This window comes from Diadema antillarum, unplaced genomic scaffold (assembly GCF_040938485.1).
Source record: "Diadema antillarum isolate AM-2024a unplaced genomic scaffold, OU_Dant_1.0 seq00000049_RagTag, whole genome shotgun sequence".
NCBI classification, from domain to species: domain Eukaryota; kingdom Metazoa; phylum Echinodermata; class Echinoidea; order Diadematoida; family Diadematidae; genus Diadema; species Diadema antillarum.
This window is the reverse complement of record NW_027271158.1, coordinates 1,580,529-1,724,707: the sequence shown is the minus strand read 5'-3', so window position 1 is coordinate 1,724,707 and position 144,179 is coordinate 1,580,529. Positions and strand designations below refer to the sequence as shown.

Sequence of the window (144,179 nt, the reverse complement as noted above, 5' to 3'; positions counted from 1 at the left end):
CCATTATGTATTTAACCCGGTGGTGCACTCCAAAAACTGATTCAGTTGCACGTAGTCAAGGGTGATTTGCTCCAGCATATTTGCCTTGGTCTGGTTTACAAGTCAGTTTGGTACCCGCAATGGGGACGCACCGATTGGTGTCTGGATTTTGTGCCGATATAAATGATTTTGGAGTACGTTGGAATTTAGTTTGTAGACGATCGCACATCGAGTCGGCTGGGTTGGATCGAGCTCTCTCTGAAAACACAAGCATGGATTCTAACGTATGACGTTTCTATTGTGCTGTTTTTGTATATCATTTCTCATAATTACCTATGCGCATATCATTACTGTCTCATTTTCATGGTTTCTATGTTGATGTGAAACATACTCCCTCTACACAAGTAGCGTTTACGATATGCTTTATACCACCTGCATCATAATTACGTTCATGTAAGAGCTCGAACTGTACTTGGTAAATTTTGAATAATTATTATGTATGTTTTTGGCATATTGTATTTCGAGCGATTCGTGTAAGGTCATACAAGCTTGGCTTTTCACTACATTACTTTTTTCCATCACTATAATCTACTTTTTGTCAACATTGCAAAGTTTAATTCATTCCCTGCTGGAATGAACACAGTGTGAACACATTGTGAACACATCGTGAACACATTGTGAACACATCGTGAACACATTGTGAATCATCCATTCACCGTGTGTGAACACTCTGTGAAAAACCACACCACCGTGTGAAATCAGCTTCACACTGTTACATTCGAGAGTTTACACATAGCCGACGGTGGGAACACATTGTGAACACACTGTGAGACACTGTGTCCTTTCCATCCGCAGTAGGGTTTGGTTTTATTTTCGTTTCATTCATTCGTATACTATACGTACATTGTGTATTACATTCTATGATTTGTACTTCCTACAAATTGCTGAATAACATAAATTGCCAAATACATACCTTGTATTATGTTTTGTTGGATTGGATGGAAATAAAGCAACTTAACTGAATTGAATGGCATTAGATATTGTTCTCCATGGCGAAAAAGCTCAATTCAGTCATGGTGTTATTGCTTCTTGTGCCGTACTAGCACAGCGGTATACTATATGTCATCATTGTGAGCTGACAGAATTGACATGACAACTATACACTTTTGATCAATGCCTTTCCTATCGGTGTTTATTGATATATAAATACTCTTGCGTTAAAAAAAGCACTTGGGCGCTAAGCTGAAAAATGTATACTGCTCTTCATTTGATTGCTTGTCATTCCGAACTCTCAAAAGTGGTTCAGATTTTAACAGGCACGACATGAATTCAACGACCATAACCATGTCTATGGCGAAGTATCTGGATGGTTGTCTTGATGAAAAGCACCTAAAGTAAAACCATTTCTTCCTTACAAAAACATCCCCCTCCAGCAATTGGTTTGACGAGTGTATTTCGTAACTTACCTGTGTTTTCTGTTATAGTTACAGATATTGTAATACTTTCATCAAAAAGTGATAATGCTCTTTTCTTCCTCCTTCCCACAGACAAACACCATGGCTTTCACCTGCCGGCGTGCCCTACGCCAAGTCTTAAACTCCCGGGTGAGTCTGAGGACAGGCGTTCTGGCAGTTTTAGGGTTAATAGCTTTTCACCTGTGCGTCATCATGTTTCTGCGAACCAGCGTTCTCGAAAGGCCGAACCTTCGCCGCACTGTGGACAGGAAAAGGGAGCTAGTAGTGACCCTAGACAAATTTGCCGAAGTTTCTCCGGACAGAATTCCATCGCAGAATGAAAAGGAAAAGGCGAACTCGAATTCAAATATCGACATCAAGAAAATTAGATCGACGTCGATGGATAAGCAGGGAAGAGGAATTAAAAGTGTTCATAAAAGCGAGGCGGGGGAAGGCACAAGAAATGAGACGGAAAAGTCGAGCGAGCAGGAAAGCGCCGAGATGAAACACAACGCGGTGCAAGGGTCACGACAGGAATCTGAACAAAACAGGTGTATTCGTTACCTGTCCGCCTACACCCCACGAATGGCGCCGTTCGCGTACTGGCGAGAGTACGTGAACCTAAATGAGGCTTTCAAAGAGGCCAAGGATGTGAATAGTCCATACTACAGCAGCCGGGTTACCCAGCATCGAGAATTCCCCACCATGTTCATCAAGTGCCCCGAACATCGTTGTGACGTGGCACTGAGGGCCACAGCGGATGAGAGGTTCCTCGCGCGTAGCGATGGTGTTCTCATCAACATGGCGCCGCAGGAGGTTCGCTACAAAATGCCCCGCATTTCCGAAAGACTCATCACTCTCCTTCCGCGTCGCGTTAAGGTATTCTTCTACGCAATGGAGTGCCCGCTCATGATGAGTTACTGGGATTACACCATCAAGGACATCAAATACCACTACACCATGACCTACCACTCTGACAGCGATGTGTACTTCCCATACGGTCGGTATGTCCCAGGCGAGCCGACGGACTTTGAAGAAATCAACTACGCAGAAAACAAAACGTCTCTCTTGGTATGGACAGCTAGCAATTGTAATAACACCTTCTGGCCGAGGTATGAATGGGTGCAGAAACTCCAGGAGCTGATGCCATTTGACACCTACGGTAAATGTGGCACCAAGGAATGTCTCCCACCACTGTCACCGAACTGCACGAAGCAACAATCTGTCTACAAATTCTACTTAGCCCTGGAAAACGCGCCATGTGATGAATATATCAGTGAAAAATTTTGGGTCAACAGTCTTGCGAACGGAGTTGTTCCTCTGGTCTATGGCGGGACTCGTGAAGCCTACGAGCGGGTTGCTCCGCCAAACTCGTTCGTCCACGTCAGCGACTTCGCCTCGCTCCAAGATCTCGTTGACTATCTCAAAATGATAGACAAGAACGATAACCTTTACAATGAATTTTTCGCCTGGAGGCGAAAGGGTCGCGTTGAAAAGATATACCCCGATCTGTATCCCGAGGCATTTTGCCGCGTACTTCCAAAATTGTCCAAATATTCCAAACCGCCTGTAAAGACGATAGGTGAGTCGAAATACTTCCGGGGTTGCCGCGGAGGGCCCCATCGGAACCTCACAAAACCTGGCGATATCAATAACTGGGCGCCGTGGAGGTAACCCAGAACCCTATGGTCGGCGTCATTGGAAACCTTAACTATGTTGGTAGATAATTTATGTTCATATCTTTCCCGTTGGTTCTATTAACAACTTGCCCAAGTGAGGCTTATGAACGGAGCTAGGTTATGAAAACTGAAGGCATTAAATAGGCGATTGATCATTTTGTCGTTCTTCGAAGGAACCTGTAATTGTCATTCCGGTACCAACGAGTCAAGCTTGCACAATGGGAAGCTGCGAATGTTATTGTTAAAAGTTTATTTTGTGTATAACGATTTCCAATTACTACTTTTTATGACCTGGCATCATTCACCTGTAGTGTCCGTTTCATGCTTGTACATATATTTGTTTTACATCGCATCGCATCATTTCACGTTTTTTCTTTAATTTCAGAATGACTTAAGTTGCATCTTTCTTGTAAAGGTGTAATTATCTCACTTCAATTACTCATTATCATGCATTGTATTGAATTGCAATTTATGGTCGTAGGCCTGTTTGTGATGAACCATATAGTTCATCCAATTATTCTTATTGGGAAGGTTTAAAAGCTTACATTTATTTTCTGGTGCCATAGTAGAGAAAATGCCGTAAAGGCCTTGTATATTATTTATTTCTTCGTCAGACTCATGACAATACTTAAGCATCTGGTAAAATTATATATACAAAAAAAAAAAATTCCCTGAAGGAAAAATTCGCCAGGAGTTCCAAAGGTTTCCAAGAATTATTCTTGGGATTGCTTATCAAGCACCTCCAGCAGGGCCTGCGCGGCCTTTAATCAGTATTAGTACAAACATTCCGCAGGTGAATAATTATGCCGAATACCCCCGTAGATCATGCCGCGGAAAAAAAAAACACCCGAGCGTTCAATCAAACTGGATTCTGAGGAGATCGGAGTCCAGTTGAAATGAGATCATTGTAAACTTTCATGAAATCCGACGAGTTCTTTTGGCCTATGTGTCTTATAGAACATTAAACTTTCCGAAACAATGCTCACACAATATAATAGGTTTATCAGTCTATTTTAAGTTTTTTCCAGCAAATGTCTTAATGAAAATGAATTTGCCATGAATTTGCCCGTTATTAGATCACCCTCGTGTTCCGCATGTATATTCTAGCTTTATTTTCTCTGTAACCTCTTAGAATTAAAACACTGAAATCTGCTTTAAGTATAAGTTAATCTTCTTCAGATAAACATGTAATATAATAATGCCCCGTCACTGTACAGGCATGCTAACCTGGAAACATTAAACTGCACATTACTTGAATATGAGACCATTCTGAAGCAAATAATTTTCATACAACAATAGATATATAATGTACTCTTAAATGAATCCCACAAGGATTGGAACAATCATCCCCCAGCATTCCCACTGATTCCCACTGATCAGTTACTAGCCATCCCCTTTGATGTTCAGCGAGAAATATGTGTGGAGGTTTTATTATATAGGCTATCTGAGAATTTATCGCATAGTCGCATTAATCTGTTTTCAATCTCACCCTATGTATACCGGCACGGAACGTCGCATGAATGAGTTATATCAATCCTGTTACATGTGATTTAATTGTGAATGGCTGGATGTGCTGGATGGGGTCAGATAAAGTTTGCTTGAATTCCAAGCATCTTTCTATATTAAAAAAAAAGTTTAATCAAAGCAAGACGGTGGTAAAATAAGAGTTAAAACTGCAGCGTCACCTTTCTTGGTATTGAAAAGCATACCGTTGATTTGTATATGTTGACGGTGGTTTCTTACATCTCACTTTGGATATTATTTGGAATCGCCACACTCTGACAACTTAAATTCTGCGTGGGGATTGCTACTCTTACTGTTCCCCACCCCTCCCCTTTATAGCAAAAAGGCATAAGTGATTGCAGTTCGTGCAAGTGCGTGCAATTGCCTCAACAAGGGCGTGTATTTAGAGTTCACTAGGTTTTAAAAGAAATGTTCACGCCGCTTCGGGAAAAAAAAATAGCCCCTCCTGAAATTAAGCCCATTCAGTATTGTGATTCATAGTACATGTATGTCATTATCATTATTCATACTGCTCATGTTACGATAAAATACGAAGTAACAAAAAAATACGTGTTGAGACTGATTGTATCATCATGACTAATTACATATTTTCACTTTTTCATTCAAACTGCATTCCATTTACACTTTAAAATTACATGTGTTTGTTGTAAAGCCTAAAATTTTGCTTAATGAAAAACTGTCCTTGAGAAATGGGATAACCTGAACTCATTGACTTCTTGAATGGTGTATTGTTTCAAGTTTCAAGTTTCAAGTCTCAAGTCATTTATTATCATGCACTAGGCATAAAAATCTTCTCAACAGTCTCCATTTCAAAATTCCACTTATAAAGGAAAATAAATATATGTATACATAACTGAAAGGCAAGGAACATAACACTAAACAAAGTACATCAAGTACGCGTATTCTAATAATTAAAATATTGCACTTGGTCCCTGCACATGTACATGCACATGTACGTGTACATGTTTAAACCATGCTGCATATCAGACAGTTTTCTTCCGCACGTTAGTCGTTCATTGCTTTCATTCCTAAATAGCGTCTTAAATGTTATATCAAGGCTCCATTCCATGCACTGACCATCCATCAGAGGCTCATCTGATCCCCAAAATGCAAAATTATCAGTTTCCCGATGAAATCTAAATCGACAAGCTCTAGACACTCATACCACGGCTCAACGAGGGTTATACCAATGCAAAAAGAGCCCAAAGCTCAATTTAAGTTGTCCGATGATTTTTAAATCGTCGGAAACTCAACAGACTGTCATAGGACGTTTGCTGGGCACGCCCGATAGTAGCACAGCACAAGTCTAACACACATCGGATTGACTTGATACTTTTGGTACTGACTAATGACACTTATCCGACACTGACAGGACGTGCGACTGGAAATGGCGCCCGATGGCGAACTATCAAGCTCTGAGCTTAGTTCCTTCATCGGACGATCTTGCCTCATCGGAACACACCCGACGTGTCTGACACTGACCTGATATTCGACCACATACAGTTTGTAGTCAGATTCATCAGACTTCGATCCGAACACTTTGGCGGGTGGCCGGAAGCAGGAACAAAAACAAAAACAAAAACAAATTTGCTCCCGACCAGTGACCGATGAGAAAACAAAAACAAAAAGCAAAACAAAACGGGGGCGGGAGGTAGCAGACTTTCAATTCCCTCTTTCACTATACATGCCTAAGTCCTGCAGTTGCGTCGAAGACGAACAAAAGATGGCGTTCCCCACTGAAGCAAGTTTTAGTCGCCCTTTACATGCAGCTCTGAGACATACGACACGGTCATCAGCGCAGTCCGATAACAGAACTTTTAAAGGCATTATTTACCATCTGCAGATGAAAAAAAAAACAGCTTTAGTGCTTCAAAATAGTTGTAAAATGTGAGTTAGGGACAGAAGCAACCAGTGTCAAAATGTTAATCAGTACAGTTTTATAATCAATGTTAAGTATTGTTAAATTTACAAAATGTGAACAATAGCTATAATAGTTTTTTTTTCTATAATAAACTATCTACAGTTATGGTTAATTGAGAGAAATAATGATACAGTGTATCTCCTTATATTTTAGGTTTAATTGTGACATTTTTATATGGTAGGATGTTTTGTGATACAATTGACCTACACATATGCATCAAATGTGATAACTTTGATATTTTTTAAATCACGGCTCCCAATAGTAAACAATGCCTTTAAAGTGTGAGAAAAGTATCGCATCTGATCGTTCTGTTTGCCTTTTTATTACGTCATCGAGGCAATATTGTTTTATCGTTAAACTTCAATGTGTAACAATGATCATGTTATTTGACAAATTTATCCGTTTGGTGTACCTATTCAGTAAGTTCAGTATGCCAGAATTGCAAATGTTTAATTTTTACTATACTCTGTATTTTGTTTTGGGTTTGTTTTTTTTTACTTTGCATTACATATTCATGTATGTTCATGCTTACTACTACAAAATAAACGATGCCGTGCCAGCTATTATAATTTTGTAGGTTAGATATGACAATAACCAATGATGAAAATATATAAAATAAATGAAAAATGATATATGAGCGAATTGACGTTTTGATGATTTACTCATGATTGCGCCATACATGTATTATCCGATGGGCAAATGTTCATGTATTCTCCATAAACTGACAAATCTTAAAGATGATCATCTTTCTAAACACGTATACCACTCAACGTACAATGTCAGTCGACTTCTCCTGTTGATAAATAAAGCGCCACTTGGTGAAAATCAATAGCGGGCGTGCTTTTCTTGTGTTTGTCTCCTCTATTGATTTTTTTTTTTTTGGAATGGAATTCAGCACTCGTTTGCAGAGTCCTTGTTTTACAGGGAAACACACCTGCTTCGCCGCACGATATTAGCTATAGTCATGACAAATTACAGCAATGTTTTAGTGCGACTTTGGCAACGAAACTCCATTCAAAAAGACATTGTGAAATATTTCTATGGTGTTGCTGTACATGTAGCCCTCGCGCATACGTTTGTTTGTTTGTTACTGTTTTGTTTTGTTTGTTTGTTTGTTTTTTGTTTTTTGTTGTTTTTTTTGGGGGGAGGGGGATGTTTTGAAACAATATCCGTATTTTTCGTTGGTTTGCAATTTCCTGTCATACCCGGCTTACAGATATGTAGTTTGTTGTTTTAAAGAAAGAAAGAAAGAAAGAAGAGAGAGAGAGAGAGAGAGAGAGAGAGAAATGGGGCCCTATACAAATAATTTGCCCCAGACAGCACTTAACATAAAACAAACATAAATCTTAGAGAGATATAAACAACACTGCAAAAAGTCCGGTGTTAAACGAGCTGGTGTTAAATTTCCGGTGCTCATTCATGGTGTTAGATTAACACCTCCGGGTGTCATTTCAAAATTTAAAATTGTTTTTTGAATAGTTTCTTAGTTACTGTACTTCTTGTTAATTTTAAACTTCAACAAGACGATAAAGAATTTTCTGATAAAGTACTTGATTTTTGAAAAAATCTGTAAATACATTTACACCACAGTAACACCAGTTGGTGTGGTCCCCTATTGAAGCTGGACGGGTGTTATACCATTGAAATTAACACCACCAATATCAAATCAACACCACGCGGTGTCATTATTGAATTAACTCTAGCGCAGTGTCAAAAATATCACCAGCCACAGTGTCAAATTAACACCACGAAGTGCCAGGCGAACACTTTTTAACACCGTCACAATACATTTTCTATACACCTGTGGGTGTGGTCCTTTATTGAAGTTTGATCGGTGTTAGATTTAACACCCATGGTGTTAAATCTGATACCGATGTTTTTCCAGTGAAGAATATTAAATATACCAAGTCTCCACAATGGAGCTCATATCGTCTCCACGAGGGAGCTCATATTGTCTCCACAAAGGAGCTCATTTAGTCTCCACGAGGGAGCTCATATGATAGTGGTGAATACCTCATATTCTGCAAGCAAACTCAAATATAGTAAGCCATATAATAGTAAGCCACGTATCATGAAATCTTTAAAACATTTCACTGATAAGATATTCGTATCCAATACATAATTCCCAAACAAAAATGTTGTGCTTTGCCCGTACCGAAATGTAAGCTATTGAATGTGTACATGGATCCAGCTTTAGCGAGACATTATATGCTCGAAGGAGACGCTCGACATTACCGAAATAAATTATGTCTCCTTAACGTTTTACTATAATCATATACTTTATATTCATTGCATACTTTATATGCTGAAATTGCTTAAATACACAATGTCTTCCTAAAACTGGGTCTAGACATATGCATACATAATATAAATGTGTGTGTGCGAGTGTGTGTGTGTGTAGGTGTTTATTCAAAACCCAACTTTCCGGGGGGGGGGGGGGGGCTCCCCCTTCGTCAGGGATGAAAATGCAAAGTGTATACACCTGTAAAGTGTATGCAAAGTGTATATACGTGTAAGACACGCATTTTTGTGTATACTTGCATAATAATGTACATGTTTCTTTCTCATGACAGAGTGCGATTACGTAACTCTTACAATTTCGGAATTTTCCTGAACAGTATGGGCAGGGAGGTGAGGGTTCCTCTCACCTCCCTGGTATGGGTAACCCGTTTTTGGATGCTATCTTCTAACCCGTCCTGGCGAACACTCCTAATATGCAAACCCACCCCACACACACGGACATACACACAAACAGTCACACACCCTCACACGCGCACAAACCCATGCAGAATGCATACCTTTGTATTCCATTCTCCTTGTAAACACACCACCTACGCGCTATTTTCGACAGCTGAGCATAAAGTGAGTCTGCCGGTTTTGCAATGCCATTGTGTGCAAACAAGGCCAAACTATTGTGTGCGCCAACTGGACCAAAGCGCTAATTCCTCCCAACAATAATCCCAAAACTCCTACTTGTTCAACAAGAGACATTCATCGGTGAACATCGTGTCTTACATTTGAGTCTGAAATTCCCATACGGCCTCGCCTTCACCATCGATTCGCATTGAAGCGCTGGGACAGAACACAAGATTTAACGACCCAAATGTTCAATTTTGAACCAACACGAGGTGAGTTTCTCTCTGATTTCGTCTTAGCCAAAGCACACCCTACACTTTGCCTCAGATGTGACCAGCAGGCAAATTAAGCACAAAACAAATTTGAAGTGGGAAGGACGTTCAGCTGTGAGTTCTAACAGGGCTTCACAAATCTATAGTGTCATGTAATTCCATTCACAGAATGCTGGAAGGTTGTTTTACAAAGACTTCAAATTTGTGATTTAGCACTTTCTATCCTGTTGTTGTGATAAGCCCATAATTGACACAAGTCATGTGAACATCACAAATGGTCGACGAGTTAACGTGTCAATGCACCGGGCTTACTGGAAAATCCTTAATTGGCCCTAACGAACATGTTTTGTTTTTTTTTATCGATCACGAGTATTTACATGTATACCGTCTACGAGGCAACAGAAAGTGTGGTACATTGTATTTAGTCGTACATGTATATGATAGCAAAGTTAGATATCAGTCGGTTTTCCGTTTGGCCGAATGTTACCTGAACAATTTATATTAACTTCGTATAGCAATGGAACCATGCAAATAATAATGTCATTTCTATTCGCACCCATCAAATCCGTTTCATATTAAATTTACTTTCGTAATACACTCCGTAGTTTTGACGATGATAAAGATGTTTTCGCATCATGTGCTTTTACAGAGGAATTGTCTGTGTGACATCCGTGTGAGCTTTGTACATGAGTAGGATATACACCTGTACTAATCAACCTGTTGTCATGGTCCACAAAATGATTACATAGATGTTAATCACTAAGTGATCATCGTATGACATGCGACTATTTGTGATGAAAATGAAATGCGCCTAATGAAAATTTGGGTGCACTAAAAGGTCATCTACGTCAACATCATTACAAAGTTGGTTTCACGTCTGAGTATGACAATACATTTTCCTCCGTCAGTAAAATGTATTTTAACAATTTTCCCAAGCAGTTTCATGTGAGACCTGAGAAAAATGGCCCAACCTATAGAATGTACATTAATTTGCAGATCGCATGGAATGAAGTGCATTACAAAGTGTAATAATTACATGTATATGATTAGATTCAATTTTTATTTCCCGAAAATCTATTTATAAAATTTACTTGCCTCAATGTACAGTAGATTCCCACTTAGCTTCAACAAAATCTGTGCCTTAATGAATCCTTGAACAGATAAAAAAAAAGGTATGATGTAATATAACTAATACAATACTGTAGCATGGTAAAACAAGAGGCAATGTAATCGGTTATCGTACAAATGTGCATCATATATTATATATATTATATATATCTACATGTATATATATATATATATATATATATATATATACAGTATATGTATATATGGTATATGTGTATATGTATGGTATATGTATGTATATATATATATATGCATACATATATAATGGTATATACATAAAGTTGTGTATATATATATATATATATATACATACATGTATATATATATGTGTGTGTGTGTATGTGTGTGTGTGTCTGTTTCCAGAGAAAAAATAACTCTAATGCATTTTCTATGTTTTCTTCGATTCCTCTGATTTACCAGGCCCATGCGAGGAGAGCACCTGTTGCCGCTGAGTTCAAACAAGCTGTGACGTCGAAATCGAATCGGCACCTCAGTATTCAATCACTGCCTGGACACAGACGTGAGATTTCGCGGACAGAAATTAATTTGCAACGCAGCAGCTATAGCAGCATATGGAATTAAAAATTCCCTGTAAATTGGACTGATCGATATCCCCAGAGAGCCTGGTATAAGGTTTTGGTATAGGGGCGATCTGACTGCACGTTTATGAGATAGGCCTCATTCACATCGGATAGCATGAGTCACAATTTTCCACTCTGTGCCGCATCTGTGATGATACGTTTCATTTGAGACCGAACGTTATACATGAAAATTATTGCAGGTTGTGAAAGACATAATTTCAAAAATAACTACGCGGAGAATAAAATGACACAGACAAATTAATGTTGGCAGGTGACTCTTACACCATCATAGGTAGTCTCGTTTCACGGTAGCGTTAGCTCTCTAGGTACTGGATTTTTTTACGTGTAATCACACGAAGTGATGTTTTCACCAAAGAAGCAGAGCCTTCAGATCACTCCAGACGATCCCGTCTTTGAGGCGATCTATCTGGGTAAGATTGAGATCACCGGCGCCATACAGCCGGCAAGCGTCGTAACTGCCGTGAAATCGCTATGGCAGCGCGCGCATGACGTCGGCCCAGAAAAACTTCCGCGGGTGTCAGTGGCGCTTGGTCCGCACGGTATTTGTATGGAGGACAAGCGGCCGAAGACGAAATACAAGTTTCAGTTCAGCATTGGAACCATTCCGTACTGCATGGCAAATAAGGGATTCAGCTGTGTGTTTGCTTGGGTGGTGGCGGATCCGAGAAACAGACCAAACACGAACACAAACGCCACTAGTTCTGAGAGAATGCACACGCAAGATGGCGAGATCAAGAAGCCGCGCTGCCACGCTGTGGTATGTGAGAGGGAAGACGTAGCCCGCGCTATGGCACTGCTAATGACTGCCTATTTCAATACAGCATATCGTGATCACAAGGACAAAGAGCGTCGGGAGACGAGAAAACAGAGCACCAGGGCCCAAGTCAGCGACTTCGAACGACGACGATCGAGCAGCTCTTTCGATGACGACTCCCCATCGGCGTCGCGGCTCCCTTCTCGGCAGTCATCAACGAGGTCGGAGAGATCGCTGGACGGCGAGAACATCAGTCCCATTCACGCCATGGTGGCCAAGGCGTTCGGTATGACACCGAAAGCATTGTCCCAGGCTGACGCCGATGCTTTGCACGCCACCGAGGAGAAACTAAAGTCGCTGCGCATGGATCCCCGACAGCTGAAGGATCGAGGAGAGGTCGAGGCCCTGTTTAACTGGGTGTCCGACAAAGACTTTTACTAAGTTTCGACAGTCTTTTTGGATTGCAGCTGGCTTCGTTTTGATTAACACATAAGAAGGACCATTTTTCTCATTTTCGTTTTCAAATAAGTCACTTGCCCTGAATCTTAAGATCTTGCTCTGAATATACATGTTTCACTAAATTATCAGCACGTACTATATTGGATGTGATGTGGTTGCATCCCAGGAAAATATCACGTGGGGATTGTATCAACAAAACCTTTCGAGGTTCTCTTCATATTCATCTCACTAAAACTTCTGCCATCGCGACCCTTATCTTGTTTTTGTATCGTATACTATACTCTTGTATTTATACACCTTAGCATGTTTATATTTGATCAATTTTATAGGTTTGAATTGAATAAAGTTTTGATCTAATCGATACATACTAATTAAACATTTACGAATAGAACAAAAATCAGTGATACGTGGTTATATCGGGTTAAAAAAAAGAAACAGTGATTGTACTGTGTGCTAATACAGACCTTTTCAGCTTATACAACAGCAGTAATGTATGGAGAAACACAATGAAGCATTGGTTCAACACAATATGGGTGATGTTCGTTATTCCGAAGGTTTATTAGTTCGTTATTTCGGGAGTTCGTTAATCTGAAATTTGAATAAGGTTCGTGTAACAGAAAATGAAAATGACAAATGAAAAAGTCGGTGCGTACTAACGAACCCTCCGATAAACGAACCTTATTTCATTATTCAGATTTATGAACCTTCGGAATAACAAACTGCAACCCATGCAACAGATGGCAACAGACAAAGTTTAAATCAAACCGCATCGGTGTGCTGAAAAGTGTTAAGTAAATACGTGTACAGAATTAACATATACAGGTGCGTGAGCATGCATTTATTAAGTACATTGTATATCAATGAATAAAATTATCTCTTTCTTGTCTTGAAAAAACGGAAGGTTTACATGTATTTGTATATGGAGTGTATAAGTGTGAAAGAATAAGTGACGTAATAGTGTCTGCTCGCTTCTAAACTATTATGTAAGCAGACATGATAACCATTAAGACTGTACAGTGTACTCCCGTTATAACGAACACGGTTATATGTATAAGCAATTCCGGTAACAACGAAGTAAAAATTCAGGCCCCAACATTATCCGGTCTTTGTCTTTTTGTTTTGTTTTGTTTTGTTTCTTTTAGTTCGGTTATCACGAAATTTCGATTTTACGAAAGAAACCTGTAGGTCCCGTTGACTTCGTTATATAGGGAGTCCACTGTACGTGTATAATATCAGGGACCGCATAACAGGGAGGGAGAGGTTCAGCCAATCGAACTTTTGGCTCTTATGAAAAATATCGCAGGAAAAAAATGTGTACTTCCGAGATTTCCACCGAGAGAGACTTCAGGGGGAGGGGGAGAAGAATTATCTCTTGAACAAAAATTATTTTTGAATGAAAATGCAACAGTACAGTACAGTGTAAATATCGCTCCCTTACTGCTTCTCGTAAAAGTTGAAATGATCACAATCCCGGATAAAACCACTGTCCCCCACAACAACAACAACAACAACAACAACAACAGCAAATACAATCTGGCTTTCTGTCAATGCAAATTCTTTGAAAATAATCCTACTTCCAATGTCATGTTAAATGCCTATTTTTTTGTGTGTGCGAGGAATGCAAAACGCATGACATTTATATAGGGCAAAACATACAAAATCCGTCGTTGTAGTCCTACGTCGCGAAAAAGAACAAAAAATACTCTGCACAAAAAGCATTAAGCTCAAAGAATTTCGTCAAAGCGACAGTCGACATAGCGACATAGATTTATTCTTATTCAAATAAAACACCACATCTTTCAAAATTCAATCTAAAATTATTTATAGGAGAATGAAATAGAACAGAAACGTTTTATGACAATCGGAAATAAGAATGCTTAACGAATGAAAAAGTTTCGCAGGGCCTACTCTCTTCAATGAAGCAAACTTGACTAAGGAGTGGAACTGCACTTTTGGGAAAGAATATTTCATGAAAAAAAGTGATGATACACTGTGATGGAATGATGCTGAAGCAGCTATCAGATAAGTGAGAATAGATGTAGAAGAAAGCATTAAAAGACGGTCTGAATTATCTAATTATGACCATCTTTCACGTAAGAATTTGCTGTATTATAGGCTACGTGATGAAGCATGCAGGTAATTCGATAAGTCACCTTCATCGCGATTAATTACATAAATAAAACGATGAAGTCTTGCTCGGTCACCTTGCATCACGACGTGAAAGTTCTACCCGCGATCAGTATATATTTCTATAATGACCGGTCATGAGCAAAATAATTACGTATCAGGCAAAATAACTACATGGTTAAGTACACGCTCTCAACCATTAGGATCTGCTCCATCATTAACCTGTATATTTTTTTTTCGAGGATGCGTATAACAAACTAACTTCCTTGAACAAACCAAGAACCAATTTGTACTTTTTTACAACAACAAATACATGTTATCAAGTTAGTGAAAATCTTACAAACAAAATATTTAGGAAACTGTACTTATGCCTTCAGGTGACCAAAAGATGTCATTTACGATTTTCAGACAGGCTTATAGGCTATCAATTCTATGCGTTTCTATCTGTCATTGTTATACATTGTGTATCTTATCCTGTATCCTTATCGTGTATCTTATCCTATTACACGAAATCCTCTCTAAGTTGGGGACCAAAATAAGGTGGTATGAAATCGTGTAGGCCTATTACACATGGGAACAGTTTCAGTTTCAGTTTATTTCCACAAACATTCACGTCGTTAGGAATGACTCGTACATGTTCATGGGAACATGTGAACATGGGCCCTTCTTCAGTTAGCCTACAAGATTCTGCAACAGGTTTATACATTGAATGTTGTGATGAGGAACCTAAATGAAGCATAGCTTGTTGAAAAAGGCCCTGATGTATATAGAATTATCAATATACAGTCTGCTGTATGTAGATAAATAAGGGGAAAGCGATATACAAATGCATTTCAGAAGGTAGGGGTAATTTTAAGGACTAGAAACTACAGAAGGTGGGAAGTGGGAATGGAAAAAAATCGGAGTGCCCTCATAATAGGAGATGACAGAAAGTAGTGGCAGATAGCATTGTGCAGTTTGCAAGTTACCCATGGCGGCAAGACGGGATAATCAATATTACATGCAGACATATGGAAAATGACCTTTGAATATTCTATTTGAAAGCATACAAGCCCAAAGTTGCGTTAGTCGTAAATCCCATCATAAATTGCAAAAGTGACTTCTCCGATCATGTGTAGGCCTACCATTGAATAGGAGTAAGAGGTGGAGGATATGATGTAGGATAGGTCCTATTCAAAAGGCAGTACTAAATTTGGCGATATTGAATGGTAAGACAATTGGCTGCATAGATCCGGAATAACTGCATTTATTCTGTGAGTATAGATCCAATGTGAGTAACTTGATAATTAAAACACATGATATTGATCATTAACCATTAAAGATCACATTTCACCAATCAACAGAGAATGCAAGGGTAGGCCCTATGTTTTTCTTTGTGTGTGTGTGTGTGTGTGTGTGTGTGTGTGTGTGTGTGAGTGTGTGTGTGTTAGGGTGTGTGTGTGTGTGTGTGTGTGTGTGTGTGTGTGTGTGTTTGTGTGTGTGTGTTTTGGTTCCCGTGTTTTTAAAGCCTTATGTGAAGAGAGATACTGGAGTAGATTCAACATCGAGTGGCAAACTGTTCCACAGCTTGGGGTCGGAATATAAAGTGATTTGTGTAAGGGCTGTGCGTGCATACATGTACGAACTTAAAGAAGAGATCTTAATGATATGCGGAACAAGTTTTGATGGGGAGTGGATCATGGAGTAACTATTACTATTACACTTGTATGAACATCACTGTGTTTATGATATAAAAGAGAGCTGAGGGTATTTGGGGATTAATTCATAATGGTTTGAAACATCCAGGACCAAAGATGGAGAAGATGCAAGTCTCCAATTTTCGCCGATTTGCTTTCAAAAACATATCTGAAGTGTGTGAACTGAACTCCAGATTGAAAACAGATTGCAGGGCCCCCTAGCTTACTTGACGTTTGTGCATCTTTAAAATTATACCAGTGAATATAGTCCATGGGCCAGGCCAGATATGGGTACCATCTGAGGTGGCAAAATCTTTTTGGTGTCATTTTGTTTGTCGGGCATAGATATGCTTATCAAGCTATGATAGCATTTCCAAATGAGTAGCTTAGTCATAATAAATGAATTTTCAACCAATTTGGTCTCGTTGTTATATCCCTGTACTTCTGAATGGAGACTAACCGCCATACAAAATAAGAGCACTGTCTTCTTTATATCCACAGGTGTTCTGTTGTAAACGCGGTGCGCTTAGTCTTTATTCAAGGCAGCGAAGGGAATATTCAAATGTTATGATGTCCACAGCGCTTAGTCTCTATTCAAGACGGCGAAAGGAATATCCAAAGCTTTTGATACAGTGTACTAGTATATCTCTTTATCTAAAATCAAACGAAAAAGCAATTCCTCGTGGGTTTTGCCGTATTTTTCATTTATTCATCATTTTCCAGTGAAATCGCTGCGCTGGAAACGCTAATGCCACGTCACTGTCGCTTTATTCCCATCCAACAATGAAAGATAATGCAAAAACAATGTACCGGTACACTACAATGCATTATAATAAATAGAATTGTTAATGAACAGAATGATTTTTGTTTAAAACTGATGTATTTGTTGAGAGGGTAGTAAAAAAACAGGATAGATAATCCCTTTTATTGGAAACTTTAGATATGATAACGGCACATTGGTCTAGATAAAGACTAAGCGCACCGCGTGACAGCTGTGGACATCATAACCCTTTGGATATTCCCTTCGCTGCCTTGAATAAAGACTGAGCGCATCGCGTTTACAACAGAACACCTGTGGACATCACAGACTGTGGTGGACATACAGAAGACAGTGCTCATCTTTGTATAGCGGTTAGTTTCGATTCAGAAGTATAGGGACATAAAAACGAGACCAAATTGGTTAAAAATTCATTTATCATGACTAATCTACCCATTTGGAAATGCTATCATAGCTTGATAAGCATATCTATGCCCGACAAACAAAATTACACCAAAGAGGTTTTGCCACCTCAGGTGGTACCAATAACCCATTGTTCGGGTCTGGGCCCATGGACTAATCTTGAAACTGTTCCCCATCAAGCAACATACTTATGTAGGGCCCTACTAAACAAGCGCGAAATACAGTTGTAATTCTGTACGTGTGACAACAGCACATCAAGGATTCACCGATTTTGTGTAGGCGAAAAACTGAGAATTAATCTTTAATTTGACCTCTCAGAATAAATGTTTGTATACTCGAGTGAAATACTTGTACTCGTAAAATAATCAACACAGTGCAGCCGCCGTATGGCACTGAATAAACATTTAGTGATCGGGCGCCATCATCGGTATCCGGCTTGACAGGCAGGCAGCACAACAAACACAAACATCGTTAAAGTTGTGGACGTAGAAAGTTGTTGGTCTAATTTATCTTATGAGGGAATGTCACACGCAAATTGAATATTAAATGTTCTTAGGACGGAACGAGATTTTCTATCAAGATGACGGCATCTGGTGTACATCTAGCTGCAGACGCCTTTATGGTCTGTCTTACCCACGCGTTTTCAACTGAAAGAGAGGAAGTAATGGGCTTGTGTATAGGAGAGGTACGTTTGTATGGTCCCACATACTTGATATTGTGTATGTAAAAATAAGTTATATTAGCTAGATCTAGACTGCGTTATAGAGTCAGAGATGCAGATGGAGTCTTGGCCGTTCCCAGCTCCCGGTTTTACGCTGTACATGTACTTGTGCTCTCCCACTCTAGCCAGCAGAGAGACGGAGAGGGAGACGAGAAATATTTTTTCTCTTTTTTTTGTGTGTCAAGTGTCAGAGCACAGAGAGTCGCGTCACCACCCGTCAGTGCGTCACATCACTCCATCAGCTACTAAGTACTGTATGTAAAATTTGTAGACAGAAAGATCCGTCTGTCAGGAGGAGTCTTTTATTTTTTTGCCATTAACGCTGTCCTCCGTAGACAGACGGAAGGTATTAGTACCCATTGCTGTGTGGATGTTCTTATTCTTAACCACTGTCTCTATGGAAAATTGGTTGAGGTACCTCGCCCTTCTCGATTGCGTCTAACTCTAATTCACGGCCCTAGCCAGGCCTAGGTCGGCAAATTTAAGCTTGTAAAGTGAAATCAACTTTTCAAGAATACACTACACTCACCAGATTATACGGAGGGGATCCGTGAAGCCAGACACAGTCTCCGCGGAACATTCCCCGACAGACAGATACAGACCGATCTTTCGGTCAACTGTATGTACTGAACTAGTGTGGCAGTGCAGTGTACTGTTATTGTTAAATTAGATCTAACCGTTGGCGTTAGATCTACTTAGTAGTCTACTGTTCATTTTCTCACCATAAAACTTAATGTTGATAGAGTCTACTTAATGATAGTTATTAGAACCCCCATACATTTGTAAGTAATAAAATAAGTAAAACTTTATTTTGCGACAGGTGATTCAACAAATGAATCAATTTGCTGCATATGCCCTAAAGTAGTACCGTAGTAGTAGGTAGTACTACTGCTGTGTGGCAGTAAATTTAGACATGTATAGAGCTCTAAAATGAATTGTATTGCGTACTTATTGATCATTCAGCAAATTTAGAGTAAGATGATTAATATGAGTCCTGACTGGGTCTATATTTCGTATGTTTGGGTGCTAATTGAATTTTGGTGTAAATCTTACAATGTAGAAAGTCAACCGTCTAGAGGTTCTAGAGCGTGCTTCTGGAGTAGAGGAAACTTTACATCAAATTGAAAAAGGGTCATCCTAAAATGTTATCAAAGCCAAGTAACTAAATTTACATACAATACAAGAAGATAAAATAATAAACTTCAACAAGTCTGTCGCAAAATTTATGATATTATACAGGCCAAACTTTTCATGTGTAGTGTAATACGTAGGCCCCTAGTAGAGTCTGTTAACACATTACAGTAACTTACTCTCTATTATATGTAAGTGACTTTACAAATAAGAATTGGCTTCAATTGTCCAATAATGGCTCTGGCATGTTTACTGATTAATCTTTACTCATCCAGATTGATACCAACAAAATAGTCCACATTGTGTCAGTCATCATGCTTCGCAGATCGGACAAGCGCAAAGACCGAGTGGAGATCTCCCCTGAGCAGCTGTCCTTCGCAGCATCAGAGGCTGAAATATCCTTTCCTGACTTTGAATGCAAGGAGCTTGCTTCGTTTGGTTAACCTTTGATAACTTTAATAGAACTGCGATTGGCCTTAGAAATGGCTATACTGAATGTCTACTACGTAAATTAGTGAGAAAGAATGTGGACTATTGTATGATTAGGAACAGTTTTGTATTTTTTATATTCTTGTTTTTGTGTTTCTTTTACTGCTAATTTCTGTTTTCTCACCTTTTTATTTTTCCTTCTTTGTTGTTCTTTCTCTCCATCTACCTCTGCAGCTAGATCTGTCACATTCAATCCTTGGAACTCCACCTGTTTATGTACAATGTATGCATATTTTTAATGTTAAATGTGCCAAGTACTGTAAAAGTGGAAATTTTTGCAGTGTTAAAATTTTGGCGCATTTCATGCAACCAGAAATTAGCACAAGAATAAAAACACACAAATATTTTTGCTTGCCATATATACCACTATGTAATGTCTCGGTTTTGCGGAATTGAAAACACAGGAAATTCATCTTACTTGGCCAAGCATGAAAAATTACTCATGCAAAAATATCCACATTTACAGTAATGCATTTGGAGAACAAAGCCAAACTGTTTATTTGTTTCTTTGATTGTTAGTGTGATTGATTGAAGTGTGAAGAGAGATTGATGCTGTATTCATTCCAAGTCACTAATTTACTCCCTAATTTTGTCATTGTTTTACTGAATCATGCAAGCATTCCCTCTGTGTTAGCACCTTGACATTTGAAATCCACAGATTAGCAAGGCAGATGAACCGCCCCTTGAGGGTTGTTGGGTGGTATCATTCCCACCCTCACATCACAGTTTGGCCATCACATGTCGGTAAGTTATAAGTGGCGACATCACTTTCCTCATTTCATTTTCCAATTTAAATTTACACTGCATCACTCTGGACCATTCCCTACCTGGTGTACTTTCCTGATTGCAGTAGCACAGTAATTTATACAATCATTTTATCATTGATAAAAAAAAGGTGATGCTATTCCTCATGAATGCACATCAGCATGATAGTCACCTCATATTTATTCAAATCTGCCTACCAAGGACTTTGCTAACAATGCTTGTCACTGTGATCACTGTGCATTAGTTACTGATAAGCAACTACATAATACAATACATATAGTTACTGTATGTTTGTGTATATTTATATGTTTACATATGTGTATATATTTATCATGATAGATAGGTTGATAGATGTTATGATGTCATATTTGTGATCTTAACAGTTTTCTCAATCCTTAAGATCGCACTTTTCTCTGTTAACTGTATCAAACAGATGTCCAGACACAAGCCTCCTATCAGCTGCTTGACGAGTGTTTTGTGGGACTCATATTCTCCTGCTTCAATGATGACAACAGCTCCCACCAGGGTCTGATCCAAGTCACCTGTTTCCAGTCCATTAACCAGAGCCCAGAGGGAGAGGCACCACTGTAAGTCTGAGTTGAATTCACCTGTACAGAATGGTCAATCCTAAGGGGAGTTTAACCCAAAGGTAGCACAATTAAACAGCACTTGACTTACCTCCTTTGAAGGAGGGAGCGAATAACATTACCCTGCAATTTGTCAGTGACAAGTCAAGGAACTGTGTACTTTTTGTAACAAATAAAACTTTTTGGTATTGTCTTAATACGTGACCGGCGACAACGGTTTCAGGCAAAAGTCGGGAATTTTGAAAATTCATTTTTTCGTTGAATCACATTGCCCATTTCCTAAGCTTTACATTGATGTAAAACACTTGCATTCTCAGGTACTGGTGAGTGGTCATATGAAGCGAAATATAATGCACTGTTTGAATTTTTAGCCTGACAAAATTGCGAGAAAACGGGCTTTGAAGATTCCCCTCCTGCTCGAAGACAATGCCCAGCAGCGATGCGAGGTGAGAATCACCCATCCGTACAATGGTGCCAATCGAGCTTACAATGTGTAAGCTCCTCCTCTAGCAACCATAGCGGCTTCTGATTGGTCACTGAGAGAGTCAAATTTCCCGGGCACCTTCCTCGGAACTCGGCGTATGGAGCCGAATGCACAATGCGTTTCGCTCTGGTTTGTTTACCATTTAGTCTTTCAAGATGGCAAATACGATAATTACAAGCTGCTGGTTACGTGTGTATGGTGCACGTACAATGTATTACTCGATGGCATCCACACGCTATGCCTGTGTGTATACGTCACAAGAGCGGGTAGCACATTCGTATCCACATCTTTACACATCACGTTTTCATAGCGGTTGATTTGTCTTGTAAATTTCATCATTAGGACCCTATCGAAGGCAGAAAGATGAAAAGGGTCATGCTTCCTGTAGTTGTTTTTTTTTTTAAGCTGTACATGTGTTGCATTGTGCGGTAAACAAGCAAGCACGCAAGCAAACAAACAAACTCGACTTTACTTAGTTTGGTGCAATTTTGACGTTTACGACTGTATTATTGGAATAGTAGTCATTTATGACCACTCCTTTTCTCTCTTCTGCTGTCTTTTTGAGTCAATCTGCTGTCATATTTACTACACGCACAATTAACAAGTCAGTTTGTGATAATATGTTGCACGATTTGTGTGGCAATTTGCCACTCTGATATGCTTATATCATGTTCCCTATTGTATCCATTTTCACGTTAAGTTAGTGCTGCCTAGTGTTGCTGTTCACCTTTTGTTTCACTTCTGTTGTCGTACATTGCGGTAGAAAATCTCGGATAGAAAGCCAAACGACAAGCTTACGCTAAAGACCGAGCGTACTGATAACTATTGTAGCAACAACAATGGAGCATGCATTCGTGGACAAAACATTTCCGACACGCTGCGAGGCGTATCTCCGAAAGCCGAACTATGTAAATGTGTGCGATGCACTATCCAATCGCACGCGAAATGCCGCGCCGTAGCAACACTGGGCATAGTGGCGCGGCGTTCGAAAGAAGATCGAAACTGACGAGTGCGATCCAACATAGGGTGTTTAAAATTCCATTTTCGGTAGGAAAAACTTAGTGTTATGCTGTGAAATTTAGTGTAGATGTAGAAAACATGTCAAAGATTCAAATTCTGCAAAAACCCAAAATCGACAAATATAATGGTCAAAATCTTTGTACCCCGCCTAGGAGGGAATTTGCTCTTGCGACTTTTGCCTGAAACCGTTGTCGCGGGTCACATATTTTCTTTATGTAGTTTCATTACTATGACATTTTGAGTGTTGTGCAGTTCTTATTCATTCACCATGGTTCATTAACGTCATTATAACTCTTTAGTTTCTTGGGATCCCCCCCCCCCCCTTATCATTTCATCATGTGCATTTGTTACCCACCAAATTCTCATATAAGATCAGCGAGTGGCAAGACTTTTTTTTTCTTTAGGTGGAATTCTGAAATTCCTCTTTTTTTTTGGGGGGGGGGGGGTTGAGATGTGAAAAGATGTGATGAGAAAAGTACAACAAGATCCTCATACATGTACACACCAGAATGTAGACAGGATTACAGACTATATACCTGTATCTGAAACATCAATGCTCATGTTGCTTCTATCTTGTTGCCATAGATACGACAGACTGGAAATTCCACTCCACATCATCCCACAGCAGTCCTTTGGATGGGCGTGTCTTGACGCCCTGGCTGAATTGCCACAGATACTGACGATGGAGGAGGGGGAGGCCTACAGCAAAGCATGTGAGGCAACCCAGGGACATCTCCTTACAGCGATACACAATGGGGCAGGTGTGTACAAACTCTCTTTGTAGCTTCAGCCTTTTTGCACTGATAGATAGCAAGTTAGCTTCAGAGTTTGATACACCAGCCCTTTCAGTGAAATTTGTTCTGAATTTGAATTAGCCGTGATACCTTAAGAGACAGACTCAACATTCACAGATATTTAGTAAAGCTATCCTAAGAAAACAAGAGTGGCAATAGAAATGCTTGTGGTTGATGTGTGAAGCTGACATTAATCAGAATCTGCAAGATAAAACTGGGCAGGAGTATTTCTAAGGAGGACATCTATGTGGAAATATCAGTTTGAAGGCTACAGGATGTATTTCTTGTCTGACTAAATGTAGCACAATTTTGCCTGATTAAAATCCAGGAATGTTCTCTTTATTTATCAAAGCCTAAACTCTGGGTAACATGGGTACAGAGAATACACACTTTAAAAAGTTCATTGCACAATGTCAGAAGACATAGTTTTTGGAGTAGTGCTCTTCATTTGATGGTTTGAATCCATGTCATTCTGTGTCCATATATTTCCAACAGTCTACACCAAGTCTGTGTGCCACCAGCTAGAGAGATTGACTGGTCCTCTTCTACAAACCCTGGAGCATCGTCTTGAAAAGAACATGCAGCTCATCGAGGAACTCGAGAGAGAGAAGAAACAACTCCTAGAAGAGCTCAAGGCGGGAAGCTCATGATCAAACCATGAACTATTTGGATACCCCTGTAGCATTTCTGTTTAGAGCAGATTGCAAGTAGTGCAAAAGCTCCTGTGAGTATGGCCGTTTTAAGCTACCTGGTTCAAATAAGTTGTGGAACACGTACATCCAAAGATTGGAGGCTTTGCAACAGGAACTTGCATCAGTGTATGAAGTGGGTTGAACACAGCAATATCCCTAAGTGTGACTCATGTTCACTGAGTTGGAAGCAGAGAGGCCTGTCCGTCCATGGCACACTGCATTGTGAGCAGTCTGTCTTATCTAGCAGTGTCAAATAATGACAGCAGCCTACATTTGAAAGTGGGAATTAAGTTTTCCATAACTTTTAAAGGCACATGGTCCCGGTGGTTTAATCAAATGCATACGTGGGCGCACAGCGCAAGTTTCCTATAGAGACCTATGCTATCGACTCCTCTTTAGCGCTTACGCTTTGACCCATTTCCCCCGAGTCCGAAGAAGTCCAATCCACTGTAGTCAGTGGTCCGATCACAGTTCGGCTCATGATTCGGCTGAGGGGATGACAGCTTTAGCAAACTTCTTTTGTGATGTCATAAGAAGAAGCACATATGCACACACCCTGGCATTACTACAGACTGCGTGATGTGCAGAGAAGACAATGAAGGTAACGCTACTTAGCAACACCTACGCGCTTTACTCTTGATGACAGCTCAACTTCGGCAATCTCTGTATCAATGCTAACGGTGATCGGCAGTATCATCAACAGCACCCCCGCACCCACCGGTACTATGCGCCTTTAATAGGTTATAATTTCATATGTGGGTCTTGTCTGATAACACTGGAGGAGTAGGATGCAGGTGCTATTGAATCACACCCTGTGCAGATCAGCTTCAAACCCTCTCTCTGTCATTTGACTTGTCACAAGATAGAGGCTGAGACTTGCCAGTATAAAACAATCTCTAGAAGACGCTCTTTGCCTTGTATCCATAATGGTATAGTCAAATATCTATGTGTATCTACATGCTGCATATTTCCTTTTCAGTGCTATCTTCTGATCGAAACTTTGAATGATAAATGTGGAGTTTGATGTAGCAAATGATTTACATTTGCGTGCCTGGCATGAACGGTACTTGGGACGGATTAAAATAGACCAACCAAACTGCATGCTCACTTTGACTCGTAAAATCTTCATATATCTTGGTTTTTGTTTGTTTGTTTGTTTGTTTTTGTTCATTCACACAAAGCTGAAAACTTGTAAGAATCTAAAGAAACTCAGTACGAGGGTAAAGCATGGCAAGGTCATTCGTTGTGATAAAATTAGCTGGAAAATCTCTGGCAGGTCAGATGTTAAAGGGAAGGTCAAAATCAAATGTTATGTATGCAGTGGTATGAGAAGTGTGACGTAAGACACCCGGTGGCACGATATGCATGTGAAATGTACAGTCTGCTTGAACGTTCATTTCCATGTCTCTGACAGAAGTCTGTGATGAAAAGAAATTACTCTTTTCCAGTATCCTTGCTAGGAAGTGCACAGCAGTGGACCATGCACAAGTGTAACATAAAGGCTCTGACTTGCGTGTACATAAAGTATATCAGGCAGAAAATTGCCTGCACAAGCGCAATATTGCCTCGCCCGTAGTGCTCAGCCAGTAGTGAAACATTGCAGGGTCAACTACTGTGGTTTCCCATGTTCTCTAGTTCTGATCTCTCCTGGACAAAAGGGATAGTGTGCCTTCAAAGAAATTGTAGCTCTTCATACACGAAGGAAAACCCCATTATAAAGGATTGATATTATGCGAAGCCAAACATGGCATTTTGTAACTAAGGCTTGAATTCACAAATGTAATTTGAATCAAATCCATGGTATGAATACAGTCCATGCACTGGAAAAGGTACCAAAAAAAGAAGTACATGTACCTTTCATATGCGCATATATTGGTCATCTGTTGGTGTACTTAATCCTGTTGCACAAATTTACACAGACGAAATTGGAGTAATCCATGGGCTAAATTGAAACTACCTTTGTGCATTCGGGCCAGTCTTTCCCAGGTTGAAATGTCTGAGCTATACTGTCTTGCTTGTTACCCCAGTGTTTCTTTAAAGATTGTTCAAAAATGAAGGTATGAAAAACATTGCAGTTGAAATTGAACAATAAATGCTCCAAAGGAGAGAAAGTATTTGAGTGGCTGGGTTAGCCATTCTTTGATGAAGGAGACAGCTGTATTAGAATGAACTTTTTTTCAGAACAGTTTATCATAGTGGTAATTTATCAGAAATACAGTTTGATGGTTTATTTTTGTTTAGGTCTAGTCACCACATTGTTAAAAGATTTGTCTGGTTCTGATACCATCACCACTGAGAAAAGCTGGCAAAGGTTAATGACATCTGGCAGTAGGAGTGTAAATTTGTTAATGAAAAACTGCTTGAATAAATATGAAATGAAATACACTGTATATACAAATTGTTGCTGCAGTATTGTGGGCAATGACCAGAATGTTCCATCACTCTTGCTCAGTGATAAGGTCCAAGTGAAAGTAATTGCCCACTTTTCTTATTAATTTGACATTGATCGGTCTCATTAATCATCACATTACTGTTACCACATAGAAATTTCCCATGTTATACCTGTGACATCAAGAGATATGTGTAGTGACAAACCAACATTAACACATCTGTACAGGGAGCTACTGTTTGAATGAAGTCCTTGGGACCAGCAGTTTTTTGTTCGTTAAATCAAAATTTCTTGTAGCCACACAAAAAGTATACAAAGATATACAGTGCACTCCAGCTATAACGAAGTCCTCAGAACCTGTGGTTTTCTTTCGTTTTATCAAAATGTCATTATAGCCAAATAGTAAATTATATAAACAATATAGAGATGATGATTTGGGGACCTGAATTTCAACTTCGTTGTAATGAGAGTACTGTTATGACTATGTTTGTTATAATAGGAGCGCTCTGTATTACGAATAATTGTACTAAAAGTATACACGTTAATAGTAGTTGTATTTATAACACATGTTCACATGTGTATGTTCATGTATATTATGTTTCTTTATCATTAAACTGGATGTTTTCTACGATGTAGGAGACAAAGAGAAGTAATTGACGTCTATCAAAGGTATCTTAATCATTTTGAAAGAGATGTTTCTTTCTTATCCATTTGAACGTACCGTCAACCTTGCTTAAGTCGACCTCGCATAAGTCAAATAATCGCATAAGTCAAATAATCGCATAAGTTGAAGGTCATTCCAAGTCCTCTTATCTTTATTCTATTGATTTTAATCCCTCGTAAGTTGAATTTTCTCTGAAGTTGAAGTTATTTCTTCAGTCCAAATAGATTTGACTTAGGCGAGGTTAACTGTACAATGGAGGAACGTGAAGAGATCAACTTAGTGATGCATATGTATATACGCAATATATGTGTGTGTGTGACTGTATGTCTGTCTGTCTGTGTCTGTGCATATTTTCAAACACAAGGAAAGCACATGGCACTTACATACAATTGACATATAGTGTGTCAACTTCAATCAAATATTCACAAACACATCTGACAAATTTCCCTGCACTCACCCAAAATACCAGTTTCGTAGCAATAACAGTATGCTGAAATGCAAGAAAAGTGCAGTTACACATTTTACATAATAATTCATATATTCTATTTAATAATCCAATCCAAGTTTTCCAGACACATTGGTACAATCTGTAAATACCAGTAATAAATTATAATATATAATATGTACAAACAACAATTAGTATCTCAATTCCCGTTTTTGTAGAGTATCACCATATCTTTAAACACATTACTAAATCAAGTTGACTTCATTTTACATTTCTGCATGAATTGTGCTTAGGCTTGATGATGCCAGTGTGTTTTGACAGCTGCTTTCTAAAAGTTTCAGATACATTTCGTAAGGGGAAGATGATTAAAGAAGTCTGTTAATATAGACTATGTTTGAAAGGAAGACTTATAAGGCACATGAAGGAATTAATAGCTAGTCTGGAAAGTAAACTTTCTTTTCAAACTATCAACGACAAAAAATCGAAAGGCAAATATCTAACCCTGGGCCCTAATGCATAAAACTATTGTAACCTTTACGAGTACTGGTAACTCTACAAGCAATGGTAACTACCATAGCAATACTACACATATTCCACAGCCAATCAAATTCAAGAAATCACTGATGATTACCACTGGATTGTAGAGTTATCACTAATTGTACAGTTTCCATAATTTTATGCAACAAGGCCCAGGAGTTGATATTTTTCCTCCTTTTTTTTTTATTTCAAAATGAGACGAAAAGGAAGTGTTACGTGAAATCAATATATGATGAGTGGTGTAACGTCTGAATGTGGAATGTGAGTCAGGCTCATCATACATCATTAATGTTAACTTCCATATACACTCAGCAAAAAAAGAAAGTAAACGCTTTTTCAAGTTTAGATTTCTCATAAAATATTTGGCTGAGAGCTAATATTAATATACCATATTGAAGGTAATTTAATTGGCTATCAACCTGGTAGGTCAACAAAAAGGGAAACTTTGCGCATGAGTGAACACTATTGTTTTTCTCTTCCAAGGCACAAAAGTAAAAATTGCAAAAACTGAACAAGTTGTCATTCATGCGTATGTGCTCTTCCATAGAACAATAAGAATAAACAACAAATTTCACACAAAAAGAAACATGAATTAAGTTGCAAAAATAAACCTTTGATATCTATGATATCTTTAAAGCCCAAAAGACCAATGAAGGCTAAAAATAATGGAGGAAAATAAAGTATCCTATGTCAAATCTAAATTCAAATAAAATAACATAAAAAGAAGTAACAATTAACAAAAATGGTTGAAATTTGAGCTTTTTTCAAATTAGGAAATTGTAAATAATGTTTGGTTCTTGAAATTGTCAAATGGATTTTAAATCACTAGATTAAAAGAAATAAATAAATAAATTCTGCTCATTTAGTCATCTTTATGCTTATTATTCCCTATAACATTTGAAGTTTGACTTGACAGAAAATTCTTAGTTTTCCCCTCTTGTTTCTCACTTTGTTTTTCTTTGAGGTTATAAAGAGATAAAGAGAACAAAAACTTATTTTCCCTACTTCATTCAGGTCTCTATTTGTGTTAAACTGGTCTTTTGTTGTCAATGTTTTCGTTAAGGGCATTTGCAAATGAAAGAGAACATGTCAATTTTTGCTATTTTCAATTTTGTGCCTTGGAGGACAAAAACAAATGTGCTCACTCATGCGTAAAGTTTTCTTTTTAATTAACCTATTAGCTTTATAGCCAAGTAAATTACCTTTGATATGGTATATAAAACATTGGTTTTCATAAAAATCTTTTATGAAAAATATGACCTCAAAAAAGTGTTTACTTTCTTTTTTTGCTGAGTGTATGTAAAGAAGAGGCAAGAAATGGCAGTGAGGTGAGCATTAAGTCTCTCCATCGGTGAGGCCCAGTCTCTGGGAGTGCTTGGCCAGCGTGGCATTGGTCTTCAGCTCCAGGTCCTGGATGTGAGCGCTGAGGATCCGCTCCAGTTCTGCCTGGTGTGCCTGGTCCTCCCGAAGGAACCGGGTCCCAACCGACTCTCGTGATGGTGGCCTCTGAGTGGTGACATTGGGGGGGGGGGGGGGGGGAAACAAGATTCCTCTGGAATGAGATACCAGCGATTCATGACCTACAGGTAACATTTGTGATCGCCCAGCTCAAAACCCACAAAAAGCCACAAACTATGTTTTTCGGTAATGGACTAAATGTATATCATCTGGGTTGGACACCTCAAATTTTCAAGTTTGTCTTAACTGTTCCCGGACCATTTTTTTTTTCTTAAGATAAGCGCTGCTTTCACTGGGTTTTCAATTTTTTTGATAGTTTTGCACAGCATGCTCAAGTGACCCTAATCTTTAAATCCTCTTATCTCCCTTTCCTATGAAACTGCATTTCTTACCTCTCTCTTCTTTCAATCGCTCTTTGAACGGCTTAGTATCGTCCAATTTTAAGAAGTTACATATCATTTTTAACCCGTTAAAGATGAGTCCCGAGTATACTCGGGCAGGTGTCTATGGAAAATGCATGTTGTAGCAAAATCAGCCTGTCCTCAACGGGTTAAGCTTAGAGCTTACTCATCTAAACTATGTACAAAAGTGGAAATTCATGTTGGCCTACTTTTTGTGGGTTTTGAGCTGGGTGATCACAGTTGTGCTTTTCCAATGAAATTAACAAGGAGGATAATAATGATGGTTATAAAAATGTAACCGACATATACTGCAGATGCCAAACATTTCATTGGCATAATATTTCATATATAAATCGGGAGATGTGAGGCAAAAGGTTGACAATTGCACAGTACAAATTCAAGAATCCGCAAATGTATTTTTTTGAGCCACTTGGTGCACAAAATTAATCACGCAAAAATATCAATGCTTACAGTAGTAGGCAAAGGCACGTGTGTGCAGCTGCAGCCTGCTCATGTTGCATGTAAGCACATAGCTCTCACACTTAGTACTCACCGAACTGGAGGGTAGTATTTTGGTGGGTTGTAAAATTCACAATTTTTTTTTTTTGTCTCGCGAAATTTGCGAAAATAAAATCTCCATGAAATATTCAGCATCTACAGCACTGTGAGAGTGATGATTAAATTGGCAGTGCTGATTACAATACCAGTTATTAAAATGAGCACTACGACTAGACATAAATAAAAGAAAGGAGAGGAAGAAAGAGAAGATAGAGAAGAAAAAGGAACAAGAACAAAAAGTACTGGGACAACACGATACAGAAGAACAGGAAGAGGAAGCAGACAAAATTAAAACACCTTAAATTATGAATGAAATATGAAAACGATGAATTTCATTAACTATGATGCATATACTTTTATGATTATCCATCCACTCTTCTTATCTTAAAATTCTATTTCCTGGTAACCTAGAATATGATTTCTTCCCAGGAGAAAATCATTGTGCAAACACATGTGGTAATTTTCACAAGAATCATTTTTGGAAATCATTAATACAAGGATGAGCCATTACATCATTTGTCATTCTGCCGGAGATGTTGCCCATTTCTGAGAAGCCAGAGATGTCCATGGATGAGGAGTCCATGTCTCCAAAGTTCTCATCACCATGGCGATGACCTCTGAAGGCCGGCTGGGGTGATGATGGGGGTGATGGGAGGGGTGAGCCGGAGACAATGGAACCAGTCTCAAGTGAATGAAGGGCCTCTGATCCAATGTCTGCTGAGGCTATAAAAACGAGAGGATAACGAAATGAATGAATCAGTGGTAACATGAGGCAAAACAGCTGCAAATATCCTGAAAATTTCACATGCTTTGCTACATGCTTCTAGACTTCATGCAGGGTTCTCGCCAGGAATTTCTTCACGCTTGTCGGCATTTATGCGCGCTGTTCTGGGGGTGGGTACGGGAGGGGGGATCCCCCTCCCGCGCGAAGCGCGGAAGCCTTCGCTAATGCTCAATACAACACAGATAAATCGCCGCTAAAATGCCACTAAATGCGACATTTTCACGGAGATGTAATGAACGTTGTGAGGAGCATATTCTCACAGAAACAATGCAGAAACTCCATACCTTTTGTTAGCGGCAGTTCCTAAATAATAAATGAAAGAGAAGTAGGTGCCGATGGTGGAGGTTCCGATTTCTTTTAGGCCTTTCCTGTTTCACTGTTATAATAATTAGCCGCCTCTGCATCGCAACAACGCGCGCCGTGTTGCTTTCTCGCCGTCTGCTCGACCACGTGGTAGGCCTATTGCATGCAGATGCGCGAGAAGCGATCGAGAACTTTCGGGACATCGTTGCACTTTCATTTCTGGGTATACTGCGGTAGTTTGGCAGTGACATCAAAGAGATATCATACAAAAATGTAATGATGGTCATTATTCCGAAGGTTTGTTTAATCATAAAATGAAACGATTCATTACTGAGTACTTCGAAGGTTTGTAATCGAAAACAACAACAACACCAAAGGTCGGTACTACAGATGAATGTTCAAAATAAAACTGATTTCGTTCGAAGATTAACAAGCATTTTTTCTTTATTATTTTCCGATCAACGAACCTTCAGAAAGGAATCTATCATCTATCATCGTTATTGTTTCAGAATAACAAACCTTCAGAATAAGAAAACACCCTTTTGGGGCCGTTGTTGTATTCCGAAATTATACTGGCAGAACATTCGAAATAACAAAACTGATTTCGTTTGGATATAAACGAATATTTTCTCCTTTATAATTTTTCTATTAACGATCATTCAGAATTAAGAATGTAGAGTATTATTTTGCCATTATTCTTTCTGAGTAACGAACCTTGAGGGTTAGAAAACTGTAACCGTTTTCATTTCTTCTTTATCGTTTTCCGATTAACGATCGTTCAGAATTAAGAATCTAAAGTATTATATCGTTATTCTTTCTCAGTAACGAACCTTCAGAGTAAAAGAAAACTGTAACCGTTTTGGGGCCGTCGTTTTATTCTGAAATTTCAATGACGGAAACGTTCGAAATAACAAAATTGATTTCATTGTGAAATGAACGGACATTTTTTAAAATCATTTTTGGATTAACGAACCTTCAGAATAAGGAATATAGTATTATTTTTTCATTAATCTGTCGGAATAACGAACCCTAAGAGTAAGAAAAGTGCAACTGTTTTTTGGGCAGTTTTATTCCAAATTTCACTGGCAAAACGTTCGAAATGACGCACTGATTTCGTTTTGAAATTTACGGACATTTTTCTTTATTCAATTTTCGGTTAACGAACCTTCAGAATAAAGAATCTATTATTATTTCATCATTACTACTTCTGTCGGAATAACAGACCCTTATAGAGTACGAAAACACGCTGTTTTGTGCCGTCGTTTTATTCCGAAATTTCACTGACAGAAACGTTCGAAATAACAAAACTGATTTCGTTGTGAAATGAACGGACATTTTTTCTAATCATTTTTTGGATTAACGAACCTTCAGAATAGGGAATTTAGCATTATTTTATCATTAATCTGTCGGAGCAACGAACCCTCAGAGTAAGAAAACTGCAACTGTTTTGGGGCAGTCGTTAGTATTCCAAAATTTCACTGGCAAAACGTTTGAAATGACGCACTGATTTCGTTTTGAAATTTACGGACATTTTTCTTTATTCAATTTTCGGTTAACGAACTTTCAGAATAAAGAATCTACAATTTATTATTTCATCATTACTACTTCTGTCGGAATAACAGACCCTTAGAGTACGAAAACACGCTGTTTTGTGCCGTCGTTTTATTCCGAAATTTCACTGGCAGAACGTTCGAAATGACAAAACTGATTTCGTCGTGAAATGAACGGACATATTTTCTTAATCATTCTTGGATTAACGAACCTTCAGAATAAAGAATCTAGCATCATTTTATCATTAATCTGGCGGAGTAACGAAAAAAAAAATGAATCCTGGTGGCGATAACTGATGCTGGTGTAGAGAAAAACAAAGACAGCTCGCTCAAAAGATGCTTCCTTCTTTGCAGATTATTTTCTCCCCAGTCATTCCTATCGTTCTCCTCCCATGAACCCCTGCCATGCACGGACGATGAACAAAACAAAATGTTACCGATGCTGCAATGAAAAAAAAAAGAAAGAAACACTCCCTCAAAGCAAATTATCTACACTTTTCAAGTTGAACAAATTGATGTTCGTAATGAAGAATAAAAAAAAAAGCACGACCTCAAGCAGTGGGGAAACTTGATATCATGGCTTGTGGAAATTTCCATGCTTCCACGAAAGCCAGGTGTCAGATAAAGAATGTCGCGCGTACTGCCACCTTGCTTCAGTGGTCGTAAACAGCGTGTACATAGCATGTAAACCAACTGGGAACATTGATGAATGATCATCATTTATTTTCTGCCCATGAAGGCCCCCTAACCCACCTTTTAACAAACCAAGCCAGAAGCACGTGGAGCATTACGTATACGTTGAACTTGAAAGACCATCATGACAGAATTACTATAAATTTCGGCCCGGAGAAGGAAAATGGAATATTCACGAATGACGTTTACAAATCCATAGAAATTGAAAAGGCTAAAATGGAACGCATGGCTTTTTAGATTTAAAAAAAATAACCCACTGAAACTACCAAAACCTAAATAACAATTTGCATTTGCTTACTCCATCGCACGTTCTTTTTTTCTTTTCTTTTTTTAACGAAAAATGGAGTTAATTTTCTCTCTGCGGCAATGCTTTGAACGCATCTAATTTTGCGTCATTGCCGATGGCCAGCTTCCTAAAGAATTGATACGAATCCTTTCAAATATACGAAACAGTCTAAAGATCCTGGATCCTGGCGGTGAATTTCGGTGGTATTATAAATCCTGCTCACTATCAAAATTTAATCATCTGTTCCTTGCGCCATTTTACCAACCAACTGTTCCTGAAAATTTCATCCTAATCTATTCCCAAATTTTGACTTATTTTGCGAATAGAGAGACAGACAGGCAGACAAACTAACAAACAAACCAAAGCAGCCAAAAAAAAAAGAAAAGAAAATACAACCTTTGGCGGAGGGGGGCATGCATTTCATATCGTTTGTTTTTGCGTAACCCGACAACAAGCGTGACAACAAGCGAGCACGTGTCAGCCTTCCTCAGCCTCGCTCGGCCTCCGACCCTCTCTTCCCGTCCTCTCTCTCCCTCTCACAATACACTGTAGCGTTGTACACGCAGGCGGCTGGATAAGTGGCCGGCTGGGTGCTTGTGCATGTGTGTGTGGATCCCAAATCAGAGCGCATGTGAGTGAGCAAGTGTATGATGTGTTGTGTATCAGCAGGGAGGTGAGACCTCCCTGGTATCAGCTAGTACGTCGCTCTGTTGAGCCGCGTTGTTGTGATCGGTGCGGTGACTGCGTGGGTAAATTTTTGCGCTTGTATAAGTATGTAAACTGCAGCTGCTTTCAACATCTAGCTTCTTTTCTAGCCAGATAATAAAGACTGAAAAAGGCGAGAAATTGGTCCGAACTTAGCTCGTCAAGCAAGTTACCCTTGTCGGCAAGTTCACGCGTGGTGTTACCCTTGTCGGCAAGTTTTACCCTTGTCGGCAATTGCTTCTTCAAACCGCACGCTTGTCGGGGCCGACAAGGGTGATATACGCTGGCGAGATCCCTGTCATGGTATTAATTCTTGTAATGCATATGCAAACTTAATAATCACTAAAACGCTAAGACTACATATGCACCTCTACACACTCATCAATTACAAATTTGTTATATGTCTTTTCGATAGCAAACTTTGATCTAATTATTAGTTACACAGATTAACATGTATTGATGTGAGTAACAGTATATTTCATCAAAGGACTAGACTGGAATCAGCACACTGGGTGGACTCATGTTACATAATGCACTGTCAAACACTAAATCTGAAGTTACTGTAAAATATTTCTGCACACATATTCCATGAGTGCTAAAAAACTTACTCAGTACCTTTGGCTAAAATTTTGTCATATATCTGTTGCATTTTTCTCCTTTAGTATGACAGGTTCCATACAAACTGTACATTTTGTATGAAAATTCAATGACAAGCATGTCCCAATTTACAGACATCTCATCCCATTTAAGATGATGATCTTGCAAGATTAAGTGGCAACATACTGTTCAATGTGACTTTAAGTAAGGCAGTCTTGGCAAATGTTAGTAAGACATTATAACCACTGGCATATCCACCGATAGGAAGCTGACTGCCGCAAGAGGCAAACGACGCAGGAATCACTAAATCTCTCAATCTAAAAAAAATAATATGTCCTGTTTAAACAGTTAAAATAATGTGACTTGGAAACATTACATGTACTCTAACTCTGATATATGCCCTATAAAGCAGTGATCCTATTCACCGGAATTCCAAATACCGTAAAAGTAGATATTTTCGCATAAATAATTTCTTGCGCTCTGCCGAGTAGGATGAATTTCGCATGTTTTAATTCATTTCCACGGAATCAAGACATTACATAGTGGTACATTCAACAAGCAAAAATATTCACATGCTTTTATTTTGGCACTAGTTTCTGGTCACGTGAAATGCATGAAAATTTCCACAACACAAAAATTCAGCTTTTACAGTAATGAAGGCAAGCTGTACAATGGTATACACTCACTGTCCTTCCAATCATCTGTACCCTCTGGAAGATTTCTGGTTTGATTGCTGGGAGCAGGGTGGGGTGTGCTGAGGAGTGAAAACAAAGCGATAATTGATCAGTGACTACTGTTTACGCCATAAATTTTGCAAAGTTTTCATTTTTCGCGAATTACGCACCATTTGCAAAATTAGCAACATGCAAATACATGTATATGAAATCAGATCTCAGCATGAATGCAACAGGAATGTGTGCAGTCATGGCTCCGTGCATACTGTACTCCACGACCGCAAATTTATTCACTCCAGAAATTGTTGAGAACTCCAAATTCACGAAATATTAGACATGCTAGAAATACAGTTTAACAGTATGCTCTTCACATATCTGCATGGAGATTGGCATGTGTACTTTGACGCAGTAATTTATGGCTACTTGTTTGTATGTCTCTTTCATTTTCGGCCGTCAATGTATATTGGTCAGCATACTCTGTTGTCTTCACAGAAAGATTTTGAATAGGAGAAATCAGTTGCCATTTCACCTGAGAACCTGAGTCTGGACTGAGCAATGTTGTGTGTAAGCATACCGTCCCCTCTAGCAAGAGGCAAAACACTCTGTCCCTCAGATAGGACATATAATGGAGGTCCCGTGTATGAGAGAGTAACAACTCATGCACGTAAAAGATCCTGCTTCATTCATTCATCGCAAAGAGCAGGGTGTTTAACCCGGTGAAGTGGTCCCACCTCACATCCAACTGGACCCCATGGAAGACCAGCTTAACATAGCTGAATATGGGCTATCCAGCCATCTTCTCAGATGGAAATGAACATACAAACTTGCATAATGCTTTCGAAATATACAGTACATGTACCATGAAGATGCCAGAGTAAAGTGGATGAAAAGAGGGATATATTTTAATTAAGAGAAAGTTGATATGGACATCTGAAAGATACTATCCCAGGGTGGTAAAACTGCAGGTATCAGGTATACCTTTTTAATAGTGATATCATCAATATATCCTAGTATATAGCAAACTAGAAAACTTTAATACTATCAAAGTCACAGAGTAAAAGCAGTGATCAGATATTTATTCTTATATAAGTTATAGTTCTTCAAGATTAGTCATAGGCTTGGCTGACTTGATTACGGCTGGATAATTTATAAATAATGAATTAAGTTTAGTTTCTGCTGAAGTGATCAACAAAAGTCACATTTACCCTTGATGTACTCTAGGATGGTCTGAAGCTAACCTTCCTGGACTCTGTCCACCAACTGCAGGAATGGACCTGTAACCAAAACTTGGTCTAGTCCTTGCTGGGCTTCCCTTGGGACTGGGTTGAGGTCTTTCAGCACCGGGCCCACGGAGCGATGTCTTGGGAGTCGCACCACCCCCTGGTCTGGAAGTATCCTGCACTGTTCTGGACCAGGAGTCACTCTGCCTGACAGGACCTAGTCCATCCTGGAGACCTGACTCTTGGGACTGTTTAGTCTGGGCCATTTGAAGTTGTCTTTGAATAGCCTGAAGCTGGGACTGCAGGACATGGACATCAACGTCAACCTAGGGCACACACAGACAAAAAGCGTAGTTATTATACAAAATATCAGATATCTTGTCCTAAAGACATTACACATTTTCCACTAAAAGAAATAGGTATAAGGTTGTTTTTTATTGATAAAATCTCTCCTCTGCAGACTAAATTTTCCCAAAGCCTCTTCTCCAAAGAGGACTGCAGGGCTAAGGAAGACTTGGTTGGTAGGAATTTTGATTACTTGCTGAATGACAGACAGATACACCACTCATAAACATATATCACGTCTATTTCCATCTCAATATTCCTACTGACTCCTCAAAAGGGACATTTCTGCTATCCTTTGCCGAATCAACTCTCTGTAACAATACAGCTTTCGCTGCAACCCACGTAACCGAGAGCAATATATCCCTGGCATCTGCATGCGTGGAGTCATAACCACCATACTTGCATGAGTGACGATACAGCTACTCTATACCTACTGTACAGCTAGTCTGTATCTACTGTACATGGGTGCATGCAGTCAATGGCACACTATTATCAAAACAGTACACCCAATAATCTAGCAGTAACTACTGAAAGCATGAGTTTCATTAAAATGCCCAAACAGACAAAATTCACTGACAGAATTTTATACTCAATACATCCTGTAGATGCTATCAATCATTTCTTGGATTTCTCTTCACAAAAACCATAGCCATGTTACAGATGATTCACTGGCATGCATTTTAAAGCAAAAACAACAATAAAAAAAAAAGACTTCATTGACCTGGAGGTCCTGCTAAGACAAAAAAAAAAAATAAATAAATCATCGAAGGCAAATGCCAACAACTTTCAAATGAAAGACTGAAAATAAATAAAATATTGGAGAATGGATGATGTTATGATAAAATGATTGCAAATGCTATTGCTGACATTGAGTACAGCAATCAGTTTTACTGACACAGAAAATGAAGCAAAGAATACCGTGCAGGACTGGAATGAAAAGAGGAAGAGTTGGAATAAGATAGCTTACATTTCTGACATTTTGACTCTGGATACCATCTGCAGCCCATTGCCACTGTACATCATTGTTGGCCATCCCTCTAGGGTAAGTCCCATCCACAGCTGTGTGTTTTTGGTGGATATGACCATCAACGGGAACTGTCTGGGTATGGCCCGACAGCTGTGAGCCACTGAGTGAGCGGTTCTCAACTCGTAGGGCCTCCAATTCAGCATTAGCAAGCTGTTGGGATGATTAAAAGGACAAGAATATCAAATCCACTATGAAGAAGGATAAGATGGCAAACTAACATACAGTATTTATTGAGCTCGCTAATTGGCTTAAAACATAACAGCAGTTTGCATACCAACATTTTGAAAGTCTTCATCCTAACAGGGAGGTGGGATCTCCATAATCCTTAAATTCTGCATCTTCATTCATATATTCATAGTAGCCAATCTAATGACTAGTCCTACGGGTATCTCATATATCACACTCCCTTCATCCTATCATCCAATGGCATGCCTATGTACTTTCTCTCCAGTCTCTTCAAAAATCCATATGTGCACGCTAACATCTTTGGTGTCATATGGAACCTTCTGGTTCAAAGCTACATCCAGATGATCTTAACCCTAAATAGCCAGGCTATTTAGATACATGATAGAGCCAGGGGGGGCCTCCCCCCTTAAGATCTCGGCCATCAACTGTGTGAAGTATTATTATATTATATAACTTCAATTTCGGAAGCACGTGCTTAGGGATCACATATTTGGTGTCAAAAGATGCGGGAGACTAGAAAGAAAAAAGTCATGAAACATTGCAGCAATGGCTTTTTGTGATGGCGACATATTGCGCAGAATGTCGGGGGGGGGGGGGGGGGGGCCTTTGAGCTCCCCCAGACTAGTTTGGGTTAAGATTGACACTTTGTCCCATCAGCCTCATTATGGCATCTGATAAAGTGTTTTCATCTCCTCTGACTTCCTCTGCATTCTTTTAATGTTGCTTCTCTATGCCTTGAAGCCCATCTCATACCTTGAGTTCACTCTTGCTCCTCTCCCTGTCCTCCACCAAGCGATGCTCTGCATCCGACAGCTTCATCCTCAGCGTCTCCACCAGTGCATTCCGCTGCCCGAGGGCGCTGGTCAGGACCTCTATTTCTTGCCGCATCCCGGCCAGATCCTCTTGGAGGCGCTGCTCCATGCCATCGCTTAGCTCTCTCTGCATCCCAACAAAGATGCACAACAGGGGAGTACCAACCCAGATTCCTCAACCAATTACTGCATAAAATGCCCTGTATTTTACATTCTAGTGCCCCCCCCCCCCCCCCCCCCCCCCACGAGTCCCTATCCCTGCGTTCACATTAGTCCCTGTGATGCGGGGAAAGTCCCACGCTGTGGGAATTTCTCCTCAAAAACCACAGTGTAAACGCTCGCTGGAACTTGTCCCCTCGTAGGAAGGTGAGTCTGGGGGCAAGATTTGGAAAGAGTGACCTTGGGGCAAAAATTGATAGCATCCAGCTGTATTCACCAATGTGCGCATGCCTGATGCCTAGTTTCAAGTGGCAGAGCTTGCCCCAAGCCCAAATTGCCCCCGCAGCTCGGGGACAGTTCAGATAGCAGTGTGGACGATCAGTCGTAAAAAAGATAAGATCTCTGGAGATAGGCCCCTCAATGAGGGGTCTAATATTAACTTGGGGTATAATGCTACCAAGTAGTGAACAGTTCAAACTGTGTGGAATCCCTCATTCCTTTCACTAATTCTCTCTCAGTGCCTAAACACAGTAAGGGAAGTCAACTCTTTTCACAATGTGCAAGAATTCCAAAAAATGGGTGTGTCCCCCGCCCAATCTGGAAGAGTTTTACCAACCTTGGCCTTCTCGCTCACTTGCTGCATCCGGGCACTGTTCTCCATCCCTCTCAACTCGTCAGTCCTTTCTGTCAGGACAAGGTTGAGGGCAGCATTGTCACCTTGCACTGAGTCCAGCCTGGAAATACAAAATGTATATATGAGGGTTCATAGTCAGGATGTCGCATGTACTTTGCATATCTCAACAGCTACTTACATCCCCTTGCTATGGCATAAGATCTTCTGTAATAAGAGACCAAATTTTTCACAAGGCTGGAACGTAAAATTGATATATACTGCAGAAATTGTAGAAATCAGGCTACTACAAGTGAAGTTCAGTTTGTCATTGAAGCATAATTATACTATGGACTGAGATTTTTTTTTTAGTCATCAACTATTCATACATTTCCTGTTTATCGAAGAGAAACATCTCACTTCCAGCACACCGGAATGGCTATTTAAATACAAATTTTAAGTTCCCTGTAAAAGGATAACAACACATAAACTTATAATACAGACAGAAAAACAAAACCTGTCTGAGCTAGCGAAGGCCATGACCAAAAAGGGCCAAAAAAAAAAGCCATTAAGGTGGGATTCTCGTCTTACTTCTCCTCCAGCCGCCCAACCTCCATCTTGAGTCTGGCCTCGGATTCCACGAGGAGCTGGATCTTCCTCTGCGAGTCCTGAAGCTGAGTTCTCAGTAGCGACGTCTCCTCACTGACCTGGATGCTCCTCTTCCTGGTCTCATCCTCATGGCTCCTGATGAGGAATGATGTTGCCATGGCAACGATGATGAAGAAGAAAGTTGGTTCAGTGTTGATGCAAGGGCTGCACACTAACCCATTTTGTCGGACCAGTGGGTACCCAGTTTTTCCATTTTTTACTGGTCCATTCCTGAAAAAGTTACTAGTCCAACAATGATTTTTACTGGTCAGGGACTGTCGGACCAGTGGCAGTGTGCAGCGTTGCGTAAGCGCTTGCACAATTGCCCGGGGCAAGTGAAAATCAAAGTCTGGCAAGTGTTTTGGAACAATGGAGAAAAAAATGCTTGCCTGAAATGGGCAAGCAAGGAAAGTTTTGAAGCCACTTTTTTCATCACTTCATCCCTCCCTTCAATCCCATGAAGTCAACCATCCAGAAGGCCAAAGATAATGACTGTTTAGTGATGCAAGGCGCTGAAATAATTTCATTTCAGCAAACTCCAAAACATATGTGAAGAAGCCCCAATGCAATTCAACATATTGCAACTTGATTGAACCCAAGTTCAATAAATACTCCAATGTGTTTCAGCGTTTGAACCAATGTGTGCTGTTTTTTTCAATGATTGTGCTTTACCATGCCCTTGACTCACAAGTGATTTTTTTAATATCATTTTCTTATATTTCTGGATTTTTTTTACACATGTGAAAAATTAGTGAAAATTTTGCAGTTACATTTGCAAGTTAGTTTAGATCTTACAGAGGACTAACCTAAGCATGCTTTCTTTGGCTAGCAAGGAGCTGTTGAATTTGGCCTCCTGATCCCTCAGCTCAGTCCTGGTTGCATGAAGGGCGCCCTCTGTTGATTTCAGTTCCTGCTGCAAAGAAGCAACCTCAGCCTCCAGAATCTGTTGGAAAAAGATGTGCGAAAAAGCAAAAATCATAAGGAATATTTTGGAATTAAAAATATATGCCTACATTTTATCAACGGTAGTAGTGGTAGCGGTGGTGGTGATCACTGTGGTAGTGTTGTTGTTGGTGGTGTTTGTATTGCAGCATTGTTGATATTTTATTGATGAAGTTTTTGTATCATGTATATTGTATCCAATTATTCTGATGAAAAAAAAAATGAAATGAAAGGATGAACTTCATGATATGCTGCAACATCCATATTGAAGCATAACCTCTTACATTTTTGCATAAACCAGTTTTTTAAACAAAAATAATTTGCATGGAGCTGCCTACTCTTTGCAAAGATGGAACTCTTAACTGGTGATTTCATATGAAAATGAAAAAAAAAAAACCTGCTAGTGATTACACAGAAACTTACAAGTATGTCTGAATTTTCATTGATGCCTTTGATTTGAACCAAAATAAAAAGAAAGAAAGAAAATATTGCAACTTTGAGTGTATGAACCTCACTCTGCCGAAATCAATGACAAGTACTGTAAAAGTGGAAATTTTCGCACAACCCGATACATGTACTAGCATGAAAATATAAATATAAGCTTGTGAATACTTTTGCAGGCCATAAGTTTCTGTAGTTGACGTCTTGATTCCGTGGCATTAAAAACAAGCAAAACTCATCTTACCAGGCCGAGCGCGAAAACTTACTCATGCAAAAATATCCACATTTACAGTAAGGGCCCTATGCTGTAAAAGGAGTCAATTGTATTTTAAGACAAAATATGGTCCTGGGAAGGTTCCAAAAATGCCTTTTTATACCAGAGGGAGAGAGAGAGAGAGAAAGCCTACATGGATTCTGTGCTCTTTCCTCCCTGTGTCCTCCAGGAGTTGTCTGTTCTCCTCCTCCGCTCCTCGCCTCCGCTGTCCCGTCTCCTCAAGAAGTTCCTCTAGCCGCTGGATCGTTGAGTTCTTGCCGTCCAGCGTGTCTTGCGCCCTCTGCAGTTGACCCTCCACGTGGACAATGCGGGCCTTGAAGTCCAGGTCACTCTGGTCGAGCAGCTGCTGACGTTTGCCAAGCTGATGCTTGTAGGCAGCAACATCTTCCTGCAGAATATCAACATGGGATGAATAATTAATAACACTGATGATAAATCTTCTTTATTATTTTGCCTGTCCACTGCACCTTGGTGCTCAAAAGCAATGTACACCATCATCATACCCTAATAACTGGAATCATATATTCACCTACAATACTCTCTCTCTCTCCATTCCCTGGGGTGCATTCAAGCCAGATTGCCAACTGAATTTTTCTGTGCCTTGGACTTTGGATAGTGCATGGAAGCACTAAAGCATTTTTTGTGCCAATCTGCCCTCAAAGCACACAAAGGCAAACTGTTCAGACACTACAATATCAAAATTGGCATCCTGCAGGTTACTCCCTAATACACCTGGAAATAGAGATGCGATGTAGATGTTATGTCCTGCTAAGGGACATGGGTGCTGTGACAGGGTTTGAACCCTGTAACTACTTTACCAAAATCAAATCTCTAAGTCCACTAGACCATGTCACTTCCAAAACTATGTTTATTAAGAATATGAGCTTTGTACATAATTTTGTCCCTGGAATATAATTTTTGTGTTTATTACGGGTAACCTGGTATAACTTAGATCAGGAAGACAGCATACATCAATTTCTAGTGTGACAGTGTTGTGATCACAATTCATGGAGTTTGTTCTCAATCTCAGTGAGAAAGGATGGGCCAATGCAAAGATATCAATGGCCGGACACACATATTGCCGCATTGCACAGAAACTGAAAAAATGGACATTTGTGCTCAATTAATGATTTGTGTTCTCCTGGATAAGATAACTTTTGTATGTTTTTTAATTTTATATCATGACAGTTGAGCAATCAAATCAAACAGCTTACCACTGCAAGAGTGGTTACGGGCTTTGGTAGCACATACCACAATAAAAGGTACTCGTTCAGCATTACAAATTTGCATGCTTAAATTTTTGCCTTGATTTCATGTCAAGCGAAATATGGAAGTACTTCCACTTTTACAGCAATGGAAACTCTTTTATATCCTTTTTGAATACACTTTGAGCGATCAATTTTGAAGTTGAATATTCTCCTCAGTTATGCTTATCAAGGTCTAAAGTACCCAAAGTAATGGTATCAGCAACATACAAAAATGATTAATAGGTGACATGTGCCTATTAAAGAAGGAAAAAGACATATCACATTCTCCACATCTCACACAGACTGTTTAATAAGACTGCCATCCAAACTAGTGTGTACGCTGAATATTTCATAAGGTTTTTATTTTCGCAAAAGCCGGGTGCTGTTCGCAGATTTAAAAACACACAAAAATATTAACTCCGATCCTGCCATGGATGTGACCTGCATGCATACACTTCTCTGTTCATTACCATACCCCATAATCACAAATTTAGCCACTCACAAAATTGTTGAGAAGTCCGGATTTGCGAAAAGTTAGACTTGCTAAAAAGACTCGCTAAATATTTTGTAGTATACAGTAAGCAAATAATCAACGTTGGTGAAGGTGATGGGACAAACTATCACTTCCGAGGCGATCTGGATGTAGCTATCTTTCCGGAGCGCAGCTGAGGAAAGATAGTGTACACATTCAGATCACCGAGGAAGTGATAGTTTGTCTCATTGCCTGAAACTAAAAGTTGATTATTTGCTTTATATTCCACATCTAGGGTCCTAGAAATTCCCATTTTATTCCACATCTGAAACCGTTTTAGCTATCTTTAGGTATCCTTAGGGCTTAGGCTACGTGTGCGCGTAGATGACAAAACAATGAATTTGCTGCGCGCACTGTGTGGCACCGAAGTGAAAGTGCGTTGCACTGTGTGCTATCAAGTGACCTAGGTCACATGATAGTCCACAGTGCAACGCACTTTTATTTCGCGCGTACTCATCTTGCATTAGGACTGTGTGGACTGTGTGGAGATCAGCGAAACAAAAGGGACTATCAACATAGAGTGTAACGAACTTTTCTTCTCAGGTGATGTGATGGGCAAAACGTCGCTTCATCACGTGATCAGCTCTGGACCAATCCTATTGCAACATTCTTAGTATGTGGAATATAATATTTCCTATCACTCCTCACCTGTAAAGCCTGACAATTCTCTGCCAGTTTCTGCCTTTGGGTCTCCAAGCTCTCCACCTGCTTCTTGAAGGCACGCCGCTGAACATCCCACTCCCGAGACTGCACCTCATAATCCTACCAAAAAAAAAAATATATATATACCAATGAGGAAGAAAATTACTGTATCAGCTATCATTTTCATGTACACATGTTTTTGCGAATGAGGAGGTCATGGATATTTTAGCGAGACGTTGTTTTCGCAAATTAACACTGAGAATATCGTAGTTGCACTATTACCCTAGGTCATGGCGACATTTTCATGTATTGTTAAATTCTTGGTCCAACAGTAATTTGAGAAATTTGCAAAAATTGAACCCTCACGAAAATAACAGCTTACACAATGATGAAATCCAATTGGATACTACTTCACAGGAAGGTCAAAGTTCAAAGGTCAAAGGTCAACTATGTAGATAAGCAATATCACAAACTGGAATGAATTTATCACAGCAACACACTGGAGAAAGTTTACAGTGCAAACTTGCACTATTGCGAGTTACAACTGAATGAATTCCAGAGTCATTTCAAATGTCATCTTAAAGGGCTTGCATAGTATTGGTGGAGATGAAGATTGAGTTTTGAACGTTTTGCAAGATACTAATAAACCACTTATGAAATGTTATAGAGCATACAATTTTTAGAGGAATTCAGAGTTGATTTTATGAAAATTGGTTTTGAAATGGCAGAGAGGTCCTGAAACAAAGTAAAACAAAGTGATCCTCATAAAAGGCAGGTCCCACCTTTTATTATTTCTTTGTTTTGGATATCTTAACCATATCACAACCAATTTTCATCAAAATAAACATTGAATTCCTCTTGGAATTACCTACTTTTTCATATTTCATAAGAGATTTTTCATTATCTCACCAAAAAAAAAGTTAGAAATCTGAAGTCAGGTTTCAACCAAAACTATACCATCCCTTTAACGGAACAGGAAACAGCCATTTAGATCATTTATGACCAAGACATCGCTCAAACACAATCCTCCTTATTCATTTTGTCAGTGAAGAGTCTATATGTACGTTATTTTGGCAAACAAAACCTGGCCTTCAGTATGAGGCAATTAAAGGGAAAGTGCAAATCATGTTCAAAATGACTGACACACCCAGAATTCTAGTAATAATGCCACTTTTCTCTCTCTTTTTTTTTTTTTTTTTGGGGGGGGGGGAGGGGGACTTGTTATAGTCACTGAATACTGTATATTTCATACATTCAGCAAGTCTAATATTCACAAATCAGAACTTCCCAACAATTTTGCAAGTGGGCAAATTTGTGATCATTGAGTACATCAGTGGAAGGAGAAATCGGAAAGTGCGTGCATCCATTAACACAGTAGGTGTGCAAATATTTCACTGGAGTGCATGAGGATGTCCAACAATAATTTCTTATGTTGTCTACCTACATCAATCTTTGTTTGAGCCAGCTTAAGGTCCACTCTGGCCTGTCTCAGCTTGTCTCCAAACTCCTCCTTCGCTTTCTCCGCACCTTCTCCCTGCTTGCCATGGTGGCGCTGCAGCTTCTCATAGCTCTTCTGCAGCAACTTCAGCTGGATGAGAGGAAAAAGTGGACATATACGTGGTATGGCATGTAAGTCACAGTCCTTGCAGAGGTTTGGGGTTCAATACTACACTATTGCCGCACCAACTTTGGTGAACTGCAAAACAGCTTTATGAAAGATGTATGCTATACATTGTGCAAGATCTGAAATGCACTTCCTTACAAATTCATGCATGACACATTTGTAGCCCTAAAGTGGTGTTATTTCACTGCAGGCCGAAAGGTTACTGCCTCTTTTACTCTCGTCCTACTATTGGGTCCATGGAGCCTGTGTCTTGAGAGTATCTCCCTTTCCATGGAACGTCCATGCACAGGCAGGAGGCAAGGACACCTGTGAGATTATGGTACAACTTTAGCTTGGTCTGCTTCAAGGCCCCATACAGGAAATGGCAAGCTGCTCATAGACAAAGTGAACACATACACAAGGGTGGTCCACGAGGGGTTTGAGCCTGTAGATGCAACATGCTTAAATTTTTGTGCAACATCCTCAACAGCTAGCAACATGCTATGCAGCATCCTCAAATATTGGCAACTTGCTCAAAATGAAATGTAATCAGCGTGTGAAAAACATGTGCAAAACTCGAGAAACATCAAAATACTTGGAAAATTTGTGTGCAAAATATGAGAGAGAACATTGAACACAAACACCACAGCAGGAAATGCAGAGTAAGTGGAGAAATAATGTGTGCTACACGCTCCTGAAGTGCACTCCATACACATACAATTTCCGCAATATTCTCATTTATAGAGCTTGCAACATGCTCAAATTTCACGGTGTGGACCACCCTGATACACCATCACCTATATATATAGCCACATATGATGCACCCCCCCCCCCCTCCCCTGGAAAAAAAAATGCATAGAAAGTCTGTACATTTGTAATCACAAATTGTGAGGATGCAAGACTCAACCAATTGGATATTCGGAGTGAAGTCTGATTTCATAACTTCCTAAAAGTTTCTGAGTGCTGTGCCATTACACAGCCAAAAATGAAAGGGGCTGGTTGGTTGGAAGGAGTGCTGTGCCATTACACAACCAACAATGAAAGGGGCTGGTTGGTAAAGGTCATCTGAGCTGACCAATCAACATGCCATCAGTGTGGCCACTGTGTAGTCTCTGAAGAGTGAGCTACATGTTGTATTTATTACTTAATGTGCTGTAATCATGGGGGAATCTCTTCCAATAGCTACACAGTTTCCAAGTACAACACATCTTCTAAGACTCTTTGTGCACCAGGAGAAAAGTTAATGATGTAATGTATGGCTTCCCTTGTACCGGTAATCAATAGCATGATTGGGGTTCAACCGCACTCAAGCAGAAAAAATTTGTCATTATGCATTTTGTAGAGCTGCACTCTTTGTTTGGAAGCCTAAGAGGGATATGGTTGAAATTTCCTTGTATAACTGTGACTATGGTTGCAAACAAGAGACCCGCGGGTCTAGCGCTCACCTGAGTATCGCAAGTTCACCTTTCACGCAGTCACTAATCTAAATTATTCACAGCTCTACCAAAATTTGACGAGGCATTCTCAAGTGGATGATGAAAATGTACAATAAGGGCCCAATTTTTTCAAGATTCCTTAATTTGGGGGAATTGGGGCCCCCTGGGGCCCTCTGGGTGGGGCATGGTGCCCAGTTTGATAAATTGAGATCCTGACCACCTAGGGATGCTACCTGCCAAGTTTGACAAAAATCCATCATGAGGTTTTCAGGAAGAAGATGAAAATGTACAATTCAGGCCTCCATTTGGACCCTTCCAACCACCCCCCCCCCCCCCCACCCCCAAGAGGGGCACCCCTGGATCTCCTATGAACAAACTTGAAACTACAGTCATTACTGTACTCACTCATAGTATTATCTCAGCTCTATAACTTCTGATTCTAGAGAAGATTTTTAAAGATTCCTTCATTTCGGGGGTTTGGGCCCCCTGGGGGCCCCCTGGGCGGGGCATGGTGCCCATTTTAACAAATTGAGATCCTAACCCCCTAGGGATGCTACCTGCCAAGTTTGGTGAAAATGGGTCATGGGGTTCTCAAGAAGAAGATAAAAATGTACAATTTAGGCCCCATTAGGACCCCTCCTCACCCCCACCCCCCCCCCCCCCCCCTTGGGTCCAAAGGGGGGCACCCCTGATTCTGCCATGAACAAACTTGAAACTACAGTCATCAATGTAATAACTCATAGTATTAACTTAGCTCTATCACTTCTGGTTCTAGAGAAGAAGATTTTTGCGGATTCCTTAATTTTGGGGGGGTTTGGGCCCCCTGGGGGGCCCCTGGGTGGGTCATGGTGCCCATTTTAACAAATGGAGTTCCTAACCCCCTAGGGATGCTACCTGCCAAGTTTGGTGAAAATGGGTCATGGAGTTCTCAAGAAGAAGATGAAAATGTACAATTTAGGCCCCATTAGAACCCTTCCCCACCCCCCTCCCCTGGGTCCCAAGGGGGGCACCCCTGATTCTGCCATGAACAAACTTGAAACTACAGTCACCAATGTACTAACTCATATTGTTAACTTAGCTCTATCACTTCTGGTTCTAGAGAAGAAGATTTTTACAGATTCCTTAATTTTGGGGGGTTTGGGCCCCCCTGGGGGCCCCCTGGGTGGGGCATGGTGCCCATTTTAACAAATTGAGTTCCTAACCCCCTAGGGATGCTACCTGCCAAGTTTGATGAAAATCGGTCTTGGGGTTTTCAAGAAGAAGATGAAAATGTAAAAAGTTTACGCACGACGCACGACGGACGACGGACGACGGACGACGGACGACGCACGCCGGACGCCGGACGAAGGGCGATCGCAATAGCTCACTTGAGCCTTTGGCTCAGGTGAGCTAAAAATGCTCATGGTGGTATGTAAGTGCACAACACCATTCAATACTTTCAAAGGATAATGATTACAGAATTGAGAAAGCTGGAATCATGGATAGAATCTTACAATGGAAGAGGGATTTTGTATTCATTAGTGGATTTACAGTTATTGAATACCTGATCTGATATTTGAGCCTTATACAATCAAACCAGCCTTAGTGTCTGTCTCCCTAAAAAGACCAATTGTCCATTATGACCACTGACCCATTTTCCTTCAAAGCATTTTACACTTTGAGGAACCTGTCTGTAAAGTGCACAGTAATATCAAAGCCACCAATCTAACTCCACTTGCATATGAAATCATTTGCACACTAGCACTGAGGCAGTATCATGTAGACTCTTCAAGAATTCGACCAGCCCGTCTGATCTGAAATTATTCCTTTAAAGAACAATCCTTCTCCTCCTTCATCTCGTCAACCTTCTACTTTGGCTTTTTCTTCCTTAGTTTAAATCAAGGCATGTAAATGTCCTGCTGTCATCTAACCTCATGATATAAACACTGTAATATCTACAAAATTATGATTTAGGGTCACTCTGAGTGATCATGGATCTATTTCCCCTGAGGGATTCACACCATACCTTTGCGCTGAAAGCTCAATCTGCAAATACACTAAATCATCTTTGCTATTTACGGCTGCCCAGCTCACCTCTTTGCGCAGGACATCGACCTGCTGTTCATACTGTGACACCAGTTCCTTCTGACTTCTCTCCATGCCCGTCAACTCGTGAGTCAGTCGACTGACCTACAAACCAAATCACAGCAGCCTTCATGCAATCACATAGATGTGGATACTTTCAAGATCAACTTGATCAGCACCATTCACGCTGCCTCATTGATTCGTTACCAAAATGAATTCTGGAATTTGGTGCAACACATTGGATAGGATCTCATCTTAATCATGAAAACAATAACATGAGGTTCAAATAATGTATTGAAATCATGTTTTGAATTTTTATTTTTTATTTTGCAAGCTTGAGTTGCTCACCAATATCCTCTCAGTGTCCTAACCCTCCTGCAATCCCCCGCTCCCATATTCTTACTGCTTGAGTGTCCATTCAATACCTCGAAAAGACAGGAGATGGAGCTAACATACCTCAGCTGATTTCAGATCCAAAGTCATCTTGACAGAGGTAAGCTCTTCTTCCCGTTGCTTCAACTGCGCCTCTGTGGACTTTAAACTGGCCTCCCACTCCAGCCGCTTGCTGTTGACCATGATATCTATTTGACGCATCAGCTCCTGCAGTTCTGCCTCACATGATGACAGTGACCCATCAAAGAGACTGGGAAACAAGACCGAATACAGAAAACTCTCTAGTGAAGCTCAGATAGGATTTGTTGAGATTATTGCAATCATGTAATGCTAAATTATGACTCTAAATCCACTGCCATGATTGTACACTATTAACTCATTGAGGACAGACTGATTTTATACGCATTTCCCAGACACCTGCCCGAGTATTCTCCGGACTCGTCTTCAACAGGTTAAGTCACATTTCAAACTGACATATGCACCCATTCTCTCAGAGAACAGGAGAAAACATTGATCAGTTTCAAAGGCTGTTGGAATGCGACATGATTTTGCTATCATGATAATAACAAAATGAATGATGATAAGTACACTGTAGTTGCTTTTAAAAGGTTTACTTATTGTACCTATTGCTTTGACATGAATTATATCATGAGACATACAAATAACAACGCATGACAAAGGACATGATTTTCTCTTTACATTGCAATAAAAGTTTCAAAACTTTGATTTTGCATTGTTGACAAAGAAGTGCAAATCTTTCATCTAAAAGCACCGGATAAATGCTACATAATATGTAATTTGACTGAAAAAGTGACATAATGTAGGAATCAGATACACATTACCAGACTTACCCAGCCATCTGAGCTTGCTGCTGAATATCTCCCATGGCTGGTGGAATACTCACTGGAAGCTCCTGTAGCCTTAGGACAATGATGTTACATTTTCTCTTCAATCACTTTCATCTGCATAAGACATGGACAATACATGAAAGTTATAAATTTTATTTGTACAGGCCATGGATCTCTACATAATTCATTTTGTTTCCGACATATTTCGAAAATAGCCTATATTACTGGTTCTATGTGTGTAATTCCATCAGCATGGACATTCACTCAGAAAAATCTTTCTCTGTGCCCAGCTGCCTCCTGCATTAAGGCTTATGAATATATCGCGAGGAATGAGCCAAAACACACATACCAGGCCAAAAAAGGGGAAATCTGTCAATCAAGACCTCAAGTAGTACTGGGGGTTGTAAAAATTAAGTCAAAATTGTTGTGTGGCTTTAGAATGATATGACCTGCATAGCCCACCTGATGCCCAACCAGACATGTAACTTTACATCAAAACTTAAATGTGGTACTTGCAACAGGTGACAGCTACACTTGCTGTACTAGACTTCTACTCATGTTTATGCTGTTACAATGTAGCCAATCAACTTGAAGCACAAGACTCGGAATGAGTATAAGAAGAGCAGATCTGAAGAGGACTGCGAAACCTTATAAAAATATACAGAAACAGAGCAACAGTTGAAGTTACAAGAGCCAAGGCAACCTTTGAAAACAAAATTGCTGAGGAAGCGAAAGAGAATGGACAGAACTTTTTTTGGAATTATGTTTGAAGTAAATCAAAAATGAATCCAGGCATTCTTGAACAAATTACTCAGGATGGCACATGGGCCAAATCAGATCAAGGAAAGGCTGTCATTCTAAATGCCTTCTTGAAGAGTGTTTTCACCATACGAGGATATAACATTAGACAAATTGCTTTGCAAGTCAGACATCAGCAAGTCATCATGACTGGATGGAATCCACTCTGGAGTATTGAGAGAGGTCCGTGAAGAAGTCTGCATACCACTTCAAATCATCTTTAACGATGCCAAGCTGATGCAAGAGGGAACTGTATCAGACTCTTGGAGGCAAGCTACTGTAGTGCCCCTCTTTAAAAGGGGGAAGAAAAGTGATCCTGCCAACTACAGGCCAGTCAGCGAAGTGCAAAATCATAGAGACGTTGGTGAGGATCGAAATTGATAAACATTTACACGACAACACAAATTGCTGTCCAATGACTAACATGGCTTCTGTAGTGGGAGATCCCAGGTGTGACTTAACTTTTGGAGGAATGGACTAGATTGATTGATAGTGCCCACAGTGACTGTTTATACCTGGATTTTTGGAAAGCTTTTGACAGGAAAGCATTCCACATGAGTGACTCCTACAAAAACTGGAAGCATTAAATGCAGCCATCTTCTCCAATGGATTGAGACATACCTCACTGGATAGATCTCAAAATTCATAGCTACCAAGACCGACACCTGAGACTAGAGTAGAATCTAACATAGCGAGACCGAGTAAATTTTAATTGCAATATGGCCGGCCTGGTGTGGCTGCGGGCTCCTTCTTTCATCCCAAATACAAGAAAGGGTGTGTGAGGATCTAGCATACTCAAGAAAGTACAACAGATGACAACAAGACTGCTTCCAATCCTTCATCATCTAGCTAGTAGAATATGCAGAGCAACCGAAACTCTTCTCAAGTTAGACACTACCTCAAGTCAAGTTACCCACCTTTTGCATACACAGAACGAAGCAAACAAATAAACGTTTAAAGCCTAACACGAACAGGCTAACTGTTATTGTTAAGCTATTACTAAAGCCAAGGTAATTATAAAGTTTATTCACAATCACCTAAGAACTGTATTTTATTTTTATGATTAACAATGATTAAACTCTTCAAGCACAAGTGACGCCGATGGGGGCACACATCAACATTACAAGCCTGCAGCAGATGTTTTATAAGTCTCTACTCCCAAGTTAACTGCGACAGCCGCCACACGAAGTGTGGCGCCTTGCGGCGCGGTCTCCGGGGCTACTCCCAAGTAAACTAAAGTACGAGTGAGAAAATTCAAGTTGGTCTAACGTTAACGCTCAAGGATGGACAGCAGTGCCAGTGCAGTGCAAGTGGAGCACACGTTTCGACACCGGCTACGAAAAAAATCAATATGTGGGACTGACACTGAAAACTTGCGGCTACTCACTCCCAATCCCTATCAGCGAGTACAACTAAAACTCTACATTTATGTAACACTATATCAGCAAGATGACAAAACGAACTCCTGAGATTTTATGTACACAGGAAATGTGCCTGAACCATAGGCAAAGTACATGTTAACGATAGTAACTTACAAATTCGTTCAAATTACCGCCGCAAGATGACGTATTTTGTTGTGTCCGCTCTTGCCCTTGATGCCTTGCATTTGTATCACTCACTGTGTGTTTTATGTACGAGTACACTGCGCGCGCACCAGCGTTGCGTAATACACCGCACCATATACTGTGGTATTCCACAAAGTTTTTTTTTTTTGTCCAAGTTACAAATTATCAGGAAGGGGGGGGGGGGGTATTGGAAGACAAAAGGGAGATGAAAGACAAACAGAGTGTGTATTCATTGCAATCTGGCTCGTATAGGAGATGATTTTCACTACTTACTTGAAAGTCAAAGGATGGAGGACATGTCAGAAGAATTATTTATCAAACCGTATTAATATAGAATGCGTCAAAAATACTTAATTAGAATGTGTCACTATTGTTTAATTCGGATGTATTGTATGATAAGGAGTTATTAAATCTAGCCAAGTTTTCCGAGGAAGTAACAAAGCTCCACTTTCAACAAAATACATTTCATTTTATTTGTATATTTTTAGGTATGATTCAATATCAATTCATTTCAACGCAATGTTATTTCCATCAGCAAAGTAATAGGCCTACATAAAAGTATAAAGATTTATGTGGGTTTTTTTTTATTTTTGAGTGTGTGTTCAGAAGTATGTACCATCATTGTACACACTGGAATACGTGAGTGTGTGCATTTTTTTAAAATAAATCTAAAGAGTTTTTTATGTACATGAATGATATGTAGATAATGACGATATTTGTTACTGATATAGTAGTAACTATACTCCATAGCACTAATGATGATAATAATGATAATTCACTTGTATATAGGAGACAACAATATGAGAATAAGTATATTTCATAAAAGTGTACCATGCAGCTACATCTATGTGCAATAAGTGATATATATTTATAATAAATATGAATGTTTTGTCTACTACAGGCATATCAACTTTGTATTTCTTTATCCACTACTAAAATGGTTACCCCCCAAATTCTACTGGTTCTTTTTGAGCGGTAGGAGTTCAGTTATTTTTAACAGCGCCAGGATGCACAAACAAATTCTAAAGCTTCGTTGAATACTCAGTATATGTATGTGTGTGTGTGTGTGCGTGTTTTTGTTTGTGTGTGTGTGTGTGTGTGTGTGTGTGTGTGTGTGTGTGTGTGTGTCGTGTGCTTAATAAATACGAACGTGGTGGACATACGACTTATATATTATGAAGACCTACAAGTTCTGCTGGCCTGCTGCAACAACATAGCTCGAGTTTTCTTCTGTCTCCATCTCGATGCTTCGTCCATCAACGGAAGGCATATCTCACCTACATCTTGAGGTGGATTACCTGTATTACCTGTCATCATACGACATTTTGGTTAGCTCACTCACTTGAAAATTACACAACATTATCATATTATGATACCTGCACCACTGCATCTTGTGTATCCTCTATCTTGTGTGTCACTGTCTTCATATCGATATATATTTCTTCTATTCAAGAACATTGATCGAGGAGGTGTTTGCTTTGGCTCGTAAAACTCACTGGTGTGGATGCTGCATACTATATTAATCACAACGTTTTACATGGCTTAACATTGCAACCAATGAGGGGCGTTGAATTTCGCAGTGATTCGCCGCCATCTTGGAATCTACAGCTTTGTTGAAGAGAGCATCTTATGAAGTAAGTATCTGTTGCATTTTCTGAATTCATGGTACGTTTGGTTAACGTTTATTATTTAAACAACGCTAAACTTTAGTATTGTGATGCACTGTTTCATCGATGTGTGTTTATCATTTATTTTCGTCGTCCGTTTTAATGTGTTTTGACATTTTCACGATCTCTCATAACTTTTCTCTTGAGCTTTTGCGTGGATTCTACAATATGATACAAAGAATTATGTTCAGTAAGCCAAAGCTGAAAACAGATTGAAATATGTTGAGTGTGTTTTTCGTGAGAGATGAATATCTGACGTATTATTATTTTCCGGACTACTAGCGTATTATGTGTTCAGAATAATGTGTATGCTTATCATTTATTTTTTGATTAATTTCGAACTGAATATCGTTTTGAAATCTACATTTTTCTTGAAGAGACCATCTGATCAAGTAAGTATTCGTTGCATTTTTTGAATTTATGGTACTTCGTTTATCACTTATGTTTTGATTAATTTCAAGTTAAATATCATTATATTTCTGTAACTTTGTCTTTCAAGAATACGATGTAGGAACGAAAATGCAATTGTAACATTTCGAAATTTGGGTAGAATTTGAATTTTTGCAAATAAAAAAAAATCAAGTTTCACCAGCTAATTCAATAAGATTTTCAGATATAACGAAACACAGTTAATTGTTGCGTTTTCTCTTTTGTGACATGTTCGGTGTTGCAGTGGCTGTCATGATAAAGATATATAAAGAGGCTTTATGAGCAGGCAACCCATTCCTCGTAACAAAACAATTGAAAAGATAAATTATTCTCTAGGATTTGCACACATTAAAAAGCAGGCAAATATAGGTGCAAAAGCGGGGGGGGGGGGCTACGAATGACCTACAATATGTAGTTTGATTTTAAGTACACGATGCTCAAAGTGATCATGAAATGACATACCTAGTATGCGTTTCTGTGTGCAGCTCTCAATACTATTGTATTTCAATATCTCATATATATATATATATATATATATATATATAGCAATAATAACGTCACAATAGAGGAATGCATTAAATGCCAATTGCCTTGATTTTAATTCAAAATCCGAATTTTCGTCAGGGATGAAAGTGCTCATAGACACTATGAGCACTTTCATCCCTGACGAAGGGGGAGGCCCCCGAAAATTCGGATTTTGAATTGAAATCAAGGCAACTGGCATTTAATGCATTCGTCTATTGTGACATTATTATTGCTATCTCTAGTACTGCCAATAAGCGGAGCAATTACAATGTTATGTATATATATATATATATGTATATACATACATATATATATATATGTATATATATATATATATATATATATATATATATATATATGTAAATTGTATTCTTCATTAAAAAATATTAACTTTATCTATCATTATTCCTTATCTTTTTTTTTAGGTTTAAAGAAAATGTAAATTTCTTGAAATAGGGGGAGCATGTCAAGCATCAGGTCCTTCCGACATTCAGTTACTACTAAAAACGAAAGAAAGAAAACACTGCCAGAAACGCATACGAAACCAAAGAAAAACGTTCTAACCCCTGAGAGGAAAATGTGTGCCGAACATCACATGGGTGTAGAATGATATCCCAGGGAGATGATTATAGAATCACCTCCTTTTGTTCATATTAAGAGATAAACGACAACCATCAGTTTTAACCAATGAGTTGTTTTTATATACAAACATAATTATGTATTCCCATGCAATTCATAACAATGTACATAGAGAAATATCGTTCATTATTAACTATTATGTACTTTTATTAGTGATGATGGAAGTAGTATTAATCGATGATATTTTACCAGCTATGGCGGATATAACGAAGAGAAAAGTAAAAACAAAGAGAACAAAATTCGGAAGTCTCTTAAATAAAACATATCTGTTACAATGAAACATTACTTTGAAGTCAAACCTACAGTATCGTTTTCTTCATTGCATCTTTATTGCCTCTTGTTTACTTAGGCATAAACATACATTTTATGGTGAAATGTACGCAAATTAACTTGATTAAAGACATATGTTGACAAGGAGGAATATCGACAGCCATCAAACGAAAATTGAAAGAACAAACAAACAAAAACAAAAGAAAAGCAAAAACACGTCACCGCTTCTTCCTTGACCGGATAGCACACTGATAACTTTCTCTGACTACTAGTAGGCCTATTCAAGCCCATATATGGGATACTGGTTATTTATACAGTTCATTATTCCGAAGATTCGTTAATCCGGAAATTAAATAAGATTCGTTATTCCGATAAACCTGATTCGTTAGTCCGATGGTCTGTTGATCATTAATCCGAATATGAAAAGAGGTTCCTTACTTCGAAGGTTCAATAAATCAAAAGTGAAAAAAAAAAGCATCCCGAGAACGAAATAAGGTTCATAATTCCGAAGATTCGTAACTATACGCACCTTCTCATTACGTTTTCGGATTGACGAACCTTATTTCATTTTGGGATTAACGAACCATCAGAAAAACGTACATTCAAATTACTAATCTTATTTCATTTTCGGATCATGAATTCGGAATTATGAACCTTCGGAATAATGAACCTTATTTTATTTTCGGATTCAAGAATCTTCGCAATAACGAGCATCACCCTTTGATATTTCCGCTATCTTACAGATTTCCGCCATCTTAGTTGTTTTTTGACATAACTTAGTGAATGAGGAAAGGAAACAATGGGGGCGTTCTTCAATGCGTGTGTGGATCCCGAGGACGTCCCGGAGGACCACGAGTCTCAAAGGAGATCGTCGTTCGGTTCGTTGTCTGCTGTAAGTATGAGACGGTCTCAAAAATGGTGGTGGTGCATATATCATTTGTTATGTGTGTATACCACACATGTGCAGTGGCGGATCCAGGAGGGGCGCACCAGGGTGCGCGCGCGCCCTTTATTTATCTATTATTTTGTTAAAACAAAAAATGTGTGTGTGTGTGTGTGGGGGGGGGGGGTCGTGCGCCCCTTTAATTTTGTTAAGCCCCCCCCCCCCCACCCCCATTTACGAAATTCCTGGATCCGCCCCTGCATGTGTGTGTGTGTGTGTGTGTGTGCATGTATGTGAGTGCGCCCGTGTCTGTCCATTTCGTCAAATTTGTATGTAAATTTGGTAGATATTGTGAACAATTTTCATGTTCTGCGCTTCAGTCATATAAAACGGAAACGGTCATCCCTAATACCAGACGTCATGGTGACGTGTATGGGTTTAATAAATTGTCATTGTTATCATCATCTTCCCGTGTGTATATAAACTGATTGATTTTTCAAGAGAAAAACGGTTAGAAAAACCAAATCAAAGCCTTGAAGAACGGGAGGCCCCGAACATTCGGCAATAAGAATAACTTGTGCATAAACCGTTTTTCTCTTGACGATCAATCTGTAAATATCAATAATTATTACCTATATGAGGTAGTTTTGAGGGGCAATTGTAGTTGGTATTTTGATCGATCGTCGAGGTCAGCGGGCGATATTAGTGCGTATCACCCTCCATCCGGGTCTCGCCATTCACTTTACGTGTAAACATTCAGGTCAATCACAAAGAGGAGACATTCACAAATTCGGGACTCACGCACCGCAGAAGAATGCCAATAAATCAACTCGTACAAGGTCGACCACTTCCAGCAGCACTACGCGTCAAACAATGACTAGTCCATTTGTGCTCAATAACTGCACAGTGACCATCAGTTATTACAACTCTCCAAATTGAAACAGAAGCAAAAACGAAGTGTAAAGACGTTCAGATGTTTGAAGTTCGTCTGTTACAACTACAACTACTATGTACAACATGTATCTTGGAAGTTGGAGTTGAATGATGTCCATTGATGAACAATTTTGCAATTATTCGACATGTTGGTGATGATCTACAGGTAGTCAAATGTGGCTTGATCTATATCATAGTGTATAGACGTATTCACATATTTTCCTAATTTACCTATAGGGGAGAGGTAATGATTATGATATTGACTGGCCTTGAGGGAGATACCAGATTAATATTGCCCGCACTGAAAGAATATTGCCCTCGTCTTCGACTCGGGCAATATTCTTTCAGTTTGGGCAATATTTTCTGGTATCTCCCTCAAGACCAGTCAATATTATATAAATATCACTATATATATATATATGTATATGCATATATATATATATATATACATATGCACTCAGCAAAAAAAAAGAAGAAAGTTAACACTTTTAAAGTTTATATTTCTCATAGATGTTTTCCTAAAAGTTAATGTTTTACATACCATATGAAAGGTAATTTAATTGGCCATCAACTTGGTAGGTCAACTAAAAGGGGAAACTTCACGCATGAGTGAACATCTATGCATTTCTCTTCCAAGGCACAAAAGTAAAAATTGCAAACATGAACAAGTTGTCATTCAAGCGTTAGTGCTCTTCCATATAACAATAAGAATAAAAGACAAATTAAACACAATAACAAACATGAATTAAGTTGCAAAAATAAATCTATGATCTCTATAATATTCCTTGAATCCTAAAAGATCAATAAAGGTTAAGAATAATGGAGAAAATGAAGGATCTTCTGTCAAATCCAAATTCAAATGAAAAGAGATAAGAAGCAATATTAACAAAGTGGTAGGAATTTGAATTGATTTCTCAAATTTGGAAAATTGTAAATAACATTTGGCTCGTGAACTTGTCGCATAAAGTGTTAAATTGTTATATCAAAGAATGAAATAAATGAAATTCTGTTCATTTATTCATCTTTGTGCCGTTACTCCCTATTTTATTTGAGGTTTGAGTTGACAGAAAATTCTCACTTTCCCCATTTCGTTTCCCACTTTACTTTAATTTGAGGTTATGATGAGATTAAGAGAAGTAAAACTTATTTTTAGCATTTCATTCATGTCTCTCATTGTGTTTAACTTTTTTATGTTATCATAGTCCTCTTAAAGGGCATATGCAAATGAAAGAGAGCATGTCAATTTTTGCAATTTTTACTCTTGTGCCTTGGAGGACAAAAGCGAATGTGTTCACTCATGCCTAAAGTTTCAATTTATATTGACCTTATGGGTTGATAGCCAATTACCTTTAACATGGTATATAATACATTGACTTTCATTAACTATGAAAAATATGAACTCGAAAAGGTATTTACTTTCTTTTCTTTTTTTTGCTGAGTGTATATATATATATATATGTGTGTGTGTGTGTGTGTGTGTGCATACGTGTGCGTTGTGCTCCGTAGTTGCCATCCAGTTTCAGCGCACGTGAAGAAGAACACATGCACCCACGTATAAACCCAAACAAAAACACGAGCAATGCAGTAATCTTTAACAAATGTCTTTTGTTCGATACAACGGTTTGCATAGTCATGGGATATTTAAAAGTTTTCAAAAATCGATTTCAAATTTCCAAACTCCCTTTTCTTTTGACTCGGATATTACATTTTTAAATTGTTTGATCATTAAATAAGATTCATATATAAGAATAAATATTCTCGTTTGTGCATAGTGATGAAATTATCATGAAAATCATATGCTGTATGCGGTATGCTAACTACATTTTTCGATCTATGATGGACCACATAATTCTTCAGATATCCTTTCGGTAAATACTCGAGTAGACTAATAGCTGATCAGTCAAACCGCTCGCCACGGTTTCTCATTATTTTCCACCGAAGGTTGACGAGGTGGTGCGGAACCTTCTCCTAAAGCCCAATGATATCAGTCGTTGCCAGGTCAACCCTCTTACCCATCGGGGTAAGCAAATCCAGCTGGCCAAGATGCTGCTACTGGTCCTCGTACCCATCACCGCCCTTGCCATACTAGCCGTCGAGGACCTCAGGATCATCGCCTACACCAACAGGTGGGAGCGTGACACGCCCTTTGAATTACTCTTAAATTATTGTATGTCATCGCTATGACGTACACAAACATGACATTGGCATACCTGTGATATAATTTTGACGTTTTCATTCATGTAACCCGGACTTTTCACCGTTTAAAAGTCATAGAAATTTCATTTTAATACGTCTATATGTCATTGGAAAAAATTTGACTTTACGTTGGATCCACTTTATTGTTCTATGACATTCTGTTATCATTGATATTACTTTGTCATGACTTTGAAGGGAATTCAACCTGAATTTGATTACTTTTCTTTTTTTTTTCTTTTTTTTTCTTTTTTTTTCTTTTTTTTTTTGGGGGGGGCTTCATTTTGACTGATATTGAACCATGCATTTCAAGTTAAATATCAGTCCATGTTGATTTCAATAAAGTGAAATAATCGTTCCAGAATGGTAGGCCTATCACTTTAAACATGAAATTGCTCATAAAATGGAAGTTATAGCATTTTTAACATCCCAAGTAAAATATATTTTTTAATGAAACAGTTTTATCGGTCACAAGTACGTATGCAAATTAGTTGGGAGATTCACTGTAATAGATACTACGGGTAATGTTACTGTATTTTGATAACCACTTTGAAGATTTTAAAGGAGCAGTTTCACTTTATGGCCCAAGCTTCAAACTTGAATCGAATAGAAATGTTCTCGAATGTATAGCAAAAAACTTCCAAGTTTATTACAATGTTTGAAATTTAAAAACTACTTACTAAAGTGGGTTGGGAAGATGACGCACGCTGATTTGATGACATCATTTCTGATCTCACCTGTCCCCTTGGTCGCCTTCAGTGTCGACATCGAGATCCGTAACGTGATCCAGTTCAGTCGGAACATCGGTCTGTTGCTGAGTCGACTTCAGCGAGAGCGAGATATGACGGCCCTCTATGTGAGCGTCATCGCCCCCAACAGTACGGCGTTCCTCACCGAGACGTACCCGCTGACGGACAAGGCTCTAGACGAGCTCCAAGAATGGCCGGTGGAAACCAGCATTCTCAACGTGAGTCATATTAAAAAATTGATACTGCCGCTGTCAAAATTATTTCACTATCAGTTCTAGAAATAAGATTTCATTATTCACTTGTAGTGAACACGATCAATTCCTATTTGTCTTCCATCGACTTTCTATCATGTTTCAAATAGGAGTATTTATGAATCAAAATCATTCACAATACTAACGTCATAGTCAATACGACAATTTGCCTGTTTTTGTTTGCAGGAATTACCATTCTTTCGAGAGAAAATGGATTTCAAAGAGAACTTGGAGGCGCATCGGACCCAGTTGCATCATGCTAACACCACCGTGTACCGAGAGATCGAGTTCTACACTGACATGCTGCAGATCTTCATCGACTGGCTGTACGAGAGTGTCGGCAACTCTCAGGGACACGGGTCCTGGCAGATCCTGGTCGCCTACCAGCTCCTCATCGTCAGCAACGTCGACACCGGAATCGAGAGAACTCTAGGTAAGAGCGGTGATTACCATGATCAGCTTTGTTGTTGCTGCTGCTGCTGCTGTTGTTGTTGTTGTTGATGGTGGTGGTGGTGTTTTACTGTATATGATCTTTTTTTTTTTTAATTCAAACTAAAGGCAGTCCCATCTTTGCTGCCACCGTTCTTCCAACATGTCCAAAGGGTAACGCCATTGTTATATATTGCCATGGCATCCCCGGCTTACCAGTGAATCATCTACGTTAAGAGCGATATTTATACACCAAGCAGGATTCGAACTCCTGATCTTCAGTTCTACGAGTCACCAGAGAATCATTCGCTAAACCAGGAATTTTTTTTTTCAGACGCCACGAAATTTGTCATGGTTGAAAAATAGTGTCTCCCAACATCGTGTATGAAAATCTTATATTAGACCACAGAGTTTTCCAAAAAGAAATTAGAAACTAACCACATGTCACCCGAGTATACGCTCCTTTATGTATAGAGAATAACAGCATTTTTTTTTTTTTTGGGGGGGGGGAGGGTTAAGGCGTCCGAATAAATTCACTTGAAATAAATCTATAGTATTGTTCCCCCCGTCAAAAAAAGAAGAAGAAATTTCCAGTTTTATTTTCTGAGGAAAGGTCACAGAATTACGCACTTATCCAATATACCAACTTATGAACTGATGAACGGATTCTGACTTTCAGGGTGGCAAAAGAGACGCACGAACTTTAGGGAGGAAAAACAGGTGAGCTAATACATATGGAATATATATCTTTGCATCACGTTTGATTCTCACGTTTGATTCTCACGTCTGATTCCCCAAGTTCGTTTGTTAGAGGATGAAGGCTTCACGTCATTACACCTTGTAAACTCACTGGCGCATTACTTGACATGGGTCTTGGGAAATTACCCCTTCCCCTGGCCCAAATCCTAATCCTAATCCTGAACCTAATCCTAAGCCTAACCCTAACTCCTAATGCTAAACCTAACCCTAACCCTAATCTTTACTCTAACGTTACCACTAACCAGTATTTAGCCGGGGGGTAATTGCCCTGATACGCCTGACATGACATACATAACTGGGTCATGAAATAGGTGGTGCATATATGAAAACTGAAAACACACGTGATAAACATATGCTAAATATACATGCGTGCGAACATTTCCTTCTGATAAGATTTATATGGTTTTCCTTCAGGAACGGTGTTTTACACTCTGGGTGGCTTTGAGCGCCACGAGGACTACGTGTGGTACATGGAGAAATACAACGTTGGTACGTGGAACCACGAAGCCGCCAAGAGATACGCCCCTCTCATTCAGGAATTCTACCAGGAACAGGTGCATTTTCTTTAATTTTCTGCTTTTCAGTGTTCCCTTGATCAAATAATAATTATGTACATAAAATAACAGCTTTACACATATGCACAAAGACAGAATACTATAGATACAAACCATATAATTCATATTATTGAAGCGCTTAATATATCATTAATTCTCAGTACTATGCGCTTGACATGAAATGTATAATGGTTAATGCCTTATATATGATAAGAATCAAGGAAAGATAAACTCCTTATTGTAAGGGGTAATAGATTCCAAAAAGTGGAAGCTGATGATGTGAAGGATGAGTTCTTACACCATCTATCAACCTAGCTGCTGTGTTCTGAATTCTTTGAACCCGGTTTACATATACATACGTAACGGAAAGAGAAAGAGAAAGAGTGATGGGCGTATTTGGTTTGAATGATGTGATTTGGTGTGAATGTATTTATCAATAAAGTGATTACTTTTGATTTTCCGGGAGTTTTTTTTTTTGTTCTCTTTGTTTTTCTGTCTCTTCTATACTCAGGTGGACAATATCGCTGACTTTGCAAACTTCACCCACACCATCACAAAGATGAGAAAAGAGATTCTCGAGAATGCTGTAGCCACCACGGTTTCGAACTTCAGAGAAGCCACGTTGTGGTTTGACAGTATGACGGTAGGTTCTAATGGAAAGAAGATAGTGCGAGTAAAAGTCTGCTTCAGGGCACGTTTGTTTCGTTGTTATTGTTGTGTTGTTGTTGTTGTTGTTTTTGTTGTTGTTGTTGTTGTTTGTTAAAAAATGCGAGGAAAATCAGTGAAAAAAAGAGAAAAAAGTGGACAAAAATTATAAAGACGGAAAACATTAGTTCACACATTTTATTTGTTATCAGAATATTCTTCATAAGTAGCTTGAAATAGTGGTGTACTAATGTCAGTGATTTGTGTATTAAGATAACATCGACCGACTCTTTAACTGAGATACTGAAACATTAACAAGTGATACTTTGACTCACAATGCAAACTGGGAGAAATTTAGGGACTGATATATGGCAGTTTGCATCATATCGGCTTACCAATATTTTTGTCTGGTTGAATGATGTAAGGTTTATATCAACATCCTGGAGAAGGTGCACAAGCTATTGGCGGATGAAATTCTGCAGATTCTGGAGAAGGAGCTGGAGGACGACACGGAGAATATCGCCGTCAGCATCTTTCTCGTCGTCGTCGTCATCATCATGTGTCCTCTGACTCTGCGGGCTATTTGGTCGCTGACCACCGTCCTTCAGAACTACGCCCTGACTCTGGCCTCTCAGACCAAGGTCATTCATGGTGGTGGAAACTGATGCGTGGAATGATGCTGTTCGAGTTTAGTGGTGGTGGTGGTGGTAGTAGTAGTAGTTGTGGTGGTAGTGGTATTGCTGGTGTTGGTTGTAAAGGTGGTGGTAGTGCTGGTGGTGATATAGTGGTGGTGGTGGTAGTGGTGATGATGACATTGATATAAAGATGGTTTGAATGATGAGCGATGGCGAGAAGGTGATGATTAAAGCTAGGAAATAATGGTAGTGGTGTTGATGACGATGGTGATTACAGTGGTGATGGTGATTGGAATAGTGGTGGCTGAGATGCTGACATCATTGATGGTATCTGTTGGAGCGGGAGATAGAGATGTAGATGGTGATGGTAGAGAAGTTCACATTGATGATAGTGTGGTGACGCTGATGGTCATGATTATACAATGTATATGAAGATGATTTGCGATGATGTCTGGGGTGCTGTTGCGCCGCTGCTGATGGATGTGGCGAGCCGATTAAGCTAATCCAAAATCTTCCAATGGACGCAACTGCTGCTTCATCTTCTGTAGTGAAATGGCATTGATAATTGTTAAGATATATCTTTGCTACCTATGAGCTTTTAGGTGGTGATTGTGGTTATAACGATGGTATACTCATAACGATGACGATAACAACAAAAAAGGCACACGATTCAGAGCAGTTAGGCATTGTAGGAAATCTTTGTCACAAATTAAGAATTAATTAATCTAATTTATCTTAATTAGGGAAGAGCGATTTAACAGCTTGAAACAGGAATGTCTGCTCACAGCACCATTTGCTCATTGGCAACCCCTACGAACCCTCTGATTATGAGAATTATCGAAGTCCGTATACATAACCATCTCTTGAAAAACCATTGGAGAACTGCACATTTCACATCATTGATAAAAGTTATTTCATCCTGGTCGTCAAGGAATTCAACAAGGAGAAGAAGCGGTCGAACTACCTGTTGAATCTGATGTTGCCCCCGTCCGTGGCCTCCAAGTTGATGAACACGGAGGAGGTGAACGGAGAGCTCTTCGAGAGCGCCACCGTCATGTTCGCCGACATCGCTGGCTTCAGTCAACTTTGCGCCCGTAGTGAGCCCATGGAGGTTGGTCTTCTTCTTCTTCCTCTTCTTCTTCTTCTTCTTCTTCTTCTTCTGCCTCCTCCTCCCCCTGTTCTCCTTCTTCTCCTCCTCCTCCTCGTCATCATCACCTTCCTTCTTATCCTCGTCCATCTCTTTCTCCTCACCCTTTCTTCACCATCTGTCTTTCTTTGGCTGGTTATACAACTTCCAACATACCCAACTGTTGACTCTAATTATAATGTATGGTTTCACTCCTTCAAGGGTGTCCACTGTTTTTCTTCCTTCTCTCATCAGTTTTCTCTCTACTTTCCCCTCGATTGCTAACCGATACACATGGGCGTATACCTCATTAGAGTATCTGTGTACAGCGAAGATCTTTGCCTCGTTTATGAAACTTGAATGGTTTCACGATTGAAAATTGTATTTCTGCTGTTGGTGACATTTATATCACAAATGTCGGTCTGCGTTTATCTCCACATCTAATCCGTGACTTCTGAAATTCAATCATCAAATTGTTTCTTATTTTGCTCTCTCGACGGTCTTAACTTTTACAATACAGTCACAGATAACCTTGAAGTTTGTTGAGGGTGCTACATGTATGTATTTCAAAGAGCCAATCTCAGCTGGCATCATCGCCATGACATTATTTGCAATGTAGATCAAGAAAACTCGGTTGTTTATCTCGGATGAATCATGCACAGCATTGGTCATTGACAGCTACTGCGATGTACAGTGCAATGATTACCGGTGGAATGGCAGACTGCATAATTTTCATGACATGTTCCATGAAGTTTTTTTTTAACAAGTTTAATCACGATTTTCCACATAACAAGGATAGTAACCATATTAAAAAACAAAACAAAACAAAACCTCTGCAAACATTGCATGTCGACTACAATTCAACTGTTGTAACGTTAGTTGTGCCAACGAGAGATATAGTGATCCATATTTGTTCTCTCCAATGTGTTTTTGTATTTCCACACAGGTGGTAGAAATGCTGAACGGACTTTATGTTCTGTTTGACTCCCGCATCGAACAGTATGACGTGTACAAAGTGGAGACTGTCAGGGAAACGTATATGCTGGCCTCTGGTAAAGTTTGCATCCAAACTCATGGCTCTCTTTATCCTCCGCCAGTATAGGTGAAACCTACGGTGGGCGGAGGTTATGTTTTCGGTTCCGTAGGCCTAATGTTTGTTTGTCTGTCTGTCTGGGCATAAACACGTCGGTGTCCGGCAATTTGTTAATCAGTTGCAATAAAAACAACTCGACAAAAGAATATCAATGAATTTGAATAATTACGCAGTACCGCTGCAATCTTCGAGGATTACAACCAGCACTAGCTGTCGGGCGGAAGCTTGGTGGTCTAGTGGACAAGACGTCTGTCCAGAGATCAGTCCGGGGGTCGTAGGTTCGAATCCTGCCCGAGAGTGTATGCCCATGGTTTCTTTCGTCATGGCTACTACTAAAATACTGATCAATTTATTGCTTATCAACGTCGATGTAGGGTAATTTATTGATCAGTGTTTATATCAATATATGTAATGTTTGTAAAGTTAATGATATCATGATATTCTCTCTTCTGTTATTACCGTCATGATTCATCTTTCCATCTCATCTCATTTCATATTCCCTTTTCGTCTCTTCTCTTCTCTTTCTCTTACTCGCCTCTCTTCTCCTCTCCTCCTGCTCCTGTAATCGCAGGAGTGCCTAACCGTCACAACCGTCACGTGGGTGAGATCGCCACCGTGACCGTCGACCTCCTCCATCACGTGAACAGCTTGGAGGTTCCACACAAGCCTCACGTCAAGATCAGGGTCCGCTTCGGTATTCACACTGGTAAGTGTTCAGGTGGATACATAGGAATAAGATGATGACGATGATAATGATGATGATGATTATCATAATCAATATTGTCATTATCATTATCATTATAATTGCGATGTTCACTTATAAACAAGCTATTGTTGTTGTTGTTTTTGTTAACATGTGCAATGCAATCTAATACTTGATTAGTTGTTACTTTGTTAGACAAGCTATGCTTCGAGCGAGCTATCTCGATGTTGCTATCGTAAGCCTTATATAATTACTACATGTGTGGAGATCGTATTACACTTTTTATACCAGTAACGTCATGAACATAATACAATGGTTGTAGTTAAAAAGAAAAACAAGGATAAAGGAAGATGTCAATTGCCGTTGAGACTAACTCATCGAACAAAGCCGATGAAATTGATACCACGGTGTGTATTTTTGTTACGTACATTGAGTCAATTTCCTACACAACATGACTTCTGCACCAAAGTATAATCTGGGCCCCATTTCATAAAAAGTTCACATAATTATGATAGCAGCCCTTCATTGCTGGAATAGCGGTTGTCATGGTAACGACAAGAATCCAGCTTCCACCATTGGCTGTTGCTATTGGAAGTTGTCATTCCAGCAAAGGTTGTATCCTAACATCTTTTATGAAATGGGGCCCTGATGTGTCGTGTCCCTGATAGGTCCACTAGTGGCGGGAGTGGTCGGTCTCAAGATGCCCCGATACTGCCTCTTTGGGGATACGGTCAATACTGCGTCAAGAATGCAGACGACGGGACTGCGTAAGTTCCTCTTTCGTTTCATCTCTTTGATTCTTTTAACTGTTTTTTTTTTCTTTCAGTTCCTCGCTGTTGAAAGGGCTGATGTACAGTCGTAGTGTAGGTCTACAGATGAAGGCATGCATAGTGTTAAATGTGTCAGTAAACTGTATGTATACAGGGCCAGCGGAGCGTTTTCAAAATGGGGGGGGGGGGGAGCACTTCCGGGTTTCATGAGTAACAAGTAAAAAAAAAAATATAGGCCTTTAGTGCAACTTCTGATGCCACTTCCGGATATCTTCAGCTGACAAGCAAAAAAAAAAAAAAAAAAAAAAGAAAGAGAAAGGTCTTCAGCTCATCTTTCTCCTTCCACTTCCGGGTTTCTTCAGCAGAAAAAAAAAAAGGGTCTTCAGCTCATCTTTCTCATTCCACTTCCGGGTTTCTTCAGCTGACAGGCAAAAGGCAAAAAAAAAAAAAATAATAACCTTACCGCGCTCACACTTCTATTTCTTTCTAGTGCCACTTACGCACTTCCAGGGTAAAAGTGTGTGTGTGTGTGGGGGGGGGGGGGTGGCAACAGTGGTGACACCTTATGTATTCCCTTGTATGTGCAAAAAAAGTGGGGGGGGGGGGGGCGAGTCCCCCCCCCCCCCCCCCCCCAAGTTCCGCCAGCCATTGCATATACAATGTAGTAAGAAATGCTGCTGAAAGGAAAACTACAATTGATTTACCAATGGCATAATTCTGTTCCACTCATTTTTCAACAACCACCTTGCCAGTTCATTGGGAGTGTTCAAATCAATCAGAATCTCGTATTTAAGGGTTTTAAACTCAATATTTCAAACTTATCGGACAGGCAAGAAAACAGAATCATCTGAATGTGCACGGCAACGGCAACATCCCATACAAAGCTTCTATGTAGGTGTTTTCTTGTTTGAGGGGGCTTTCGATGTCCATGCCTCCTACACGCACATAATTCTTGTCCCAATCTTTTAGGGTCATACTTCATTCCATCTTTGATTTTCACTATATTTCCATCCATGTTTTGTTTCATCCCTATTCACGGTCACGCCTTTAGCGGGGCGTATACACGTGAGTCATCCAACATACATGGGACTGCTCGAGTACGGTGGATTCAGTTTGGTGAAACGCGGCGAAATTGAAATCAAGGTAAATGGAAAGCTGTATAGTAACGCTTTAATTGATGTGTCTCAATTAGTGGCAAAATGTTAGACTTCCTGTTGTAGATACCTAATACAATTTAGAGCAACCATTCTTACTTTACATTGAGATACACGACCCGCCACGGTTTGCTTTTCTCGGGTTCAGTAACAGTCAAAGATAACAGAACACGATTATTTTGTCCATTAACTTTATTGAATTGGAATGATAATTCAATGTGACTGAGCTAGAAATGCTATAGCACTTCACATCTCTTTTCTTTGTTGTTTAAAACTCATTGTGTTTTCCTGCAGGGTAAAGGACGTATGTACACGTACTGGTTGATGGGGCGCGACAACTTTGAAATGTTTGCCATCGACAATTCGGCCCGTGATCACATGGGAATACAGGAACACAGATACGCGCACATGTACGATCAGATGTACACCGGGCGCGTACAGTTTGCTGGTCCCAACCAATCACAATCCCCGACTTTCATCTAACCACCAATCACCACCGGCTGCTGGGCCGTGGGAATATCGACTTATTTCCTGATTATTATCTCATCGTATTTGAAGAGGGGAAAAAAATCAGAAAACAACACAGAGTATCGCACATAGTAGATTACTGCACGAAGAATAATATAATATCGTCTCTGGCATTGTTGTTGTTGTACAAGTCTTCTTGTCATTGCCGTCCTGCAGTACTTTGGCAAAAAAAGATAAGACCGCCTCAGATAAACAGTGTCAATATGGAATAATTTAAGACTTCAAGATTAAACTCTAAAATTTCAAGCTCCGAGATTACAAACAATGAAATATGATATCTAATACTAGTATAGGCCTCTGTAGTACTGAGTACTCCTATCTTTGCTCATACGGAAACAAGTTTCTTTGGGTTGAGAATTGTTTTTGGGTACTGATGATCGTAATATAATAAACTGCTTTCATGGAAACAATTTCCAGACTCTATCAAATTAAAACTGATGTGCTTCTTTGAAATACATCATTTTTACATTAGCAAACAAACCCCCAAGCGAACAGAAATACTTTCTGAAATTAATAAGAGGTGGAGGTACTGAACAGGGACCGCTGTTCTGAAGAAGTCTATCGAAGCATACTAAGTATATCGCCCTTTCCATTTCTTTTTCTCTTTTTATTTTGTATGGGGGGTCACAGACTTATATAGTGAAAGTATGAGAAGGCAGTGCATTGCTATGCCTGACTGGGCAAGGAGAGAACTGTTACAATCAAAATCCTTTGCTAGGATGCAAAGCCAAGTTAGTGTACACAACTGTATTTTATTGTTTTTGTTATACCTGTGTAATATTTAGTAGTGTTGCACACTAATTGTGAATACTGTTACTCCCCCATTAAAAAAAGAAGAAAACATTACTAAATTCAATTTGCACTCTATGCACACTCTCGGTAATGAAATGAAACAAGGGACAGCTTTGTTTCCATGTATAGAAACGCCACATGTGACTGTCACAATAGTTCTGTCTTCTATTCATTTAACGTAGGTTAGTCTATTAAATAACATGACATGTCTTTACTGCAGCAAATCAATTTTTGTAAATGGACTATTTTGCACTTTGAATAGATTTAAAAATTATGGATATTGAATTTTTATCATTCATTGCCACATATGATATTCATTTTTCAATCTTATTTATCTTTAAATAATACATGTCGCAGCAAAACTTATTAAATAATATGGTGTATACAAACATATATCTTTTATTGTTTAATGTTGGTAAATAGAATATATTCATTATATAGGCTGCGGAGCAATCCTCCAATTTTGTCTCTTACAAAAAGGGGGTAAAATGAAAGAGAACTGGAAAAAAAATCTAAAAAATAAATTACTTCTGTTGCAGCTGTTTATGGGGGGGGGGGGGGAATTCACCACAGCGACTGAACCTTAATCCAACTGTGAGCACTATACCCTTGCTCCCTCTCCCCCACATGCTATAAAAAGTTCCACGTCCCTTGTATGAATATATGAGCCATTGCAAACTACGTGCATGTGTGAAAATACTGAATATGAATGTTTTCACCAAGGAAATCTTGATCGAGCATTTTAATCACGTGAAATCATTCATGGAGACACAGAAATTTACACTTTATATCAGAAAAGTGAATCTGTATATTTATTTGCATATACAACTGTTGATGTGTGCATTGTCATGAAACATTTTTTTTTTTGGTACATAATCGAGAAAGGAACATAAAACTTTGTACATGTAAAATCAATCGGAAGATCATAAAATACTTTTAAATGATGCTAAATTTACATATCATCATACACTTTTATATAGACATAATTTTTCGGTATCAATGAAAGAAATTTAAAAAAAAAGTGATGTAAAGAGTAGAGTGTATAGGAACATAAATGCTGACAAATGATTAAGAGGGCAGTCCAGAAGGGCAGTGTTGCATAAAAGATTTACATTGTACTAAAAATTAAAAATGTTATTGCTTTACAGCAGATTAACAGTCACCGTCAACAAATAAATTCTGAGTGGCTTAGCTCTTAAACTGTAATTTTTGCAAGTCTTTTACGCAACAGGACCAGAGGTGCATATAAGGTTGTATGTACAACATAATTAATGAGATGCAAAAGTACTTACAAGTAAAGTGCAACATACAAATATATAAGTCAAGTCAGTTTCATCAAAGTGAAAGTTATCTGTTCTGAAACTAGGGAAGCTTCCTTTGTAATCCTGTGAATGACATTCTCTGGGATATTCAAATATACTTTGTACTTATTCCATCCTTCGAGATAATGGGAATTAAAGGGACTGTAGAGTAGTGGTTGAGATGGGGATTAATGTTTTGAACATTCCTAAGTGAGATAATGAGAAACCTCTTATGAAATATGAAAGAGCATGTAATTTTAAGAAGGATTCAACATTTATTTGATGAAAATTGGTTTTCAAATGGCTGAAATATCCAAAAAAATGATAACAATAAAAGGCGACAGACCACGCCTTTCATTAGGATCTCTTTGTTTCACCTTGTTTTTGGATATCTCAGCCATTTCAAAACCGATTTTCATCAAATAAACTTTTGATACCCCTTAGAATTGCATGCTCTTTGACATCTCATAGAGTGGTTTCTGAATATCTCGCAAAACGTTAAAAGCTAAATCCTCACCTTGACCAGAACTGTGCACACCCTTTAAACTATATCAAACCTCAGATATGCTTGATTCAAATCAAAGTTTCATGTAAAGGTGCAACTGAAAATGAGTACCTGAAAGTCTAATTCAAAATAATCTGAACACTTAAAGGCAATTGACACTGGCATTCTATAGCAAGAAAGAAAATGGAACATATCAAAAATAATAAGAGTTGAATGAATAAAATAATGGCTTGAATGTATTGGTGTAATATGCCCAAGTTTTACCAGCAGTCACTGATCAAAGATATCTTTGAATTTATGTTTCCTAACATTTATTGCAAGCTTACAGGCAGGACGCACTGTTATATTTTTTTTTGAAATAACACCAAATAGCTCAATAAAAGATGAAAGTATTCCTTCCACTCTTTAATAACACCAGCACATATCTAGTGTGGTGTTATATTTCTCTTCAAGTGGAATTTCATTGTCCAATTTGTATTTGGAAATGAAACATTTAGATTTCACTTAAATATTTAACATGGTGATGAAAATGTTTAACATGAAAGGAAGAAAACTCAGTTGTGCTTAGTTAATGAATTCTTGAGTTGTTTCTGTTGGAACTGATTGACAAATTGCCATTTATCAACATAATCCATGGCTCTATACATGGACTACTACAATACTGCATAATTGGTGCTTAATTACCAGGTATGTCAATGAAGGGCAATTGGTCAATCAGTTGCAACATTTTGTGGTGTTCCACTATTCAAGAATTTAATAGAATTGAATCAATTTGAGTATAGCCACAAGACTAGGGCTGGAGTAAGACAAGATGGCAAGTCCTTGTTAGCTTCACACTAAGGTATGTTGATGCTCTGTCTCACTCTAATAAATCTGATATCATTAATCTGATTGACTCTATGCATTTTCTCACTGATATCACCTTTGTTCCTTTCCTCACAATCAATGCAACTGGGCCCTGTTGCATAAAACCCTTACCGCTGGACTTACCGCTCCTTTCTAGCGGTAAGTCTTCAAATTAGCGGTAAATTTTATAATCCTTAATGCTGATTGGCTGTGACACCTAATTTTGACGGAAGTTACCATTGAAATTCAATGGTAAGTTTTAAGCAACGGGCCACTAGTTGTTTATACGTTCTTATGAATTATTGTAAATAGTAAGTCATTAATCAGGTGAAAAGCTTTGACACAAAGAAAATCATATGTCAAGAGTTCAATCCTAGCACACACAATAATGGCAGAATTACACATATCCCCAATTTTTCTACAAATGAACCCAGGTTTGTATGAAGATAGCTTTTGGGGAGAAAAAAGGAAACTAAATGGCAACATCTTTTTTCTTTTTTTTTTATCGTACAGCACTTCACGTAACATAAATTCAAATGTTTTGAATATGCAAAGCCGTATATGCTCTGTCATTACAGCCAATACCATACTTGGGACGCAGTACTGCAAACATGTTATTTACATTGTTCATAACTGTACAAGTACTCCATATCAAACTGCAGTACTGCGAGGTTACCACACCCTATCATTCAAAATTACGTAGACACATCTTCCCCATATGGGGAAAGTACAGCCCGAACACCTGAATGCATGAAGACTAAACTTATCTAAGTTTATATCTGATTACCCAGTTAATGCGGTAAAAATGATTTTGATGATATAAATCAATAATGACAATTATCCATCAGCAATCTTAAAGTAGGATTCATTTAAGCCTTTTTTTCTGGGATAATGCCTTCATTTTTTTCAGTCATGTGAGAAGATCCTCTATGACAAAAGCTTGATTCAAATGATGAATATCTTTCTGATATATCTATGAGAAAAAAAAAATATGTGATAAGATTTTGCACACTATTCCTTTCTTGTCCAGACAGCCTAAAGTTAAGTGTGTACATTTCTTAATTCTTTTCATAATCCATTCTATCTATTCTGCTGAAAAATGCAATACATTCTATATAAAATTAGTTATTTTGGATAACCATCACATAAGATGTAATCTATATATCAACATACAGGGCACAGGGTGTATTAAACACAATGCTTTACATCAACTTCTTGAATACAATACTGATTTATTAGTGTCAATCTCAAAACGTTTCCCTGCCTAAATCTTACTCTGAAGCTGAAAAAGACCCTTCACTCAAGACTTACCATTGGTTGTGAGTTGCAAAGCAGAAAGAAATTACTGGCAACTCGAAAGAGATTCCACAAAGATATCTTCCTCCCTTCTGCCTCTGAATTCAAAGAATTCTGAAGAGCAAAGTCTTATACTCCACTTTCCCTTTCCTGGTAAAATGTTTACATCCAGATTTTAAGACCACCCAGACAGAGATCCATGAATAGTAACAGAATATTAATATCGCATACTTCTGCAATTACTCTGTTCAAATTTGCAAACCACAAAGTTGTATTACTGCTCATGATTAGTCTTATATCCATTAAAATACAGAATCATTTGACTACATATTTTCAAACTAGAAATCTCGCTATGGCGACTGATGCCTCCGCCATAATGCATGATTATCCCGATAGATGTATAGTATAATGTCTTCACAATGTGAGATAACAGTTTCACATAACTGGCAGAATACTGAAATGACAGGTTTGTCAGAAATATCTTGAATGTTCACTTTCCTTGAACTACGTTTGCTATAATTGTCTATTAAAGAGTGCAGGTACATGTAATTGGGGAATTGAGGATTTTTACTTGACTTCCGACTGACCCTTTTAGAAGTTTATGCATTGAGTAATTTTCAAGGTATAAAGAAAGAGTGTAATTACAGTATAAAATAGATTTTTTTGGCATTTAAACCTGGCCTTGACCCTTAACCTTTGACTTTTGACCTTCTGGCTGGAAATTTCCAAGAGAATCTCCATTAGGTACCATAATACATGTATATTAAGTTTTAAAAATAATAATGCAAGCATTGCATATACTAGTATGTGAGGAAATAGTAAAATTTTGACGAGTTGATCTTGACATTTGACCCCATGACTATTGACCCATGACCCCTAAATTCCCTAGATAATCCCTGCCAGTCAGTACATGCGTATGTACCAAGTTCCATGAAGATACATTGAACCATTTGTGAGAAAAGTGAAATTGTAACATTTTCACCTCATCTTTGACCTTCTGACCTTTGACCATATGACATGAAACTCTCTGGAGAATCTTTATGCAGTAGTACATGTCTACACTAAGTTTCAAGAAAATACCTTTGGGCATTGCATGGATATGGGGAAATAGCAACATTCATAGCATTTGACCTTGACCTTTTGACCTTTGACCTCTTGCCAATGTCACTAAAATCTACTCAACTAATTGCCGTATCATACATCATCCTTGGACCAAGTTTGGTGAAAGCTGCTTCATCCAGTTTTGAGTTATCATGTAAAAAGATAAATTTTAGGATTTGACCTTGATCTTTGACCTTTGACCTCTGATTTCATTAAAAAATTAATCAAGCAATTGTCCCACCATACATCATCCTTGGACAAAGTTTGGTAAAATTTGCTTGATCCAGTTTTGAGTTATCGCGTAAACAGATACAATTTCATGATTTGACCTTGACCTTTGACCTTTGGCCGATTTCACCCAAAATCTAGTCAAGTAATTGCCCCATCATACTTTATACTTGGACCAAGTTTGGTAAAATTCCAGTCAATATTACTCAAGTTATTGCATAAACGAATGCGGACGGACGTACGGACGGACGGACAAACGGACGGACAACCCGAAAACATAATGCCTCCGGCACCACTTCGTGGCAGAGGCATAAAAACTCTTTAGATCAGTACAACTCATTTCTACAGATAGGCTGGCAACTTCAAATTTACCATGTAACTTGTCATTCCTTTTAAGACCTTCTTCATCAATATTTCTTGATATCATACTTTCATAAACTTCATTTAAAGGTGGTAAAACAATTGTCATGTTTTATTTTGTATTTTTCCTGGGAACATGCTATCACAGAGTACTGACAAAGAGCAGACTACAATGAAATATTGGGTGGAAGATCATTTGTCAGGGGCAATACATACCAACACCCAGTTTGGAATCACAAATCTGCTCACACATATATTTAAGTCAAACTAATGGAAACATTATCCTGACGATAACAATTAGTTATTTTGGAGTTTTGTTGATCCAAAGAGGAATATGGTTCATTATTCAGAAGGTTCCATAATCTGCAGGTTTGAGGAAATAAGATCTATTATCTAGAAGATGAAATATGGTTTGTTATTCCAAAGGTTCATTAATATGAATACAAAAAAGGTTTGAAATTCTGGAGGTTTATTAGTACACACCTTCTTTTTAATTTTGGATTAATGAACCTCATTTCTTTTTTGGATCAACGAACCTTTGGAATAACAAACCTTTGGAATAACGAACCTGATTTCATTTCTAGATTAACAAACCTTCTGAATAATGAACATCAACCATCCTTAGGGGGCGGATCCAAGAATTCTGTAGAGGGGAGGTGCCTTTACAAAATTAAAGGGGGCACACGTTCCCCCATTTTTTTCCTTTTATTTCTTTTGTTTTGACAAAGAAATAAAGAGGGGGCATGCATCAGGTGCCCCCCCCCCCCACCACTGCATCCTGATATTCTTATCAATATGTGCTTTCTCAGCATTTACACACATTTGAAATTCTCGTCTTAACTCCATATGAATGCAAAATGCATCCGTTGCTGTGTTGGGCAAGCCTCCAACAAGCTTTGGGCTTGACGAGATAACCTCAGCTATATAGAATATACAAGTGCAATATGAAAGTGGCCTATCAAGATGCTGACTCCTGCTCAATTTCACATCTGCATCCCCCATGGGAAAATTTAATCTTCATGACACTGGTTATGTCTTTCCTCTCATCAATTCCTCCTACACATATTACACAAATTCACATAATTATCTGACATAAAGAGGTCAAATTATGTCAAAACATTGTCATATTGCAGAGTACTCATTTCCATTAGAAAGACTTTTCCATCACACTTGTAGCTAAAATAGCATTGCATGAAACCTGGTACATGATTTTGAGGTGAAAGACTCTCGCTGCGGAACATAAACGTAGCTATATACAGAAGAAATTGTAGATATTAATTTCTGGAGCTAATATATACAAATAAATCTGATCATCATCACTGGAAAGCCCTATAAAAATTACACAGAAGGGCAAATGCCAACAAGTAAAAGCATGGTGCACAATGCAGAAATTGTAGCATATTTCCTCTGTTAGTGGGCTCCCTGTGTAATGTTTGCTTCAAATATTAAGGTCCCTGGTTCAATACCCATCAGCAACCTGCAGTGTGTCGGCATGGCTACTTATGGTTCACTTGAACAAAATATTTCATGAGTATCACTCGTGGGAATCTTATGTACAGGAGAGGTAATAGCAAAGACTGTGAGTAGCTCATCTCAAACTCAAAATTGCAAGGTCAAACTCCCTTCCTAATACACATGAATCAGTAACAACCCCTGCAGAAATCACATCAACTGAGAATATGTTGGCAATTGAGTCAACCAGACACAGAATATCAAATGAAATACAAGGATACCTAATTCAGAAACACTGGTTGCCTGAGGAAAAGAGACTATGATGATACAATTGATATAATGATGAATTTGAAATTGTGAAACAGTAGTATTTGCTGTTAATCTGAGCCCCACATATGTAAAACATGACTCTGGTTTCCAGTATAGCATTGAGTGCATCAACTAACAAGGTATGGGATGCAAACTAGGCAGATGTGGGAACACTTACAATGCCCCTTGTCACACACTCATGTTGAAGAAAAAAAAAACATGAATTATGTATTTAATGACATACAGCATGAAAATGCTATGTTGCAAAGTTTCAAATGGAATGATAAACTTATCTTCTAGTCACACCCTTGAGGACCTGACTGTCCTTATGACAAAATAATCATACTGACATACATAAAATGGCTGACGTCTATTCAATATTTGGTATGGATACTATTTGAAAAGGAGAAATGACTTTGAGCAATGGGGGTACCATCTGCGTGTAAGCTGAAATACATGTAGGCCAGCTCTAGCAAATCACCATTTCTTCCAACATCCACAGCTTGGCCACTGGAATAACTGACAGACATTAAGCATCACTGTTAATAATTCTTCAATTACCATGAATGTTAAAAAGTATTTTGAGTACTACCACTCCAATTAATTTATCATTTAATATCATCAGTAACCATAGGATGTATAGATTTTCATCTTTGATAATGTGTGCTTAACTCTACATCATTCTTCTTCATGCATTGTTGTCATGGATACAAAAATCAGGAGCAAGTAGCTCACAACACCAAGACTAATTTGATTCCAGTGAGAGGTCAAAACAGGAAAAAAAAAATCTTTCCGTGAGTTCAGGTACCTTTGTATGCTACAAAGCCTGAACTTCAGATATCACATTTCATGTTGAGTAATTAGTTTGCATGGAGTTAGATCACCTACTACAATGTATCAGTGTAGCAGAGACAGTGTCAGCATTGAATTACCCAAGTACAAGCATCAAAGGTTCTATCATGCGATTTCATCATTACTGACATACTTAAAAGCTGATGTATCTTGTTATATGCGTACTTTGATGTATGCTCAGGCTTCTATGGATAAATATAATTGCAGGTAGCATGTTTAAGTATACATCTTTAGGTATATTGTTATTTCTAGTGGCAATATCTCAATGTTGATTGTATTACATTATTTAAGTATGATAAAAATGACCATAACAATAATTATGATGATAATGAAAATAATGATAAAATAAAATAAATGATAGGATATGACAACTATCACTACTATTACAAGTATATGTAATAGTAATTGAAATCTACTTTCATTGCCATCATATCACTGACTCAGCATGATTGACTCAAATCATCACTACCTAACATTTAGTATCCACTATGATGTTGCACTCATAAAAGTTTTAAAGTATAGGAAATCTTGAAAAAAAAAACCCTGTCATTTTAAGGGGCACGATTGCTGTAATTTTATGCATACCTAACACTTTCACTTGCAAATGTTGTGTTGTCATACTGAATATAACAGAAAGTTGATAGAGTTGACATGAATCTGCATCTGTAAATACTTGATACATACGAGAACTACTATCTATAGAAAACTAGGAGCTGGACTTCAAAATGCACCAAACTGTGTCATGTATGAATAAATGTAAGAATTCCTGATAACATAGGCATGTCAGTCTCTACAGGAAAGATCCTTAAATGAACAGTATGCCAAAGCCCTCATACTCCATGAAGAATGACTACTGGGGATCAGCCACGCAACTGGTGAGAAATGTTGATTGTCAGCGAGATGCTACAACTAAAACTTTGTCACAAAACCTTCTCCTCACTCTAAAACTTGCTCCAAATCATCACTCCCCAGTCTGAGATACTCTGATACTTTTGAGTCTCAATCAATATCTGCCAGGTTGGTGGGCTTCCAAAAGTGAGAGGGATTTGATTTTACATACACCTAATAATTCTTCAAGAAAGAACAAAAAGGATGGAGGGATTGCCATAAAAAATAGATAGCTCAAAAACAGCAAATGCATTAAAAAAAATCTGGCAGGATTGCTAATAGCACAACATAGTTTGAAGGAAGGAAAAAAACATGTTCAATTCTCCCTAACACTCAATGCAAGGGATGTTACAGTCTGGTGGTACAACACTGTATATACTTTTTGTTATGACTGCAAAGGAGGCTATCACTACACATCAGGCATGGAGAATGGTGTCTTTAATCACCCCTGATCCAAGCATTACAGTGGCAAAATCAAAAAATGAAGAAATATAACACCAACTGACAAATTACAGCCATATACTGTCTTGACAAGTGACACTAGGTGGAAAGTGATTGACAGTGTGGGCGTGTCCTATTGCAGTCAAAACAAAATGCCATACAGATGGTTTTGTTTTATTAGATAGGTACTTAACCATGATTGTACGCCTAATTGGTCTTTCTCTTTCATACCTGCACTCCATGTAGGCCTAAATACCTATACACACAATAAACTGGCCAAGACCAATGCGAGTGTTTAAACATCTGACATAGACAACAGCATTGTTATTGACTGGCCTGTATTTTTTGGGTAAGTGGTGTTTTTGTTTTTGCTTCATTTTGATGGAAATATTGCCTTTGTAAGGGCAGCATTCCAACCATATTCATCTATGCAATGTTCAGTCCTGTGCATGAAGTGTATTACGCTGCCCCTTCAATATGTTTGCTTGTTTTGTTTTTGCTTGTTTGATCATTTTCCATCTGAGAAGATGGCTGGATAGCCCATAATTCAGCTACACTAAGCTGGTCTTCCATAGTGTCCAGTTGGATGTTAGGCGGGACCACTTCACCCTGCTCTTTGCGATGAATGAACGAATAAAGCGTATTGAATGTTAGTACACTAGCACCGTTGCCTTTACAGTGTGAAACACATAACAGATGTGACCGCATCTTGAAGGGGAATCTCTACCCTGTTGAATACTCCTGGTGATTCTAAGAAAACAGAGCCCTCTATGTTGGCAGATTGCAGTAAATGGCTTCATCCTCGTCCTCGTTATCTGCACTGCCATCCCTCTGTCCCTCTGAGCCTTGCCTCATGTTGTTGTTGAGGGCAGGCTTCGCAGAAGTACGCCCAACTGCGTCTGCCTTCATGACGTCGGCATTCTGGAAGGAGCTAAAGTCTGCAATGTTTGACAGAGAAAAACAACATTTAGAATCAGAATTTATGATTTGCTTCATCTCCTTTAATAAACAGTTGCAGAACATAAGTCTCATCTCTTTATGAATACCAACAGTAACTCAAAAGCAAAGAATATTAATGCACTAACTACGCATTTTCAATTTCGGTCAAAATGTAACCAATACCATCTGTGTAGTGGAATACTGAAACCGGTGAAGCATTGTACATTGTAGGTACAGTAGCTTTGCTACAGGTACTGAAGCATATAGTGCAAAATGTCTGACAAATTGTTTGCCTCAAATGCACAACCATTTGGACTTAATATGAATTCTGCAAATTGCACAATGAAACTTTGTGTGAGAAACAAAAAAAGAAAACAAAAACAATAATCTTTGTATTGCCATTCACAGCACAGTACATGGATGTAACATATGTCACTTTGAAGCAAAAAAAAAAATAGTAGAAAAGGCAAATTACTTAAAATCTCTAATCTTCCTCTGAAAAGGGAAGATACTGGTACTGGTAGACAATTTAATGAAAAAAATGCAAACATCATAATTGTTAAAATCATTTATCTTTCATGCAAGAAAGAATGAAAAAAGAAAGAAAGAGAATCATCCCATGTATGTTTACATGGCCTCACTACAGCATGCTGTGCAAGATATCTCAATGTGATATCCAAAGTACAATTTTGATGACAGGGTGGTAAAGATGTAGGCAATAATCATTAACTGAAAACAAACATGACCAATGTCAATGCTTTCATATGACACTTTCTGATCACACAATCTGAAATGCTACGAGAAACAGGTGCTCACAATCTTGCAAGCAGCGTACTGTATACGCCATATATTTCGTGAGTCTAAATTTTCATGAATCAGGTATTCCCAACGATATCGTGACTATTCGTGAGTGGTTAAATTCGCGATCGCAGAATCTTGTACTGAACGGAGAAGTGTACATGCATATGTCACATCCACATCGGGATCAGAGTCAATATTTTTGCGTGTCTTTAATTTCGCGAATAGCACCTGACTCGCAAAATTCGGGAAAATAAAAACCTCGCAAAATATTCGGCATATACAGTATTTCTGACACATTATGACTACAGCCCTCTGCTATTCTTGCATTTACATGAAACGAAAGAAACACAAATTATACAGACTACAAGCAGGAAGAAAAGAAGATTAAAATGGAGAATATTCCATACATGGAATATGTGCAAGGAGAAATAGCACATAAAAGGAAGATGAAAGTTGAGATGAAAGTTGAAATAAGCTTATTTGAAAACCCAGTGACAAGAAATAGTTGATAATCTTTAGAAAGTGTGATAAACTGCTTTGAATTCTGAGCAGTGAATTCTGTGAAGCATTGCAAAAGTACTACACCCATACACTCAAAGGTAAGACTTTCTTTGAACTTCTCAAACATGAAACACCTACTAAAATCAACCACACACTCACTGTATTTGAGAAGCTGTAGTAAAACATACACAAAAAAACATGCAACAAATAGCCAAGAAATATAACATACTGTTGTATCTTAAAGCCAAATTTTGTTTATTTGGTTCTGACAGGCCTTATAATAACGTTCAAGTGCCACACTGTATGCACAGTGAAAGTAAACAAATTTCACAGATAGATATAGAGCCTCTGAATGTATTCATGTACACTGGAAACTTCATCAAAATTACAGATATCTACTCCCAGAGTGTACCCAAAACATCAAGAACTACTTTGAGTCTTGTCCATATCAATGAGAAACCTATGATCATGATGCAAATTTATCAGGTCTGTTTTCAACAAGCTCATTACCAATGCTAAAATGCAAATAATATGTAAACATCATGAAGGCTGATCAGTGACTATTAATTTTGAATTTTGAATGTTACATTCAAATTGAGCCACTTTCTTTAACTCTATGTATGCCAGTGTTGGTTTGGGGGGGGGGGGGGGGGGAGGGGGTGTGCTTTTTAGCAAAATATTAATTCATACAAACTTGGAAAGCCTTCAACTGAGTCAGGCATGCAAACGTGGCACATAAAGAGTAAATCCAGTTCTTCCAAGCTAAATGACAATAATTTAACACATGCATACTCATGCACGTTTTTATTGTCATTCTTGTACAGAACAAGTTGGCAGCATTCTATGAGAAGCACAATGTGATGATCATGCAAGCAAACATTAACAGAACTCACAATTTACCATAATTGCAACAAATAAAGAAGTAGCATAACAAATAACATAGAGCAAATGAGTCATGTTTCAGGCAAATATTGAAGGTGTTTTCTTTTTTATCTTTTTCATCTTTTTTTTTTTTTTTTGGTGGAATAAAAAATAGAAGAATAATTAAAGAATTAAATTCTTTAATTGTGAAATTTTGGTGGCCCGAGAAAGATATGTGGTGGCCTGAAATAAAAGCAACATAATGCTCCATTTTGAAATTCTTAGTTGTCAGATCGGGCCACCAAAAGAAAACCTTTTTTTTTTTATTTGGTGGCCCGACATATATTTTCAGTGGCCCCAGCCCTGCTGTACAATATAGTATGCAAAGAGCCCATCTTTAATTATCTGATCAAAATACTATTTGGACACACATTCCCTTACAATCAATGTCATACGTCTTTCAAATATTCCTAAAGCTTTAAACCTGTCTGTGGTTTTAATATTCATTTACTAAACAATGATGATATCAAATAAACAAACTGCTTTGCATATTTTTGATAAATCTATGTTAATCGTAATTTAAAATGATGCAGCAAGCACAGCCCTGATTCTAAAATATGTGCTTGAACAAGGGATTAACACTAGCATGATCTTTTGATTAGCAAAAATAGATAAGTAAGCTAAAAAGTCAATTTTAGTGTTTTCAACTGCCTGTGCATTCAGACTAAAAGGCAAGAAGACCACTTTTCAGATAATTGCATTCATAAAGACCACCTGTTTTTAAAAGCCACTGCTCTGTTTCTATAGGATGGTCTAAGGCAAGTTTGAATGCAACTGTGCACTGATCATTCATGCAGTGAAGGGACCTTGATATTGTCTTCTACACTTCATAGACTTGATGAGTAGCAGCTAAATGGTGAATATGTGCATGCTTGGCATTATCAATACTGCTTCCTGTGCACAGATGCAAGAATGTCATGGGTTTCAAAGCAACAACATGCACTAAAAAAACAGAGTGTCTGAATCTTAAAGATTCACAGACAAGTGATGTAGACCTTTAGCCAAAATGCATCAAATCACCAAGAAACCACTTATTTGTATCATTCCCACTAGCACTTGCCAGGGCCACACAACCTGGCCTTCGTATGGCCCTTTGTGTGTTCATGGTTTACCTCACTTCCTGGGAATGTGTGGAACGAAGCCATCTGATTTGCCACAAGAATGAAAATACAACAAATAGCAAACATGAGCTGTTATATAAGGCTCTATAGAAACGTAAGTTTAAGAGATATGAGTTGATGGAGTGTATGAGTTAATTGCCTAATAGAGTGCAACCTAAGTCATAAAGGAAGCAGTTTAGATGAAAGCTGATATTAGTGCTGCGAAGGAATCATGAGTACAATATCATGCCTTTGAAGGTCATCACTGCCAACGACTAGAGACATGTAGGTTTTGTGCCATGAGTATCTAATATGTCTATGTGCGCTGTACTGCATAGTATCCCAATAAAACACTCTTCACTAAAGTGACAACACTGTACAAGTATAAAAGCTAACAGTGCATCAAATAAAACTCTTGTTTTTTCTTTTGCCCAAATCTGATCTTTCATATATACTTGGAATGGATACTGAAGCTATTAACATGCTAAAAACACAAGCAGGACTTTTTCCCCTCTCCAACAATGCCTTAGTGGGCTTTGAGATCTTAGTAAGCTACAGTTTAGTCCCAGTCATAATTTGAGCTCTGTTTTAGCTCTTTTACACTCAAAACAAAACAAAAATGATGTTCAGAGTTTTTGAATGAAATGGACAATCAGTAAATCAAACCATTTATGAAAAGTTTTAGAATGTATGTGATAAGAAAATGGCAGAATTAAATGGGTACAAATTATGGAGTCCTTTATTCTGAAGAGGGTAAAAATGACTTAATGGACAACCAGTCTGTATTCACTGGATATGAATAAGGACCACATACTGGGGCATCCTTACAAGAAGCAAACAAAATGTCCTACAATGCAATCTACCATTAATCAATCGAAATGACCACAAACTAGAAGAGACAGAGAGACAGCAGCCATTCTGACAAAAAAAAAGTGCCTACAAAAATCAAGTGCTCAGAGTACTGAACAGATTCCTACAAAATTCCAGCTATGATTAATTTTTTCATTGGTCCCTCTCACACCTGTCAAAAACTGAACAGGTTAAAAACTTAAAAAGAGAAAATAAATATTTTCCTTTTCCCAGAAAACACATTGAAATAATCTCTGAAGGAATTGCACTCTGCAACAGTCATTTATTTCCTTTGGTTACCACTAGATTTCTTTTCCGCACAGCTGAAAATCCATGTCAGCAAAAGAAATTTGTATCGTTTTACCATCAGAGAAAAAACAAAATTAAAGTCTCTTATCATCTAATTTCCAGGCTTGCATTGCAGAAAAATAATAACAATTTGTAATATAAATTTGAAAGAGTAGCCTTCAGCTAGGACAAGAAATAGCTGTTTTATTGTCAAAGGCATAAGGCTAGGACGATTATGCTAAGTATTTGTAAGGAACATATATCCCCAAGAAGCAATTCATATTTAGAACACAGGAGTATGAAAAAATGTGCAGATAAGACAAAACAGTCCACAAAAATATAAAAAGTGTAAATAACGTTCACCATCATGAAAAACCCCCCAACCAATATGACATCCTTTGAAAACCATAGAATATATTTCTTGTTCAAATTACTAAAATGTCTTGAGTTACATAAGCAAGAAATATCAGCTTTTCATGATTATGGGAAATGGAGCACATAAATCCTGATTCCGCACAAGATACATCAACGATATTGTGTGTGCTGTCCACAGCAGAATATGATGAGCACTGCTATTACAACAGCAACATATCAGCATCGCATGACTGTGCTTTTACCTGCAGAAGTCCACGGGAATGTGCAGAATTGTAAGATTTACTGATGGTGGAAATGTTTAACCCCTGAACAGCTATCATCATATCTTCACTGTCCCACAACTTCTCACTTAATAGCAGCATTGATTTATTTTTCATTCCACTAGAGGCAATTTGCATTCTAGCATGACAAGAATGCAAATTATAATTAGACTGCTAAGCTTTTTCTAAAGATGAAAAGCTCGTGTAGACTCTGCGCTTAACAATTTACCAGTATTAAACCAATAATCATTTTGGTTACTAATGGTAACCTCATTGTGTAATGAGAGCAGCAGGCGATAGAAAAAGCAGCATTTGTAATTTGCAGTGCATTTAAAATATACAAAAAACAAACACAAAACCTACAGCACTAAAGAGGTTTATCACGCGTTGTGTGTCATGATACATCTTGTGCGCTGCCTTCAAGGCCCATATATTCAGATTCAGACATTCGCACCCTTAAGGGTCCTATGGAGAAGAATTCAGATGAAACTCGTCAATGACATCACTGTACAATATCTTTACTAGCAATGGAACTAGGACTCTGCTGCAGTAACAGTTCATTCAAAAATCAAATTCTTTAAGAACTTAATATTGATAAGCATAATATTATGCTCTAAATGCTCAATCCTGATCGGTTGAAAGTAAATATTCTGAATCATCAACTGGTTGAGTTAAAAGAGGATGTCTTACGCAGTGGGGCCTGGCTGCATCAAATTGAGGGAAAAATCTTCATATTCTGCTAACACAATAGTACAAATACAATAAGTCTGGCCCACCTGGTCTAAACACAGACTTGCATGATATATATAGTATGATTACTTTTAAGAACTTCCAAAGTTTAGCTGGGGGTGATTATCTAATTCACTCAAACTCATATAGTAGATGAAAAAAAAAAAAAAACTAGAGTGAATTCAGAAAGTAGGTTTTTTTTTCAGTGCATTGTAAAGCTACCATAGGCAAAAACTTGGTATGTGCAAAAAGCTTGTCCTGTAAAAATTGGTGCTTCAGTAAGGGAAAAAAAACCAAATGCACTCATGGGTGAAATATAAGTGCCCAATAGAGACTGGCCTTGGTTCCAGGCTGTTCCCTGCAATCATATTAAGTTTTGCATGGAACAACCTTACAAGAACATTGATTTTCCATGGTTTTAATTCACATTCCATTCTTTCCCAAATAGACAAAAGTATGATAAGTAAAAACAGTTGTCTTTATAAAAGGTCCATCAACCATGCTGTCATTCTGACAGCACTTCACACCACATGTTACTACACAGGCCACTGGAATCAAACCCAAACCAGTGTCGTCGCTCCCATCCCTGGCGCCCCCCCCCCCCCCCCCCCCACCATAACATTTCCACATGACATAGATGGGATGACACTTTGTGCCAACATGCTTGATCATAAGTTAGTCTCAGAAGAATAATAAGAATTTGTCTGGAACCAAGGCTACTTGTGAGAAATTGCAAGCATAACAGAAACACCTTAAAGGTTTATTAAATTTGATGTGGGAAGTCTTAGGAAATGTGAGGTACTCTGTGAAGGTGTTCCTTTGATTTATTTATTTGGCTGCACAAAAAACTAAACTACCTTTCATGTGCAAAAAATCATAATTTAAGAAGGGAAGAATGTTTGATTGGAGTTCTACACCACATGCTCACAGTTTAGACATTTTCTCACGATCCCCCGAACAAAAGTGGGACTGATATCTAGCTCTGGTGCTACAGGTAAGGTAAAGAAGAAAAATCAGAAAGATTTCACAGTTTTCACTTCAACACAACACAAATTTTCTGCAGAAAAGAAATATCCAAGAACGAAGGCTTTAAGCTCTTGATTTTGATGACAACACAAGGGCCCCATTTCATAAAAAGTTGATATAATAGCAACTCTTGCTGGAATGGCAATTGTCATGATGGTAAAAAACAAGAATTCAGATTCTGATTGGCTGTTGCCATGGGAAGGTGTTATTCCAGCAAGAGTTGCTAAATCATATCAACTTTTATGAAATGAGGCCCTGATTACCACTTTATGTGAAGCATTCAATTCATAGCATAAAGTATTTTTAATAGAGAGCTGACTATGATTAGAGTGCATCTGGTATATTTAGTACAATTCACCCTTCACAAGGAAGATGAATATTCAGCAAAAAGTTTAGTAACAGGTGCTCGAATCATCTTATGAGGTAGGTATTTGTTTGGACGTTCAATGGTAATTTTCTCAATTAACTTTACACAAATCACAAAGGACTACGATTGCACTTTCCTGTTCATGGAGAGAATCACAATTCTCATTATAATTTGAAAAAAAAAAACAGTCATGTAAGGATCATATCAGATTAATGTTAAGGACTGCAATCACACTCTAGTGAGAAAATGATCAGATTAAAGGTTTAATGAAGTGCTGTAAACTATGTTATTTATGATGTCTATCAATACAGTATGTATCTCAGATCTTCACTGTTTCTATAAGGGTAGGAGCTTTCACTAAATACTCCATAGTCTGGAAATAGTACACTCTAAAGATTCTCCTCACTTAATCACAGCCATTGACTTGCCATTGATCCATTATACCCTCTGAGTTTAAAAATAAAAAAAGACCAGCAGTTACTTTTCTCATAAATAAACAAAATTATGATGCATTATTTCACACCAAATCCCAAACAGCATTGTGCTAACCTGACCAGTCCCTAGTAGAAATTATGCTGCACCCACATTCAAAGACCTCTTTCAAAGACCTTTCACACAATAAGTATACTACCTAAACAGTATTTGTTAAGTTTTGCAGCCTGAAATGTAGACTAACCTGCCACACAGTAGTCTCCATCCGAGTCCTCTGCATCATCACTGTCCCTCTCATACACCTGTGAGTAGTAGACTCCTCTGCCAGGCTCAGGCTCGGGTTCATAGGTTGACAGAATCGCTGACCCATTTTTGGTTACTGTTGATGTCTTTGAAGCTGGGGGTGTGTGAAAAGTTGTGATTATACTAATCTTGCCTCTCTCCATGTCTTTGGCATTACTACAGGAGGTGTATGTCACAAATAATCTTTTTTTTTCACACTTTCTTTCTATTTGTCATCCAAGGTGGAGTAATTTCAGCCCCTGTTATTTCATGTTGACGCAGAGTTTGGCAGAAGAATAGCGGTTCAAATGATGAAGCTGAGATTGGTCAAGATATTCACGTATACTTCAAGGGCGGGTAACTACAATTACTTCTGGCCACATATTCTACAACTTAGAGTAATTTGTGAGTCAAATGTGGCTTTGTTTGTTTATTTCGTTTTTCCAAACTCTGAAACTCTTTTCCTCCAAGATAAAGCAAATCAGACCTCTTCTCTGGGGTCTTTCAATATCCTTCCAATCTTTATCCTCGAACATTACATCATTCATATTCATTCGCCTCTCACATGACTCTGAAGTAAATCACTTTTCCGAATACTTCGCAGATGATTAACTCATGAGAGTATGCCATCGAGGTGTTACATCAATTTTTAAGTGCTCTCTCATTATATTCCATGTCCACTACTAAAACATGGCCATACCTGTCAAAGCCATACAGATACACAGACTAAATACTTTGGGTAAAATATATACAGCTTCCTTATGATCTTACCTACACATCCCCAAGGATATTCCCATCCTCCCCTCCCCCCCCCCCCCCCCCCCCCCCCGATAAAATCAAAAAATCTCCGCCACAATGTAGAATACAGCTTGTACCTGCATTCATGTCTTCATAAAGTCCACCGCTATCATCAGCTTGGTCCGCGACTGTCTCCTGCTCCGTACTATTGTTCCTTGGAATGGGCATTGGTTTGTCCCTCCCCGGAGAAGATGCCGGCTTCGGCTTGGGCTTAGGCTTGGGTTTTATGTCCAGGGCGGGCTTGGGGAGTGGTGCCGGCTTTCGCTTCAACATGGCTGCCTCCTTCTCTTTGCGGTTGACGTCATTCTTTCTGTCCCGCCAGCAAAAGTCCTCCCCCTCCACGCCGTCGAAGCTGTTGTTTGAAGGCAACACGCGAGGGAGCCTTACGGGAGTTGCCTTCCCGATCCCGGTACTGCCACTGCTGGCGCTGGAGTCTGTGGAGCTCCGAGAGTGTCCAGGTGGCATCCGAGCTTCTTCCAAGTCACTGGTGTCCTCAATGACAACCATGTAATCTCCTGAAAACAGAGATGGCAAGTCAAAGATGCATGAAGAAACACACAGACTTTGGGAGGGCGGTTTTTGTTATTTGTATTGAATTGTATGATATTTGTTGAAGAATCTGCTGTGCGAATTGATGCATGACCATGGGATTAAACTCAGTTTCTGTTATATACACTTTTTTCTACTAGGTCAGAATACTCTTTTGTACACTAGAACTGTGCATATCTTATGTTTGAAGCATAGAGCCTTCACTAGAATAAACACAAGAGAACAGTAAAAACTGGAAAGAAAATAAAAGCAAAGATTATGAATCGACAGACTAAGCTGGTACTAACATCTAATTGCAGTTAAGTACCACACACAGATGGATCAGTAATTTTAATGATTCAAATTACTCATAACTAAGCATGACAATTCGGCTGCAAGGACTTGGTGACTAGGATCCCTTGACCTGTTTCTTAGATGATGCTGATATCTTTGCAAAAGTATAACAAGATTCAAATGGGCAAAGTGCCAAGTATGGGTCACTATAGAGAGTCATATCTCACCAGGAATCTTTGAGGTGCCAGCATTGGGATCAGAGGGGAGGGTCAAAGACTCCTGTCTAGGGGGGACCCTGGGACCCCCTCCACCACTAAGAGGGAGCTCAGAGAGCTGAGGGGCGAGGTACTCCTCTTCTTGACCCTCTAGGCTGGTGTTATGCCCCTTCCCAAAGTATTCTTCATTGGGAATCTGGTAGTCATGGTCCTCATCAGACTCATCTGAGATACCCATGTCATTTCCTCCTTGGTAGACTCCTCCTGGAATGGGGGTTGGGGGTGTGGGGTGTGGAGGTAAAGGGGGAGAGGTTATAGGGATGGGTATGTTAGTTGACTGGTGTGGTCAAAACTTTTTGTGGAGACTACAAACTTCATATGACATGATTTTGTTTCCACTTGTGGGTTGGAAGCCCTTTTAGCAGGTACTGATTTTCAAAGGGGTCCCATGCATGCTAATCTTGAAAACATACATGTACAATAATTAATGTAGATGACAACAATGTATCATACATACAAAATAACAAATGAACACATAAATCAATTCAAAAGATCAAAACCATTTCTAAGGCCAATTATTTTGCAGTAATACCAACATGAGACTAACAAATAAAGATGCTACTGAGAAAAAAGATTGAGAGCCTGAAACACATGCAATCTGGAAAAAACAAAAACAAAAACAAAAACAAAACCCACACACATACACTGAGTTCACATTGAACACAGAGAATCAAAATCTTCTTGAACCTGATACCAACTAAAACAAGATAGCTGTTCTTTTCATTTTAGAGATAAGTATAGATTTTTTGAATTGATTAGATGCACAAGTTAATCAAAAGATAGAGTGTAGTGTTCTGCACTGGATAACACTGTCACAGGAAAAAAAAACAAAAACAAAAACAAAAACCAAACATGTCCACATTTTGAATGTGATGTATTTGTGATGTATTTGTGCTTCTGCTGCTCTATGTGAAGGAGATATCACCAAAGTCAAAATGAAAAAAAAAAAATCTTTAGATCTGAAATCAGCATTTTTGTAATTCACATTTCAATCCATGAAACCTGTATCATGCCATGAAACATGTAATTACAGTACGCAGCTATAGATGTAAAGGACAAGATACTGTATTTGGGAAGACTAACAACACTATCCCCTTGACAAGTGGCACTTAGAAGACATTCTATCTAGTCTACGATCTACTTCTTGCTTAGGATATTTTAGGCACCTAACATGCTGTAATGTGCTGGGAATACAAACAGGAATCCTCCAAATTTAGCCACTTTAGCTGGTGAGAATAAGCTCTTAGACAAAATCGAGACAGCGAGAGAAGGGCAGTGAGGAGAAAGGAAGTATGTGGTAGTCAAACTCACTGCAATGTGATTGTAATCATATCCCTGGAGAATGTGAATGTTCATTGCATGCTGGCAGTGAATCATGCAGCCCCTTTATAGTATAACCCTTCTCTCCTTACTTGAAGAAGTTGAGAGAAGAAACCAGACAAGGCACATTCTTCTGTACTATAATCTCTCTTTTGTTGTTGTCGTTGTTGTTGTTGTCACTCATCTTATACCAGTAGTTTCGATTAGATTTCTATTTGGGCATGCATTAAATTCAGATTATTTTTCCTCTTTTGCAATACATACAATGCATACAACTGCACTATAAACAGGGCAGGGGAAAAAAAAAAACCAAACCTTCAACAGAGACTGTTTTGGTGAAACAAGTTATATCTTCCCGGACAAAAAGAATCTATTAGCTTGTAATCATATTTTATGATAATACAGTATTTTTTTGTCCATAAAATGGTTAGACAGACACTTTCATCAATCAAAATATCAATGCACCCAGTAGATACAAATTTAGATGGATATATTGGGAATATGTCACAAACTATTTTTACAAGATTTTTTTCATAGAAGGGAAGAGATATGCCAGTACATAGCCAATGTTTGGCATACAGTGGAGCACTGCACTACACAGTGGGAAAAGATTATGTTTCTCTCTCATCAATGGAACTGTACATGGCAAGTCAAAGATTTCTTTCATTGGACAACCATGATCAGAATGACAGCCAAAGAATATTATGATATTCTATTCACACACTGGATGGATCATTCTGGATGCACTAAATCCTTGCTCCCCACATCTATTTTCCTGCACCTCTCTTTGTCCTTACGTAACTCCAAGGTTAGTGACACCAATCCAGTGAACAGGTGGCTTACGTGCTGGTGTGGATCCGTGCATTCTCCTACCTGCCCCTAGCGATGGGGAAGGGTTGCTAGGGATAGAGGGGGGAGACGCGCGATGGAGCGTTCTGCTCTGTTGGGGGCTCGGAGGAATTGAACTGTTTGACGATGAGTCCAATGAGTGGGAGAAGGAGGAGGTTCTTGTCCCCAGACCGAAGCAGCGTGAGCGGTCAAGAGTCCCATCTCTCGGGGGCAGCTGCATCTGAAGTGCTCTGAACACATCCTCAACTGTTGACACACCATCTGTTCATACCGATCACATCAAATCACATCAAATCACACTTTTGACTAATACACAGCACTGACTTTACTACGCTAGGTTCATCTATGGAAAAGCACTCCCATTCATGCAAGCTACTGTAAAACTAGAAATTTTCACATGCATGAAACTTTTGTGAATTTCTTGAGGAGCCAAAATTCATTAAAAGCAATTTAAAGTTCTTGACAGTTCTTGTATACACAATGATTTGTGCATTGAATGCCACTGAGACTTCATGAAAGTTTTGTGCTGGAAATGTTTCTAGTTTCACAGTATCTGACACACATAAAAATGTTGCAAAAGTAAAAGTTAATGCTAACATGGTGCAGTATTGCAAAATGTGAGGGGACATTTAAAAAGATATGCCACTATTGAATAGTCACATGCATCAAAACAAATCTTTCTTTGGAAATGCATAATGTAATTGGCTTAAGAATTTTATCATCAGATTAGTCTGGGCCTCAATAAGGCACATACTGGTGAAATATGCACATTTCCTGACCTGCACATCACATTTTCTCTTCAAGATATTTCATATCAGGTAAGTTCTGGAAGATCTGTTCATTTACAGTTACAAAGCCTTCATATCCTCGCATCACATGACTCATTCATATGAAAGAGTCTTTCTCAAGATGAATAACAAATCCTTGCAATTGTATGACATTTCTTAATGTTTGACCCTTACAAATGTATTATGAATTTCAATGAAGATGTGGAGATTTTACTACAATGAAGACTGATGAAACAGAAAATGTAAACTTAATAGGACACATATTAGCTCCATCTGGTAAAGTTTTTAGGGTTTGAAAAAAACTGAATTGTATACCTTGAGAGACCTGGTCTCCATTATAAATAGGATTAGGCGACATCGATGAAACCACCTCACGCTTCGCAACGATGACCTGCCTCATCCGATCCAATGTCTCCAGCGAACTGTCACAGAAGCTCAGAGATGCATCTCTAATGTGGGTTGCCTGATAGAATATACAGAATAAAGCTTATCATCATAAAGCTATCTTTACCAGGGGCGGATCCAGGTATTCTGTAAAGGGGGGTGCCTTTACAAAATTAAAGGGGGGGGGGGCGCATGCACCCCTCCCCCAATTTGTTTTCTTTTATTTCTTGTGTTTTAACAAAAAATAAATGGGGGCACGCATCTGGTGTCCTCCCTCTGGATCCACCACTTTACTAGAATCACGAAAAGTCAATCAACAACATGTCGTTTTGACAAGACATTGTTCTACATGTGCTAAAAAAATGATGCTCTGTCCTGTTAAGATTTCAATATGAATTGATCAGCAAGTGCATTGCATCATTCCATTCATGTACAAGTCCACCTCATGATCATACCAAACAACAAAGCATTTTCAAAAATTTCCAATACTACAACATTAGGACATTACATATCCCACCATTTTTTTTTTTAACATGAACCTGTCCATCTAAAGGTATTTAGTCATTAAACATGACAACACAAGTTGAATAGTTCCCCTCTTTGCTGCATGTTATGATATGAAAATTCACCTAGATTGTTGCAGAAGCTAGTATTCAGAGAAAAGACTAAACAGTACTTTCACAAAGTCCACTGACCTTTTGACACACATTGCTGATGACGGTGACACAACATTTGCTCCTGTGACAATTGCTCTGGTCTTATTTTCTCTAAGGACTTAGGGTTAGGGTCACAGGGTTGTGATAGGGTTTTAGGTTTAGTTTAATGTGAGGATTAGGATTACGGTGAGGGTCATGTTTGTGGGTAGAATTTATGTTTGGCTTCGCGTGCAAATTTCATATGGGAGCAATTGTCGCAGGAGCAAAAGTCATGGAACCAGGCAGTTCTTATCAAAAACTTTTTAAACACATCTCTGGCATAGATTACAACTCTTCCTCATAGCAGCAAAAACCAGTTGGGATGAATCTATGGATGTCCACAAAACTGTTTACAATCTCTCAATCAAAGAACATGATGATTACATTGATTTATTTCCCTGAATTCTTACCTTGTACTCTTCAAATTCTTTGGTTTTGCAGATGACCAATTTTCCCATTTCTGTGTCTTTACTTACTGCCTGGAAGGTGTGATGAAAGAGAACAGCAAAAACAAAATGAATGCAACATGTACAGAAAACACCAACAGGGGCGGATCCTGGAATTCTGTAAGGGGGGGGGGGGCACAACAGCTCCGGGTATCATTCCATTTTTTTCTTGTTATTTCTTTTGTTTTTAATGAAAAATAAAGGGGGGGGGGACGTGTGCTAGTTGCACCCCCTCTGGATCTGCCACTGCCCAGCAATATAAAATGGATTTTAGATTCTCTATAATCCAACTGACCAATTGCCACAAATGAGTATATATCTAGTAGCTATTACGCATCTGGCTTTATTTAAGCATACATTCCGAGGGTCCCATACCCTACAAGCTTTGCTTTTTAGTGGGACCCTCCATTTCCATTCTAATCTTTGTATTATGTATATGTATATACCTTAGAAAAGGAATTTCTGTTGTTACTCGTGATCACATGTACGTTTTCTTTGAAATTGTAACAAATATGTTCCGTTAATGTATTGTATATCATTTTCCCTGTTTATTCAATGGAAATGGAAATAAAGTTGAACAAGTTGAACAAGCATACATTACTAACACATAAATGAAAAAAAAATATTCTGGTAAATGTCTTTTGGTACATTTGTGCATAGCAATGTGCCACTAAAGTTTTTCTGGTTAAACAAGTTGACACCGAAAGTATTAACCAATTGACGTCCACATGTTGCACATGCATGGGTGTATGTAAGATCCCCCCATTCATATGAACATGACGTACAGCTAGCTTACGGAGATGGCCGCTAGCAACAAGATATTTATGTATATATGCCATAGGGAAAATTTTCACCTTACAATCAACTCAAGCCTGTACATCATATGTATCGTGATGGAAAATACCACTGAAATCTAGCTTACACAGAAGCATGCCAAATAAACTCTTCTTTGAGACAGGCCACAGTTAACATGTAGTATATACCACATAACACCTTGATGTTTGTGATATCTGTAGGCCTACAGCACTTCCTGATCTTCATTGGAACTTGCACCTGTATTTGCACTCACAGGAGTAAGGCCAACAGATTCACAGAAAAGACCAAAATTCTAGCATTTATCAATGGATCGGTGAATCCCCTGCACCGGATTACATGGCTCCACAGCACACTCTAAAAAGATATGGCACATAATAGACTTAATAGCAGAAGCGGCTTGTGAAACTCAGGAGCTCTGCATTTACACACAAGGGAAAATAGAAGGCAAGGAGAATTAGTACAAGGAGTTTGATCCACATGGTTGAGCAGGGTACGACAATCTGTACATCTGTACCAACACTGAAACACTCACACAGCACGAGTATACATTGCGCAGCAAACAGATACTAAAGTAGAGTCTGGTTTTCGAACACAATAATGCCAACTCACCAGGGCTAATTCCGCTTCTAAGTTTGCCTGCTTCACCTTGTCTGCTCCCTTCTTAGATTTCTTGAGATTCTCAATCTAAAAGAAGAAAAAAAAAAAAGACAACAATGAAAAAAAGAGAAAATGTCATGTCACAACCTTTTATGATAAATAGATGGAAAATATAATGCAGTGCTTCTGAAATGAATTAATCTTATACAGCTTTTTAAAGATTCACCAAAATGGAAATTGTCTTCCTTGCTTGGATGTACATGTACAATGTCTGTTGTATTACTAATCTATTTAAACAGACATATTTGAGACCCTGAAGTGCATAAAAAAGATATCCTCAATTCATCACTGAATAAAAACTTCACAAAAAAATGGCACCAATCAAAATAGATCAGAAGGAAGCTGTAGAGTGTGGCACTAAAATCAAAACATGAAGGAAATTCTACCTAATCCTTCTAAAGGAGTTTGTAGTATGACCACGAGCGGATATGGTCAATGCGTGGATGAAAACCATTCTTAGTAAAGTAAGAAAATGAAAGCATGACTCATTGTGCTGCTACATATTTCTACCTTTGACAGAGAATTCTTCTTGTCCTAGAAGACAACTATGATGCAATCATATTCTCCCTACAATTTTGATGACATGACCAATGCACAAAGAAGACACAATGATATAGTATCCCATCATGCAATGCTTACAGTTGCACTATATGTTCCAGTATCTTATTCAATTATGAACTTGTTATGTTCCTGTTGCCTTCATTTTTCCTGCCATGTAGAAGTATAATCACATTAGAATCATCACAGGTTTCAGATAAAGAAATGTTTTATAAAGTTGTGCAAAGATTAGAGCTGGGAAATGCATGATCACAAAATAAGAGCATAAGTGAGCATCCCTAGAGTTAGAAAGTCTACAACACATTAATCATTACTTTGCAGAGGAAAATAAAACACTTTTCACTGACACTTAGCTTGTGGGAAATACACACTGTTGCAGTTAGTACTTAACAAATAAAGTATATATGTGAAAACCTTGTGCCAAGTTCTGTGCCACAAATCAACAGTTGTGTAAGTCATATCTTGTCTACGACAATGTAACCATGTCCTACTTTCAGCTGGAAAACCCCCTAGGAATCATATCAGAACCACAGCTTTTGTTGTGACTCTGTGGAGCATGACTTGTCTAACCTGGCTTTCACATGTACAGGGAGTGCGTAATTTGAATGCTGAATTACAAAGTATGATTACAATCACGATTTGAATCATTGTTCATTCATACGACCGACCGAGGAAGGCTTAGTGGATTCTGTGGTTTGAATTTCACAGCAAGGAGGGAGGGTTTGGCTTCTTTCTAAGTTCCAATCAATCACTCTTGAGCCATACGTTGCAAGCGCTTTGACTGCAGTGCAAGCATTTGAGGAGTGCGGTTTCTCTGCGGAAGTGGTTGAAAGGTCACAGTAAGCTCCGCCCCCGAAACACGATTGGAGGTAAATAACATTTACATGGTCATTTCGCTGCTTAATTCTGTCAAAACTTGATTGGAAAACACCTCTGGACTATCATTTAAAACACGATTGGAATTATGATTCAAATCACGCTCAGATTCCAGTTTACATTCACATGGCAAGAATGCGTAATTTGAAACACAATTCCAGTGACTGCATCATTGCAATCCTGTTTCAAATTAAGCACTCTCAGTATGTGTGAAAGCTAGGATATTTTTCACAGCTAAGTGAGTTCTAATCCTCTCATCTGACCACATGATGTCAATTTCAAACAAAACACTGTTTGTGCTTTGATTACAAACCATAATATACACTGTGGTAGTTATTATTGTCAATGCATGGTCTTCTCTTTTACAACCTCTTTGCGGTGTGTGCCATGTAAACACCTCACCTGAAAGACCGTCTTTATATGCACAGAAGGTGCAAAGTTGCGGCCATAGTAGACACAAACTATTTTTTTTAACAACACCTGGTTATTTCCCATAACATGAAAAATCATTTTTGTCACCCACACTTTACTTACTGTTGACAAGCACCACAGAAGATTCTGTGTTAATGATAAACCCCTCATTGCAATCTTAGATAACTGGTAAAGATACCATTACTAAATACAATGTACAATACAATGTACACCTGTTTCTTCTTGTTTTCACTCACCCTGTATCATGATCTCCTTTTCAATAAATCCTCTTTTACATGGATACATGTGCTGTACCAAAATTTACATGAACCACAGTTGTACAATATCAGAAGTGTATCAACTCAATCTGTGTATTTACTACAGTACAATCTGACCATTTTTTGCCCTTCCCAAAAAAAACCCAAATTTTAATGCTCAAGCACTAACTATTGTTGTCACTTAAGATCTAACTTATCAAATTCAGCAAAGTTTTAAGTTACCTTTGCTTTTACCATGTATTGCCCACACACCATTTTTTTTTTTTTTGGGGGGGGGGGGTATCTTATCTGAATGGAAAAAAAAATGTGTTGTCTAATACATTGGGTGATATAGTCTAATAATCTTGTAAATGTATATATAAAAATGTGGGCTTATAGCACAGAAATGACATACAGCAAAATCGGTTACAGCTCGTTACTCCGAAGGTTCGTTATTCTGAAGATTCGTTATTCCGAAGGTTCATTTTTCCGAATTTCATTTTCGGATTAACAAATCTTCGGAATAATGAACCTTCGGAATAGCGCCACAAATGTTCGGATTAACGAACCCTCTTTCATTTTCGGATTAACGAACCTCTAGGTATGGGGAATTTGTGTGTTTTGGATTAACGAACCTTCGGAATAACGAACCTTCGGAATATCGAACCTTCGGAATAACGAACAGCACCCACAGAATCAACTGTGTGTGCTGTAAAACACATTTGACCCCCCCCCCCCCCCCCCCCCCCCAAAAAAAAAAAAAAAAAAATATATATATATACATACATCACTTTCCCATGTTTGAAATGCATTTTATAAAACCCAGTAACAAAATGCCTTTGCAAATGCGTTCTGCATCGCGTTCCTAAAGTTGTTGTGGTTATCATCTTTGTCATGAGTCGATTGGGAGGCCTTGTCACTGCACAGTTTGACCAGAGGAGCGGAGATGTGTAATTGGCATTGGCTGGCATGGGCACGTCCAAGCTGTAAACGCATTTCAAAACGACTTCGCATTTATCGACTCTGCAGAAATGCGTTTCTGGCTCAAAAGCAATTGCAATTGCACTTTTTTCGGCATTTCAGAAATGCATTTCTAGCCCCATAATCAAAACAGCTTTACATTTATCAACTGCCCAAAACTCTCTTGAAAGTTGTTTGGAGACCTTAATTCTACATCAGAAGTGAGTTGATAATTGAAGTTGACAGGGATGGTTGACTTAATTAAGTGAATGTCTTTCTTGTGTTTCTACTACAGTTCAGTCAGTTTCAGCCAGTTTTAGCATGTAGTACAGCATGGTCCTGCATGTTAAAGGTTATTCCACTTACCCTAAACCTGTTAAAAGAAGTGAATAACAATTGCATTCATCCTAATGGTCCAATTCATTTCTTCTGAAAAAAAAATGCTTTTGCATGTTTCTTCCTTTTTTCCTAGTTACTGTAACACAACAAACTCTGTCTGACCCGGATATGTGTTATAACCTAATATCCTTTCAACATATATCAGGGTTAGCATCGGAAGAAAAAAAAATATTCCTGTCCAAAAAGGGGAAATTCAGTGACAGTTTAGGTAGAAAACAAAGACATGTTACTCAAGCCACAAGAGGGTTGTGTGACAAACAGAACATGATGGGTGGCCGAAGCATATTATGTTAGATGACTTATCAACATTCAGATTGTTATATAAACCTTTTTTATATTTATCTGATTTTAGCTTTAGTTTTGATGATCAATCTGTTTTTGTCTTGTTGTGTGCAACAAATTTACATCTCCTTTAGGGCATTCGATCATTTCCATTTTCATCACCCCAACTACTGACCCCAAGCCTCAAATATTGCTCAGTTGACCTTTCAGAACATGATTACTTATCCGTAAATCAGATAGCACTGACATCCTATTGAAGAGATATGATAAAGAAGCATATTAAAAGCAATAATGATGTGTAGACTCACAAGAGAGTATTACCTTGATGATATCTTCGGCAACTTGTCAACTTTTCTTAAATCTAATTATCCACACTTCATACTCAGCAGGTGCATTCTACATCATCAAGGTTTTGAGACAACAAGAAAGTTTTCATGGACGATCCAATCAAATAGAGGAAGACCTCATTATGCTGTGGTTGTTGGTTTCCAACCAAATGACATCACGATTGACATTTAATAATGTCTGCAAAATAAGTGGGTAAATACATCCCCTGATATTGTTATATCCCCACATCATTGTCATATGGTCTTATTTACCCAAGGCACAGTAATCAGTGAATGAATTAATCTCCCAGAAGGCCTTGTTATTATCACCACTCCAGAATTGCCAAGTACCATTTGTACACCTTGGATAAAGGGGATTTAGTGGGTAAAACATCTTGATAAAGGAAGCAAGTGACAGATGGGATTTGATACCAGGATTTCCCTAGTAAGATGCCAGAACCTTATCATCCATATCACAGTGTTCTAAGCAACTCGCAATAATCTTTATTGCAGCTCACGTATGTGCTCTTATTTTCTTTTCTTTTCTTTTCTTTTGCTGCCATGTGCTTGGAAATCACTTGTAGCACAGGAGCCAACCTCATGTTTTTCATCAACACATTGTCAGAGATTCTGATCTCTACCAAAATCTACCTCCAGATATGGACAGAGACAGAGAGACGTGAGAAGATTTGGAATATGGCAAAATTACAATTGGATACCAAGAACTAAGGAAGATGAAGAAGAGAAAGGGGAGTGATTGAGGGGGAAAGGTGATGATGATGATGATGATGATGGTGCACTGCAAAAACAGTGGTGTTAGATTTAACACCACTGGTGTTGAATCTAACACCGGCCGAACTTCAATAAAGGACCACACCATCTGGTGTTGAAGTAACACCGTCTCTGGTGTTAAAATATCCAACACCCATGGGTGTTAAAGGGTGTAAAAATATACCAACACCAGCCTCGGTGTTTTTTCAACACTTAAGAGAGTGTTAAGAAGTTGACACCATAATGGTGTTCATTTGACATCCCAACACCAGTTATGGTGTAAGTTCAACACCCGTGGTGTTAAAATATACCAACACCAGCTTTGGTGTTGCTTAGATTATTGATAAGTTGACACCACTTTGGTGTTCTTTTGACACCCTTTAACACCAATGACGGTGTAACTTCAACACTATTTGTTGTTAGAATCTATACCCCAACACCTGTCATGGTGTTATTCTAACACTTCAAAGTGTTATAAGTTTGCATTATTTGGTGTTTATTTGACACCACAGAAGTGTTGATTCAACGCTTCAGAGTGAGAAATAAATTCCAAGTGATGCCAACTTATTAACAATTTGAAGTGTCGATACCTCGACATCATTTCACACTCTCCACATTCAATCGCACAAAATAACACAGTAATGTAAGTAGGTGAAAGACAGTCACGTGCTACTAGGTTGATCAAAATATTTAATAAATTCTGTCTGTCACAACAAAACACAATAATTCTATTACATGTAATGAAAGCCTCATCTCTACAATATAAGTATCAAAATGGAATACCTTTGACCCTGTCAGTTGGTTCTTTGATTATCTATGCAGATGAGATACATTATGGCTATTGTAGGCTAAAATATCAAATTTAAATACTCACTCTGAATACCTTTGGCCTTCTTGGCACTATCAAGTTGAATTTTCAAATGAAATTGATACTAGTATTATATCTTCTTGGCTCTATCATTCAAATGTTCAAATTGAATTGCCTACTCAGCTGTATAATTCAAATATTCAACATAGATCATCCAGTCTGGTTGTAAAATGTTAACATAAAAAAAAAATTATACTCTTTCTTTTGATCAATGCTATTGCAAGTGATGATACAAGCATGTGAAATTCGGATCATTTAAATATTCAAATGACACACATAAGGCCTTCTTGGGCCAATATTTTCAACTCGAACTGGATGTAATTGATACCCCCACCTACAACTTAGAGAGTTAGCTCAATTCATGATATTCTTGTATGCCTTTTGTTGAAAAAAAAGTACAATGTAACAAAAGTTGTTACCATAGCAAGATTACTCAACAGTGAGATCAGTGTGCGACTCATTTTAAGATTACACTGGTTACATGCGCGAAACCTCAAGTCAAATGCTAGAAAACTGAGGGAGCTCACCCAATTCACAGTATTTTTTGTTTGATTTTCATTTTAAAAGATGGTTGCCATTACATTAGCACTCTGTTCAATATTTCAGGCCAGATGCTCAGAAACTGAGGGAGATTGCATAATCAACTGTTGTGTAAGTTTTTAATTTGAAAATGTCACTGCCATGATAACACTTTCTTTGACCGATACAAAAGATGACATTTGCACATTAGCGCACTACAGTGGTCACGTGCCAAATTTCAAGTCAAATGCCTAAAACATGAGGGAGTTATGAGTCAATCACAATATCTTCGATTGCTTTGTATTAAAAAAATAAGTTAGCATGGCAACGCATTGTTTAACATTGACGAGAAAAGTGTTTTGCACATCTAGAATTTATCTTGTCACAATATATAGGTGTCATATCTCAAGGTTATTGCTAAAAATTGAGAGAGTAAGCTCAATCCATTGTAGTTTATATGATTCTCATTACAAAATACCATTAACTTGACAACATACTACAATATTTGACAATGACGAAAAATAAAATTTGCACAGGTACATAATACAGTGGTCACATGTGCCAAATTTAAAGTCAAATGCTCAAAATCTGAGGAAGTTAGCTGAACCCACATCGTACTTGTGGATAATTTGTATGAAGATGCTGTTGCCATGGAAACGGATTTATGACCCCCACAGTGTCTTGCACGATAACATATCATAGTGACCATATGTATCAAATTCAAATTTAAATGCTAAAAAAAAAAGAAACTAAGAGAGCAGCGTGATCCACACAATTTTGTATGATTTGTTTAAAAACTGCAATTGCCATGGCAACAGATTTCTGGACAATCGAATTTCAACAGAATTGATTTAAAACTGAGTAGCTTGATCCACATTCTGTATTTGTAATCTTTATGAAAATTTGATGTTACCATGGTAATGCATTACTCCATACTGACACATGTAAACTAGGACATGTAAAAATTACAAGGTCGTTGTTCAATGTCCCCTGGACTAAAGGTAATCACCTCCTCATCAAAAACTCTCATCGACTAATGGAGAGTACTGCTTCATCAACTGTATACAACTTGTATCATCAGTCTCTATCTTGGTTCCTCCATAGAACTGGACTTGGAGTATCTTCACAGTTTCATTGTCACAATGATGATTCTTCAAGTGTCTTCTAAAACCATTGAACAAATCAAATTATGTCCGTACACAGGCCCCCTGGGCGCAATTTATTGTTTGTCCATCACTCAGTCCATGTTCGTATGGCAAACAGTGAAAAAAAAGCAGTTTCAGTGGGAACTCCTAAAGAATGCATCACTTCATTATCTATTTGAAAGTTTAGATCTCGGTTCACGAACTCGGGGTAATTCCAAATGTCCAAAGGTTGATGAGAGGTTTTGCATACCGTAGACAAAACACATATTTAATGTGCTTTGAACAATGTGTCGAAGGCACTCTGAATGATATCACCAGGGCAGGGTAGTACCAAGTGGTCAACAATGAAGTAATTGGTACACATGTATGTTATCCTTCTGACGTCCTCTGTCAAGCAAGCTGCATCTTCTGATCTTCAAGCAAGCAAGCTGCATCAAGAGCTGCATCTTCTTCTGCTTTCCCTCTTCAAGTGGTGATCAAAACTAGCATCAGGTTGAAAATGTAGGAAACAATGAAAAACAAACAGACATTGTATGAATCTATTACAAATAAAAACTAGACAAATTTGACTGTGACCTTTATTTCGATTCCACAATGCAATTTGATAGACTCAGTCATACATAGGCTTAACACATTTTGTTCACATTTATGATTATTTTAACAGATTTCAAGCTATCACACACACGGAGGGATGGACTACTCAAAACCATAACAATTCAGGCACCACTTCTTGGCAGAGGATAATAAATGGATCTTATTCCATTTTACTTAAAGATCACTATAATTTCACAATTAAAACTCACTTATACCTATTTTTTCTTAAAGAAGCTTTGAAATTTATTACTTTTCTCTTATTCGTGACTGATCAAAAAGCAACTTTAAAATTTCAGCCTACATATGGGGAAGACAATCTTTAAAGTTCAAGGATCGACTTTGAAGCATTCACGAGTAAAGTTCTCGTCGACATCAGGACATAACCCTGACAAAGGCAAGTGCGCAAAAATATTCACAACATCCACAAAAAAAAGTTAACTTGTGAAACATTGAAAAGCAAGTGATCTTAATAAATTACATAGTCCAACAACACAAAAAAAAACCCAGAAAATTTCCCTTGACCTCTAATTTCTTTTCTAATACAAAAACAGATCATAGAAAGTAGAAAATGCAAAATCAATTAAACTCGTAAAAATCAATTTCATTTTCAGAATACCAAAGTACTGTGAGTTCTAATTGCCTGTCCAAAATGACTCATAAAGGCTTGTTCAGATATGATGAGTCAAACTCCGGCAACATTTTAGTGCACAAATCAATGCGATATGAGATGGTAAAAAACAAATAAACAGATCAAAATGCAACAAAACAAAACAAAAACACTGAGGCAAGAGGAATATATTTTGCCACACAGTGGCATGAAGTTATGGTGCAATCAAGCTCAAAAGTAAGTGAAGATACAATGTCATGAGTTTATCTTTATCTTATTTTTTTTTTTAGTCATGTGCATTCATTAACATAATGAAAGTGGCGTGGTTCGGCGCACCATATCTGAACACTAAAAATGTCAGGGGGTTTGTCGCATCATATTTGAACAAACCTTATAGTCATGTAGACTTACCTTTTGAAATCGGATAAGGTAGTCTATAGCCAAAGCCACAGCAATCTTGCACAATCCTTGCGCCCTGGTTCACAGGTGGAAGCAGATAGAGTACAAGAAGGATTTGCAGGTTACTTACATTCTATGCTGTGTTGTAAGAAATGCATGTTATATACAATATATTCTACGACTCATTAACAAAGTATCCAGGTATCAACAGAAATTATCAGTGAATTGCACTGCATAATCAGGGAGCATTAAGTAAAACATATGATCCTTCATGTAGGATGAACCCATGGGTTGTTGTGTGACTTCTTTAAAAAAAGACAAGAAAAAAAAAACTCTTCTTTATTTCATCAGCATCTCCAAAATAACAAAATTACATTACATATTGATTTGTGACTGTGAACTTTTATACATGTATTACAATTGAGTTTGGTGAAATCCATTCATCTGCCTTTGAAAAATCAAAGTCACAAGATATTTCCTGCATTTTTTTTTTCATAATGAAGGGCTCCTGACCCTTGATTATTGACCTCATGACCCTTATCGACTCCAGGGAAACGTTTGATAAAATGTATTGTCAGATGCAAAGATTTCAGCTACTTATAACAGTTGTCACCAATGACAAGTTTTGTGGAACGCCCCCTGGATTTACATAGCCTTACCAAGTTTCATTCACAGATGATTGTTTTCAACTTGCGGCATGATACACAAGAAACGATATTGGATGGATAGACATCTAGAACATAAAAAAGGGGCTTTCAAAACCTATAGTATTGTGCATACCCTGACTGCTACCAGGTCTGGTGGTACACTATTTGATGATTGCTCCAAGTCTCATGAATCCACATCAGTTTTCCGCATGTGTTCTCCCAGCAATCTCAACAGCTTGACTGTGAAGGCTTTCCTCTTGCTAGCTTGACAAGACCTTCCACCAAAAACTGGCCACTGCTCAAAAAAGCTTGGCATCGTTGCCTGGGAGAAGGAGTGAGAAGTACTGTTCAACCTGCAAGTGTAAGGACCATGAACATACATAATTATCAAGTGGCTACAAGTCCACAAACTGTCAAACTGGTGCGCAAGGTGTGATGCACTGGCTTAGGATTCAAAGTACTGAACATCCACATAACTGCACTAGTGTATTTACTGTGGATGATACAAGTGCATGAAACAGATTTATCTTGTGTGCATGAAAGATTTGATCAGAACTGCAGAAAACAAAGGGTTTTGTTCAGGTGGCTTCAGATTAATTCAGTCGGTGATTCTATTATATATACCTACTTGAGATATGCTCATAATTTCAAGTTCGTTTTAATTAGCCACCAGGGGGGGGGGGGGGCAATAATATCCTGCTTCCAGGTATTCATCATCTTTATGCAGTGTACATTTATGCAAATATTATTTGAGGAGAAATGGAAAAATCAAATGCCATTTTGCAATTGATCTACTCTCATTTTCAAGGTTTTTTAGATAGATAATAAAAGGTCTTTTTGCAATTTTGTCATTTTCAAGATTCTCAAGGGCACTATTGCCAATATCATTAAGTGTGGCAATAACATAAGTATGGGGAAGAGGCATATTCCAGAAGGGATTTTTTTTTTCAAGAGATTATTTCAACAAATACTACCATCAAAGTAGACGTATATTCCCTCACCTGAATCATGAAAAAAGCGATGATACATGTATTCCATTTTGACTCATTTGTGAAATTTAGGATCAGTTCTCAGACAGAGAACAACTGCCAGTTATTAATATGGGCTGTGATTCTGTTTCTCGCTACCCTTGAACTCGCAGTGAGTCGCACCTTACAATTAGATCTAGAGTCTAGAGTCTTAACATGGACTCGGTTGAAATACCGGTTTTACATGCATGTGACGTCATCAACTTTATAAGAGCATATTCTTATATAATGTAAATTTGTAAGCGGTTAGCAAACTCATAAATAGTAGTACTCATATTAGAAACTAGTTAGTAGATTCTAACGTAAGATCCACGCGCAAACACTAGCGTCCTATATAGGCCCCTACGTTCCTATTGTACGTGTACACTGTAGCTACTGAAAACATCACGTAAACCTGTTGTGATAAACAAAAATCGGGTCGGGAGAACCCCCCACCCAGCCCCTTTAATCGGGTATTCACGCTCTTTTTAGAGCGATATTTGCTACTAGTACCTAGTACTAATTTAAACCTAACAGTTTGGATCTAGAACAGTTACAGTAGGCCCTACTAAAAAATATAGTAGGCCTAGGGTCCTACCAGTATACCTACGAACATGTACAAACCTACGAACATGTACACACAAACATTGTTCGAACTTCGTCTTCGTGCACGTCAGTAGCGGGTAATGATTTGCGCGCTAACAAAGATCCGCACCAGGGCCTCACAGGTAAGAAAACTACATCAATAACAATACAAAATGCCACGGAACCTTTTATATTTAAAATTTGATGATATTTTTAAAATGCAATTATTGGACAAAGGAACCCTCAGCGAAATTCGGACTCAATGCACCACTGCAGCGCGTTGGTGTTATGGCCTATTACATGTATATGGCAAACACTATAGGCTACATGTACTTAGTATGCTGCGCTACATAGTATACTATAGTATTACATGCGTGCAAAGACAAAGTTGTCTATAATGTGCGATGAAATCCGTGAAAATCATGCACATCGTTTATGATAGAAAATAACTGGTAAAGGAAATAATTACCTTAAAAGATACTTATCCCCGCTGACAGACTTAGCAAAGTCACCATCATAGATTCAATGTCATTTTTAGCCCCAGACGACATCGAAATCCTGACTATCGCGATGACAGACGTTGACGACTCCGCGCCACAGCAACAAATTTCAGGCATTGGCATGTGTAACCAATGAGATCATCGGACTGCGAACACGTGACTTTCTCTGGTGGACAACTAACACCGATACGGTGTTATTAGTGAAAACCCCCTTTTCATGACAAAACTATAACACCACTTGGGTGTCATTTTAACACCGAGAATCTAACACCCAATGAATGAGAGAATGTTGGTGTTAAATTAACACCGAAGGGTGTCAAATTGTGTCAATTTAACACCAAATTTAACACCCACAGTTTGACACCCGGTTGGTGTTACACTTTTAACACCGCATTTTTTGCAGTGTGATGATGATGATGATGATGATGATGAAGAAAAAGAAAAAGAAGACAAAAGTACAAAGAAGACACAAAGATGATGAAAAAGGATTAGAAGACCCAAAAAATATCAAAAAGGAAGGAGGCACAAGCAAAATACAGTTAGAGAAAGTGAAAGAAATAAGAGAAAAGGAAATTAACAATAATGATGATAATGAAGAACATGGAAGAGCAAGTGAATGAGGAGAAGTTTTTAAAGGAAAAAGAAATTTAAAAAAAATGAAAAGGAGATGGAGAACGAGAGAGGAAGCAAAAAAAAAAGGGAAGAGAAGGAAGAAGTAAGAAGAGGAGGAGGAGAAAGAAGAGGAGAAGAAGAGAAGGAGCAGAAGCAGAGGAGATGGGGAGGAAGAGGATGACACATACCTGTTTCTTTATGGCTGATACCTTCTTGGCACTACTTTCCTTCTCTTTCTGTATTTCACTTAGTCGCTTGCCTTCTGCGTTGATGTCTTTGAACACTTTCCTGTATTCTACACTCTGGAAATATAACAAGGGAAAAATAGAATATTAGATTGTGGAGATAACAATTGTGTTTCTATGCTATATGCAATTGCATGATACATAAAATCATGAAAACAGCATTTGTCTGTTCTACCATGAAACTAAAAATGTCTGTTTACAAGAAAAAAAAACTCCATATAGGCCTGAAAAGTAAAATACCTTTCTAGTTCTAAAGATACAATGTATGTGTATATGTCACTCAAAATTTAGACAAATATTTTGCTTTAAAGTACAAGCAAAAGTGAAGTGAAGACTCAGTTATGAGTATTTTGATTGCAGCAGTGATACCTGAAATCACTATCGGTTATAATTGCTACAATTATCTTCATTACACCATGAAGGCCTAGTGGTCTGACAATCAACTTAAATACTGTTTTAAAAAAATGTCATTCTTGTTAATTCAGCACATAACATACTCTCGGTTGACTACTCCTTGTCAAAGAACAACTCCTCAAGTCATCCATTGCATCGTAATCATTATTATAAATTTTGGGCAGAATGCTGGGTTTGCCAGGTAAAAGAAAATCTGTTGAATCCAGCTTTCATGTTTGTCAATGCATTGTCCTGGATTGCCAGAAATATAGTGTATTACATAGAAAAAAAAAAATAAGGTGTTTTGGAGTGGTAATGAGTGTAACAGAGACTCTTTCCTGTCAGTGAAACCATCAAAACATGAGGGGAAATTTACGGTGAGCCATTACAGTGTTCGTATCATTCAATATCAGGTTTTGATGGTCGTATCTATGTCAAGGTGAAATATGTATTAATACTTTGTCCATCCTATACATTCATTCATGCATGTTGGTATATATGTATGCATACCTGTATGTGAAGGTTCATGTATGTAAGGTGTATGTACATTGTAAGAATGCGTGTTCAGACTACAGCGTCATTCTGAGTCCAAAATTGCTGCTATTTTCTCTCTTTTTTTTTAATAAAAAGTCATGCTTGTACCATCAGTTCCATATTGTTACCCAATGACATTTACTTTTGGCATGGTATCCAGCATGATTTTGTAATTTTGTGATATTTGGTTTGATTGTTCATACAATCACAAATACATCTATAGGGGCCTACACCATGTATATTTCGAATTTCTCATTCGTGAATATTTTCCCTACGCCCTAAGTGTAAGTTTGATATTATCATTTTGTGAAGTGGTGTGATACATGTTTACTCATTGTAATGAAAGAGAGCTACTGTATAAGTACAACTGTACCTATAGTGCTGGTATTGCATTGTATTGTACATATACATTGTATGTACTCTGTTTGCAACTACAAATCATTATTGGAATCTAAACCTACTTTAAACTCTCAAACATTTGGTTAGATTTCTGTAACACTTTGTTACATTCATTGCTTATATCATTTGATGCTAATCGCTATGAATAGAAAGAACAAGATATCTTACTCATTGAGGGGAGACTTCCCCTTTAAAGGGACTGTACAGTTCTGGTCAATGAGGATTTAGCTCTTAACGTTTCACAAGATATTAAAAAAAAACACTCTATGAGATGACAAAGAGCATGCAATTCTAAGGGGTATCAAAAGTTTATTTGATGAAAATCTGTTTTGAAATGGCTGAGATATCCAAAAACGAGGTGAAACAAAGAGATCCCAATAAAAGCGTGGCCTGTCGCCTTTTATTATCATCACTTTTTTTTTGATATCTCAGCCATTTGAAAAGCAATTTTCATGAAATAAACATTGAATCCTTTTTCAAATTACATGCTCTTTCATATTTCATAAGAGGTTTCTCATTATCTCACTTAGGAATGTTATAAAGCTGAATCCCCACCTCAAACAGTACTGTACTGTCCCTTTAATACTCACCTGATCAATGGCTTCTTGTGTTAACATTTGCTGAGCATAGTCCAGATCTGACCAGCAAGAGTAGAGGTTTGGTATACTTGCATTGCTTTCGGTGTACGACCATTTTAATAATGCTGTGGAGACTGTGTGGGGTGGGAAGGGGGGGGGGGGGAGAAGAAGAGTATACAGTCATCAACAAATATGAAACCAAAATGAGAATTAGCGACATTGAATTTCATTCACCTTGGCATTACTAATTATGTCTCAAAGGGCATCATGCATCATCTAATACCTATAAAATTGATTGCTTTTTATGTCAAGGTGTAACATGACAAGATAGAATGCACTAAGCTAGGGTTTTCATGTGCAACTATTTGGGCCATCACAACATTCAGATACCTATTGATTGCAACCAGCACAGGTGATGGCAGCAGGTAAAGGAAGTTTAACCCGTTAAAAGACTATTACCGGTACCGAGTAACCTTCTTCTTCTTCTTCTTCTTCTTCTGATTAAGTCTCCCTCCTTCAATAGGCTGAAGATTCTTGCAGACTGTGTTATTTACATTATAATACAGTTTATTTACAGAATTTTATTATTTACAAGCACATAACAAATTTGAAGACCTTGGGTAGGTGTCCATGGGAAATGCGTGTTAAAGCAAAATTTGCTCGTCCTCAATGGCCTTTACATAAAACTTGCAGATTAAAAGGAGAACTGTCAAATTAATTCTAAAGGAGAGGTTTTGTTTTTTTATAATGCAATTTAAAAACAAATGCCAATAAAATATGGCATGGCTTTGGCTTCTGTGAGGAAATAAAAAAGAAGAAATAATTGCTAGTGTTAACTGAATTTATCAACAATAAAACTGCATAACAATTCCTATATGCAACACTTTGCATATCTATTGGCAGTACAGGCCAGCTACCGGTATAGAATACATGCATAGGCCAGCGATACAACTTGTATCACTTGCATCAAGCAATGTGCCATTACAGAGTGTCAAAGACAGGCTGGCCACAGATTACCCATTGTCCCTTTTGTGGAGATGTTTGGAGTTTTTGTGATGAAAATGGTTGTGACATACAGTGTATGTTTATGAGATAGATATATATACATTTGTCATGCAGCAGAAACAAAGTTCTTGTCCTGTGGTACCTTTGAAATATCTGACTAGTATTTTTGAGGCAATATAATGTATTCACAACTAGATTTACACGAGCAAAAAAACCCCCTCAGTCTTCTCTTGCTGAATTTACCATTAGTTCTGACAGAATTACTTAAAAGACAAGCTCACCTTCATATACATAAGGATTGAGTGAATGCAGCAATACCAGCAGAACTCATCAGTGAAAGTTTGAGGAAAATCGGACAATCCGTTCAAAAGTTACCAGTATGAATTTTTTAAGTTTCTGTGCAGTCACTTCTGGATGAGAAGACTGCTATATTGTATGATGCCACATGCATAGAATGGTATAAAGAAAATATAAAGAGAATTCCACAAAATTACATTTTTAAAAAAAAGAAAACACATTCCCTCAACTCATCACTGACATAGGTCAAGGGTAATATTATTCCCACTGCCTTTTGGAAGAGGCAAGTGAAGTGCTCTTTTATTATGCCAGAAAAGTGAAAATATGATGAATTTTCTTAATATTTTCTTTATACTGGTCTTTGCATATGACATCACAAGCTGTAGTAGTCTCCTCATCCAGCGATGTCACCACTAAAACTTCAAAACTTCCTTTTTTGAAACAGATTGTCCAATTTTCCTCAAACTTTCACTGATGTTCTACTAATTATATGCACTGCATTCTCTCAATCCTTATGTGTATGAAGGTGGACTTGTCCTTTAAGGCTGTAAGATCTTCATAAGAAACTAGAACACTACAAAGTAGGAAGTTTCCCCCAAACAGCAACAGCAACAACAACAAAAATCATGCCAGATTACACCACACCAAACGATGAATCGGATGATTTTTGACAAATTAAGTAACTAGTTCTTCACCTCTGCACTGAAACTTTTCAAATACTTACAAATATCAAGACAATATTCTGTGGCATAGCTGAAGCAATAGACACAAACACAAAAAAACCCCTCAAAACACATAATCACTTAATATGGCCCTGTGGTCTGCTAATCTGAAAGAACAGTTACTGCTACTGGACAGTCAGTACATTCCTCTTTTCTGACTCTTCACTAGTAAAACCCTCTTTGTCACTTGTGGGGGATTTGAATAGGAGTGCTTTGTTGAGTTCCTTCTTCCACCTGTATAGTCAACTTCACTATGCCATCATACCCTCATTTGTAGTTATCCACCAACCCCAACCACCTTACAGAGACATACTCTACACTTGCAGTTTATTATCACATCTTGAATATTTTCTTGTGAAGGCCTTGTACATGCACTGCCTATGAAGGCCACAATGAAACACAGTATAAAGCAAGATATTTTCACAGCATGAAATTTTCGCAAATTGCTACTGGCATTCATTGCATTGAGTGTAAACAAGAATTTTTGCTTATATTTTGATTTTGTGAATCTTGGCTTTCACAAAATTTGAGAAATTAAAATGGTATATTAACCCATATCGGGCCAGCGAACCTGTGTAAACAAACACCCAAGTGGCCGAGCACCGTTCGCGCACACACGCCGACAAACAGACAACTCTCCAAACAATCGCTCTTTATTAGCAAGCAATGAAAGAAACATAGAAAAGATATATATCATTAAAAAGAGGAAAACAATCTCTTTAATATGATATATAACATGCTGCCATTCAATGCATAGTACAGTCATAGTACTCAGCGGAAGTGAATGACATAATTCACATGTCATTTCATTTACTATAACAGGATATTCCGTATGTGGTCCCTGCGGCTTTCGGACGAACTACGGAATATCCCAAAGACGGCCCAATATGGGTTAAAATTTAAATTGTATTTTGTACGATACATTGTAAGAAAAATGTGGCCATCACTCTTTAGGATTAACTTTAGTACTAATGTGGCAGACTTTTGCATTTCATTACTTTCAACTTCCCCCTTGCTCTGAGATCCAGAACCAATCCATGGCTAATATACATGTGAAAGTACATGAAAAGGTTTTCTTTGAATGGTTTTATCCTCCTTGTATCATCAAAGTCTGCAAGTTGAACTCTGCATGATCGCTGCAAATATACAATTTATTTTGCTCTGAAACCTACACATAAAAAAAGGAAGGAAAGAGGAAGTAAAATATACTGTTTCTTCCATGAGTCAAGATTATTCCATGAATCAAGGTTTACTCAAATATACATTGCAGTGACTACATTGCAGGAAATATTGAGGAGCTACAGGAAAATATCGTCCCACTATTTTCAGCCCACTATATATTTATGAAATCAGTCTTGTACTACTACTACTACCACCACCACCACTGCTACTACTACAACCATTACTACTGCAGTAGCTGCACAATATGAATATCATTTATTATCACCTCTACTAACTAGCAAAACTAGAACTGCAACTAAAGATAATGTAAAACACTTCTTGTCCTTGTACCATATTAATCACAGTGACACTGCTACTCCTAATATTGATACACCACATGAAGATGACATCAATAATGCTTGAATGAATTAAATACAAAAACACTACATCTGGAAGGGTTCCCAGCAGAGAATGGAGTGGCCAACATCAGAAGTCAGAACTAATAACAGACAGATATCTGCTGCAGACAGGCTTGGTTGCCCATGATTCCCTTATTCTTTCCTGTGACACAGAATTATTAGTCTATTATGGTACCTATCAGTATAAAGAGGCTCTGGTCCTGTGTATGTGGGAGTATACATGTAGATAATCATAATGACATCATGTCGGACATCAGATCCCCTTAACAAAGAGTTAACCACACTGGCAAAAAATTCCTGGAAGCCTGTCGAATGTAGGCCTAAGTGTATAGAATGAAATGAGGACAATCACTCTTCAAAGGTGGGCGCTGATTTGTCCCCATCTGATTGTTCATAAGCAGCTTTGATACAGAAAGGTACGTGTGTATGCACGAATGAGACTATCATAGCCTTGTGGTAGTATGTATGGTTCCATGGACATTTGTTCCTTTGACAATTAATTGCTCCCATGAAATATCTGTACACAGAGACAAACATAAAACCTACTCACAAACATAACCCTTACCCTAATCCTAATCCTAATCCTAATCTCCACATCGATTCTATCACAACCCTAACCCTAACTCTACATCCTTGGAGAAAATAAGACCAGAGCAATTGTCACAGTTACAGCAAGGAGCAAATTTTGCAACAGTCATACATAGAAAATTATGCAAATTCAACAATTTGTGTCAATTTGTGTAAATTTTTGTTTATGATGTAAAATTCTAAGAATTTGACCTAGACCTTTGACTTTCACTCACAAGTTGATATGTACTGTAGGCCTACAGCAGGGAGGTGGCTACAGCTTGCATCCACTCATACATACAAACGTACAGTACATGGTACACAAAGTTTCATTTGGATACCTCAAACGATTATGTATACTGTCCACAGTAGTGATGGACACCAATTGATGGACAGATGGATGGACAGAAGGATGGACGGAAGGGCGTTCTGATGGACGGACGGACAACCTGACACCACAATGCCTTCGGTGACACTTCATTTCAAAGGTATACACGTAAAAGACTGCATTATGTAAATGTACACCAATAAGTCCTAATAAATCACTTTTGGTTTTGATTCACGGATAGCTGAGGGTAATTATTGTATGGAAGCACTGTGTCATCACAAATGCTGTATTAAAGTTTACTTGAAAAATTATACCCAATGCAGTCAAGTCCACAAAAGAAAATCTTGCAGAATTCTAATAAGTTGTGTGAATTATTCTTGCACATGCATAAAACGTATATTGTGAAAACTAGAAATGTCGCTAAGGCGACTGCTATGCCTCCGCCATAATGCATGATTCTCCTAATAGGTCTATAGTACATGTGGACAATGTATAATTACATTTTCACAATATTGGCAAAACATTGAAATTACATGTTTGTCACAAATGTGTTGAATGTTCACCTTCCTTTACCTAGGTTTAATTAGATGAATAGGAGAGCATGTATTTGGGGATTCAAGGACTTTAACTTGACTTTGACCCATTCATAAGTGTATGAATACTGTAATTTTCAAGGTATGGAGAAAAAGTGTAATTTCTGTATTGAAAAGTACACTGTTACCATTTTCTTTTGGCCTTTGACCCTAAAATTCATAGGATAATCACTGTCAGGCAGAACATGCATAAATATGTAGTAAGTTTCAAGATAACTTGAGCAACTTCTGAGATATGGAGGAAAAAGTTAGTTCAGCACTTTCCCTTGATCTTTGACCTTTTGACCTTTGAGGCAACCCCCTCCCCCCCCCCCCCCAAAAAAAAAAAAGAGAAAAAGAAAATTTCCAGATATAATCTAGGTTATACATGCATACACCAAGTGTAAAAAAAAAAAAAAAAATGCTGGCATTACATAAATACATGTATGAGGGAAATAGCAAAAATTTGAAGTGTTGCACTTGACCTTTGACCCCTGACCTTTGACCTATGAACCCTAGATTCTCTAGATAATAACTGCCAGTCAGTACGTGTATATATACTATGTTCCATACCTGGAACAATTTCCAAGGTACGGAGAAAAAAGCGAAGTTTTAATATTCTAACTTGACCTTTTGACCTTTGACCTTTGACCTCATGACCCAAAACTTTCACCAGAGAATCTTAATTGGGTAATACAAGTATACATTAAGTTTCAAGAAAATATCTTCAGGCATTGCATAGATATGGAGGAAATAGTGAGATTTTACGTATTTGACCTTGACCTTTTGACCTTTGACCTTTGACCTCATGACCCAAAACTTTCACCAGAGAATCTTAATTGGGTAATACAAGTATACATTAAGTTTCAAGAAAATATCTTCAGGCATTGCATAGATATGGAGGAAATAGTGAGATTTTACGTATTTGACCTTGACCTTTTGACCTTTGACCTTGAGCATGTGCACCCAAAAGTTGATAGGCACAACTTCACCCCCTTATACACATACATGCCAAGTTTCATTAGGATACCTTAAAAGGTTTTGATAGTTACCCTGTCCACAAAATTTATTACGGACGGACGGACGGACGGAAGGACGGACGGACGGACGGACAACCCGAAAACATAATGCCTCCGGCACCACTTCGTGGCGGAGGCATAATAAGCTCTGAAGACTAGTGTTATCTCAAATACTTTTACCCAGGGCTGCACACTAACCCATTTTTTTCTACTGGTCCGACTCATCTGTTGGACCAGTTTGTCCATTTTATACTGGTTCATTCCTGAAAATGTTGAAAATGGTCTGACAGTGATTTTTACTTGTCAGGAACCGTCGGACCGGTGCCAGTGTGCAGCACAGTGTTACCTCTTTATGAACTTTGGATGCAAACAGCACGTAGCAGGCTAGTTGTCACGAATGGCTTGTACTTGTGGTATTTTCTGCCTGTTTCTAGGATGAGAATCTTGGAATCAGGTGGCTTGTGGGTTAACCATGTACAAAAATCCACCTGGATGAGTACTGGCATAAAATGGGATCTACCACAGCTACACATTAAGATTTGTGTTTCAAATCTTGCCATGTTTTGAACAGTTATAAGAATTGTTGATTCTTTATTGGTTGCAAAGAAGTGTAAAATCCAACCTTATATTCTATTGGAATTACAGCTAAGCGGCTCCATCCATCCACTACCTCTCGTGTCCTTCTATTTTTTTTTTTGTCTCTTATCTTCACACCACGCATTAAGCTGCTTTCTCCCCCCTCTCTCTCATACACACACACACACACTCACACACACACACACACACACACACACACACATACTATTTTGTTTCTCTCCTCTCTTTTCCGGCATGACAGCGACTTAGTGTAGTGTAGGGATTTGTTCAGGGTTTTTGTTCCGGACAAGTTAGGTTATAGGTCTTTTTGTCTTAGTTTCTTTGTTTCATCCATTTTCAATGCTTATCAGTCTATCGATCATATAATTTCTTGTATTACGTGTGGGGGGAATGCAGCCTACAAGCTCAGCTTTTTAGCATTCCTCCCCATTTCCAACATTTTCCTATACCTACAAGTTTTCTGTAAATTTATCCTTTACTTTGTATGATGAAATTTATGCACTGTATTCAATTTTTGTAATATATTTATATGTTTTTGTTGGAAATGAAAAATAAATGAATGAATGAATGAATGAATGAATGTTTGAACTAGAAATGTCGCTATGGCGACTGGTATGCCTCCGCCATAATGCATGATTTTCCTAATAGGTCTAGATAGTACATGTGGACAATGTGTGATTACATTTTCACAAAACTGGCAAAATATTGAAATGACAAGTTTGTCACAAATGTGTTGAATGTTCACCTTCCTTGACCTTGGTTTAATTGGATGAATAGGAGAGCATGTATTTGGGGATTTAAGGACTTTAACTTGACTTTGACCCATTCATACATTTATGCATTGAGTAATTTTCATGGTACCGGTATGGAGAAAAAGTGCAATTTCTGTACTGAATAGTAAATTGTTACCATGTTCATCTGGCCTTTGACCCTAAAATTCATAAGATACTAGTAATCACTTTCAGGTAGAACATGCATAAATATGCAGAAAGTTTCACAATAAATTGAGCCACTTCTGAGATATGGAGGAAAAGTTAGTTCAGCACTTTCACTTGATCTTTTACCTTTTGACCTTTGAGGCAAAAAAAAAGAAAAAGAAAAAAAAAACTCTCCAGAGAATTTCTATTAGGTTACACATGCATACACCAAGTGTAAAAAAAAATAATAATCCTGCTGGCATTGCATGAACATGAGGGAAATAGTACAATTTTGAAGTGTTGCACTTGACCTTTGACCCCTGACCTTTGACCCCATGAACCCTACATTCTCTAGATAATCACTGCCAGTCAGTACATGTATATACTATGTTCCATGAAGATACCTTGAACAATTTTCCAATTTACAGAGAAAAAAAAGAAGTTTTAATACTTTTACTTGACCTTTTGACCTTTGACCTTTGACCTCATGACCCAAACTTTCACCAGAGAATCTAAATTGGGTAATACATGTATACACTAAGTTTCAAGAAAATATCTTCTGGCATTGCATAGATATGGTGGAAATAGTGAAATTTTATGTATTTGACCTTGACCTTTTGACCTTTGACCTTGAGCACGTGCACCCAAAAGTTGATAGGCACAACTTCACCCCCTAATACACATACATGCCAAGTTTCATTAGGATACCTCAACAGGTTTTGATAGTTACCTTGTCCACAAAATTCATTACGGACGGACGGAAAGACGGACGGACGGACGGACGGACAACCCGAAAACATAATGCCTCCGGCACCACTTCGTGGCGGAGGCATAAAAATGTTTCAATACTGTAAAACGAGGAATATGCGCATGCGTTTTAATTACACAAATATCATGAGAGCCGGGATTTGCAAAATTAAAATGCACACAAAAGTTCTTGTCTACACTATTATTGAATGCCAAAGGCCCTTCCCAAAAATTTAATGCCAATAGAAAGACCATTGCCTCCAATTTGCAAAAAAAAATATCATGTTGTGAAAATATTGTGTTTTACAGTATCCACTATCAAAACATGTTTGCAAAGGTGTTTTGGATGGCATTTCTCAAGTTGTAACATTTATCATCATCTCTATCACAAGAGTAAAGAGACAGGAAGGCTGTGTCACTATACAGCTCCATTGTGCCGTTTGACCTGAGGAGCTGAGATCATGTAGTTGCTTTGGGTAGGTCCAAGATATTGATGCGTTTCAGTTGAAATGACTTTGAGTTGTCATCTCTACAGAAATGTGTTTTGAATTGCATTTTTTTCTTTGGCCATTTCAGAAAGACTTTTCTAAATCCAAAATCAAAACAGCTTTGCGTTCATCATCTGCCCAAATCTCCCTGAAAGTCATTTGGAATCGTTGGTTCTATGCCAGAAGTAGACACCCCATGACACACTAGTCACAATGCAGAGTAAGGAGGCCATTTAATGTACAGTGCAAGTCCATATCATGTTCAGATTGAGTGAAGTCTGAGCCCAACATTTTTAATGCCCATTCCCTATCTTCAACTACACTGAACACTTCAGCTCAGCTTCATGCTCAGATCAAGGAAAAAAAATATGTCAATTTCTTCACTGATACTGCTATCTCTTTACTGACTGAGTGATGACTTTGTAACAGAAAGTGAAACCCAAATATACAAGTGGATTGAGTGAAGGCAGCAATATTAGTAGAGCACATCAGTGAAATCTGAGGAAGATCTGACAATCCAATCAAAAGAGTATTTTTTTAGTTTCAGTGCTGCCATCGCTAGATGTAAAGAGTACAACCATTTGTGATGTCACTGCAGGATAATGAGAAAAAGAAAATACATTGTATAACGAGAATTCTGCAAAACTTCATTCTTTTATGAAAAGTACAATTTACACATTGCTACTGACGTATGTTAAAGAAAATATCCTTCCACCTTTTCTGAAAGAGGTAAAGTGAAGAGCTCTTTCATTACGAAAGAAAAGTGAAAATATGTTGTATTATATTCTTTATATTCTACATGTATATCACTGTCCATGCATGATGTGTTGTAGTCTTCTCATCTAGTGATGACAGCACTAAAACTTTAAATATCCTTAACTTATCAGCAGATTGTTCCATTTTCCTAAAAATTTTTGATGTGTTCTACTATTAAATACTGCTGTATTCCCTTAAAATCGACATACATGTATACAGCTGTATTTAAGAGTATACATGCATGAAAACATTCAAGTTGACTCTCATGTGATTTTGAGATTGACAAACGTAAAGGCCTACATGTATAACTTGCATTTCATATTTTTTTTAAAGGTTATGATGAATGGCTTTTCTCATGTTGAAGAAAATGCAATTTGCAAATGAAATGAAATTTTAATTGCCATTATTCATTCTGCCAAATTTCATCCCTTTCAACTTTTCCACATGATCTCAAAAGTGACAGATACCACTCTTGCTTGTTTACCTTTCACCAAGAGGCAAAAACAATTCTCAAGAGGTAAAATGATATCAATTATAAAATGGGTCCAAGAATGTAGCCAATCAGAAGCACCGAAATGTGTCACATATGTGCTCTTCATTTTCTTACTAACATGGCGATGCATGGGCATGAAAAATTTTTGCAATGAAAAAGCGCACGATGTGTTATCCTACAGCACATTACTGAAAAAGTATAAGTCTGCCAACTCTCTGATGTCATGGTGCACAGTTTACCACACACACTCAATCATTTACTAGCTAGTATTTCTGTGAGCAACTTCTAGTCAAGTAGGAGTGCTTGGGGTTAGTATAGTATTGGTGGGCATGAGGATTGGGTTTTTAACTTTTTGCAAGATACTTGTACCAAGAAACTGCTTATGAAATCATACACAGCATACCATTCTAAGAGGAATTCAAAGTTTATTAGATGAAAATTGATTTTGAAATGGCTGAGACATCCAAAAACAAAGTAAAACAAAGAGATCCTAATAAAAAGGTGGGTCCCACCTTTTATTAGGATTGCTCTGTTTTAGATATATTGGCCATTTCAAAACCAATTTTCATCAAATAAACATTGAATCCTTCTTGGAATTACAAGCACTTTCATATTTCATAGGAGGTTTGTCATTATCTCACCAGTTAGAAACATGAAGCTACGCTTCAACCCAAAACTGTACCATTCTTTTAAAGGGATCATATAGTTTTGGTTGAGACCTAATTTCAGGTTTCCAACATTTTTTAGTAAGATAATGAGAAACCTCTTATGAAATGTGAAAGAGCATGTAATACCATGATGAATTCAATGTTTATTTGATGAAAATTGGTTTTGAAATGGCTGAAATATCCAAAACAGAGCGATTCTAATAAAGTGTGGGGCCCACATTTTATTACAATCGCTTTGTTTTACTTTGTTTTTGGATGTTTCAGTAATTCCAAACACGATTTTCATCAAATAAACTTTGAATTCCTCTTAAAATGGTATGCTCTATACTATTTCATAAACTGTGTTTTCTTGGTACAAATCTCGCAAAATGTTACAAGCCCAATTTTCATCTCCACCAATACTGTACCATCCCTTTAAGACATCCTAGCTTTTGAGCAAGTTCTGCATGTAGCTGATTGGTATTCACCCATAAAGGTATAAATGTACATAAAAGTGCAGTTATAATTTTCAACCCTTTTTATCGAACAAAAAATGCACAGCATAATGTTAGTGGAGATGCAGCTCACTCTCGGGTATTCACAATTGACACTGAGACACAGGAAACACACGTTTCAATTGCACAAATCAAACAGTAAGAGAGCTCACGTAGCACTACAAAAGTGGGCATAACGATATGATTTCCATATACAGATGGAACAAATTTAAGTTTCGATAGTATTGATTGTGAGGGGCAACTGTCAGTAGACCAAAGTAAAAGAAACATCTATATTTCTAAACCCAAAAGGAGAAAACTTCCTGTTTAATGACAGCAGTGAATGAAAATATTAGGATCCATGAAATGAGTAGTAAGATCAGACAAGTTTCAGAGGGTCATGATCTTCTGAATGGCATAAAACTGTCACATGGCTTTCTCCAGAGATGCCTCTACAAGTCTCCCAGGCCATGTGGCTGTGATGTCATAGGCATAATGGTACATTTATGTTTTCTGCATGAAGTATCATACAGCCTCAAACTGAGGCTCTCCTTCATATTTTCTTGGAATGCCTTTTCGGTTTGTTTGGGTGGTGTGTGTGTTTGTGTTTTAAGCACTAAGCTGAAAATATGATATAAAATATTTGTAGCTACAAATCCTCAAAGTTGCAAAAGAGCATCCCTTTCTTTTCAGATTTTTAACTAGAATTATCACTGAAGGTGATTATTACCCCCGCCCCTAGTGTTGCTTTATAGTATGTGATGTCATGAGGACAATGACGTTAATACCAAGTTTGTGCACTTGTCAAATTGGAAACAGAATAATTTTAGTTTACTGTACAATTACAGAGTTGACACTGAGTATAAAACTTACAGCAAATGGAAACATGCTTTCCCCCAGCATCACTACACTTAAAGACCATCATACATACCAAATTTGACCTTCATAGCTTAAATGGTTTATTTTGATACAAAAATGAGTGGATACCATGGCAACACATTTTCCTAAAACTAACACATTGGTGTCTTGCAAAACTACACTTCTAGATCATGATACATACTAAATTTGACTTTAATTGCTTGAATGATGGAAAAGTTATTCGATCTGCAAGGTTTTGGTAAAATTGTGGTTACCATGGCAATGGTTTGTGTGACAAACACAAAAATTATGTGTTCCACATCTATACCTCAGGGCCATAATGCCTACCAAATTTGGTTTCAATTGCTTGAAAACTGTGGAAGAAGTTCACTCCACAGGATTTTTAAAAAAATGTGGTTACCATGGCAACGCATTGTCCGAAACAAATACAAAGGACATTTTGCAACACTACGTGCTTAAAGAGCATCATACACACCAAATTTCACCTTTATAGATTGAATGGTTCAATTTGATACAAAAATGAGTGGTTACCATGGCAACACATTTTTCTTATATTAAAGGGATTGTATAGTTTTGGTTGAGACCTACTAGTAATTTTAGGTTTCTAGCATTTTTTGGTGAGATAATGAGAAACCTCTTATGAAATATGAAAGAGCATGTAATTCTATGAGGAATTCAACGTTTATTTGATGAAAATTGGTTTTGAAATGGCTGAGATATCCAAAAAAGAGCGATTCTAATAAAGTGTGGGACCCACACTTTATTACGGTTGCTTTGTTTTACTTCGTTTTTGGATGTTTCAGTCGTTCCAAACCCGACTTTCATCAAATAAACTTTTTATTCCTCTTAAAATGGTATGCTCTGTACCATATCATCAGTGTTTTCTTGGTATCTCGCAAAAAGTTAAAGGACAAGTTCACCTTCATAAACATAAGGATTGAGAGAATGTAGCAATATTAGTAGAACACATCATTGAAAGTTTGAGGAAAATCGGACAATCCGTTAAAAAGTTATGAATTTTTAAAGTTTTTGTGCAGTAACCGCTGGATGAGAAGACTACTGCAGTGTGTGCAAAACTTAGATGTCACATGCGTACAACAATATAAGGAAAATATAAAGAGAATTTCACAAAATTTCATCTTATGAAAAAAGTACACATTCCCCCGACTCGTTACCGACAAATGTTATGGGTAATATTATTCCCCCTGCCTTTAGAAAGAGGCAAGTCAAGTGCTCTCTTATTATGCGAAAAAAGTGAAAATATGTTGAATTTTCTTTATATTTTCTTTATACTGTTGTACGCATATGACTCACAAGCTGTAGTAGTCTCCTCATCCAGCGGTTCCAAAACAGAAATATTAAAAATTCATAACTTTTGCATCGATTGTCCAATTTTCCTCAAACTTTCTTTGATGCGTTCTACTAATATTGTTGCATTCTCTCAATCCTTATGTTTATGAAGGTGAACTTGTCCTTTAAAAGCCCAATTCTCATCTCCACCAATACTGTACCATCCCTTTAATCAAGGGCGTACCGAGGGGGGGTGTTTTGGGTGTTCAAACACCCCCCTTTGCCAAAAGGGGGGTGTTTGAGGTGTTCAAACACCTCCCTTGGGCAAAAGGGAGGTGTTTGAGCTGTTCAACACCCCTCTTCAGCAATGTTTAGATGTTGACAAATGAAACAAAAGCTGTCTTTACCGCTTTTATTTCCGTTTTGAATTCCGCCTTTCCTTTCTTTTGTGTTCATTTTCTCTCTCTCTCTTCCTTGTTTTATCTTAATGTTTGTGTGGACGATGACACATTATGGAGTTACATAATATACGCACTAAAGAACTCGTGTACAGTACGTGTTAATACTACGTTACCGCACCGCGCGCGAAGCTGACGCGCAAACAGTAGACATTCCCGATCCCTGCTTTGCTTTCTGACCGAATCGCGGAGATACACGTACATTGCGCATAATGTTCAGCGTTTACCGGTATTATACCGTACGCGGTACCGTAAATTGTATATGATGCATAATATTATGTGTGTACAATGCATGCTGCGCTGCAGCCTATTATAGGCACATTGCATGCTAAGTTAGTAGTATCAACTACCGACAGTGGCCATGGTGGCGTATCTAGGGGGGGGGGGGGGGGGGCAAGTGAAAAAAAAAACGAGAAAAAGAAGAAGAAGAAAAAAAAAACCGACGAAGAAAAAAAAGAAGAAGAAGAAGAAAAAAAAAACCCTCGCCCGGACGGGGGGAAGGAGAATTGGGGGGGGGGGGGGGGAGGGGGCAGAAAACCAAATCAAACAAGATGAAAACAAAACATTAATTCCATGTTTTGTAACGCTGAAATATAAAAATTTTCGGCTCGCTCGCTGCGCCCGCTCGCCAAAATTTATCAAAAAAAAAAAAAATAAGAAGAACAAAACGTAGTGATGACGTGGAAATATAAGAATTTCGGCTCACTCACTCGTAGTAATTTAGAGTATTTTTCCAAGTCCTTAGTTTGTTGGCATAAATCGTTATTTATGAAGCCGTCACTATATCTTGATTAGAATTGTAAGATTTAATAACCAGAAAATGACAAGAATTCCATGTTTTGCAAGGTGAAATACAAAAATTGTCGGCTCGCTCGCTGCGCTCGCTCGCCAAAATTTATCAAAATTTATCAGATTTTATATCACCCCTCACAAAAACCCTTCTAAGTGCTCGAAAAGCATATCAAGTGGACTTTTTTAAGTCCCTACCGGGATGGGATTGGGGTTGAACACTGCTGGTATAAATCGTTATCTATAAGACCGTCACTATATCTTGATTAGAATTGTCATTCGAAGATTAAATAACCAAAAATGACAAGAATTCCATGTTTTGTAAGCTGAAATACAAAAATTTTCCGCTCGCTCGCTGCACTCGCTCGCCAAAATTCTTCAATATCTATTACATTTAAATCACCCTCAAAAGACCCCTTCTAAGTGCTTGAAAAAGCATATCATGTGGACTTTTGTTAAGTCCCTACCGGGATGGGGTTGGACACTGTTGGTATAAATCGTTATCTATAAGGCCGTCACTATAGTTAGAATTGTAATTCGAAGATTTAATAACCAAAAATGACAGGAATTCCATGTTATGTATAAAGCTGAAATACAAAAAATTTCGGCTAGCTTGCTGCGCTCGCTCGCCAAAATATATCAAAATTTAGGGTTGCCTATTACATTTCAATCACCCTCAAAAGACCCCTCTTAAGTGCTTCAAAAAGCATATCATGAGGACTTTGTGTTAAGTCCCTGCCGGGATGAGGTTGGGGTTGAACACTTTTTCAGAAATTAGGGGCACAATTTTCGCGCTTGCCCCGGGCGCCGTTTTCCCTAGATACGCCACTGACTACCAAGTACAGTCAGTATAGCCTACTGGAAGCAGCAAGCTCTGGAAGCTCTGGGAGTAGCAAGTTACTTGCTACTCAATGTAATTAGTAATAGCACATGGACTTGGTAATCTTTAGTAATAGTAGATATGAATTTTTTCAATGACTGAAAGTTAAAACTGAAAGATAACTGAGTGTGAGTCTACAAATTGTGGTTGGATGACTTTATTGCGCCTAAAATTCACTAGATATCTAGGTCTAGGAACAGTGGCGTAACTACGGGGGGCATGGGGGGGGGGGGGCACGTGTCCCCCCCCCCCCCCCCAATCCGCTGGTAAAAAAAAAAGAAACAAGGGAAAAAAAAACCTACGAAAATGGTAATTCAAGGGATTGTAAACTGCTTTTGAAATCGACATGAAAGAATGTTCAAGAAAAAAAGATATTTTTCTAAGATTTCTTTTAACCATAGGGCAAGTCCAAGATAAGGTCCCCTCAGAAGGCAAAAATTCATCTTTGCTCAATATTGACATGTTTGGTATCATTTTGAAGCTTATGAGTTGAAGTTTTGATTTCCATGGAGGAAAAAATTATATTACGTAAATCTATGCAAATTTCAAGGGCTTCATTTGCATAATTGTGAAACACAGCGTTACGTATGGGACATTTATAAAAATTCATATTAATTCAAAGGAAAGCAAATGATATTTGATTAATATGTGGACATAAGAAGTTCATCAAATAGTTTAACTTTGTATGAAAATTTAGGGATTATGCAAATGATTATGCAAATTAGCTCGTGTCCTATCATGAGATGTCCCATACGTAACAAATTGAGGTCATTTTTTTAGGTTTTTTCTGAAATTGCTAAGGTTATATTAATGCCCTTTTGGAAAGTTCTAATTTATTGTTTAGAGAAATTAAATACCACAGAAAAAAGAAAAAACAGCAAAAGGAATATTTTTTATGAGGCATTTAAATAATGTTACGTATGGGACAAATGCGTTACGTATGGGACATCCTCATACATAATGCATGTGAATGCATGTAGCTAGCTGGGAAGGTCTCTCAGTACACAAATGGTCAATCATCCTGAAGAAAGCATCCCAACATTGTAACTACTTTTTGAGTTATAGACACTTTAAACAATACATGTACTTGACTGAACAATTTTCAGAAAGGGGAGTGGAAAATGGCAAAATACACAATGAAAAATCAGCATTAAAGGGATGGTATAGTTTTTTGTAGAAACAGGGATTCAGTTTTCAACATTTAATGAGATGATTGGAAACCAATTATATGAATTACTAAAGAGCATACAATCCTAAGACAAGAGGAATTCAAAGTTTAGTGACGGAGATCCAATTTGAAATGGTTGTGATATAAATATTTAAAAAAATATAAAGTAAAACGATTTTTTTTTTATTGCAAGTGATACAAAAAATTGTCCTTATTCAGGTTTCAATAATAGCCACGACAAAATTCATGGGTATACATACTGAGGTGTGACTCGAATCAATGACCTGACTGCTAGACAGACATCATATATCTACTCGATCACTGAGGTTCCACGCAGCAGGTATTGCTTATTTATAGAAATTAATATTTCTTGTGTCAAGTTGTTTTTTATTGAAACAAAATGGCAAACTGCCCATCATCAATGGAAGTAAACACTTTAAACTATTCAATTTTTCAGTAGTAACTATCCTGATAGAAATAGGGCATACACGTGTACATACTCCGGTTGGTCATAAAAATATAGAATATGATTAAATATGATTATGATGGTAAATATTTGGGGAATATTGTTCCCTTGTCAATCTGAATCAGTATTTGAGTAGTTTCAGCTGATTCCATTTCAATAATTATGCAAAAAATTTTTATATGGGCATTTTGCTAAATTATTTTGCAAAATACCCATAAACATGTCTCTCCACACACTAAACGAATGGGGGACAAAGGGCATGCATACTCAGGTTGGTCATAAAAATATAAAAATATGATTGAATATGATTAGGATGGTGAATATTTGGGGAATATTGTTTCCTTGACAATCTGGATCAGTATTTGAGTAGTTTCAACTGATTTTACTTCAATAATTATGCAAAATACCCATAAACATGGTTCTTCACACACTAAATGAATGGGGGACAAACTGTCCCATACGTAACTGTCCCATACGTAACACGTCATGTCTGTCTTTAATCAGAACCTGTAATTAGAGCTTTTTACCTAATGACAAGAAACTTACCTGTGATAATCTTGAGTGTTGTGACTTTCATCACAGTGAGTTACAAGTTGTAGAATGAAATACTTTCAGAGAGTTTTGAGGTTGAAAAAAATGTTCAAAAAAACAAAATTTTTCTGGTCCCATACGTAACGGCACTTATTTTCTCTTCTAGAATATAACTGTGAAGGTCATTTTTCTCCATTTTTTGCATGATTATACTTCTCCTAGATATCAATCACCATGATAAAGTTTAATATGATCAAAAGCCATTAACACTATTTTTCAGGTCATAAAAGTCTCTGAATGTCCCATACGTAACGCGCGTGTTATCTTGGACTTGCCCCATAATAAAGAGGTATAACATTGTTCAAAAAGCCCGGAGTCGACAAAAGATTGTGATTCAGCGTGACTCCTGGTTGGCATTTTGAATACAAGCAGGATGTGCGCAGTGACTCAGAATATCGGAATGGCAAAAAGAGTCGCTGCAATGTTGCGCAATGTGATGTTTGATAGGTTGTACACATTTGCTATCAAAGCTTGATCATTGATTATGCAGTGTTGCTATACATACTAGTCTATATTAAAATGCCTCGCATTGCCAATAATAAGACTTGACCTTGGCTATTTCCTAACTTTTCCATCTATATGAAACACACACACTCACAAACACAAACAAATTAGGGGATGCTCTATATAAAGTACAGATTTTGGACATCCTTCTCCCGCTTGGTCATTTCGACGCCCCCTCGCTGGTCATACCTCCCCCAATCATGAACATAAACCGACACCCTTGACTACCAGTGGCGGATCCAGGGGGCGCACCGGGCGCCCCCTCCCTCCAATGCGAAAAAAATATACATGTAGCTACAAACGACAGTTTTTGGACGGTAAAATGTCAAAATTTTTAAGATCGCTCGCCTCGCTCGCTCGCATTTAACCGTTATATGCCATTCTCCTGATGTTACTGCCAGTAATTGCTAGCAGTTGCGCCCGGTGCGCCCGCCCCCCCCCCCCCCCCCCCCCCCCCCCGAATTTCCAAAGCGAAAAAATATAGCTACAAACGGCAGTTTGGGGACTGTAAAATGTCAAAATTTTCAAGCTCGCTCGCTTCGCTCGCTCGCATTTAATCGTTATGCAATTCTCCTGATGTTGCTGTCAGTAATTGCCAGCAGCAATTACGCCCGGTGCGCCCCCTCCCCTTAATTTCCAAAGCGAAAAAATATAGCTACAAACGGCAGTTTTTGGACTGTAAAATGTCACAATTTTCAAGCTCGCTCGTTTCCTTTCGCTCGCATTTAATCGTTATGCAATTCTCCTGATGTTGCTGTCAGTAATTGCCAGCAGTTGCGCCCGGTGCGCCCCCCTCCCCTTAATTTCCAAAGCGAAAAAATATAGCTACAAACGGCAGTTTGGGGACTGTAAAATGTCAAAATTTTCAAGCTCGCTCGCTTCGCTCGCTCGCATTTAATGTTATGCAATTCTCCTGATGTTGCTGTCAGTAATTGCCAGCAGTTGCGCCCGGTGCGCCCCCTCCCCTTAATTTCCAAAGCGAAAAAATATAGCTACAAACGGCAGTTTTTCGACTGTAAAATGTCAAAATTTTCAAGCTCGCTCGCTTCGCTCGCTCGCATTTAACCGTTATGCAATTCTCCTGATGTTGTTGTCAATAATTGCTAGCAGTTGCGCCCGGTGCGCCCCTCCCCTTAATTTCCAAAGCGAAAAAATATAGCTACAAACGGCAGTTTTGGGACTGTAAAATGTCAAAATTTTCAAGCTCGCTCGCTTCGCTCGCTCGCATTTAATCGTTATGCAATTCTCCTGATGTTGCTGTCAATAATTGCCAGCAGTTGCGCCCGGTGCGCCCCCTCCCCTTAATTTCCAAAGCGAAAAAATATAGCTACAAACGGCAGTTTGGGGACTGTAAAATGTCAAAATTTTCAAGCTCGCTCGCTTCGCTCGCTCGCATTTAATCGTTATGTTATTCTCCTGATGTTGCTGTCAGTAATTGCCAGCAGTTGCGCCCGGTGCGCCCCCTCCCCTTAATTTCCAAAGCGAAAAAATATAGCTACAAACGGCAGTTTGGGGACTGTAAAATGTCAAAATTATCAAGCTGGCTCGCTTCGCTCGCTCGCATTTAATCGTTATGCAATTCTCCTGATGTTACTGCCAGCAACTGCCAGCAGTTGCACCCGGTGCAACCCCCTTAATTTCCAAAGCAAATATATATATACATATATTATTATATATAGCTACAAACGGCAGTTTGGGGACTGTAAAATGTCAAAATTTTCAAGCTCGCTCGCTCCGCTCGCTCGCATTTAATTGTACAGTTATGCAATTCTGATGTTGCTTCCATGAGGTGCCCCCCCCCATGTTTTGACCCACGGTACGCCACTGAACACCCCCCTTTAAAAAATCCTGGGTACGCCTATGCCTTTATACATTGGTGTCTTGCATAACTACACCTCCCGATCATCATACATACTAAATTTGACCTTAATTGCTTGAATGATGTGGAAGTTATTCAATCCACAAGGTTTTGGTAAAATTATGGTTACCATGGCAATGCTTTGTCCGACAAACACAAAAATCATGTGTTCCACATCTATGCCTCAAGGCCATAATGCCTACCAAATTTGATTTAAATTGCTTCAAAACTGTGGAAGCTGTTCACTCCACAAGATTTCGAAGAAAACATGCAGTTACCATGGCAACGCTTTGTCAAGTACAAACACAAAGAGTGTCTTGCATAACTACACCTTTAGATCATAATAGATACCAATTTCGAAATTAATTGCTTAAATACTATGGAAGTTATTCAATCCACAAGGTTTTGGTAAAATTGTGGTTACCATGGCAATGCAATGTCTGACAAACACAAAAAAATGTCTTGCACATTTATACCTCAATATCATCATTTACCCAAAGTTTCATTTAAATTGCTTCAAAACTGTAGGAGGAGTTCGCGAAGCAAGATTTTGCAACAGACCGACCGACCGCCCGCCCGACCGCCCGACCGCCCGACCAACATCACGGTCATTCCTACAGTATATACCCCCTTCACACTATGTGTGGCGGGGGTATGAAAATAGTGGCATAGACCTATTGTTACTTTGATGATTTTTATGTTACAGCTGTGATAAGTGATGTTACAGTCAAGTAACCTTACTATCGTGAAGTTCCTTTAGCTTTCAGACCAGTTAATCGACATTCACTGTGTGCCACTTTGCTATTAAAAACTGACACAAACTTGTTGCTATGGAAGATGGCACCCAAAGATATTTCTCAGAATTACAAATGTGGCTATCCTGGTGAATAGCCCTTCAGCATAGAAGAAAGTAATGATATAGCCTACACAGGTGGGCAGTGTGGAAGTAGAAAAACAGGGTCTGCAAAGGGAGATAGACTGGCCCTATGACTAAATGTGATCGGGCTGGTGACAGACATCTTATTGAGGGAGCCTAGTCTTTCCAATTAGACACTTTACGACTGTGGCACGGACATGTGAACTCCTTCCAATTGAAATATTGAGTCACAATTCAATGGAATCATGATATGTGCCATTCATCATCCAGATATAGAAAGTAACACACTTATGGATATAGGTCCCACTGGAAGCTACATTGTATCTAAACCAATAGGGCAGGAAAAAGAATGTGCCTCATTGCCCACATATTCTATCATAATTTGCCCTAGTTATGAGGTTCAATATTGGGCACAATGTTCAACTGATAAAGCACGGACTGCTTACAGTTTCCAGATGTTTCATTTCCACCAGTGCAATGCTCGCGTGATTGCAAATTTTCTCTCATTCATTTCTTAAACGTTTGGTGTTACCCAAATTAAAGTTCTTTGACAGCTTGGTCCAAAGTACAGCATTATGTAAGCTGCCCATGCAAGCACTCTTTATAAACCACAGGGAGGAATAAAGGGGAGGGGCATCATAACTTCATTTTAAACCTAAATTCATGCAAATAGGCAGCATCTGACAGCATCTAATATGCACATACATGTATACACACACAAAAAATGAAATGATGTTTATGAGGAAGACAATCCTATGCACAGTCGATCAATACATCGGTGTATCACATGATAGTGCATCTTTATGCTTGGAAGTAAGTTTAAGAGGTACCGGTACATGGAAGTGAGTGTAGGAGGTACAATGCACACATGTACAAGGTATATTGGGGAGTGTGAACAAACAACTATTTTTGGTTTCTCAGATTCTTATTAAATGTGGCCATTACTAAGTTCTGAGTCTCTACATGTACAGATGTATGTGGCATCACAGCTACAATTGTAGCACAACAAAAGCTAAACGAATGCAGGACATGCTGTAGGCCTCTCTCAGTATCCCAGGAAGACAAATTTGCTTAATTGACAAGTGACAAGCAATATCAGGAAGCATGTATGGATGATGATAATCACACAAATAACCTGTACTATGTACAGACATGTATACACAAGATATCTGCAGTGCACAGGGGTTTCATTTATCGACTTGTATACACTGTACAAATGTAGGAATAAAACTGCAGTTGGGATACGAGCACTGGACAGTTCTGTCACATGTTTTTCTCATGTTAAATATGAATGTCAATTTTCATTGAACAACTCTCTTTACTATCCACTTGCTTCTTACTGTATCAAAAATAGGCAAAATATATTTTAACAAATCATATAATGTAGGCCTACATTGATATACTTGCTTACAATAAATTATCAACTGGCATTAAAAGTTGACTGGAGTCATTTTGCAGACACACATGGGATTGGAACACAGAATGTTTTTTGAGAAGCTGTGACATACAAAAGCAGATTGATCTTGAACGTAGAAGAAATGTGTACCATGTGATCAGCTAAGCATGTTATTGAAGAAGATAACCAACCTCTACAATTTGAACTACTAAACACAATATTTGCCAAAAGTATCACAGTAAAATCATCACAAAATCAGGTTCAATCAGCAGCCAGAGTTATTTGTTGTACAATGTACAGATTGAATGAATCCCAACTTTGAAACTCCTAGGTATGCTTGTAAAAACTTCATACCAGTATAGATCAATAAAAATGTAGCTGACAATTAAAAGGACTCTTGACAGTATTTTTCAAAACAAACACAGTTCTGTGAGTTATTTCACTTTGGAAATTTGTGAGGTTTTCTTTACTACCACCTGACTGGTAAAAATGTCACATGATAGAAAAGTCACATTCCAAAGTCATTTTCCCATCAATTCCACAAACTTTAACATCATATCTCTCTGATAGTCAAGAACTATAGCTCTTTTCACAGGGCAAGAAAAATTCCACTCTTTCACTGATCAATTGTCTTCGTCAAGAATGAACCTTGCCACCAAGCTAGTCTAGAACCATAGACTATAGTTTTGGGGGGAAGTAAGACAAGTCTTGCTAGATTAAGGGTAATCCCCTTCTCTGCTAACCAGCTGGTCTGACAGAGGAGGTACTCCCTGGCCTGGAACGTCTCTCTTTACTACCTCGACACCTTTTCACCTTACTGTACATTAGTTACAATAGTTACATTGTACGTTCACACGCAGTTGCCAAACTTGAAGTTTAGGTCGAAAATTTAAAGGACACAGTCCACCTTCATATACATAAGGATTGAGAAAATGCAACCATATTAGTATAACACATCAGTGAAAGTTTGAGGAAAATTGGACAATCCGTTCAAAAGTTACGAATATTTTAAGTATCTGCGCAGTCACTGCTGTAAGAGAAGACAACTACAGTGTATGATGTCATATGCCTACAACTATGTAAGGAAAATAAAAAGAGAATTTCACAAAACTTTACTTTTTGAATAAAGTGCATATTTCTTCGACTTGCTACTGACGTATCACATATTAAGGGTAATATTATTCCCCCCTGCCTTCTGAAAGAGAGAAGTAGAGTGTTCTTTTCTTATGGGAGAAAAATGGAAATATGTTGAATTTTCTTTATTCTTTCTTTATATCGTTGTACTCATGTGACATCATAAGCTATAGTAGTCTTTTCATCCAGCCGTGCCTGAGCAGAAACTTCTAAAATTCATAACTTTTGAATGGATTGTCTGATTTTGCTCAAACTCTCACAGATGTGTTCTACTAATATTGCTGCATTCACTCAACCCACATGTCAATGAAGGTGTTCTTGTCCTTTAACTGTCGATGATTAGCTCCACTCGTGAATTCATGATGCAGGTTCACACGCGCACCTAAACTTTAAGTTACAACTTACAAGCAAATTCTACTCAATGATTACGCCGGAAGTGAAGAGTCTTTGCTATTGACCTCGTGCCCATACAAATAGCACAGCTAGAGGTTGACCCGGGTGCGAACGAGAAGCGAGGGTCACGCTAACTCATTAAGCTCGTTGATTATTGTGTACACATGGAGTGAAACTACGAGTACCAGTACAGGACCCCCTGTGGTTCATGGAGAGAGTGCCACAAACCCTAAGATGTCTCGTGGTTCTAATCAGCGACTAACTTTCGAGTGCTTCCACACTGTGCTAAACTACAAGCTAACATGACTAAACATGACAAAAGTGACAATGGTACATGTACACATGTCAAAAAAAAAAAGACTCCAGATGGTTTTTCCCATTCAGGTTGTTTTCTGATGTACTATTATGACTGAAGTGGGTATCTCACTGGATCACAGGGCATTCAAAAAATTATACTAGAATGGTATAGCTATACCAAAACGGTATAGCTATACGATAAATTTATACGTCTGAACGCTGACTTATGAAACAACGTATAAAGAAACGACGTATAGTGAAATGATGGTCAGAGCATCGTTTCGAACTAGAACTCGATAACGAATGAGCATTCCATGTGCGTCTGAATGTATGGCGACCATAGAATGGTATAACTGGGCGGGGCTTAATGGGAGCGCACACGAAAGGTGACCCAACAGCTGTCACTCATGACTATAACAGCATGCGCAGTTGGAAACTGCACATATCTATACGACGTTTCCCAGAATAGTCGAAATTAGTGTCTGAATGGTCTGTCGGCTATACGAATTACGATGATTCTTTATACTTCGTTTTGTTATTGAGTTTTGGTATAAAATGGCATGCGTCTGAATAGGGGGTTAGAGACTACAAATTTGCAGGTGGCGTTCTGATGTCTACTGACTCGAATCTAGCTGGTTGCCGAAACACCTCCTCCTAAGTGACATTTCCTGGAGACCAGCCCGGTCCCAAAGGAGTCACAAAAGAATTGAACATGTCCAAATTTTTTATGTCTTAGAAATGTCTTTGCGACGTCTCCTTAGTCATGGCCAAGTTGTGGAGATTAATTTATGTCTGCAAAGTGTTCGAGACTTTTCTGTGACTCTGCCATGACCCATGGTAACCTACTTCTGACAATGTGGAGACGTTGCAGAGATGTCTCCGAGGCTGTGAAGACATCTCAGAGAGGTCACAACATCCCTGCAACATCCAGGTGAATAAATTGTCACCTTTTTGGAGACGTCTCGAAAGTTGCCCTGGAGTCACAAGCTTTTTTTTCGGTCTTTTAAGTGGCATGAGTAGCGGCGGTTGCAGTGACTTCTCCAGTAAATAGACACTACAGTCTCTCAATTCATTCATTCATTCATTCATGATTTGCTGGGTTTGTGCTATTTGCTGACTATAGCTAGTCACCTACATGACAGTCATGTGAACCCCTTTGTCATTGACGTGTGCGATGGACCGCTTCATCAGATTACACACCACTCTTTACAAAGGAAGTGAAGTGGAATCTTACACTTGCTTGAGCTATATGACTGTCTGACACACGGAAGCTTCGTTTTATATTCTACAGCACATCATCAGGATAGAGTATTCTGCCTCTTTCTAGCTGGAGGGGACAAAATTACAACAGGCAACGTTGTTCACTGCAGGTAATCCGGTTCATGACTGTTGAATGCTGTGAGATACCAAGTAAATCAGTCTAGAACACTTCAATGCACCAAAATGAGAGTTAGCTCCACTAAATCGGAGTGTGAAACAGAAACCAATAGCCAGAGCTGCACACTAACCCATCTTTTCTATTGGTCCATCTTGTCCCTGTTGGCCAGTATGATACCCAGCAGGTTTTCCCTTTTTTTACTTGTCCGAACCTAAAATTGACTAGTCTGGATCTGGATTTGGATCTGACTAGTCCTGTTCTTTCTCTCTTTTTTTCTTTGTCTTGCCTTGACAATCTCTTTATTTCTTCCAGTCGTGTCAGACTCAATAAATTTGGCAATTCCTAAAAAGTTATTGAACCAAGAGAGATTTGTACCAGTTTGGGACTCTCACACCAGCACAAGTTGCTAATATTTTAGCCCTTTCAGCTTAGCATTTCACCCAGATGAACCTGGGTTAAGTGCTGGGTGGCTTTTCAAAAATGTTACCCTAAAACCTTCCCTGGTAAACTCCTGAATGCCCCAGGAAGTCCTGGGTAACAGTAAAATGTAAAAGGTATCCAAGGTGATAAACAAAGGCCGTATCACATTACCTTGAACTACAGAAGAGCATACAACAGAAATTCAACAGGGAGCTCATTTTCTACAGCGCGTATAGTTTGTAAGTATTCTTGTAGGGTGTTTCACATTTGACTCCGTGTTGGATCTCCTGGGAGATCCCCAGAGTGATAAGTGTGAAATCGGGATAATAAAAGTCAACATAAGAACTCTGTGCAAAAAAAAAAAAAAAAAAAAAAAATGATTGATGTACTTATTGCAAAAATCAAGAATATGACTGATACTTCAAATCCCATATGATACTAACCGCAGTAGTCTGACCAGTCCTTTTTAATTCCCTATTAATAGACTGTAACTTTGCATAAGGACACAATGTCCATTCAGAAGTGTTATTTCACCCACCATGAGGAAGCTATTTACATTTGTACTTCCAATTTAATGCCAGAACTTGCTGTTACTCAGACTCCAATTTAACACACACACACACACACACTCAAAAGTTTGTAATATTCTATGAGCAATGACAACAATGAATATCCCAATTTCAAGATCATCATCCGAAAATGTCCTTGGCTCTTAATCAAATTTACCTGATACCTCCTTTGCTCTTTATATCTCTTTGTATAAAGGGATTGTCCAAGCTCCCATCAGGTCTGGTATGAATCACTAATCTACCGGTGCATGGTGGGAACTGATTCTTCTTGTCCACCTAATCCCTGGACTTGGCTTAAGCTAGTCTCCAACAAAGAGACCCTTCTCTGCTGACCGCTCTGATTAATATTGAAAGACAGCCCCCTTTGAGCCCAGGGTGTGACCGCTCTCTCTTACAAGGGGTTTCCCTGATCCTCTGATCTATTTAGATATCAACAGACGAGTTTGACTCATCTGAGAGACGTGTGTCACTTTCTTATTTGTAGTGTTACATCCCAAAATGGAATATCATTGAGGATTATGTCTTTATTTTTCTATGTGTGTGTGTGTGTGTGTGTGTGTGTGTGTATGTGTGTGTGTGACTTTATTGTATGCAGAGATCAAAGATTGGACAAGGATGGTGGATGTTGTCACCAAAAAGTATAGTTCAACAACTACTGTAATTGACAGTAGATGGATAGGTATGGTAGTTACATTAATGTTGCGAGACAGTTTAGAGAGATCTATAGATATTGGCATCATACAGCAATTACGTGTTTCAACTAAGCACTTGTTTTCAATCATTGTGTCTGTAATGTTGTGAGTCAGTTTAGTATAGATCTGGTATCATACAGCAATTACTGGTACATTCTTCAAATGAGCACATGTTTTCAATCATTGTGTCTGTTGATAGTAATTAAATCATCTAAATGTATGAAGAAGATATGAGTATTAATACTTAACAGTATCTTTTTATTTGAACACCGTCATACAGTTTGTTACTTAGGAAACTGTCAAAACAGCAGAAAGCAAGCTATTTGTGCACATGTACTTCAGAGAAGAATCTAAAGTGACATTAAAAACACAGGAGAAGGGGAATCATGGGTGGCCAAATTCATTCGTTGCCCATCAGGGTACCCATACTAGTACATTAAAAACCTAAAACAGCAAGGACAAGTGAATATTTGTGTGCATTGAAGTGTATTCTCAGCTCATTGGTACCTTGTAACATTGGTAAACTCTGTTAACAGTTGATATTCTTTGGCTGTGTGTGTGTGTACTTACAGGATAGAGATCTGTGATCAAGCTGTACACAATTTGTTACATGGTGATTCTCAAATAATCTGAGCTGGGTCAGCCTTCCCACTCTATGGTATCCCCATACTACTGGGTCTTTATTGAACAAAGTTTGTCTTACTTCAAGAGAAAGTGCAACAAATCGTACTACAATCTATCATGATTTCTGTCACACCACTGTGGATATTGTATTGTGGAAAAAGAGGAATGAGGGTTTAGAGGTCATAGATCATTTCTTGTTTTGCTTTTTGCCAATAAACATGTACACATACCTACAGCTACAGTAGCTCATCTATAAATTAGCTTCTGTGAACATGGACAGCAATAACTGCCACATTCAAATCGAGCATTCTGTAATACACTGTATGTACTTTACAAAACTTCCTCTGATATTGATTCTCTTGAGTCTGGATGATAACAATGCCATACACAGACCCACAGTACATGTATTTTTGCTTCACCCCCTGGCTGGGCACTGCACACAATTTCTTCAGCTACATTCAAATTGGAAATACATTAAAGGACAAGTTCAACCAATTATGTGTGGATTGAGTGAATGCAGCAATATTAGTATTTGCAAAGCACATTCAGCAAAAGTTTGATAAAAATCTGACGATCCATTCAAAAGGTACATATGGATCTTTGAAGTTTCTGTGCAGCCATTGCCGGATGAGAGGACTAATATAGCTTGTGTTGTCACGTATAGTGTATCACAGAGTAGAAGAATAAAATATAAGGAGATACACGTGTAACATACATAACATTTAATTTCTCATGAAAAAATTCCCTTCAACTTGTTAATAACACATACAAGCTGTACATTGTACTAAGGGTAATATTGTTCCCCCTGATTTCTGAAAGAGGCTAAGTCAAGCGCTCTTTCATTTTAATGGAAAAAAACCCACTAATTGTATCATGTCAATTCTCTTTAGGTTGATTTTCTTTTATCATTTTACAGGATCTACAAACTGCAGTTGTCTTCTTATCCAGCAGTGGCTGCACAGAAACTGGGAAAAATTCATACACCGGTAACTTTTGAATGGACGGTTCAATTTTCCCCAAACATTTACTGATGCGTTCTACTAATTATATCAATTGCTGTATTCACTCACTCCATATATTATTTAGGTAAACAGACCTTAAAGGACAAGTTCACCTTCACAGACATGTGGGTCGAGTGAATGCAGCAATATTAGTAGAACACATCAGTGAGAGTTTGAGCAAAATCGGACAATCCGTTAAAAAGTTATGAATTTTTGAAGTTTCTGCTCAGTCACAGCTGGATGAAAAGACTACTATAGCTTGTGATGTCACATGAGTACAACGATATAAAGAAAGAATAAAGAAAATTCAACATTTTTCCATTTTTCTCGCATAACAAAAGAACACTCGACTTCTCTCTTTCAGAAGGCAGGGGGAATAATATTACCCTTAACATGTAGTCAGTAGCAAGTTGAAGAACTGTGCACTTTATTCAAAAAGTAAAGTTTTGTGAAATTCTCTTTTTATTTTCCTTATAGTTGTACGCATGTGACATCATACACTGTAGTAGTCTTCTCTTCCAGCAGTGACTGCACAGATACTTAAAATATTCGTAACTTTTGAACGGATTGTCCAATTTTCCTCAAACTTTCACTGATGTGTTCTACTAATATTGCTGCATTCTCTCAATCCTTATGTATATGAAGGCGGACTTGTCCTTTAATTGGCCTTTGATAGTCCAGCAGATAACAGAGTGAAACCAGCTTGTAAAGTGCCAGGAAAGGCAAAGCAAAGCATTCCCCCAAAACATTTTATGCCCTTTTCTTTCTTTCTTTCTTTCTTTCTTTCTTTTTTTCTTACTTTTTTTTATTGTTTAAAAGAGACAGTTGTATGCTGGTCGTCTTTATTCTCACTGAAACAAATTAGAGATGATTCGTTAAGGTATGGTGCACATTCAGCTGGCTATTGCAAGAAACTTTCATTGATAGAATGAGATGTATTAGCAGTTCATAAATATCTTAGGTAATCAAAGGCAAAATCATGAATGCAAGAAACAGAGATGTAGGATGACGACTAAACTAAAATTTTCCATAAAAAATTCTGGAGAGCCAAGTGCTGTCACAAAACGTCAACGCACCTCCTGTTGACTGATTCTCCTCCTTTCATTCCACACATTTGTACTCTTCGCCATCCTGCCTCCCCCCCCCCCCCCGCCCCCCCCCCCCCAAAAAAAAAAAACAACTTCCATTTCACAAGTTTTCCTTTTCCTTTGTCTCTACTTATAAATCCATTATCAAGAGTCTCAACACAGCACAGAAACAGAAACAGCACAGCAGAAACATGCATTAGCCAATTTCTCAATTTGATACTAACCTGACATACAATATTATGCACACATTTGCACATAATATGACAATTTCATAAAAATAGTACTAGATATATAACCATCTTGTGCACATACCAATACTAATTTATCAGTCCAGGGGTGCTACACTGTATTAACAACAAGGAGATTTGAAGAAACACTTAAGCTGATGAGGACGGGCTGATTTTGCTCAAAGACACCTGACCAAGTATACTTGGACTTGCAGTTCATACCAGTAGTTGTTAAAAGTCTAGGTACAGGATTATCACCAAGTTCCAAGCAGGATTTCAGTATTTCCTCAGAAATACAGCATAAAATTGGTACAATCACAAACCTCTTCTCCAGTCTCTTTATTTTATCCAAACTCTACGGAAGAGCAGCTTCACAAATGGAATATCAGAGCCACTGAAATTCTTAGCATTGCCATGCTATAGAGCCTGGGCTATATGCATCAAATTTGTACAAATTGTGCAGAATACAGCAGACAATGTACTCTGGAATATGATGCATGCAATAATGTATGAAAAGTTATTTTCATTGATGAAAATGAGCTTAGTAAGTCAATACACTGATCAATTGACAACTGCTAAAAGGAATGCCCAAAAAGAGTGTATAGCAGACACCCAATTATAACATGAAATGAGATCTAGAATTATCATGAGAGAATTATGAAAGTTACTTGCCATTCTTTGTTTACATGTCACCACCACACAGACATGTCACCATTGATAAAACCAACGTATAAAACCATCATCACAGATTCACAGGACAGAAAAATAAAGTTTAACATTCTGCAACTCACCTTTACTATGGCAAGGCAATACTTTAGCTTGTGCTTCATGGAGACATTTCTGTTCATATATCACAAAGCTCAGGTCGGAACTTCCCATTAAAAGTTTTCCTTTCCTTTTAATTCCTTCCATGTTGACGATATTCATCTCAAGCTCACTTCGCCAGCTTCAAAAAAAAAAAAAAAATCTATCCGCCAGTCAAGTTGAGAACAAACCAAAAGTACACCACGCCAGGCCAGGCCAGTGCAAATTCGATCAAGATCAGAATGGAACTTTAGATAAAACTTTGATTTTTTTTTTCCTGAAATCAGTTCGGGTTACTTTAGCAGAATATGCTTGCTCTAAACTGAAATGTTGTCCGCGATCTTGCGAAAATTGTGTATCGCACTGATAATTAGATAGAAGCGGGATCTCTGCGTCAACGAAAACACAGATCACACCGTATACATCCAATACTATAGCTATTAAATAGTCAATACATGCGTGAACGAGCCATGAATTCAGCGGTGATTGGAGCGGTATGGTCCCCTGTAGTTTACCGCAACGAGATGTGGTGACAACCC

The 144,179-nt window shown here is 38.3% G+C and overlaps 6 protein-coding genes across 6 annotated transcripts; 4 read left to right on the top strand and 2 right to left on the bottom strand.

The window, feature by feature from the left end:
* Positions 1 to 203: 203 nt before the first annotated feature.
* LOC139725548 (4-galactosyl-N-acetylglucosaminide 3-alpha-L-fucosyltransferase FUT6-like) lies at positions 204 to 3,107 on the top strand. Its single transcript, XM_071636634.1, has 2 exons — positions 204 to 263; positions 1,527 to 3,107. The coding sequence occupies exons 1-2, from the start codon at positions 252 to 254 to the stop codon at positions 3,105 to 3,107; spliced, it is 1,593 nt and encodes a 530-aa protein (XP_071492735.1). The 5' UTR covers positions 204 to 251.
* An 8,648-nt stretch (positions 3,108 to 11,755) lies between these two features.
* LOC139725574 (protein FAM43B-like) lies at positions 11,756 to 12,610 on the top strand. Its single transcript, XM_071636664.1, has one exon. It carries the CDS (start codon positions 11,756 to 11,758, stop codon positions 12,608 to 12,610), a length of 855 nt encoding a protein of 284 aa, XP_071492765.1.
* A 5,511-nt stretch (positions 12,611 to 18,121) lies between these two features.
* Positions 18,122 to 24,600, top strand: LOC139725547 (lys-63-specific deubiquitinase BRCC36-like). Its single transcript, XM_071636633.1, has 6 exons — positions 18,122 to 18,296; positions 19,739 to 19,858; positions 20,609 to 20,696; positions 21,151 to 21,304; positions 23,394 to 23,569; positions 24,098 to 24,600. Exons 1-6 carry the CDS (start codon positions 18,192 to 18,194, stop codon positions 24,250 to 24,252), a joined length of 798 nt encoding a protein of 265 aa, XP_071492734.1. The 5' UTR covers positions 18,122 to 18,191; the 3' UTR covers positions 24,253 to 24,600.
* A 5,035-nt stretch (positions 24,601 to 29,635) lies between these two features.
* LOC139725573 (centrosomal protein of 63 kDa-like) lies at positions 29,636 to 51,805 on the bottom strand. The gene is made up of 15 exons (XM_071636663.1): positions 51,771 to 51,805; positions 50,983 to 51,169; positions 50,536 to 50,631; positions 46,868 to 47,011; positions 45,430 to 45,543; positions 43,136 to 43,390; positions 42,152 to 42,288; positions 41,289 to 41,441; positions 40,704 to 40,821; positions 39,870 to 40,055; positions 38,871 to 39,080; positions 37,577 to 37,884; positions 36,351 to 36,418; positions 31,258 to 31,469; positions 29,636 to 29,835 (listed from the first exon to the last, which is right to left on the bottom strand). The coding sequence occupies exons 1-15, from the start codon at positions 51,803 to 51,805 to the stop codon at positions 29,665 to 29,667; spliced, it is 2,394 nt and encodes a 797-aa protein (XP_071492764.1). The 3' UTR covers positions 29,636 to 29,664.
* Positions 51,806 to 58,459: 6,654 nt separating this feature from the next.
* On the top strand, positions 58,460 to 71,020 carry LOC139725572 (uncharacterized). Its single transcript, XM_071636662.1, has 13 exons — positions 58,460 to 58,552; positions 61,418 to 61,602; positions 62,429 to 62,636; positions 62,856 to 63,102; positions 64,272 to 64,411; positions 64,923 to 65,054; positions 65,482 to 65,697; positions 66,623 to 66,802; positions 67,764 to 67,869; positions 68,482 to 68,616; positions 69,282 to 69,380; positions 70,435 to 70,526; positions 70,832 to 71,020. The coding sequence occupies exons 1-13, from the start codon at positions 58,460 to 58,462 to the stop codon at positions 71,018 to 71,020; spliced, it is 2,022 nt and encodes a 673-aa protein (XP_071492763.1).
* A 10,626-nt stretch (positions 71,021 to 81,646) lies between these two features.
* On the bottom strand, positions 81,647 to 143,818 carry LOC139725545 (uncharacterized). Its single transcript, XM_071636632.1, has 11 exons — positions 143,628 to 143,818; positions 112,641 to 112,762; positions 110,668 to 110,781; positions 98,109 to 98,183; positions 96,648 to 96,716; positions 95,474 to 95,621; positions 94,365 to 94,631; positions 92,154 to 92,402; positions 91,161 to 91,619; positions 90,269 to 90,403; positions 81,647 to 82,374 (listed from the first exon to the last, which is right to left on the bottom strand). The coding sequence occupies exons 1-11, from the start codon at positions 143,761 to 143,763 to the stop codon at positions 82,205 to 82,207; spliced, it is 1,944 nt and encodes a 647-aa protein (XP_071492733.1). The 5' UTR covers positions 143,764 to 143,818; the 3' UTR covers positions 81,647 to 82,204.
* Positions 143,819 to 144,179: the final 361 nt, after the last annotated feature.

What these genes read in the sequence shown, in the direction of transcription:
- LOC139725545 (XM_071636632.1), bottom strand. Translation starts at nt 143,763, where the DNA reads ATGAATATCGTCAACATGGAAGGAATTAAAAGGAAAGGAAAACTTTTA. An exon ending in ATTGCCTTGCCATAGTAAAG is followed by an intron (nt 112,763 to 143,627) that starts GTGAGTTGCAGA and finishes CACCCCACACAG; the next exon opens with TCTCCACAGCATTATTAAAA. An exon ending in CACAAGAAGCCATTGATCAG is followed by an intron (nt 110,782 to 112,640) that starts GTGAGTATTAAA and finishes TTATATTTCCAG; the next exon opens with AGTGTAGAATACAGGAAAGT.
- LOC139725547 (XM_071636633.1), top strand. Translation starts at nt 18,192, where the DNA reads ATGACGGCATCTGGTGTACATCTAGCTGCAGACGCCTTTATGGTCTGT. An exon ending in AGTTTGGCCATCACATGTCG is followed by an intron (nt 20,697 to 21,150) that starts GTAAGTTATAAG and finishes TGTATCAAACAG; the next exon opens with ATGTCCAGACACAAGCCTCC. An exon ending in AGCGATACACAATGGGGCAG is followed by an intron (nt 23,570 to 24,097) that starts GTGTGTACAAAC and finishes TATTTCCAACAG; the next exon opens with TCTACACCAAGTCTGTGTGC.
- LOC139725574 (XM_071636664.1), top strand. Translation starts at nt 11,756, where the DNA reads ATGTTTTCACCAAAGAAGCAGAGCCTTCAGATCACTCCAGACGATCCC.
- LOC139725572 (XM_071636662.1), top strand. Translation starts at nt 58,460, where the DNA reads ATGGGGGCGTTCTTCAATGCGTGTGTGGATCCCGAGGACGTCCCGGAG. An exon ending in TGTGGTTTGACAGTATGACG is followed by an intron (nt 65,055 to 65,481) that starts GTAGGTTCTAAT and finishes GAATGATGTAAG; the next exon opens with GTTTATATCAACATCCTGGA. An exon ending in AATGCAGACGACGGGACTGC is followed by an intron (nt 69,381 to 70,434) that starts GTAAGTTCCTCT and finishes TCACGCCTTTAG; the next exon opens with CGGGGCGTATACACGTGAGT.
- LOC139725573 (XM_071636663.1), bottom strand. Translation starts at nt 51,805, where the DNA reads ATGGGAGATATTCAGCAGCAAGCTCAGATGGCTGG. An exon ending in CAGCAAGCTCAGATGGCTGG is followed by an intron (nt 51,170 to 51,770) that starts GTAAGTCTGGTA and finishes CTTGTTTCCCAG; the next exon opens with TCTCTTTGATGGGTCACTGT. An exon ending in TACAGATGATTGGAAGGACA is followed by an intron (nt 31,470 to 36,350) that starts GTGAGTGTATAC and finishes TCGTTTTTATAG; the next exon opens with CCTCAGCAGACATTGGATCA.